Source organism: Pan paniscus, chromosome 13, assembly GCF_029289425.2.
Source record: "Pan paniscus chromosome 13, NHGRI_mPanPan1-v2.0_pri, whole genome shotgun sequence".
Taxonomy (NCBI): domain Eukaryota; kingdom Metazoa; phylum Chordata; class Mammalia; order Primates; family Hominidae; genus Pan; species Pan paniscus.
This window is the reverse complement of record NC_073262.2, coordinates 77,889,745-78,033,923: the sequence shown is the minus strand read 5'-3', so window position 1 is coordinate 78,033,923 and position 144,179 is coordinate 77,889,745. Positions and strand designations below refer to the sequence as shown.

The 144,179-nt window shown below is 38.9% G+C and overlaps 1 pseudogene; it reads right to left on the bottom strand.

Annotated features, from left to right (window-relative positions):
* Nucleotides 1-43,584: 43,584 nt before the first annotated feature.
* Nucleotides 43,585-112,987, bottom strand: LOC134728680 (syncytin-1-like; annotated as a pseudogene).
* Between the last annotated feature and the right edge of the window lie 31,192 nt (nt 112,988-144,179).

Sequence of the window (144,179 nt, the reverse complement as noted above, 5' to 3'; positions counted from 1 at the left end):
AGAATTGTTCTGTCCTTTTATTTTATTAATACAGTTAATCCTCACAAAATCCTTTGAAATGAAAAGCAGTTTTTTATCTCCTTCTTACTGATAAAAATACAGAGACACAGAGAAGTTAAGTGTATAGCTGCCAGGCAGAATAGCCAATATTTCAAAGTGAGGCAGTTTGACTTCCAGGTGTTGTCTTGGGCCAATTCCTAAATGTAACAATCATTTCTATTAACAAAAGCTGCATCTTTTCAACTAACTTCAATATCGGTCAGTCTGCAATTTGAGGATGTTTCCAGTTAAATCGAATTTAAAAAATTGACCATTAGTTTTGTTGAAAAACTTTCCCATACAGTGTTATTGAAACACCCTTCAGTTATTTTCTGAGTTACGTAATCACAATGAGTATATTCTTTCAGAGCACCCATTTTCTGTGCCTTTAATCATTTTTGATACTTTCATTTATTTGTATCTTTCTACTTTGCATAAAATGATAGATAAATCAAAGACATAGTACTTTTTTCTTTTTTTCTTTTAACATCATTTCCCACTCCCAAACTCAAACTAAGCCCTATACTGAATTTTTTACAAGCATCTGTGGTATTTACAATCAATGTTGTCATAAACAAATTAAATTACAAACTTCTAACTTAGCTTTATGTATGTATTTTTCCATGACAATGTTTACCAAAGAGTGGAAATAGGCAAGTGATGTGTCTATATTGTATCTGAAGCTAAAGAATTTGGGGACTGGTGTAGCTGAAGAGTCTTCTTTCAAACCTCTCTCACCCGTAGGTTCTGGGGCCGCAAAATATGGCCCTTGGAACAGCTTTATAATTTTATTATTGATTCGTGTTCAACTTTATAACGTCAGATAATTTCCTGTTTCATGTGCATAGTGAATCATTTTCTAAATTTCATTTGAGATTTCTTTTCCCATGCACTTCACACACATTATATCCCTATTAAAGATTGTTCCAATTCTTACTAGCCATTTTTACAACTTGAAAGGTTATTAGATTTCAAATTCTGCTTGTCATTTCCTCCCACTGTCCTGGTGTCTTTCATCATCTAAGTGCCCAAGAATATCATAGATGTTACAGATGGATAGCTGGCATCTATTTGCCTAGCCAATATTGAGTTAGGAAAATCTTCTCCTTTGTTATCTATCCACCCAAGCAGCTTTCCTCTGCTTCTCAATGTAACTTGCCAGTACCAAGGGGTCTCCATGGTTCTGATTATCTTTGGATCATGCTGGCCCTTTAACTCAAAGTGCACTTCCCTCCACTCTCCACCTATAAAATCACAATTCATTATTAGTGGTAGGAATCAACTGTTATCCCTTCCTGGAAACCTTCTGTGATTCCTTAAGTTAGAATTAATCACTCTATCCTCATTTGTTTCCCTGTGTTAGCAACTTAATTTTGACTGAATCAAAAGCCTCGCTGATAGGAAGTTGTATATGAAATCAGAGTTTTGCTCACGTGCAGTTTCGTTGCATTTACTCAACTATTCCCTGGGAGTTTAGAATCTTCCACAGTATTCATCTCTGATACTTTAGTCTTGTTTTCATGTCTTGCAAGTATTGTTTTTCTGACCTTCAGCCCTTTTGGTATTCATTTAGTCAAATTTGTTGCTCGGTAGCTTTTATCTGTCTCACATAAACCATGAAATAGAATTTCTTGTGTCCATCGTGGTATTTCCTTTTAAAATATGCACCTCTTCTGAACTCCTTTGTCCCATGGGATATGCCTAAATGTGACTTCAGCCTCACTTTGATCCACAAGATCCTTAAGAGCTGGTGGAGACCTCAGCTATAAGCTTAATACAACCTCTCATCTTATGGATAAGAAACTAATCTGGGGAAGACAGAAGGGACTAACTCCAAGTCATCCTGCTAGTTAGGGTGACATAGATGGATTACCATCAGTGTCCTGTTTCTAAACCTGAGAAGAGCAAATTAACTACACCTAAATGCGGAAAAATAAAATCAACCATAATGGTGCTGGTCATGTGGAGTTTACTGAATAAGCCTTTACACAGCCATGGGCTCTCTCCCAGTGGGGTCATCTTGACAATCCTCCTAAGCTTCCTGACTTTGATTTCTAAAAATTAATACATATTCTATATTTGCCTGGGTTTCTTTCTATCCTCTCACAACCCTGACCTCTAAATTTATCTCACCTTCACCAACGCAGTCTCCATCCTCTGTAGCTTCCCCTATCCTCCTTTCTCAGGCAGAACAAGCCAACACATCTTACAAAGCTTCCACAGTTTCTGTACATAACTTCTCATTCCATGAACAGCCTCCAACTCTTCACACATGGAATGCTCTTCTCTCCAGCATAGCTCATCACAATCCTAAACTCACAACTCATCTCAAAAGCCAACTCATTTTTCTGACCACATTCAACCTCCTCGCTTAGAATTAGTTGTTTAATTGGCTTCCTTTCACAGTACCTTGTTTTTGCCTCAGTGCTAACTCTTAGCCCAATCTGTTTTCTATTAGAATTTCTTTTTTATTTATCATTTACTAGACTGCACTCTCCGAAGAGAGCTATTTTCCTTTAGGCACTGAGTGACTTCACGAAGCATGGCCTAAATAAATGTTTGTTGAATAAATAAATGAATGATGAGAAAGGCATTTTGAATATCTGTTGCCTATTCTACACAAATAGATCTACCTAAAACTCCAGAAATGTCCTGTTAGTCAAGGCTTTTAAAATGTAATTTTTTTCTAGAATGGATGGCATAAAGGAATTCCATGATGCATAAAAACAAAGAATGTTATGACATGCTTTATATATTGTGAATCAGTATTGGTATTTCTAAACGTGACCTAAACTTTATATTCAATTATGATCAATTGTAATTTCTCTTTTTGGAGGGTAATTGCTCTTACCTTCTTTATCTGAGATGGCAGGGGGAGACAGTTTCAATACCTACAGTCTCACAAAAAATAAATAACTTCATAAAAACTACCATGAAGCAGCTTCATGGTTGATATTTAGAGTTTCAGCCCATTCCCAAAAGATTCCAATGAGGACAGAAAAAAATCATTCATTCCTCTAGCTGTTTCATCCAAACAAAGACACATATTTAAATATCAGGAAATACCACTGTAGCTGCCTGGATATTCTTTTTTCTCTTTGGGGCACAGTCAGATCAGGCAGATCATGTCCACACCATTAGGTCAAGGGTGTTCTCACACCAAACCTAGATGTGTCTTTGCTTCTCCTCATCACTTGTAACTTGTGACGTCACCCTTTCACTCCTTGAATAAATCCAGTATCAGCCCCAGCCCATATAAATCTGTTCTGCCCCTTTGCTTCTGTCTTCATGTACAGCATACTGTAAATAAACATAATGGAGTGGTGTAAATAGTTCTGTGGTACACTGGAGACCCCTATTGGTGAGACTCAGACAGTGAATTCGAAGCCCGACATCCTAGCGAACAGAACTGGATCCGCGTCTGCTGGGCTCCTTGGGGTTCCAGTAGAGCAGAAAGCGATGCTTTTAGCAATTTTTGCACATTGATTAATCAGTTTATGAAAGCAAATGTGTGTGTGTATTTACTGTACTTTGTGTTTGTATATGACATCACCAAATAAGAAGGCAGCACAAATGACAAAAAAAAAAAAAATATGTGACCTCCTGTAATTTTAGGGCCATTCATTTTCAGTAGACAACACACAATAGGGATACATGCAGCATTGCTGTTATATAAATACATATTGATCAAAATATGGCAAAGCATTCACACAGTTCAAAACTCTGAGCGTTAGATAGTAAAACATATACTCCATATGTCCACTTTTAAAAACAATATCCTATGCTTTTCAAGATTTCTAAGATAGAGTTTAACACATAACTAGGTTTTTCAGGGCTCTTAAAAGGTACCTTGCTTAATTTAAACTAAGAGTTACTGGTTTAGAACCTCTGAATGTTTAAAATTCTGATTTCAAATTATAAAGGAAAAATTAATTTATAATAAAGAATCGACTACCTCTTAAACACCTCAGCACATTTTTCAATGTGCATATTGAAATTAGTCTGACAGCTTAAAAGATGAAAGAGCTACAGTTTATATTGTAAGTATAATGTAAAAGGTAGTAGAGAATGCCAAATGTACCATAAATCATTCATTTCAGGTGGTAGGATTGTCTGAGAATGTTATTTTGTGAATGTTGCCCAGTGTTTTTCCTCTTTATTTTCCACAGCTACCTTAAAAATAAATTTTTAAAAGACTAATGGCTGCATGAATGAGCTATTTCAAATAGTTGCTTTAAAAACACAAAGAATTTCTACCCTGGCCACACGTTCTAAAGAAGCAAAACTCATCACTTACCAGATGAAAAATGCCTTTGTGCCTAGTCTTGAAATGTCCATATCCCTTAATTGGCATATTCATATAATATAAAAATAATTTAATAACATTAGACAAAAATAATGCTAATGGAAAAAAACCTAGAAAATAATTACAGATACAGTCAGTTCTTGATCACCTTTGTTACTGGTTTTGGTAATATTTTTATACTTGTTTTCTTCTCCATTTCTTTCAAACTAAATTGCTATTTCTTCTGCCTTCCTCCTACTTTCTCCCCGATACACACACAAACACACACACACACACACACAATCTCCTCCTCAAAATGCAATCTTTGCCTTTACTTTAGCTGAAGCTCCAAGCATAGGAGAGGTCCTGAGTGTAGAGCATAAAAATCTGATACCAGTGAGCTCAACATAAAATACAAAGTCCTGTTCACACACTATGATTATTTGATGATCATTTATTTCTTTGCTGCCCATACCAGCCTATCCTACATGCATGTGTAATTTATTTGTGTTGACTTCCTAATCTTATTTGAAATGGAGAAAATATTTTTATTCTGCTACATGCAACTGCTTCTAACTGCAAAGCTCAGACTTAATCCCTCAGGCTGAAGACTGAGAGGGGAGATGATTGGGAAAAGAATGTGGACTGTGGTCCTGTGAGATCTGAGCTCTCCCTTTAGGAAACACATTCATCTCCTTCCCTCTAAAGGTCCCAAGTGAATGTGGCCTAATAGAACCAGCACAGAAGCAGTGCATTTTTGGTGTAGAGTTCTGAGTGTGTGACTGGGGTGGGGGTGAGAGGATGGAATTTTAAAAAGGTCAGAAAGCTACAGGGCCTAGTGATGTAGACATCAGAGAAGGGAAACCCCTAAATTCTAATCCCAGCATCGTTGCCTCTGTCACCACCTTCCCTGGAGGGTTTTTTTTTAAGGTAGTTTTCTTGGAATATATGCACTGTCTTTACTGCTAGAGTTAATAACTGAATGATGATTTTTAAATACAGAGTGCTCGAGGCTACATTCTGTGATACCTTCCTAGGCCATCCAGCAATGCCCAACAAAGTACACTTCTGGAATGCACACTTGGAGCAAGATAATGATCCTACAAATAACAGACTTAATAACATTTCTACCACACTCTCTTGGCTCTTGACAACTGTTTTATCCAGCTCAGAGAGGTGCAGGATGAGTGCCCTGTACAGGCAGTATTTCTGCAAACTTTAATGATAAAGGGAAATAGTATTATAAGGAATAAAACCACTTTGTTCAGAGGAAAGAACAAAGGGCAAAAGTCAGAAAGTTCAAAGAACAAAATGATCCAAGCTCTGCCATAAGTGGATTTTATAACCTCTTTCTTTATTTTGTTTCTCCTCATCTATCGAGTGGGCATTATAATTCCTCCCCTGACTGTGTTATACATGAAAATCAAGGGAGATGATATATATAAAAGTGCTTTGAAAGGCTACAAGCCTCATCTCCATGTGTGGGATTATGATTATCCTTACTACTGTCAAAAAATGCCAATGCCGCTCAGTGCTATTAGCAAAATCCAATTCCTTTTGTTTGAATTTTGCCTATAGAAAGCAATAAAGTGGAATAAATATCCATTAGTCAGTAGTCAACATATATTGGAACAGCTGAAACACCAAATCTTTTTAGTCTGAAAGTAGAATGCTAAACTAATGTTATCTCAGGAGTTGTGGGGGGAACGAGGGGGAGGCATTGCTGAGTAGAGGTGGGGGGTAGATTGGGGAGACGCAGCTGCAATAAGGCAAAAAAAAGCCTCTTTCTCCTCCCAAGAAAACGTCTCCACTAAATTCCATTCAATCTAATTACGCATAAGAGAAAAGTCAGGAAGAAGGGTCAGCTTGAACGGAGGCCTGTTATTGGTCAGCATTAAGATAATATTGATAGAAAACATAATGCAATACATTTTCCTCTGCCACACGTTTCTGAATAATAGCAATTTGCCCACTAGCTAACCACCTCAGCATAAACACTAGAATGCTCCTGCTGAGTCTCCGAAAGCCTACTTGTCTGCAAGTGCACAATATACAAGGAACATCACCATAAAGCTCTGTGCCACCGTTCAATGCAAACAGTCCTCAGGTCCTGCTGTGACTTGGCACACCCCACTGGACAGCTGGAGACTGGAGAGGAGAAGCTGCTGCCAATAACACGTGACAAAGGATTTTCGAGCAATTTTCTGGAAACCAACAGTCCTGTGCTTTATTATTTCACAGGCAGATATTGCTATGAGCTACATAGAGATATATTATGGTGCAGTGTACTGTCTATTTATACCTGATATGATATACAATAAAACACTCCAACGCTTTCCCAATCCCATTTGTGAGCTCAAGCAAGGAAAAATAGGGAGACAATTTGCCACAGCCTTATGTTATGCCTAATATAATTTTGGAAATCAGCTATTGCCCCAAACAACATTTTATTACATGCATCAAAAAGATTTAACTTGCCAAGGGTCACATAAGTGTACTCAGAATGTGCTTCAAAGCTGAGAGATACTAGAGATAGATGGTTTATTGTACATCTCATTCCTTCCCCTGCCCCCAAGATCGCTTGCAATGAAAAGCAACCAGAGATCATTAAAAAAAGATTGCTCATTTTATGTAGCTTGAATATATAAAATGGTAGTTATCTAAATTCCAGTGGCAAGAATGTTTGGAAGACAATGCCAAGAGATAAACGGAAGTGAGTTAAATCGGGAAGACAGGCTCTGTAGCAATTAGTCTAATGTAATATCATTTTTAATGTAAAGAAGCTACATTTTCTAATTTTCACTAAAAGCTCTAGGTGCTGAATGGGTTACAATATATGCATGCAATAAAAAACAGGTACACTCATTTTATAAAGTAGCCTATTAACCAGACTGCTAGTGCTGCAAAATCCAGTACACAGTAAACAATACTTTTCCTGTTAGAATAATGATGCATAGTTTACTCTTTTATACCATGCAGCACTTGGGGACCACATCCATTTACCAAAATAATACCAAATTAGTACTGTAAATATTGAAATCAGACCTTTCAGGCTAACCAGTGGCCTAATTTTCTCTTCAATCTGCTCTTAATCTCAATTCATCAATAACACTACCTTATTATCAGACTTTGACAGCAAGCTAAGGCTTTTGATAAATTATACATCTCAAGCCAGATTTAAAATTTGAAGCTCAAGTGCTAATTATCTGTACAGGCCTAGTTAATAACGAGATTTCTTGTTAAGTATCCGATCACAGCATGGGCATCATTTGTCAAGATCCTCAAGTCTACCTTAGAGACTGGCTCTTCGAATCCTCCCTTGCCTACCATATGTAAAATTGGGATCTTTGTTTCTTTAATAACCTTTTATTAGGAAGCTGACATAATGATTAAGTTCACCGTAGACACACACAATGAATTAGACAATTACCCTTGCTGCTTTAAACCACTCAGACTCCTAGCAAGACAAAATAATTAATATTGAATTTTAATTTGATGTGTTCCACATTTAAACCCCAATTTGCAAAGTACACCTGGAAAGCTGCTGCTGCTACCTTGCAGTTTGTGCTGATGAAATAAAGGCTCCTGCAGTTTGAATGTGAAAGCACAGAAGGCACGATGCACCACGATCACTTCTCAGTGGAGCACAGAATTTTCTAGCATTAATGGGAAAGGTAATTACCTAGGTCTAACTTTATAGCCTTTTCTCTAATGAAACTATAATCTCCCAGGCCTACACACTTTAAGCATTTGCATGATTTTAATGATTTCAGTGCCATAACTGTTGGTATACCCCGTCATTTTGAAAGGAAATGTCTTAAACACAAAGTCGTTAATTATCTTTCCAGGCTATTCTTATTGGCACAAAGTAAAGCTGAGTCAAAGAGAAGCGCCATTACAAAAACAACCAAGGACAGCATTTTTCACACGGCCCCCCAAAACCAGGCCACAAGTACATAAATCCATTTCTTCATGTTCATCATTCCCCAAACTTAACCTACACCACACAGCCATAAGACACACAGGCTGAAGTCCTTTTGACTTTGCTCCCACACAGAATGGGTATAACATGATAAGACCATGAAATATTGCCACTCTCTAACCAAATTTCCTTTCAGAAAATCATTAACCCTCCTGGCTGGGGGCAGTTCAGTCTCATGGGAGGGGCTGGGAACTACTGCAATTTTTCTTTCATGAAAAGGTTGGAGTTTGGGAGAGGAAAGGTGACTTCCTTCTGTACTGTGTCACATAGTGCCAGGATTGAGATGCCAGACTAAACTGAATTATCTGTTTTAAGGCCAATTAAGGCAACTCATGTTATTACAGGAAAGGAATAAAGATTCACAATCCATTTATTATGAACTCTAAAAGCTCTTATTCATCCAGATCGAGCAGCTTACATGCTCCTGAGCAGGGTAGCTAAGTCCAGAAACAACGGATTCTCCTCTCTCCTTGGGCTTTCCTCTTATCTCCCTTCTTTCCCAAAGGTTTGATGCCTTCAGGGCTCCTCCCCTACTTGAATGGCAGCCAGAGGAGGATCTAATACTGCAGAGGTGTGTTGCTGGATATAGAGGGGTACCAAGGAGACATTTTAAAATTACAGCAACCAGGGGCAGGAAACGGTTCCTACTCCCTCTCAGCCAATGACATAATGTATCCAAAGATCTTCATGCTTTGTTCTGCCATCCATGCCAAATAGCAGGCACTCTTTCCTGAGCACATTTCTCCCATGAGGTCTGTGCAATACCCAAACAACTATAAGATCATGAGGAAATGATTCCTGAGCTTGAATTTGGTTCTTTGCTAAGTTAGAGATGAAGAGCAGATTTATTGATAGCTTACAATATAAACTTAACAATCACTTACATCAAAGTCTCCAAAAGTCCAGAGCCATTTCCCCAAACTGTAGATGAGGTCAATGGAAGGAGAATGAAATGATAATTACTTTATGAGAGAAATATTCTGGAAAAAGAGGCAAATTCTCAGAGCTCCCAAATTTATTAAATGGGGAACACTCTATGTCCTCTTAAATTTTATTTTGATTATTGTCATTAAGCTATTAAATCAAAGTATTTAATAATGCTTTCTTCCTAGATCTCTTATTTTACAACTGTGTGTAAATCTAGGCTCCGCAAGTTACAAACTATGCAACATCGACAAGTTAGGTAACCTCTCTGAGCCTCAGTTTCATCAAAAGTAAAATGAGAATGACAAGTGTCTACTTCTTAGAATGGTTATGGGGATTAAATAAGATAATGTACATCACATTCTTGGGACAGTTGTTGGCACTAGTAAGTGCTTAGAAAACATTGGCTGCTACTAATAGCATTGTTAGTTGTCATTAGTGTTATTTTGAAGAATGTTGCAGACATTTTTCAGTAGCCCTTAAATGGATCATTTGCTTTTGGGAGTCTGGCCACAACACAATCTAAAGATCACAAAAGTCTCGTTTCTAAGAATGACAAATCAACAGTCAAAAGCACTTCCCTCCCTCAGGCAGTATTTGCAACTAAAGCCACAAGTCTAAGTAAATATAATTGTTGGTTATTTTAAAAAAGACATTGTGTTAACAAAAACACTAAAAGGAAATACATTACATTTTTTACTGTAGTAAAAAAATAGATAACACAAGATTTCCCATCTAAGCCTTTTTTTGTTTTTTTGAGACAGGGTCTTGCTGGGTCTCCCAGGCTGGAGTGCTGTGGTGTGATCTCCGCTTGCTGCCTTTGCCTCCTGGGTTCAAGCAATTCTCGTGCCTCAGCCTCTTGAGTAGCTGGGATTACAGGTGTGCACCACCATACCCAGCTAAATTTTGTATTTTTACTAGAGACAGGGTTTTATCATGTTGGGCAGGCTGGTCTCGAACTCCTGACCTCAAGTGATCCACCTGCCTCAGCCTCCCAGAGTGTTGGGACTATAGGCATGAGCCACCACGCCTGACCACCATCTTAGCCATTTAAATGTATAGTACAGCAATGTTAATTATATGCGCATTGTTGTACAATATATCTCTAGAATTTTTTTCTTCTTATAAAACTGAAACTCTATACTCTTTGAACAACTCCCTTTTTCCCCCAGTCACGTGGCAACCACCACTCCACTTTCTGTTTCTAAGAGATTTACTGTTTCAGACATCTCATATGAGTGGAATTATGCAGTATCTATCTTTCTGCCACTGGCTTGTTTCATGTTACATAATATCCTCAAGTTTCACCCATGTCATAGTCTGTGACAGGACTTCCTTCTTTTTAAAGGCTGAATACTATTTCACTATATGTATATACCACATTTTATCCATTCACCTGTCAGTGGACAGATACTTCCACCTCTTCGCTTTTATGAAGAATGGCTCGATGAGCATGGGCATGCAAATATCTCATCAAGATCCTCTTTTCAATTCTTTTGGATATATAGCCAGAAGTGAGACTGCTGAATTAGATGGTAATTCTAATTTTAATTGTTTAAAAACCTCCAGACTGTTTTCCACAGTGGCTGCACCATTTTACATTTCTACTAACAGTGCACAAGGGTTCCAATTTCTTCACATCCTCATCAACGCTGTTATTTTCTGTTTTTGTGATAGTGGCCACCCTAAGGGGTGTGAGGTGATAGCTCATTGTGATTTGCCTGATGATTGGTGATGTTGAGCTTCTTTTCATGTACATTTTGGCCATTTGTGTGTCCTCTTTGGAGAAATGTCTCTTCAAATCCTTGGCCCGCTTTTAAATTTGATTATTTGGGGTTTTTTGTTATTGAAGTGTAGGAGTCCTTTATATATTTGAGTATTAACCTCTTATCAGATAGATGGTTTGCAAATGTTTTCTCCCATTTCATTGGTTGCCTTTTCACTCTGTTGATTGTTTCCTTTGCTGTGCAGAAGTTTTTAAACTTGGTGTAATCCTATTTGTCTTTTTTGCTTTTCTCGCCTGTGTTTTTGGTGTCATATTTGAGAAATCATTGCCAAATCCGATGTCATAAAACTTTTCCTTTATGTTTTCTTCTAAGAGTTTTCTAGTTAAAGGTCTTATGTTTAAGTCTTTAATTTACTTTTAATTAATTTCTGTATGTGGTATAACATAGGAGTCCAACATCATTGTTTTGCATGTGGATATCCAGTTTTCCAACACTATTTGTTGAAGGTCATTTGACCATATGCATGAGGGTTTATTTTGGACTTTCTATTCTGTTCCATTGGTCTATATGTCTATCATTATGCCAGTAACACACTATTTTGATCACTATAACTTTGTAATATACTTTAAAATCAAAAAATGTGAGGTCTTCAGCTTTACTTTTCTTTATCAAGATTGTTTTGGAGAAATATGTCACATTTTAATGCTATTGTTAGTGTTGTTATATTTGGCTAGTGGGACTACTGGGATCTATCTGACTTTTGCAGCTTGTATTTAATGAACAAACATTACAAATGGGCATAAATTGATATAACTGGAGAGAAGGACAAACATTTTATATTGTGTAATCTTGATTCAAGCCTTCACTTCTGCTAATGGTATAAAACTTAATCCTGCTAATTTCAACTATAGAGCTGGTACAATAAAATGATTTTTCAGCTAAAAATGACCCATTTTCAGCACAGTGCCTAACACCATCTCTAGTTAGTCTCACCTTCTTCCTATCTGTCCTCTGGTTAACAGCTGATGGCAGCAAACGGGGTGATGGGAGGTGGAGAGAAAAGGAAGAGCTCTCATCTAATACAGTCACTGAACAGCCACTGAGGCTCACCCCTGGGCTGGTTCCTGGAGGTTAATGCCTGATGCTTGCTCTGACTCATGGCAATAGGATGATCTCATAGAATCTTCTGGCTTTCAGCTCAGCTTTTGCAGTGGTGAAATCCCTGAAACATAGCCAATTTTCCTTCCTAATGCCAGTAAAACATTATATGTTTATTTTCAATGCCATCTCTCAGCTTTACCAGGCAGTCTCAGGGGCAGTCACATCAGCATAGCCCCCTAAGTACTGGCCTCAACACACCTGGGACTCACAATACCAAATAAGGCAAGGACCTTACAAAAATAGGAGAAGGGAGGCAGATTTTGATGTCCTGTTGTCTGTGTACTATTCTTTCCAGTGATCCAGTTGGCAACACATATGTCTGTAAGGGCTGATGCTCAAAAAAAAAAAAAAAAAGTCCCTTTGGGGAAAGAAAATAAGAAAATACCACATTTACTCCACCATCACCACCACCACTTCCTGCTGCTTATTGCAGATGTTCCAATTACACATTTAGTACCAGGAAAATGACCACCAGAGGGGTCTTCAGGCCCAATTTACCCACCAAGGCAAGGACTCACTGTACTTTTGTAACATGTTTTAAAATCAATTCATTCATTTATCACCTGACTCTGCTATGCCTGCAGTCTAACGGGAGGGCAATGATGATGCTTAGGTTCCAAGTAGTAGTGTCAATTAGCATCCTATGTCCAATAATTCTTGAAATGTTTGGGTGCTCAGTTACCTGGTGCTCACTTAGCCAAGTACATAGCAGTAGACCCCTTTAAGAAAGGACTAGGAGGATTGTTATCGGGTATACCTGCTGTGGTATTGCAGGCTTCTTCTACCAGGGAACTGAGATTTTTCTTCAGCCAATATGCACCAGACCTCAAAACTGGCTCAGGTCTACAAAATTGGAAAGGAATTGTGACTTTTTATTAGGAAAACTTCCCTCAGCCTTCTGGTCATTTTTACTGGATTGAATAGTGTTTCCCCAAAATCTGTGCCTATTTGGGCCTTCAGAAAGTGGCTTCATTTTTGGAAACAGGGTCTTTGTAAATTTAATCAAGTTACGATGAGTTCATATTGTACTACAGTGGGCCCTTGTCCAATGACTGGTGTCCTCATAAGAGAGAAATTGGAACGAACACACAGAGGAGGTGCAACATGAAGATGGAGACACACTGGGAGAATGCCATGTGACAGCAGAAGTGGAGACTGGAGTGATGCACCAACAAGCCAGAGGATGCCAAGGACTCCTGGCAACCACCAGAAACCAAGAGAGAGGCACAAGACACTTTCTCCGTCTGAGCTTCCGGAAAGAACCAGCCTTGCTGACACTTTGATTTTGGACTTCTAGCCTCCAGAACTGTGATAGAATAACTTTCTGTTGCTTTAAGCCACCCAGTTTGAGGTACTTTGTTAACAGCAGCCCTGGGTAATGTATATACTCTCCATCCTTGATTTCTTTCAATAGTCCTGATTGGTAGCATTCTTGTCACTGCCCATGTATTTTATTCCTAGGAATGCTGTGTTCTATTAAACACCCACAGCTCTGCGGGTTAGCAACCCCACTCCCCTCCACACTTGCTACTCATTATGGTCATTGTGTCTGCCTGGCTTCTGCAGGTTAGTCACTGCCACCAGGCCTCTATGCTGTAGGATTTTGCTGTCTAGATCTACCATCCACCCTTGCCCACAGAGGACAGCCAGCATTAGACTTCTTGGCGATGCTGATGCCTTTTTCACACAACTAATTCCATACAGTGTTGGTAAATAGTGTATCCTTTGAACCTGCCCATGGAACACAATCGTACTGTGAGATTTCTAGCCTTTTGCAGTGCTCTGACTCCAGCACACTGACATTGCTGAGCTTTTATGTCTCTTCTTCCACCCTCTGCCAGGTGCATTCTGACACTGCAGCCTAACTTAGTGTAGGCCATCACTATTGTCATGCCTTTAGGAGCCATTGTAGAAGTGAGTTTGCACCATATCCCGGAGTCCATGCCAAGGTGTTAAATCCTGTATATTCTTGGATCAAGCAGGCTTATAATCCAATCCCATGCCTCCTCTCCCAGCACGTGCAGGTACAGGATGGCAGATGTTACAACTCATTTAGGATGTAGTCCTTTTCTTCTCTTATTAGGTCCAGCACAGCTCCAGCTGGGCTTATATTGTGACTTAACTTATAGGCCCAGTGCCTGGGACAGAGATGGTGGCAGATCACAGAAGGAGCAAATGTGCCTCCTGGGGGAGCAGTGTCTGCATCACCTCCAATCAATGGGGGAGTACAGCTCCTAATAGGGAGGGGTGGGCCAACCCTTTACAGGCTCAGGGCATTCCAGAAAGTCTGGGGGTTTGTGATTTTCAGGATTATTAACCCAGATGTCCTCATCTCATGTGTCAAGGTCCCAGCCCTGACCTTGGCATAAGAGACTGGCTTTAATTGGAAATTTAACTTTCATGAGAGCTTGGCTACTCTGATGATTAAGTCCTAGGCCTGGTCCTCTCACACTGCAGGAGATAAAGCTGCTTTGTGTACCATCAAGGAGGCTCTCTGGCTTTCATACTTAGCTGTTAATTGGGAATTAATCCCTCTCAGCTTCTTATTATCTGTTTTTTCCAGAAGCCAATTGAACTTAGCAACAGTTACCCAATTCCACTGTACTTATATAGTTACTATTTCTATTATATTTTTCAAATGCATGACACACCACACTAGCTAATGCATAACTTGCTATACCATCCTGATTCTCCATCAGTGAAAGTTTTAACAAATGAACTGCCACTTTGTGCCAAGGGCCCTCTGTGCTCCACCTGCCACTGGTTATGGCACCCTCATTGCCAGCCAGAAAGTGACTGATCCGGTTCCAAAATCTCATCTCAGCACCTGCGCTCTCAGACTGCTCCTAGTACCAACTGTGGTAGCATGTTCCCAAGCTGCAGGATTGCAACTGGATTGGCTTTGAAATCTCCTCCTAAAGAGGAGAAGGCAACAGGAATGGACAGAAGAAGCAGTCCTGCTGCAATGCAGATATAATGATGGCCTCAGCCAACCCCACATAAGCTCTGAGACCTCGACTGTTCCTTCAGGACTTTTCCAACTTGAGTTGAGATGGCCAGGCCTTTATACCCTGCATCCATCAGTGGGATGCCCCAGGAAGGGGTGTGACCTTAAGTGAGGTAGTTCTGGGCCACCGAAGCAACCCTTGAAGGCTGTCTGCCAACATCGTCCCAGTAGCTGGGACAACAAGTCATTTATTGAAGGAGAATCTGGATGTCTTCACGGTGTCTGTGACAGCTTCCCCTCCTCTAAAACAGATTTGCAGGTAGGAAGTGAGCCTAGCTCTCCTGGTTGGCATATAACCTGCACTTCCCTCTGAATCCTATCAAAATCCCTGTGTCTTTACTGTAAAAGTTGAAAACTTGTCCTCTGCTGGTCCTGGCAGCCCAAGATGTGCATGGGAGGATGGGAAAGCAGTCTAGGGAAATTATAGAATAGCCTCTGATGTTCGGTGCCTCAAGTTATTAGTTTGTAGAGTGTTGGGCTTGCAGTTTGGATCAACTGCCTGAAAGACTGTGCATAGGGTTAAGTTGAGGGGGTCAAAACTAAAGACAGATAGATGAGTTTGAAGCTAGTAAAGAAATCCAGAAGAAATGCAGCAAGACCCTGAACTGGGGTAGTGTTCATAGGAATGAAGCGGAGGCAAATAGATCTGAGAAATATTTTGCTGGTGAAATGCCAGGACTTGGGGATTGATCAGAACTGGAGTATGAGGGAGAAAGAGGAGTGAAGTGCTACTTTCAAGATGCTGACTGGGGCTATTAAATTTTGGGTGGTGACACAAACTGAGACGGGTAGTTTTGAATATGTGATATTTGAAATGTTTTGAAGTGCTATATGTCTAGCAGGTAGATGCATATTTAAGTCAGAAGTTCAGGAATGAGAGAGAAGTCTATTCTCAGCATAAATATTTGAGAATCTTGGCATTTAGGCTGGGCTAAAACTGTGGCTCCAGATGAGGGCCCAAGCAGAATGGGAGAGGGAAACCAAGCGTGGACAGAGGACCAAGCTCCATAATTCACCTGAAGGCTAAGGGTAGAAAGAAAATCCTGTGAAGGAGGGTAAGAACAGGAAGGCCAGAAAGCTATGAGAACAATGCAAAGATTGTGGTGTCAGAGGAGTCAAGGGAGCAGAGTGTTTTGAGGAGGCTTCGATTAACAGAGTAAAGTGCAGTAGCGAGCTACAATATGATAATCACTAAAATGTCCACTGCATCTGGCTGCTCAAAGGGTACTGCTGACCTTAGTGACAGAAGTTCATGAATGTGGTGGGGGCAAATGGCAAGTCACAGCTGGTCAAGTAGTGGATCACGAGGTCAGGAAGTTGAGAACAGCCTGACCAACATGGTGAAACCCCGCCTCTACTAAAAATACAAAAATTAGCCCAGTGTGGTGGTGTGTGCCTGTAATTCCAGCTATTCAGGAGGCTGAGGCAGGAGAATCGCTGGAACCCGGGAGGCGGAGGTTGCAGTGAGCTGAGATTGCGCCACTGCACTCCAGCCTGGGCAACAGAGTGAGACTCTGTCTCAAAAATAAAGAAAAAAAAAAAAAGAAAGTGAGAATGTGACATCAGAAAGTGCCCATAACTCTTTTGCGCTGGATAAGACACGTAAGATCCATTCCACTCCGTTCTGAGTGCCTTCCTGTACCAAAGAACAGAAAGCAGAAAAGCTACATTTCCGAGACTTCTTTGCAGCTGGGATCTGAATGCACATTAGATGCACTCCAGCGAAACTGGAAGGAGGAAGTGAGGCAGGAGCCCTCTTCCTACAGACAAGCAGGGCCTTGGAAGCACAATGTTTAGAGAAGTTGCTGCCCCTGGACTCTGCATTCCAGAATCTGGTCACCAGCCTCCTGGGTGTCAAAGGACAGCATTCGTTGTACCTGGCCTCTGTGTGACAACCACAGCACTGGTACACTTTTATCCCGCTGAGTCCCTCTCTCCAACCTTTCTAATAATCCCCTGTATTTAAGCCCTATTCAACAGAAGCCAAAGTGTTTTCTGTTGCATGCTCTGACAGATTTTTAACAATGTTTATATTTAAAAAAGGAAGAGAAAGGAGGGACAGTAGCTAGAGAAGGGCAATGTCAAGGAGTGGAAAGTAAAGGCAGCATTCACAATACTGGCAGCAGGGCCCCACCAGTCAAAACAGAACAGGGAGGGCCGGGAGTCTCAGAGGGGTGGGAGCTTCAGGGAGCTTGGGAGTGGTGTTTCACAACTTTCACAACTGGTACTAAAGCGTGTCGTATTTTAACTGCTGGTGTGAGTGCATTAGTGAGTCCCAGAAAGGAAAACAGTTGAGAATGAATACAGAATTGGGGGGAAATCACCTGGGGGTACTTGTCGAAAATGAACATTTCCAGACTCATCCCCAGAGATTCAGATCCAAGAGGTCTGGAGTAGGGCCCAGGAATTTCTTTTGTGAGTGTTCCAGGAGATTCTAATGAGGAGGCCCACAGAACATGTCTTGAGACATCCTATTGTAGCAGAGGCAGAGAAGCAGAGGAAGAGAAGGGGTACTGACAGAGCAGGAAGCAGGAGGTGCTGAGGCCGGAGACCAGAATCAGCGAGGCTGTGTCTCCTCATTCCACCAGGACCCAGCAGACAAAGTGCAGGAGCCAAGCATGTCAGTAGTCACATGAATCCAGATTCCGGGGTTTTCCAGAATGGTGCCCTGAAAGGATGCAATTAATCAGGGGTTATGGTGAGAAAAAAGCTCAAGGTATCCAAGCAGCAAGTGTCTAGGCTGAGCAGAAAGAAAGAGGAGCCAGAAATGGGTTGGAAGATTGGAGGAAAATTGAGGAATCAAGCAACTAAAAGTCTCCATGAGGTCACAGTTCAGGGCTGGGGAAAGTGGGAGTGTGAGAGAGAAAGGAGGAGACTTTCTAATATGAAACAGTTCTGGGTCGAGAGAGCCCTCAGTGCTGGTTGTTCAGGAAGTGGGTGGCTGAACTGAAACAGAGGTGGAGGTGGCATTCAGGAATGGCAATGCTGGTATAGCAGGCTGAAAAGAAGACCCCCCCAAAAAATAACCACATCCTTATCCCTGGAACCTGTGACTATAACCCTATATAGGAAAAAAAAAAAAAAAGTCTTTGCATGTGCGATTAAGTTAAAGATCTTGAGATGGGGGCATTATCCTAGATTACGTGGGTGGGACCTCAATACTATCACATGTATCTCTATAAGAGAAAGGCAGAGGGAGATTTTATATAAGCAGGAGAGCAGAAGGCCATGTGGCCACAGAAGCGGAGATAGGGATGATGCAGCCACAAGTCAAGGGATGCCGGCAGCCACCAAAAGCTGGAAGATGAAGGGAATAGATTCCCCACTACAGCCTCCAAAAGAGAACATTCCTGCCAGCACCTTGATTTCGGCCCAATGATGCTGACTTCAGACTTCCAAACTTCAAGACTGTGAAAGAATACATTTCTGTTGTTTTAGGTCACTAAGTTTGTGGTAATTTATTACAGCAGCCTTGGGAAATGAATAAAACTAGGATGTTGGGTGTGTTCTATGGACACTGAAATATTCTATTAATAGCTTTACAGTGAGTTGGGTAGAGTCGATGGTTAAGGGGGAGAATGGCTCAGTAAGAACATTCATGGAGAGGAAATGCCAGGCAGTGGAAAGACCAAAAGAGGAGGAACTTTTATAAGAAGGCAGAAGGGTAATTGTCTAGAAATGGCCATGGGAGAGCAAGTTGAATGCCAATGCCAAGCCTCCCTGGCCTCAGGAATGTGAAGAAAGAGTACTCACCCCCGAAGGCAGCTTGAGGGAAGGATAGATCTAGAAACTTAACAGCTGGACTCTGGAGTTTTTTGTTTCGTTTTGTTTTGTTTTGAGGTAGTAGAGATGTGGCAGTGTGGGGATAACTTTTCTATTGTTCTCCCATTGCAATTCTTTAGAGTGCCAAATGCATTTTTAAAAAACATTTCAACCAAAGATTTAAGATTTAGAATACTGTAAACCACATGTAACTCTGACGATTATTTATCTTCTTACATTGCAAACAAGGGAAAATCTGGTTTTGTGATACCTGAAGGTTATACAATTTGAGGAGGTTTCTTTAAGAAAGAAAAAACAAAATTACATACACAACATTGAACGAAGTTATAGATTTTTATTTGGAGTGGAAAAAATTAACCACAAAAGGTGAAAATGTTTTAAAAGCTGGTAAATACAATAAACTTCATAAAATCCAGAAAAATGCATATGTATTTACAATTAACTTCCTGATACAACTGTTTTTTCTATTTTTTGGCTGCATACTCTGAAAAATTATACAATATATAATCTTAAATTGAGGCATGTACAAGGACAATTAAAATATACTTTTAAACTGCCACTACATTGTATTGAGGTATAATAATTGTGTAAATCAAATTACTCACACAACATCCATTGACTCGATAAGTATATGTCAATTTGTGTCTTGACTTTTCTGTTTGCTGAATCAGTGACAATTTTGTATGCCTTCTTCTCTGGAACCACCAGTCTTTAGCAGAGCAATATACATCAGTATCTTAAAGACACAGTGCAATATTTGGGGTGCATACAACATGCAACCCCACCTACAGATGTGTGTGCTGTTGGTAGTAATGCTACAACATTTGCCCTGCCACAAAGGAACTCTTGATGCCCCACAGAAAAGAAAATGTGTGGTGCACTTAAAATTGCACACCGCATTATCAAAAATAGTTCTGGCAGAGGAAAAGTTTCATTTTGATGAGACTTTGATGAAAACCAAACCTTCCATTCAAAAATTTTACATCTGAATTTTTTGAAAAAATGTTTAATCATGTTTCTCCTCCAACACCCACCTACTCTTTGTGTCGCGCACTATAAGGCACGTTCATACTGTGATCCTACTTCTGGCCCTGCCCATTCATTTCACAAACTTGGGTGTATCAGCCTATTAGGCACCAGAAGTATTCCTGGAAGTCATTCTTTCACCAGAACAGCTAAAAATAACTTAACTATACACAGAAGTGACTGCAAACCACATGAATATATCCCTCTAAACCCAAAATAAATGTATCCCCTTCTCAATTTCCTTGCCAGAACCCAAAATTCCTGCAGCCATTTCAACACCACCCAATTCAAGGAGAGGCACAAAGGGGAGGATATGGGAGTGGAAAGGAACAATGTCAAGTTTTGGGAGCAAACTTTTCAAAACCGCAACTATGTGACCACATTGCTAAGTTTTATTTGACTTCACAGTAAAAATGCCTCTGGTTTCAGGGGTCAAACCATGCTCAAAGAGGCTACCTTCTTGCCAATGGTCATTTGCAGAAGTCTCAATCATTCATATCTGAGGTCTGACCTATGATAACAGCCTCTGAAATATTTCTGATTAGTCAAGTCCCACCGTAACAAATTCCAATGACATATCCGCCTTCTTTTACTGTCCTGAAATTTGATGGTGTTGGAGCTACCTATGTGAGTGAGTGCTTGAAATGGAGTCAACAAATGTTTGTGATTGTCAAGACCTTGTCATTGTGATGGCATCAGTAATGCAATCTGATGTGCACTGTCCTCCCAAGTTCATTTCGCTTTTTTCTTTGAAGTCCATATACCATAAAAATGGAAAATGAATATTGAGCAGAGAGAGCATCGGCTTTTACTTTCCATAGGGTTCTTAAGATAGTCACTGTCGGGCAACAGAAATGAACTATGTTGCATGAGAATGCAACATGTGTAAGCCAAATGTAGTGCAAATAATTGGTAGAAACAGATCAGAAAGCCTTCACAAATTGTCCAACTTTTGTCAGTTTTGTGTCATCATCTGTCAGACGAGAAAGTCAACACCAACTTATGAAATGGCTCTCCAGTGCTGGGAGAGTACAGGAACCCAAAACTGCTGCTTGCCAGACCTACAGGTGCATTTTGGGGTAAACTAAAATAGCATTCACATCATGCAGGATTAAAAGACATATTTCCAGTTGTTTATAAGTCCATGTCTTCTGCTCCTAAGTAAGCCAAAATACTCTGGGTTCTAAATGAGAAAAATGGCAGAAAAGCTTCGTGTGATAACATACCACCTTCCCCACAGCAAGTTCCCCAGCCCCAAGGGCCTGGCTCTGATGCTCACTACCATTATCCTGGAGGCTAGGAAGTGGCAACCATCATTATTCCCCTTTTCTAATTATGGTTTGCCCAGACCCATGGACCAACCAGAGGCAGAAAGGGGAAACTTCCAGGGTGTGAGCATCCCCTGCGGTCTCATGCCTGGACAGAGGTGCTTTCAGATGCTTTCAGATATCCTCGTAAAAGAGCAGATTTGGATTCTGTTCTTCGTATAGCATTTGGTACAGTAATTAATCTCCAAGAGGCTAAAAGACATGGCATTAAATCTGTGTTCAGGTTATAAAGCTACAACCATGTGGAAAAGTTCGGTGTCCTTACCTTAACACTTACTCTAAGAGCTGTCCTGACACATCAAAAGATTTAATTAATTTGATCTTTCATTAGCTAAGGGGGAAAGATGAAGACAAAAAAGGATATGGTAAAAAAAAAAAGAAAAGAAAAAATTTAATTCACTAAATTACCCAAATTATACATATCCTATGAGAACATTGGAAAGATTACCTCTATCAGGGTGAGCACCATTTAAAGCATTGTTATAAATTGTTCAAATCCTAGATTGTAGATCTATTTTGGAACTTTCAGGAGAGATGCATTAATATATATTTTTGTTCTTCAGAGGTATCCTTATATGTAAAAAGAATGGTGGCACTTCTGACATGTGATTTCAGGAAAAAAAATCTACATTCATTACACCATATATATATTATCCCACTCCTCATTAAACTTCCTAAGGAATTTTATATTCTTACCATTTTATACGTAAGAAAACTGAAGCCCAGAAAATTTTAGCGCATTGCCCAAGATCACAGAATTCTAAACCAGGTCCATCTATCTGCCTGCAATGCCCTGTTGATACTATGTTGCCTTCCTCGAGCTCCCAGCAGCTGTCCTTGGTCCAATTCAACATAAAGAACAAACCCCTATCTGCTGGGTCTAGTCCTTGGACTTCCTTCTCATGAATAAAGCCCTTTGCCCCATAAGCAGAGATAAGATTTAAAATTTTAAAGTCCCAGAAGACTATTTCCATGTGTTAATTTCATGAAGGCACAAATGTCTAATTTTACAAACTTTTTGTGAAGGGAAGTTTTGGTAGGAGTAAGGATCCTGTAGAAATGATTATTCATATCTACCCAGCACCCCTATAGAAGCCTCTCCCACCCCCAAGTAGTAATATAGTTTAGGCTGCATCACTTACTATTTTATTCCCTTGCCATAGCAATTGGTCCATGGGCTGGAACAATATCATATAGATTTTGAAGCCACATGCTACACATGGCAGCCTGGGTCCCTTAATAACTGCATGGAGCAGAGCCAGCTGCCCTCCCCTGTCTCAAGCCACCCCATCATCCTGTAATACCCACTCTACACTGTTGTGTAAGAAAAAGACTTTTTTTTGTTAAAGCCATTGTATTTGGGGGTATATATGTTATAAAAATTTAGCCTACACTAAATAATGACAGGTATCAGTAAATGTTAATTTTATTACCACCTCCATTCCTAGATTTTCCCCTTTAGAATGCTTCAAGGTTCCTGGTAATTTTATTAGGGTTCCTTTAAAATCATTATGAATCTACAACTATAGTAGATGTTATGGTTTGAATGTTCCTGCCAAAACTCATGTTGAAATTTAATTGCCATTATAACAATGTTGAGAGGCCCTACAAGAGGTGATTAGGGTCATGAGGGTTCTGTCTTCATGAATGAATTAATTTCATTATCTTGGGTTTGGGTTGATTATCAGGAGAATGGGTTTGTTATAAAAGTAAATTTGGCCTGATTTCCTCTCTCGGCCTCTCCTGCTCACTTCTACCTCTACCCTTCTGCTGTGGGATGACTGTCACCAGATGCTGGAGCCATGCTATTGGACTTCCCAGCCTCCAGAACCATGAACCAAGTAAACTTCTTTTCTTTATAAATAACTTAGTCTGTGGTATTCTGTTACAGAGGCAGAAAATTGACTAAGACAATAGATATGTAAAAGTGGCCACTTTTATAAATAATAAAAACAATTTAAATACCAAAATATATACATATTTTAAAAAATAAAAAATGAAAATATTCAATCATCTTCCTTTTACCAAATTTCTTTCCAGGCATCTAGGGTAAGGTTAGACTTACTAAAGAGCAATCTAATATGGAAAAAAATCAGTACTTTTTTTCTTTGATGATAGCAACCCAATACCTGAACTTAAGGAGAAAAAAATACTCCCCTTCTACTACGTAAACATGTAAATAGTATCTCTTCTTCCATTTTTACTTCTCCACTGGAGAAGTCCATCAGACTATCCAGTTTATTAGTTGAAAAGCTAAACCAGAGTTTGGACTCCTGATTTATAAGTAATGAGTTTGGGAACTCTAATGTGACTTGTCTTCAGTGATTTGGGCCATATCTGAAACTAGCTGCATACTTCCCTATCATAAATGACCCAGCATAAGTAAACCCAGTTACAGCACCTAACATCTCTTAGCAGATAAATTTGAAAAGACACATTGTGCATATCAGTAGCTTTAAACTTGGAATGCTTTGGATCCCAGAATTGAACTCAAAAGCCAATTTAACCCATAGTACAATGATTTTCCAAACGTGGTTCATGGACCAGCAGCATCAGCATCACCTGAGGCTTGAACCCCAGACCTATGGAATCAGAATTCTGGATTGTGGCCAAAGCTGCAATGCAAATGTATTGTCATAATTTACCAAAACACCAGACCTATGTGATCAAAAGTGAATTACACCAAGCACATATACCACCCAGATCTTCGTTTCTAATACTATTCTACGATAAAAGGAACCAGCGCTCCTTGGAAAAATGGCTGTTTCTAGCACTGCACAGGAAATATACAATATGAGCCTGGAACATCTTGTAACATCAGAAAGTAAGGAAGTGCTTTAAAAAATATAGAGATATGTAAAAAAAAAAATAGAGTAGCTAACTGAAAGAGCCAAGGCAGGAACAATTTGAGCAATAAAATCAAGAAATATTGAATTATATTGAAACGGGGTCTGTATTACGGTAAATCATGTAAAATCAGGTAAAAATAATAGTTTCTATTGCTAAAGGAACTTTGCATTCTATTGCTACAGTCTGTTGATTGGACTCTTGTTTCCAAGTATCCATAGTATCATAGTCTTTCCCATACTTCTCTTATTTATTTTATTCTCTTTCTCTTGTTTTCATGCTTTCTGCATGTCTTGTGCCACAGGTCATGCTGAGTGGATTGAGCTCTCATGCAAAGATTGAAAGTTCAGCCCAGCAATAATCCTCTGAGGGAGCCTGGATGCCAGACTCAAATTCTGAATGTGATCTCCCATTCAGAGTGTCCCTTTCTGGATTAAAAGCTTTAGCACGGCTGGGCATGGTGGCTCACGCCTGTAATCCCAGCCCTGTGGGAGGCCGAGGCGGACAGATCACCTGAGGTCAGGAGTTAGAGACCAGCCTGGCCAACATGCTGAAACCCCGTCTCTACTAAAAATACAAAAATTTGCTGGCCATAGTGGCACGTGCCTGTAGTCCCAGCTACTCTGGAGGCTGAGGCAGAAGAATCGCTTGAACTCAGGAGGTGGAGGTTGCAGTGAGCTGAGATCACGCCACTGCACTCCAGCCTGGCGACAGAGTGAGACTGTCAAAAAAAAAAAAAAAAAGGCTTCAGCACAATAATGAGACTTGAGACAATACAGTCCTCCATCTGGCCAACTTTGATCTGATCCATGTGATACGGTCATGAATGATTTTGACCCAAGTCCAGGGCCCCAAACTCACAGCCCTTGAGTTGCATTCCACAGGAATCCAGGGTGGGGTATAGGAAGTCAAGACTAAGAAATTGTTGTCCCCAAAGCGGGTCATTATGGATGAAGAAAAGAAGTCACCCTCATCCTTCCATGTTCTAGCCCACCCAAAGGCCAACATGGAAGATGACCGGATGGGGGTCATAGATGGCGGAATGGGACACCACAGTGAACCAATCAGTTATCTCATCTTGTTAGCCCAAGATGTGACAGCCATAAATGACTAGGAAGAAAGAAGAAGTCCCTGGGAAGAAAATAAAGAAGAGATGTGTCTACTGTCTACTGAGGTCACTTACATATAAGGGAACTACAAAGTACAAACATTACACTCAAAAGATAAATTGCAGCATTAACAACTCATTTAACAAAACAACTAACCACTTAATTTCCTTAAATAAAAAAGTCACCCAGGATATTTTTCAAATGTTAAGATTTGCCAAAAGCTATCTGCACACTACTTTTCAGAAGCACATCAACTTCCCAATGACCCTAGTGTAGACTACGTATGGTAAAAAAATACAGGGCTGGAAATGCTGAGTATATAGAAGTAAGGACTGCTTGACATTAAGATATTACTTTTGTTATTATTTCTAGAACAACAAAGGACATGCCTTTTGAAAATTTAAAAAAAAGTCAGTTCATATCTTTCAGATCAGCACAAGAAGCAACTTTCAGATTTCAGTCTTTGCAAAGAGACTGCCATAGTTTAAAAATCAGCCTGAAAACATTAACTCTAATGAAAGATCAAAGTTTCTGTGTTCCTTATGAGGATGTCGGTATGTATCCCTGCCTAGAAGTTGGGATATATTTGGCTCACTAGTAATTTCTGTTTTTTCAAATCTCATTTTATCCTCTATTTCTTTTCATTTTAATCCTTCAGGCACTACATTTTCTTCAATTAAAATTTTAATGACATGAGGCATCTGGTACTTGCCTCCTTCACAAAGAAAAAAATGGTGAGTAGATAATCACACTTCAAATAGATCATCTAAGAAAGAACACTGGAATTCAATGGAGAAGTGACAACAAACACCTAAAGCAAGGAAGGAGAGGAAAACAGGGCAGCCCGCTTGGCCAGGATCTACTGGGAGCCCAATGTGGGGAAAGGGTAAGTGAGCGAACTTCAGTGGTCCACATTTCCACTGCGGAATCCTGCAATCCTAGCCATGTGAGAGCCTTCAAACCACATAAACCCTGAGACTAACATGGGGAGCTGCCTGAAGGACACAGGATGGCATTGTTCCAGAGAGGGGACCCATGCTGGCTCCCACACGCCCTGAGCCCTAAGTAGCTACAGCAAAGTGCCATATGGTGATCCAGCCCCCAAAAGACTGAATCCTGCCTGCAAGCCCAACAGCTCTGCATCTCCACCTCCCTAGATCCTCAATGACATTCCCCACCTGTCGCCACTGCCTTGACTGACTGCTTCTGCCAGGGCTGAATTGCGAGCCATTGGCAATGACCCTGCTGCCCCCAGCAGAGAAACCACCATGCATTTTTACACACCTCAAGGACAAACTCCCCAACTGCAGCCACCATCACTGCAGGCTGCCACTGCCTATGGCCAAAGGGCAAGTGAAGCGCATGCTCCCCAGGCACCTACAGATAGCTGCTGCCACTGAGAAGAACCCTGCCCTCCCCAGTAGCAGGGTCACATACATAGCCAGCACCTGTGCACATCACCAAGAGGCCTGAGAACAGGTCTGCTAGGCCAGTTTCTGCCTCCCCAGTGCCTGAGCATGCCATCAGGGGCCTGGGGACTGCCCAGCCCAGTCCTCCATCATTGGCACCGAAGCACTCCTTCTGGGGACCTGAGGTCAGGCCTTCCCAACCTGCCACTACCACCACAGTTGACATCGCCTGCACATACCTCCTGCAGGCCTGAGGACTGGCCTGCCCATCCTTTCACAGCAACTGCCAACACCAACGTGGACCACTTAGGAGCCATATAATTGTCCTGCCACTGCTACTGCTAATACATACACTATGCCTGCTGCCCACAGGCTTGAGAATCTGCGTACCCACCTGGCCCACCACTGCCACTAACGGCACCCAAGCAAGCTGTCTGAAAGCTCAAGAATTGGCAACCTGGACCCACTAACACTAGTACCAGCATATGCCACCCTGGAGCCCAAGGACAGGCATGCTCAGCCAACAACTGCCACCATTGGAACCTGAGGACAAATTCATCTGGCATCCCTGTCCCCAGCAAACCTTCATCAGAGCCTCCACTAACCATTGCACCCTGAGGCACTGAGGAACTCATGTATACTATTGACAGTGGTTATAGCCAACAAACTCATACAAAGACTACACTACTGCATGCATCAAAACCAAAGTGCTCTACCAAACCCGTGTCATAGATATATATTCAGGAAAAAGTTCTCCCCTACCAAAGCAAATACAAAAAAATTTTTGAAGACATGATTGTCACATCAGATGTGCAGACAGCAATGTAAAAATACAGGAACTATGAAAAAGCAAAGAAATATGACACCTCCAAAGAAACACAGTAATTCTCTAGCAACAGATTATAATCAAAAAGAAATATATGAAATCCTGGAAAAATCATTCAAAATAATAACATTGAGCCAGGTGCAGTGGCTCATGCCTATAATCCCAGCACATTGGGAGGCCTAGGCAAGAGAACCATTTGAGCCCAGGAGTTTGAGACCAGCCTAGGCAACATAGGGAGATCCTGTCTCTACAAAAAAAATTAGCCAGGCATGGTGGTGCATGCCTATGGTCCCAGCTACTTGAGAGGCTGAGGTGGAAGGGTTGCTTGAGCCTGGGAGGTCGAGGTTAATATGAGCCATGACTGCCACTGCACTCAGCCTAGGCAACAGAGATCCTGACTCAAAAAAAAATCAAAATAATAATAATATTAAAGAAACTCAGTATAAGAGAATACAAAAAAAACTAAGAAATAAGAAAAATAATTCAGAATGAGAAATTTTGTGAAGAGATAGATATCATAAAAAGGAACCAAACAGAAAATCTGGAAATGAAGAATTTATTAAATGAAATTAAAAATACATTTGAAACCTTCAACAATAAACTAGATCAAGCAGAAGGAATAACTTGACATAAAGACAGGTCTTTTTGAAATAACCAAGTCAGACAAAAATAAAAAAAAAGGATTTTAAAAAATGGACAAAGCCTAAATGACATATGAGAGACCATAGAGCAACCAAATATTCAAATTTTCAGTGTCACAGAAGGTGAAGAGAAAATAAAATAGTTAGAAAACCCACGTAACTAAATAATAAAAAGTTCCAAGTCTACTAACAACAAATTTAGACATCCAGATACAAGATGCTAAGAGACCCCCAAACAGATACAATTCAAAAAGATCTTCCGCATGACACACTATGGTCAAACTGTCAAAAGTCAAAGACAAAGAAAGAATTCTAAAAAGAGCAAAAGAAAAGCATGTAGCCACTTATAAGGGAACTCCCACCTGACCAACAGCAGATTTCTCCACAGAAACCTTACAGGTCAGGAGAAAATGGGATTACATATTAAAGTGTTGAAAGAAAAAACTTTCAGCCAAGGATACTACACCCATCAAGGTTAGCCCTTGTAACTAAAAGAAAAATTAAGTCTTTTCCAGACAAACAAAAACAGATAATTTACCACCACTAGACTGGGCCTACAAGAAATGCTAAGGGAATCCTACATCTGGAAGCAAAAAGACAATATATAACATTATGAAAACACACAAAAGTATAAAATCCACTGATAGAGCAAACACACAAATAAGGAAAAGAAGGGACTCAAATGTTACTACTATAGAAAACCACTAAACTGCAATAATAAACAAAAGAGAAAGAAACAAAGAATATACAAAGCAACCAGGAAGCAATTAATAAAATGACAGGAAATAACCCTCACATGCCAATAATATCTTTGAATGTAAATGGATTGAACTTTTCACTTAAATAATACAGACTATCTGAATGGATTTTTTTCAGTGACCCAACTATATGCTGCCTGAAAGAAACCATCTCACCTGGAAAAAAAAAAATAAAACATAAACTGAAAGAAAGGGGGTGGAAAAAAATTCCATATAAATGGAAACCAAAAGAGAACAGGAGTAGTTACACTTGTATCAGATAAAACAGACTTTATGTCAAAAAAAAAAGTAAGAAGAAGATGCACTTAACACCAGAATACGCAGATACATAAAGCAAATATTAGTAGATCTAAAAAGAGACACAGACTTTAATACAATAATAGTTGAGGGCTTTAACACCCCACTCTTAGCATAAGATAGATCATCTAGACAGAAATTCAAAAGAAATATTGGATTTAAACTGCACATTAGACCAAATGGACCTAATAGATATTTACAGAACATTTTATCTAACAACTATAGAATATATAATTTTTCTCATCAGTACATGAAACATTCTCCAAGACAGACCATATGTTAGGACACAGAACAAGTCTTCACAAATTTTTAAAACTTAAAGGAAATACTTGAAATCAGGCCAGGCATGGTGGCTCAAGCCTGTAATCCCAGCACTTTGGGAGCCCGAGGCGGGCAGATCACAAGGTTAGGAGATTGAGACCATCCTGGCTAACATGGTGAAACCCCGTCTCCACTAAAAATACCAAAAAATTAGCCAGGTGTGGTGGTGGGCACCTGTAGTCCCAGCTACTTGGGAGGCTGAGGCAGGAGAATGGCGTGAACCCGGGAGGCGGAGCTTGCAGTGAGCCGAGATCGTGCCACTGCACTCCAGCCTGGGCAATAGAGTGACACTCCATATCAAAAAAAAAAAGAAAATTGTATCCAGTATTTTCTCAGACCACAATGGGATAAACCCAGAAATCAACAAAAAGAGGAACTCGGGAAACTGTAAAAATATATAGAAATTAAACAACATGCTCTTGACTGACCATTAGGTCAAGGAAGAAATTAAGGAGGAAGTAAAAAACATTTATTGAAACACAAAATACCAAAACCTATGGAATACAGCAAAAGCAGTGCTAAGAGGAAAGTTTATAGCAATAAATGCTTGTATTTAAAAAGCATAAAGATAATAAATAATCTAATGATGCACCTTAAGAAGCTAGAAAAACAACAAATCAAACCCAAAATAAGTAGAATGAGAGAAATAATGAAAATGAGAGCTGCGGGATGGGGCCAAGATGGCCAACTAGAAGCAGCCACTACAGGAAGCTTCCATCAAAAAGAACCATAGTATGTAAATCCTGCCCAGCAACTAACATATCCAGATTCTGTCATTACAACTGACTAGGTAGCTGGTATGACCCACAAAGAGGAAGGAAGAGCAACTTGATGTGGCAGCCCACTTGAGACCCACAGCCCCCCACCCCCTAGCCAAGGGAGGCAGTGAGTGAGCATGCTGCCCAGCCAGGGAAACTGTGCTTTTTCCATGGAACTGTGCAACCCATGGATTGGAAGATTCCACTCGTGAACCCATGCCACCGGGTCCTAGGGTCCCACCCCTGGAGCTGCACAGATTCTCAACAGCCTCTCAGCTAGAATCTGCTTAAGCCTGCTGAGTTCCCAGTGGGGAGGGGTGACCAGCACCACAGCTGCATCTGCCTGCTGTCTAAGCCATTTGAGCTCCTTGAGGAAGGGGCAGCAGCCAGCACTGGGACTGAAAGCTGCCTAAGACACTACGTTCCCTGGGAAGGGGAAGGGTGGCAGCCATTTCTAAGCTTCAGGCCATATTTTTCCCCTGCTGGAGCCAGGGAGGCTGGACAGCTTGTTCCCAAGAGGTGTCCCCCACAGCCCAACACACCAGCTGTGGCAAACTGCAACCAGAGTGCCTCTTCAGGCTTGCCCTGACCCATCCCTCTTCACTAGGCAGACTACCATGGACATTCTTCAAAGAATTAGAAAAAACTACTTTAAATTTCATATGGAACCAAAGAAGAGCCCATATAGCCAAGGCAATCCTAAGCAAAAAGAACAAAGCTGGAGGCATCACGCTACCTGACTTCAAACTATACTACAAGGCTACTGTAACCAAAACAGCATGGTACTGGTACCAAAACAGACATATAGACCAATAGAACAGAACAGAGACCTCAGAAATAATACCACATATCTACAGCCATCCGATCTTCAACAAACCTGTCAAAAACAAGCAATGGGGAAGGCACTATTCGGTAAATGGTACTGGGAAAACTGGCTAGCCATATGTAGAAAATTGTAACTGGACCCCTTCCTTACACCTTATATGAAAATTAACTCAAGATGGATTAAAGACTTAAATGTAAAACCCAAAACCATGAAAACCCTAGAAGAAAACCTAGGCAATACCATTCAGAACATAGGCATGGGCAAAGACTTCATGAGGAAAATGCCAAGAGCAAATGCAACAAAAGCCAAGATTGACAAATGGGATCTAATTAAACTAAAGAGCTTCTGCACAGCAAAAGAAACTATCATTAGAGTGAACAGGCAACCTACAGAATGGGAGATGTTAGCAATCTACCCATCTGACAAAGGTCTAATATTCAGAATCCACAAGGGACTTAAACAAATTTACATGAAAAACATCAAACAACCCCATCAAAAAGTGGGCAAAGAATATGAACAGACACTTCTCAAAAGGAGACATTTATGTGGCCAACAAACATATGAAAAAAAGCTCAACATCACTGATCATTTAAGAAATGCAAATCGAAACCACAATGAGATGCCGTCTCACACCAGTCAGAATAGCAATTATTAAACTGTCGAGGAACAACAGATGCTGGTGAGGCTGTGGAGAAATAGGTATGCTTTCACACTGTTGGTGGGAATGTAAATTAGTTCAACCATTGTGGAAGACAGTGTGGCAAATCCTCAAGGATCTAGAACCAGAAATACCATTTGACCCAGCAATCCCATTACTGGGTATATACCCAAAGGAATATAAATTATTCTACAATAAAGACACACATGCACACGTATGTTTATTGCAGCACCATTTACAATAGCAAAGACATGGAACCAACCTAAATGCCCGTCAATGATAGATGGATAAAGAAAATGTGGTACATATACACTGTGGAATATTATGCAGCCATAAAAAGAATGAGATCATGTCCTCTGCAGGGACATGGATGAAGCTGGAAGCCATCATCCTCAGCAAACTAACACAGGAACAGAAAACCGAACACCACATGTTCTCACTCATAAGTGGGAGTTGAACAATGAGAACACATTAACACAGGGAGGGAAACAATACAAGGCCTGCTGGGGGCGTGGGAGGCAAGGGGAGAAAACTTAAAGGACAGATCAATAGGTGCAGCACACCATCATGGCACATGTATACCAATGTAAACATAGGTATACCTATGCAAACCTGCACATACTGCACATGTATCCCAGAACTTAAAGTAAATTTTTTTTTAAAATGAGAGCACACCTAAATGAAATAAAAACTGAAAAAGTAGTATAAAAGATGAATAAAATGAAAAGTTGTTTTTTTCTGAAAAGATGAAAAAAATAATAAACTGCTAGCTAGTCTAAGAAAAAAAAGACTTAAATACACAAAATTGAAAATGAAAAAAAGACATTATAACTGATACCACAGAAATAAAAAAGATTATCAGAGATCACTAAAAAACTGGAAAACCTAAAGGAAATTGATAAATTCCTGGACACATACAACCTGCCAACATCAAATCAGGAAAAAATAAAACACTTGAATAGACCAATCATGAGTAATGAGATTAAATCACTAATAAAGTCTCCAAAGAGAAAAAATGTCCAGGACCAAACGGATTCACTGTTCAATTCTACCAAACTTTCAAAGAAGGATTAACACTACTTCTCCTCAAACTATTCCAAAAAATTGAAGAGAAGGGAATTCTCCCTAACTCATTCTATGAGGCCAGCATTTTTCTGATACCAAAACCACACAGATGTAACAACAACAACAAAGAAAACTATAGGCCAATATCCATGATGAGCATAGACACAAAAATCTTTAACAAAATACTAGCAAACTGAATCCAATAGCACATCAAAAAGATAATACACTATGAACAACTGGAATTTATACCAGGGATGCAAGGATATTATAATATATGCAAATCAATAAATATAATACATCATATCAGCAGAATGAGGAATAAAAACCATCTGATCATCTCAATAGATGAAGAAAAAGCACTTGATAAAATTCAATATCCCTTCATAATTTAAACTCTCAACAAGTGAGGCATAGAAAGAACATATCTCAACATAATAAAGGCCATTTCTGACAAACCCACAGCTAACATCACACTGAATGGAGAAAAGTTGGAAGCCTTTTCTCTAAGAACTGAAACAAGACAAGGATACCCATTTTCACTCCTATTCAACATAGTACTGGATGTCCTAGCCAGAGTAATCAAGCAAGATAAATGAATAAAAGTCATCCAAGTTGTAAAAGAGGAAGCCAAATTGTCCCTCTTTGCAAATGACATGATCTTATATTTAGAAAAACCAAAAGATGTCACCAAAAGACTCTTAGAACTGATAAATGACTTCAGTTATGTTGCAGGATACAAAATCAACATAACAAAAATCAGTAGTGTGTTTATACACCATTAATGAAATAACCAAAAAAGAAATCAAGAAGGCCACCCCATTTACGATAGCTACAAAAAAAAATACCTACAAACAAATTTAACCAAGGGGGTTAAAGATCTCTATAAGAAAAATTACAATACACTGATTAAGAAATTGAAGAGAACAAGCAAATGGGAAGACATCTCATGCTCATGGATCAGAATTAATACTGTTAAAACAACCATACTGCCCAAAGCAATCTACAGATTCAATGTGATCCCTATCAAAATACCAGTGTCATTTTTCACAAATATAGAAAAAACAATCCTAAAATGTGTATGGAACCAAAAAAGAGCCAGAATCTCTGAAGAAATCCTGAGCAAAAAGAACAAAATATATGGAAGTATCACACACACTACCTGATTTCAAAATATATTACAAGTCTATAGTAAACAAATAATCATGGTATTGCTATAAAGGTAGACACACAGACCAATAAAACAGAATAGAGAACCTAGAAATAAATCCACATATTTTACAGCTAATTGATCTTCAACAAAGCCATCAAGAATATACAAGGAAAGAATGCCCTCTTCAATAAATCGTGCTGGGAAAACTGGGTAACCATATGCAGAAGAATGAAACTGGACCCCTATCTCTTACTATATGCAAAAATCAACTCAAGATGCATTAAAGCCTGAAACATAAAACCCAAAACTACTAAAAGGAAACAGGGAAAATTCTTCAGGTCATTAGTCTAGGCAAAGATTTTATGGCTAAGACCCCAAAAGCTCAGGCAACAGAAACAAAAATAGACAAATGAGACTTAATTAAACTAAAAAGTTTCTGCACAGCAAAAGAAACAATCAACAAAGTTAAGAGACAACCTCTTGAATGGCAGAAAATATTTGCAAACTATTCACCTGATAGGGACTAACATCCGGAATATACAAGGAACACAAATAATTCAACAATAGAAGAAACAAATAATCCCATTTGAAAATGGGCAAAGGACACAAATAGACATTTTTCAAAAGAAGACATACAAATGACCAACAACAATATGAAAAAATTCTCAACATCACTAATCATCATCTCACACCAGTTAGAATGGCTATCATTAAAAAGACGAAACATAACAGATGCTGTTAAGGATGTGGAGGAAAGGGAATTCTTATACACTTGTTAGTGGGCTGTCACTAACAACCACTATGGGAAGGAGAATGAATAGTTCTCAATAAACGAAAAATAGAACTACCGTACAATCCAGCAATCCCACTATAGGGTATTTATCTGAAGAAAAAAAAATCAATATATCAAATGAGTACATACATCCCATGTTTATGGCAGCACTATTCACAATAGCAAAGATATGGAATCAACGGATAGGAGTCCATCAACAGACGAATGGATAAAGAAAATGTAGTACATATATACACAATGGAATGCTTGACCATAAAAAATGAAATCATGTCACTTGCAGCAACATGGATGGAACCAGAGATCATTATGTTCAGGAAAATAATGCAGGTACAGAAAGACAAGTATTGCATGTTCTCACTCATACGTGGGAACTAAAAATGTTGATCTCATGGAGGTAGAGAATAGAATGATAGTATCCAGAGGCTGGGAAGCGTGTATGGGTGGGGGGAGTAAAGGGAGATTGATTAATGGCTACAAACATACAGTTAGATAGAAGGAATAAGTTCTAATGTTTAATAGCAAAGGAGGGTGTCTATAGTTTACAACAATATGTTGTATATTTTTAAATAGCTAGAAGAAAGGACTTGAAATGTTTCCAATACATAGAAATGATAAATACTCAAGATGATGGATACCTCAAATACCCTGGCTTGATTATTACACAATCTATGCATGTGATAGAATATCACATGTGCCCTATAAATATATAAAATATTATGTATCAATAGAAAATTAATGATAAAAATAAAAGAAACATGTTGTAATAACATGTTCTCAGCAACAACAAAAAAGAACAGGGAAAGAATTCTGCAATTGCCATTTATACTATCCTCTGATAATCCTGCTGATTTTATTTATCTAGCTATTTTGATGTTAATTCTTAATGAGCATTAAAATTGTGTCTACTTTGATGTGGAATTTCATGTTTGTCAGAGTACATTTGGCCTAACGGTTTGAAAGAGAGAGAAAGTCTGAAAACCAAAGGATAAGGAAGAATAAAGTGATTTTAAAGCAATTTTGAATTGGTGTTAAGAAGCAGTAAAGGCAAAAGAAAAGCCATTCATAAAAGCTTGGTTAAATTAAAAAGTCGTCAAATGAGCCTACTTTGCCTGGGATGGAGAGAGTTCCTGGGATGTGGGACATACAGTGCTGAAGCCAGGATAGTCTGGGGCAAGCAGGGATGACTGGGCGTCCTGGAGAGAGCCTGAGGTGTTATGGAATACATACTATGTGCACCTTATATACTGCCTAAATCCGGAGTCTTCTGGATTCTGAAACCCATGTGTCCTAAGAGGTCTGAGTACACATATGCTGTCTCTGGAAGGGACAAAAGCACTGGCCACAGCATCTGGGAAAGAAATGGGTGGCTAGAAAGCAGGGACAGGAGAGAGAGTTTTTCACTGCAAATTATTTGCATATTTATAAATACTGAAATTATTGGGGGAAATGTGGTCAGCATTAATTTGGGGTCTCTATGCATCTGAAACAATTAAGTTTCCTGGTTATTTATAAAATCAGTGATTTCCAGTATCACTTCAAATTACTCCCTTACTCTTTTTTGGCCATGTATACTATTACTATGGACTGAATTCTTCCCCCAACAAATTTATATGCTGAAGCCCTAAGCTCCAATTTGATGGTATTTAGAGGTAGAGCCTTTGGGAGATAATTAGGTTATATGAGGTAATGAGGGTGGGTCCCTCATGATGGGATTAATGTCCCTATAAGAAGAGACACTAGAGATCTTACTGTCGTCTTCTCTCCCCTCTCTTCTCCCCTCTTCTCCTCTCCTCTCTTCTCCTCTCTTCTCTTCTCTTTTCTCTTCTCTTTCTTCTCTTCTCTTGTCTTCTTTTCTCTTCTCTTTCTTCTCTTCTCTTGTCTTCTTTTCTCTTCTCTTTCTTCTCTTCTCTTCTGTCTTCTTTTCTCTTCTCTTTCTCTTCTCTTCTCTCTGTTATTCTGCCATATGTGGACATACCAAGAAGGCAGCCATCTACAGGCCAGAAAGAGAGAGCCTTCACCAGAAACTGAATCACCCAGCACATTGATCTTGGACTTCCCAGCCTCCAGAACTGTGAGAAAATAAACTGTCGTTGAAACCAAAAAAATTATATTTTAACTAATTGACTTTTAACTTTGCTTAATGATTTTTGACACATGACATATTGATCAGGATATATCATTATGTGTATAGGACACTATATGTGTAAGGACACCAAGTAAGACTAAGGCCTTACTTTGGTCCCTGGCCTCAAGAAGCTCACATCAATGATGAAGAAAGCGAATGTGTGGAGGGTGGGGTGGAGAATAAAAGATATTAAAGGAAAAACTTTCATTATAGCATCACTTTTAATAGTCAAGATTGAAAACAACCTCAATTTGGAAAATTATGTAATAAATAATTATGTAATCAATGAGTATAATTACTAGTAAGTCATAGCACTACACATGGTAAATCATTGTGTAGCCATTTACATTTGGTTTATGAGGAATTTTATATGCTATACAAATTTGTATGTTGTAATATTAAGTAAAAAACTGGAACACGAAATTATATGTGCAATATGGTCACTGCTATCTTTAAAAAAATAGGAAAAACTGTGGTTGTCTTTGGGTGGCAAAGTTATGGATGACTTCTTTCTACTTTTCTTTATTTTTTGATGATTGCTATTTTTACAATAGCAACACCTAATGAGACACTATTTTAAGCACTGTATACATTTAACTTACTTAATTTCTCAAAAACCCTATGAGTTAGGTATGTTGTTATCCCTGCTTTGTAGACAAGTGAAGAACAGACTTAGAGTAAATTTCCCATCACACAGCTATTAGGTTGTGTAGCCAGGATTTGAATTCAATCTGGCTGCAAGTCTATATTGTCCTATAATAAACGTGTATTAATTCTTATTACTGGAAGGCTTCTAATATTTTTTAAAAGCAGATACACACAATTTGCCATAGGAATTCAAAGGAAGAAAATAAGCCCTGCATCCTGGGAATTAGGGAAGTCTTAGGAGAAAGGTTGAATGGGATTTAAACATGCATTAATTGAAGGAGAGGCATGTCAGATAATAAAAGAGCAGGAGCTAAAACAGTTAAATTTAACATTGATGGCCTGCAAACAATGAAGATACATTGTTTTTGTGCCTGTTGTTTGCATTATTTGGTGTCTTTAATCATTCTGCATCTCCTGGGAGTGCTTATTTTGCTCCTGCACAGCGCTTGCTTTTTTCCCAAAATCCAATACCCTTTCAGAAAATGTCAGAACCAAAAGGTATTATCTTGGACAGCCCCCCATCCACAGCAAGGACCCCTTTATACAATTCTTAACAAAAAGCTCCTCTATGTCCCTAAAGAGCCCATTTCATTTTTAGAAAACTGTAAATCATTAGAATATTCTTCTTTATATATGGGCTTAAATCTAATGCTCCAAAACTTTTATCATTGGTCTGGTTTGTCCCCAGAGGTATTCAAAGTAACACTAAGCACTCCTTAGTTCCTGGGCCTTCAGTTATCAGACTCATCTTGATCTTTTCTTCCCCGTGATACAAATCTTAGTTTCCGTCTGCAATTTTCCATGGGACTTGATGCTCAAATCCTTCCCATCATCATTCATTCTTTTCAGGAAACCCTGCAGTTTCAGAATGATCTTTTTAAAATGTTTATTCAAAACTGAACAAGACCCTCCTACGGAGAGAATCGTGAAATAACTACCTATCGTGATCTGGGCCCCATCTATTAATGCAGCTTGATTTAGAAGCCTCTTTATACTATTGCCTCATGTTCGATGTCATCAACCAAAACTGTTTTGTTGTTGTTGTTGTTGTTTTCTTTCTTTTTTTTTTTTTTTTTTGACAGAGTCTCGCACTGTCGCCTGGGCTGGAGTGCAATGGCGCAATCTCAGCTCACTGCAACCTCCGCCTCCTGGGTTCAAGCAATTCTCCTGACTCAGCCTCCTGGGTAGCTGGGATTACAGGTGCACACCACCATGCCCAGCTAATTTTTTTTTTTTTTTTGTATTTTTAGTAGAGATGGGGTTTCACTAAGTTGGCCAGGCTGGTCTTGAACTCCTGACCTCATGATCCACCCTCCTCTGCCTCCCAAAGTGTTGGGATTACAGGTATGAGCCACCACACCTGGCTGGATCTTTTAAACATATATCTGTGTGACACGAGGTATTCCTAAATATAGATTTCATTATTTATTCTGCTCAAGAAGGAAGAATATGATCCTGGTATTTGGATGAAAAAGAAATCCAATAATGGAATTTGACAGTTTTCACTTCTCAGAATAGGCCATACACTAAATCACTGGGTTTTGGACATTGAGGAGAAAACAGGGAGGTTGTGTCATGACTTTGCAGATCAAGAGGTTAAAGGGTTTTTATTTTCTGGGGATATATGGGAGAGATTAAAAAAAAAAATCTGACTTTCCCTCGCAGGATAGAAGAAAGACACTAGTTTCCACCAAGGGCCTACTGAGAGCACTGTAATACCCCATATTTTGTGAGTGGCAGCATTTGCTCCAAGTGTTGTGTGTGGGCCCTGGACAGGTGTTTATCCCTGACGACATTGCCACTGATTCAGGCAAAATTAGAGGAAAGATAAGAACAATGACTTTTATGAAAAAGTCCTCTACCTTGTTTGGTTGGCAAAGCCTTGTACTAGTCATTTCTTGCTTTCTTTTCCGTGCCTTCCTATGCCACTGGAGTTAAAGCAGAATTTCCTTCAGATGTAACAAACATCCAGTCTCATATCACTCAATTAGCTTGGGCTAAACTTAAATGTAAAGCACTGATCTGCCTTGTCCAGGATCATTCTGTTTTATTTCACCTGCCATTAAGAGGACTGCCATCGCAGGCTTTGAGGGGGACTCTCACTTGATATGGCAAAGACCAGCTGAACATAGTGCTCACAACATATTCTGCTTCTCTTTCTTTATTGGCACACAAATACAATGTATTTCCTAGTTCTCCTTCTATTAGGGATGGGCGGGTAGTTGAGATCTCCTAGGCTGTGACTAGAAGGCTAAGGCCTTTAAGAAGTAAAGCATGTCCCCTGCATGCTCTCAATCTCCTCCACTGGCTGGAGGCAGTGAGGCCCTAGGGGATCCCTGAGCCACAAAATGGAAGGAGGTTTGGTCTTTGAACCACCTTCTGGAAGACAGCCACCTACCAACCTGAAACATGTCTCTTGGTTTGTTGCCTGGATGAGAAATCAACTTCTATTATGTTTGGGCCATTGTTATATTTTGGGTTCTAATTATTACAGCAGCTGGTGACATATTTAGGTTGGTGCAAAAGCAATTGCAGTTTTTGCTATTACTTTTAATGGCAAAAACCGCAATTACTTTTGCACCAACCTAATACGCATAATCTTGACCTTCTCATTGTGTTAAACTGGCTCAGTTTAAGCTATCTTCTCTCTGCACTATATTTCCTTGGAAAAGCAGCCTCTTTATGGCCTGGGCCTCCAGCCTTTCTCTCATCTTTCTCAATTTTGAATTGACACTGTCTCCTCACAGTCATCTGAATTCAGTATACACACGTCGGATAAGAACTTGTCCACAGAAAGTCCCCAACTAGTTTTTCCTCTCTCTGTCCTGGATGGCAAAGCTGAACCATGGTGCTGAGCCAGCATACTTCCTGTGCCTGCCTCTTATGTGTGTTGTTTTTCAGAAGCAAATAAAGTTACAGACAAGACAGGGCTAGAAAATGTAAAAGCACTAGAGCAGCAGTTTACAGACGCCAGTTCACAGACCTGAACTGAGCTGTCTTCGTCAGAATTGCCTGGGAAGAGTTTTTGAAAATAGAGATTCATGGGCCTCACACTCAAAGATTTCGATTTGATGTTTCTGAGGTAGGTGACTAGGAATCTGATTTTTGAAGTATCTTTATGACCCTGATGCATAACCACTGTCCTAGACAATGTCATGTCAGGGTCAGCATTAATGCTAGCAAATATTAACAGTGAAGCATCCCATGATGGCCAGCAAAGCATAGTGGGTAAGAGCTTGGGATTTGAAGTCAGACTTGAGTCTGAGTCCAGGTACCATCACTAATAAGTTGTGACTTTGGTAAACTTAATTAATGTCTCTGAATCTCAGTTTTCTCACCTGTTACCTGGGCTTAATAATGCACAATAACAAACTTAAATGAAATAGTGACTGTAAAGTCCCTGGCTTGGAGAAAAGAAGAGCTAAATAAATAATTGTGTGTGTGTGTGTGTGTGTGTGTGACAGAAAGAGAGAGAGAGAGAGAAGTTCATTTACAGAGATGACAGCTGTAACGACTTCCATACTGGGTAAAAACAGCATTGGAACAACACTGCATGTTTAGATCTTCCTCCCACAGATTACATTATCCTTCATAAACTATTCTTGGGGGCTGGTTTTGCTGCTCCCACCACTACTAGAAGTAACCACCAGAGGGAGTGATTTTGCCCCTGTCGTGATCTTTTGAATCTAACCACAGTTGGGTTTCCCCTCCCTCCTTCCTTAAGGAAAAACAAAGTGTAGCCAGGCCCAATAGTCTGATGCATGAGTCTAGCCCTGGTACACACTGAGCACAGGGCAATCTCAGCACCCCTTGAGTACAAAGCAGGTCCCATTCAGGGCAGCAGGCCTCCTGCTCTCTGCTGACCCCAACACTGGGCACCCCGGCTTCCTAGCTGCTGGAAAAAGCTCTTTTCACATCACCCAGGACCTCCAACATGTCTCCTCCCTCTGGCCCCTCTCCTACAGCTCTGGGACGCAGCCCCTTTGACTGCAGGTGTAAGAGGTGGCTTGACCCCACTCCGTCACTTGCTCCTGTACAATCCTGGGCTTGTCACTTAATCTCTCGGAGCTTGTCTCCTGATCTTTAGACTCATCAGTTTCACAGGGTTTTCATGAGGATTAAGTAAGCTAATATACATGAACATGTCTTGTAAATGGAAAGCGCCATGTGAGTGTAATGCATTAATGCTAGCATCAGTTAGCATTTAGCAGGACACAAACCCCAGCGCAGCATCACACCCAGTACACTCTGCTTTTCCTATGAACTATTATCCTACTTCCTGTTTCTCCAAGGCAACTTGACAAAAACCAAAGGATTATTCTGCCTTAGCTTAGTTTACTTTCCCAAGTTCGAGTAAGGAATGTTTATAAACCCGCAGAAAGCCCCATTGTGTCTCATCTGTCCCAACTGTCCATTGATTCTTCATAAATTCACAGCAAACTGAGGAAGCTGGATTTTACTACTGGAAGGTCCACGCTCAGGGTAAGGGAATCTTTGGGTTAGAAAAGTGATCCTAGAAGACCCTACTAGGAATTCCCAAAGGACTTTGAAGAATTAAGGGAAAAAAATTAATTTAGGTTCTAGGCCAATGAAGAGACTGAAATAAAAATTGGAAGCTTTTACTTCCAGAACTGCCAAAGCTTGTGGGGAAAAGACTTCACTAAGCCTCAGTTTCCTAGCCTGAAAAATGGAGTTAACAATCTGCCCTCCCACTACTCCATGGGATTTTTAGGGGCATAATATAAAAGAATTACGATACAAAAATAATGTTGAGTACCTACTGTGTGCCAGACACTGTTTTCAGTATTTTATGCTTAAATCTTCAGAACAAACTCATGTGGTCAGCACTATTACCCCATCTTATAGATGAGGAAATCACGCATAAAGGAACAATAGCTTTCAAAGTGCTTATTGATGATTATCATGATTAAATATAAATGTTCAAGGGGACGGGCATAGGACTCACACCTGTAATCCCAGCAGTTTGGGAGGTCGAGGTGGGAGGATCACTTGAGCCCAGGAGTTCGAGACCAGCCTGAACAACATGGCGAAACCCCGTCTCTACCAAAAATACAAAAATTAGCTGGGTGTGGTGGCACACGCTTGTAGTCCCAGCCACTTTGGAGGCTGAAGTGGGAGGATTGTTTGAGCCCAGGAGGTATAGGTTACAGTGAGCTGAGATGGCACCACTGCGCTCCAGCCTGGGCAACACAGCAAGACTGTCTCATAAATAAATAAATAAGTTTCAGGCACTTATATTTCTGCCTTGTGGCACCCAGTGAAGACATGGGCTTTTACTAATCATATGATAGAGACTGTCAAGTGAGATGAAGTTTTCTGGGTTCCCCTTAGAGCGGGACCCTTCACAGTAGAACATTTTAAACATGACTGCTCCAAAAGGCAGACATCCATGGGTTAAGATAAAGGACTCTAGGTGCCGTCACACTAGAATGGGGCGCAATGGATGGATACTCATCCATTTCATGGAGGAGACTAGGAACCAGAACACAAGGTGGCCTCCTCTATTCTTTTGCTGATTTCCCCTTCTCCATCCTGTCCAGGCCATGAATACCCTCCTCCCTAATTCTCTTTCTCCCAGGAATACTGCTTCTCTTCTTCCAGCTGCTAAAGAAAGTGGGGTAGATAAAACTCTGCATCACATCATGGAGATGGCTGTTTAATTTGAGATGAGTGTTACATTACTCATTGCTCTGAGCCCCCTTTGATCCACCAACATTTGCTTCTTTTATCCCCATGTAGTGAGTACATTAGTGCCTGAATGCTGCGTGATCTCATTGTCTTTTAGATGCTGTCAGAGATTATTTACTCAGGAAAACAGATGAATATCTTGTTTAATGTCAAAATAATTACTATTTGGCTGGCCTGACAGTTTATTTATGCTTTCAGTATTTTTATGTTTATATCAAAAGAGCATTGCTAAAATTGTATTTTGCCATTAAACAGGATATGACAACTTTTTTAAACTTAATTTTTCTGTTTGATGAGTTTGTTTATTAAAATGGTTAGAAGATAACGGAACCAAGTGGAAATGGTCACTCGAGTTGAAATGTGCAGCTTTATGTTTCTTATTTGTATAAAAGCTCGAAAGAGGCAGTAAACAATGCTTTAAGCAAGGGGCACTAAAATGCAGTGGTTAAGAACACAGACTGTAGCCCCAATTTCAAATCCTCACTCTGCAGTCTTAGTCCAGTTTTTCAACCTATCTGTGACTTGGTTTCCCCATCAGCAAAACAGATATTATTGTAAGAGTTGAAGGAGTTCATATACATAAATTTCCTGGCATATGCAAATGCTGCTTAAGTATTAGCTATGATTTAAATAAACATTTGTTTTTTGCTTTTTGTTTTTTTGCAGTTGCAGGATTTAATAGAGTGAAAACAGAGCTCCCATACAAAGGGAGGGGACCCAAAGAGGGTAGCCGTTGCTGGCTCGAATGCCTGGGTTTATATCCTGATAACTGTCCTTCCTGCTGTGCTCTCAGGCAATAGATGATTGGCTACTTCTTTACTTCCTGTTTTTGCCTAATTAGCATTTTAGTGAGGTCTCTTTATTACCTGATTGGTTGGGTGTGAGCTAAGTTGCAAGCCCCATGTTTAAAGGTGGATGTGGTCACCTTCCCAGCTAGGCTTAGGGATTCTTAGTCAGTCTAGGAAATCCAGCAAGTCCTGTCTCTCAGTAACCCCTCTCAACAGGAAAACCCAAGTGCTGTTGGGGAGGTTGGTCGACGACCGCTCTAACTGCTTCCTGCTGAATTGGGGCATAATAGGGGTTGTGCAGTTGAGATTTCCTTGGGAGGGGTGCCTTCAATGTCATTAACACAGAGCATGGGCTAGCAGGCCAGTCCAAGGGTCCTCGGTAGATTTTAGTCACGGACTGCATCTGGGGCTCCAATTTAAGAACGATTTGCAGCTTTACAGCTTCAATTCTGGAAGAGACAAACTTAACAAGGAGATAAAAGATACAGGGTCCAAAGAGGAGTAACAATATTATAGCTGCTAGAGGTCCTAAGAAGGGGAGAATTCAGGGCATCCATTGGCTGAGGAGGCCCCAGGGTCCAGTGTTTTGAAGCTCCTCTGCTCTACATTGCATTCGATCTTGAATTTCTTTAAATTTCTCGGTAACAATTCCAGATTGATTAACCTAACAACAGAATTCTTCCCCTAAAAATAAACAGGTTCCCCCTCTTTCCATGGTTAGCAAGTCTAAAGCTCTTCGATTTTGAAGGACTACTGCTGCTAGGGAGTTAAGTTAATCTTGCAAAGTGACCAGGGAGTCGGCGACCCATTCCATGTCACCATTTAGTTCTTGAGACAGTTTGTAGTAGAATTGAGTAGAGGTTGTGATACCGCCACACAGCACACCTAGCACTCCTGCTCTGATAACAAAAGGAAGAATGGGTACTCTTTTGTTGCGGGGCTTAGGTACATGATTGTATAAATCTTGTTCAGTGTAGATGGTCATAGGAGGCACTAAGAATGAGAGGAAGCACATAGATTCTGAAGAGCCATTCAAACAATGATAGGCTGAGGTACCACAGACAAAAAATATTTCTGAGGGTAGGCAGACCACTCATGTTGGAGGAGTTACCCACCTGAAATAAACACAAGTTTTACAGTCATTCTGTGAGTTTGAAATGGGGAAAGGGAGTCCCTATAATTTTATAAGGGACTTGACCTAGAGTGAATCTCCGTGAGCCACCACCTTCCAATGTCTCTGGCCCAATGGCCACCTTGCCTCCATTTTGTAAAGCAAGAAGCCTTCTAAATTCCAAAGCCCTGTCCTGACACTGGACAAATCTTCCTGTTTCTTGGCTGAGCTTATCTGGAAAGGTGTTAAAAAGCCAGGTTTACTTGGCAATAATGTGCCCACTGTTTTCTCTTTTTGGGGGACTCTCTGTAAGATTAATTCATCTACACAGACAGGTTTCTCTAGCCATAAACCTTTATTCATTTTCATTCAGCAGCTTTTATTTCAACTCTTTTGTTTACCAAAGAAGCTTAAGGGAGGAAAAGCCCTCCCGGCAGGTTACAACCACTGTGGCACTTGGAAAGAGACACAGGGGATGAGGATTCTACAACATAACCCTGCTGGGAGCTCTTCTGGTTATTTTGGCTTTGTTTTTGTGTGGTATGTTACTTCTTTATTCTTCATATGACTGCAACTTTCTATTAAAATAAGTACATATAACTAGATATTAATTCACTAATTCAGCCAAACCAGGTTGTTTCTATTTGCTTCTCAGCTGGGTGATAAATGTATTGGTTTAGCCTCAGGTATGCTTTCTCAAATTCAAGTTCTTTTCTCAAGTTTACAATGGCTTGTGGAGACTCATCTTTCTGCAAGATGTCATTTCTTTTTTTTTTTTTTTTTTTTTTTGAGATAGTCTTGCTTTGTTGCCAGGCTGGAGTGCAGTGGCGCAATCTCAGCTGACTGCAACCTCTGCCTCCTAGGTTCAAGCGATTCCCCTGCCTCAGCCTCCCAAGTAGCTGGGATTACAGGCATGTGCCACCATGCCCAGCTAATTTTTTGTATTTTAGTAGAGATGGGGTTTCACCATGTTGGCCAAGATGGTCTCGATCTCCTGACCTCGTGATTCGCCCGCCTCAGCCTCCCAAAGTGCTGGTATTACAGGCGTGAGCCACCGCGCCCAGCCAAGATGTCATTTCTTAAGAGCACTTCTCTCTACCCTGAGAAGAATGAATCCAGAAATGGTTCTGTTTGTGTGTTAGGTTACCAGGTTTGGGGCTTGTTTCAAGTCTATGTGACCTTTGAATTTCCCTCTTTGCCATGGAGAGGCAGGTAGGATGACTGGAATCAGGACTGGCAGAGAAGACTATAGAGCCCATTATACTCCCAGAAAGTAAGCCAGGGTGGGGCTGGCTTCCTTAATTTTCCCAAAGCCCCTTAGCAGAAGACTAGTGGCCCCACAAAAGACACATTCTGTCTTGCAGAGATTAGATGCCATACACTATTTTTTACCCAAATGGCAAGAATTACACATGGCATTTCTGCCATGTTGTAAATTCTTTCTATGTATCTGGCATTAAAGATCTGAGAATAATAAAATTTTGTTTTATACCTTCACCAGAAATTTCAGAAATATCAACATTCAAAAGCCTGAGATGGGCGCAGTACCAGGCTACAATTAAAGTCAAGCACTAATGAAATAGCAATTTAATTAGGGTAGAATAGACGTGTCATAGTGAAATACAATTCTGTGTGTTGGGAATCGATTCTTAGACCTGAAAAGGACCTTAAAAAGCCATTTAGGACTCTTCTGATATTAAAAACCTTACAGAACCACATTAACTGACAAAAAATTTTAAAGTGCAGGATGTGGCAAAATAGAAATACATTGTGCAGGATGTGGCAAAACAGAAATACACTCCTGGTAGGGATACAAAGTAGTTCACACATTGTGGATAGCGACTTGGCAATATCTAGAAAACTCAAATATGTACATGCCCCTGCTTCACATATTCCACTTCTAATATATATACCTTAGGAAAGAATCTCATATAAATGCCCAAGCAGACAAGCAGAAGATGTTCACTACATATTTGTTTTAACAGCTTAATATTGGATAAATATTGAATATCAATATGAATTGATGAATATTGAAATGTTCATCAAACAGAAGATGGATAAATAAGTTATATATTTTTACAATATAATATAATACAACAGCTAAAATAAATAAGCTGAGCTTTGTGCATCAACACGCATAAAAGTTGGGCCAGGCGCAGTTGCTCACACTTGTAATCCCAGCACTTTTGGAGGCTGAGGCAGGAAGATAGCTTGAGGCCAGGAGTTCAAGACCCATCTGGACTACATAATGAAAACCCATTTCTAAAAAATACTAAAATCTCAGCCAGGCTACTAAAATCTCCCCCAGTTACTTGGGGGAGGCTGAGGCAGGAGGATTGCTTGAGCCCAGGAGTTCAAGACTGCAGTGAGTTATGATCACGCCACTGCACTCCAGCCTGGGTGACAGAACAAGACTCTGTCTCTAAAAAATAAAAAATAAGATGGCCGGGCGCGGTGGCTCAAGCCTGTAATCCCAGCACTTTGGGAGGCCGAGGCAGGCGGATCACAAGGTCAGGAGATCGAGACCATCCTGGCCAACATGCTGAAACCCCGTCTCTACTAAAAATACAAAAAAATTAGCCGGGTGTGATGGTGGGTGCCTGTAGTCCCAGCTACTCGGGAGGCTGAGGCAGGAGAATGGCATGAACCCGGGAGGCAGAGCTTGCAGTGAGCCGAGATTGCGCCACTGCACTCCAGCCTGGGCGACAGAGCAAGACTCCGTCTCAAAAAAAAAAATAAATAAATAAAAAATAAAAATTTAAAAACAGATAAAAGTTGGAAACAACGCTGAGTGAGAAAAACAAGTTGCTGAAGGATGTGTTCCCAGGATGATGTCATTTATGTGGAGTTGAGACTATATGCAAATACATACATACCCAGTAAAAGTAAAAATATAGAAGGGAACCATATACACCAATTTCACAAGAATGCTATCTCTGAAGAGGGGAGGCCAATCAGGGAGGAATAAATAGGGCTTTCAACTGCATCTGTAAGAATTTATGACACTAAAAAATAGACATGAAAAAATATGGCTAATATTACTGTGGTAGACACATGATTTCTTTTAATTCCCTGAGCTTTTGTATGCTTCAAATATTTTTTAAATTCCCTGAACTTTCTGTACATATGCTTTCTTTCATCATCCTTACAATGTAGATGGCAGGGCAGCTAGACTTTTCCTCACATAACATTTCTGTTTAGACTCATGTTTAGACTCTTTTATGATCATTAATATCTTTAATTCTTCAATTGCAAAGGAGCTTGAGGTTCAGGAAGAGCATTTTATTTTCTAATAAGTTCTTTCTGTCCTCAAGTGCTCTTGTTCAGACAACTGAAAGTCATTTCCAAATTAAATCAACTCATCAATGTCTGGACAGAATTGCTTCTCTGCCAATAGAGCTTATTCTTCTTAGGTATTTCCTCTGTTTCCAAGGGTGTCATGACACCTTCCCATCTAATTCCATCAGCCAATTTGTGAAGGTACTGTTTGTTCTCTAATCCAGATCACTAATGACTCTATCATGTGTTTCTATCTGATTCTCTTGGTTAGGAGAGAATTGTCTTCTGCCTAAGCTGAAGGAGAGATCTTACTCTCAGTAGAGACATTAAAGTTGCCAAAATAGCTCCATAGGATTGTCCATTCTCTTACTGCCTGTGTGCTTTCTCAAGGGTAAATTAAAAACCTGAAAAATATGTTGCTTAATGAAAACCCAATGTATTGTTCTGGATTACCCCAACTATGCACTTGCATCTTCTTTTTTTTTTTTTTTTTTTGAGATGGAGTCTCCCTCTGTCGACCAGGCTAGAGTCCAGTGGCGCCCTCTCGGCTCACTGCAAGCTCCACCTCCCAGGTTCACGCCATTCTCCTGCCTCAGCCTCCCGAGTAGCTGGGACTACAGGCACCCGCCACCACACCTGGCTAATTTTTTGTATTTTTTTTAGTAGAGACAGGGTTTTACCGTGTTAGCCAGGATGATCTCGATCTCCTGACCTCGTGATCCGCCCACCTTGGCCTCCCAAAGTGCTGGGATTACAGGCATGAGCTACCACGCCAGGCTACATCTTCTTTATAGTTGGCTCAAACTCCAAGAAATTTACCTCTAATTTGAAACATCAGGTCAAGGTTAGCTATACAGAAAAACAAATATTTAAATTTTCTTTGAAAAATCTTCGAGAGCACTAAATGGAAAATAAAAGAAATAGACACATTTCTACAGGGCTGCTGAATAGATAGAAATGGGAAAATTTAGTGCTTAGGGTGTTTACAAGTCTCTGTCCTCTTCTGTTTCCCAGTTCCTCTCAACGGGAACATTGAAAAATGTAGAAGGTTATTATATAATGAATAACCTTAAAGACAAAAGCATAGGATGAGTTCAAAGAGGACAAGGTCAAAATTTTTTAATTAAGGAAGAAAACCCAATTTCTGTTATATGCCTCCATCATTGCTCATTCATGATAAATTATTATTATTGTGGAACAGATGGATGAATCTCAATCATTATACTATAATGGAAGATTAAACATTTTCTTAACTTCTATTCATCAAATTAAGTCTTTATACTCACAACAAAGGACAATGCATCAATGTTATCATTAGGGCTTTTTTAAAATATAACTTTAGCGTGAAGCGTAATAAGACATGATTAATATACTGACAAAAGTAAATACTAAACAACACACATTAGTCTAGATTAGAATCACTTTTTCAGTACTTCCATTTTGTAGCTTCTCAGGTTGCTATGAATTGTGTCAAAGAGAAATGACCATCAAAATAATCTGGTCTTTTCAGCTACATCTTTACCTGTAAAATATTGCTTATTCTCTAAAGCTGTGGGTTGAAAGGGTGATAGTATCTATTCAACCCCCGGTGAGGAGATAGGGTTCTCATTTGGTTGAGTTTTATGTCACATTTAACAGATTGTCGGGGCTGGAGAGAAATCTCAGGATCTACAGCCCCACTTGTCCACCCCTTCCCAACACGAAAGAGCATCCAGAACTACAGCAGATCCACAAAGCAGAGCCAATCTTTACAGCAGCTGGGAAGGCAGTTCCGCAATCTCCCTCTAAATTGCATTTCAACACTTTTCATCATTACCAAACACTCATCTGTAGAGGCAAATTTAAAGAACTGACAGTCGCAAAAAACTACATAGTAGGACAAAGAGCACTAAACTGGGAGTCGTGGGATCCAAGACCAAGCCCCTGATCACCTTATGAACTGGAGGATCTTGCACATGCTGTTTAGTTTTTTATTTTATCTTATTTTTTACTTATAACATTTATTACCATCTCTGACCAGATGCACATTAAGCATTTTGTATATAATGTCTCAGTTTATTCATTAGGAAACCCCTTCCCCCACTACATAGGTCCTATTATCCCCTCTTATGCCCATTGTTATTATTCTTGCTAATTTATAAAGAACTGAAATACAACAAACTTATGAAGGCTTCAAGAAAAAATGGTCCTGTGTGTAGTTCAGGTGCTGAAAAAATTTAAAAGAAAAAACTGCAAGAGTAGTTAACAGGCCTCATGCATTCATTGTTCAATGAAATATCAATAGTTAAATATTTGAAAACATAATAAAGAGGATCAAATGTCAACTACTGTGCAGCAGCACATCATCTATCAAGCGTGGGGATCCCCAGCTGACGTATGTGCTAAGATTTTTAACATAAAAAAAAATTTCATGACAAATTTTCCCATCAGTCCAACCAAATTTTGGAGGTCACATTTTTCAATCAATAAAGCCTAACAAAGTAGGGTACTATGTGGAAAGAAGAAAAACAATAGTCCACTATAGTTTACAATAATGTATTATATATTTCAAAATAGCTGAAAAAATAATTCTAATGTTTCTAACCTAAAGAAAAGACGAATATTTAAGGTGATAGATATCCCAATTACACTGATTTCATCTTTACAAATTATATGAATGTGCTAAATTATCACATGAGCCCCAAAGTATAACGATTATGTAGCAATGCAAAAATAAAATTAATTTTTAAATGCTCAAAGATGCTCTATGAAGTAAAATACCAGCAAAACCAAGTAATGACTCTATGTTTGCTTCACCTTACAGAGAGGAGCTTGATCCACACAACAAGAAACATTTCAGCTTTTCAGGAGGTAATGCAGGAAAGTAGTGGGACGTAGTTTAAGTATCTGCAGTACTAGAATAATTACTCTACCTCTTAACCATAAAATAACCCTGATATAAATCAATCCTTTTTTGGTAATGATCCAGAAGTCATGTCAGATCTTGAGGCCCTGCAGCATCATTTCCTACATTATCACTGAACAGAACTGAAACTTCAGAGCTATAAAAAGATAGGCTGAATCTTGCTATCAGACCACTTGTCTGTCATTCATCTATTTCTTGTTAACATTCAGTACAGACACATGCATGCCTACACAGGCTCGGTTTGGACTCTAGATACAGAATTTATGATACCTAATCTAAATCTAATCCTTGTTTAAATCCCATTGTCTTTTATTTTTAGACTAAAAAGACAAGATGAAAGATTTTCTTCATGAGTGAGATGCTATTGTAAAAAGAACATAGCCAGACTCTGATATTATGAGGAAGAAAGCAAGCTTGGAGGAAGGGCCCGGCAGGGGTAAGGGTCACACATACATAGTTTGGTGTGGGAGCCAGCAAGCAAATGTACTGTCAAGGAATCATGGAGATTGTTAGCGGAAAGAAGGCATACACAACAGTGTGTACAGTTTGATCTCATTCTACAAAAATACATACATATATACACATACATGTATTCTTGGAACTATATGGACTAAGGTATAAACAGGAGCAATCCCTGGGTAGTGGGAACATGATGTTTTCCTTTGCTTATTTTTATCTGTATTTTCTAACTTCTTTCAATGTAAAAACACTGATTTTGTAATAATTAAGGGTTTTGCTAGTTATTTACTTAAAGTAGATAACTTTCTCTACACGTCTCATAGTCTTGCTTTATTGCTCCATCTTCTGTCTATTCATCATGGTCTCAGCTGCAAGGTAAGGCTAGCATTTTCCCTTTTGTTCTCAATGTTGGAAAAGGACCAGTATTGAAGAATATGCTAAAAGGCTGTGATTGCTGTCTCTTCCCTGCCCTCCTCAGCACACACATGCACATGCGCACATGCACACACACAGAGTTATGCCTCTAACTCAGAAACCTGTGTCTGACTCTAAGTTCCTCTATTTGTTAGCTCTTGGCCCAGACAAATGAATTAACTTCTCTCCACCTCAGATTGTTCAATTATTAAGTGTGGTTGGTAATACATACCTTAAAGTGTACTGAGTGAATTAAGTGAGAAAAATACTTGTAAAAACATGGTAGACATTCATAAATGGTAGAGCCCCAAAAAGCACATATGTGGCAATTATGTGGGGAAACCATTGCTCTTGGATGCTGACAAGTTGAACCCTGTGTCTCTCGGACTATTGGAACTGAAGCCTAAATATGATTTCTCATCTACAAAAATTACTGAAGCAGGGAAAGAAAAGGTATTCACCTTTTGCTACCCACTTTCTTATTGCCAAGAAATAGAACATTGTTTCCTGATAATCTGACAAGAATGGATATAGAAAAGAAGATGAAAATAAAATGCTATCTCATTTCACAACTGCAAAGAAAAGTATACAAAGGTCTTGGCATTACCATGTAAATACCATAATATAGAAAAAGTGTTACAAAAGATGATTGCAGAGTTTTTCCTAATCTGAATTCAAGAATCTACTACTGTCATAAACTGCCCCAACCCTCCTCTGTCCATCTCCAAATGTATTCACCAATATCTGTTACAGACTTGTCAAGAATATGGCTTGCATTGAGTAAGTGAGCGAGAAGCCAAATTTATGGCTGGAGGTCAGACGAAGATTTGGGAGATAAGTCTCAAGGGATGTGTGTGTGTGTGTGTGTGTATGTGTGTAATACAGATGCTTCTCAACCTACGATAGGATTATGTCCCAATAAACCCATCGTAATTTGAAAATGTCCTAAGTTGAAAATATATTTAATACATCTAACCTACCAAACACCCTAGCTTAGTGTAGCTTACCTTAAACGCACTAAGAACACTTTTATTAGACTACAGTTGGGCAAAATCATCAGGCAACACAGTCCTCTACAGAGTATCAGTTCTTTACTCTCAGGATCATGTAGCTGACTGGGAGCTGTGGCTCACTGCCACTGCCCAGCATCTTGACAGAGTACTGTACCTCATATCGCCAACCCGGGAAAAGATCAAAATTCAAAGTACACTTTCAATTGAATGTGTACCATTATAAGGTGAAGCATCATAAGTCTAGGAACATATGTACTCATTTGTGCAATGTAAATACTGTCTTCACTCTTTCCTATGAAACCCTCAGTAAAATCTGCATTGTTCACAAATGCTTTCGTGCAAATAGATTCCTTATGATGAATTTAAAGGAGTGACAGGAGGAGGTAATCATGGAGGTTGCCCTTGGGGCCAGCTAACATGTGGGTCACTTTACTCTGAATGAGTTCAACGTCCTGCTTAGTGCCAGTCAAACCAGCGTTGGCAAATCCCCACTGTTGCAATGTGATGCAAACACTTTCATAACCAACTTTCACCATTGATGTAGCCAGCCAAGGTAACGTGTTCAGTGATGCTACGCAAGAACTATCAAACTTACCCAACTCTCACTATGGCCCACCAGTCTGGGGTGCCCTCAGACTACTTTCCTCGAACCTGGGACCTCCTGGGTTCCATTCTTGCCCTCCTGTACTCAAGAATAACTGACGCATTATTATCTCCAGAACATAGTCTTTCTGAGCGGCCCTGCAGGCATTTTATTAAATGATACTGCTTAATCATTTGAAACTAATTCTCTCATCACCTTTTTTAGAAAATTTCTAGACCAAGTATCACTAACTACCCTATACAATGCTTCTGGGGTTTCAACACATTTCTATCTCTTTTCAGGTAAATTCTAAGAGTTCATGTCCCTGCTGTTATAAGTGGACTGGCCTAGTGTAAAGGTCAGAATTTAATACAACAAACAGAAACTGCTCTCAGTTTTTCAACCTGTAAGAGATTTAACATAGGGAACTGGGTTCTTTTAAACAATGGAAAGTCTCAAGGGGTGAAAGTCAGGAGGCCCAATAGCCTGTGTTACAAAGTTCTAACATCATGACCTTGCAGTACTCAAAATAATTTACAAATTAACTGACAGCTTAAAATGTTTTTCCACGATAGGATTTCTCAATTTTAAGGGAAGATATACTGTATATAAGATAAACGTTTCAGGCAAAATTGCAGAACACATTTGGAGTAGATAGGCTTGTAGAGCCTAGGACCTATAAAGAGGAATGTCTACATGTCTGGAGGTCTAGTCCTAAATAAGTGATGAAATTCTATTCAATGTTAGAAAAAGAGAGAGCAAGCTCCTTGAGGACAGAGGTTTTGCCTTTTTTTTGGTTCTATCTCTAGCCCTTGGTAGAGCACCTGACATAATAGGAATTCTACAAATAGGAATTCTATAAATTTTTAAGTGAAGAAATGAGTGAGTAAACATGGCAGGAAGCTGCTTGGTTCTTTGTCTCTCTGCCATCTCATCACATCCACACATGATTTTGAAGGACATAATGTTTTCTTCATCAATCAACACAAACCCCACATTTGGTCCTTAGACTTGTCTCTGTGATTTTGAGTGGTAAAGGACATGAACAGACACTTTTCAAAAGAAGACATACATGTGGCCAACAAACATATGAAAAAACTCAGTATCATTGATCATGAGAGTAATGCAAATCAAAACCACAATGAGATATCATCTCACACCAGTCAGAATGGCTATTAAAAAGTCAAAAAATAGCAGACACTGGTGAGGTTGTGGAAAAAAAGGAACACTTATACACTGTTGGTAAGAGTGTGAATTAGTTCAACCATTGTGGAAGACAGCGTGGCTATTCCTCAAAGACCTAAAGACAGAAATACCATTCAACCCAGAAATCTCATTACTGGGTATATATCCAAAGGTATATAAATCATTCTGTTATAAAGACAGATGCAGTTTATGTTCATTACAGCACTATTCACAATAGCAAAGGCATGGAATCAACTTAAATGCCCATCAATGATAGACTGAATAAAGCAAATATGGTACATATATACCATGGAACACTATGCAGCCAAAGAAAGAATGAGATCCTTTGCAGGGACATGGATGGAGCTGCAGGCCATTATCCTTAACAAACTAAAACAGGAAGAAAAAACCAAATACTGCATGTTCTCACTTAAGTGACAGTTAAATGATGAAAACACATGGATACATACAGGAGAACAGCACACACTGGGGCCTATCTGAGGGTAGAGGATGGGAGGAGGGTGAGTATCAGGAAAAATAACTAACGGGTACTAGGCTTAATACCTGGGTGGTGAAATAATCTGTACAATAAACCCCCGCAACACAAGTTTACCTATGTAACAAACCTGCACGTGTACCCCTGAACTTAAAAGGTTTTAAAAATTGATTTTTTCAGTTTTTATTTGGAGGATGTTCTTACTTTGTTTGGTTTTGTCTAGTTGATTGCTTTAGTAAACTCTATGTTTCTTTGAGGCACAAATAGGGCATTTTGAGATAGCATATGTTTCTAAGATATTTCTCACTTGTGTTAACATTAACCATGTTATAGGACTTGCCTGAGGCACCCTGCCCACGTACAAGCTATCTTTCAGAAAATTTTACCAAAATGGGCATAAGAGCAGACAGGGAAAGACAGCCTGAATTAAAAGCAATTTTTAAAAAGTGGGGTATAAAGTGCCTCACAAACAAAGTACTGTAAGAGGTATTATGGACCAGAAATAGCAATTATAAAAAAGTAAGAGGCAAAGTATATTCTGTGCCCATAAACATACTGCTGATACAGATGAAAAATCTAAAACCTGAGCTTTTCAGAGTAAATTGCAGTCTTTGAAAAGACAGATCAAATTTGGGAAACTATTAAAATCTAGATTGAAATATCTCTCTTCTATCATCAATTTTGTCACAAGTAATAAAAATCCTCAAGCATCTTTAACTAGAAGTAAATAATCCATTCTTGAGTAGCGGAAATACTGACATGCAAACCAATGCTATTAAAGATTGGACTAAAGAAAGTCCTAGCTCAAAATATACAGGCATAGTAAAACCAAAAGAATAAAGGCTGTATTTTCATAATTACTTTCTTTCTGAGCCAGAAATAATTTGTGACTACAGGCTAATCTAATGTATTGCATTTGGATAGTTGTGATATCATCTAAACTTTCAAATAGTGCCCATTAAGTTGTACAACAAACATAAATATAACAGCCAAGCAGAGTTCCTACCTTCCTAATTTAAGATTTATCTCAGAAATTATTGCTGTATAGTGGCAAAATTAAGTTGAGAATAAGAATGTTAAGTCAAAGAAGAAAATCTCATTATTTTAGTAGGAGGTGTAAGAATTCCTTTCAGGGAGGGAGCCATTTTTGTTATGAAAATTCCTACTTGGGTATGAAGCAGAATCAGTAATGCTCACCAAATATTGTATGGCTTCCCTGTATTTCTAAGCCCTTTAAAGTTAGTGGAGTTATGTGGGGCATCTTCTGGCCGATGAGCTATAAGAAGTGAAACCATGTGTCACTTTGACATAGAAGCATAGAGGAGCATTTGATGTGTTGAAATGGTGGAGCCCCTGTCAGCCTGGTTCCCTGAGTGGCTCTTTGGAGCAGAGACCCTTAATGACCCATACTGAACATCTATCAAGAGTAGGAAATAAATTTTTTTTTATGATAGCCTCTAGGATTTTAGAGTTAATTTGTTATGGAACATTCATCACACCTATTCTGACTAACACAGATTAGAAGACAGATCCTGAAAAGCCTGGGTACTCACAGAATTGATCTATGTGAAGAATGTGGTCTTAGTTTAAAAAGGAAAAGAAATGTAAAGAGAAGAATAGGCACAAAACGAAGGGAGGCTGTGAGTTATACAATGGTATCCTCATCCTATAACTTCCAGATCTTAAGTAAATGCTACAAAAACACAAAATGCTTGGTGTCAGTGGATTATCAGTAAAGTGGTAAATCTTTGCATGAGGGTGATACAGGAAGAGACTGCAAACAGCATATTTGCTCTTAGAAGCAACACCAAAACAGCATTGGGAAGTAGCAGAAATCATAGGCAAGCTTATGAGATCTTCAGCCCATAAAACGGGGTTTGAGGCCCTCATGTGTCAAATTCAGGGTTAAGGAAGCCTAAGCTTTATTGTTTGTCTCAGCTATTGGACCACTTCTTTTAACTACAGGAAAACGTTTTTTATTAAAAAAAAATTTTTTTTACTTGAATCAATAAAATCCAGTAGTTTATGATCATAGAATCTCTGGATCTCAGGGTTAGAAAGACCATTAAAAGTCACCTATTCTACCTCTTCCTACCCTCATTTTCTAGGATAATCTCACCAGGTAGCTTTTGATCTCTGCTTGGACATGTCCAGTGCAGGATATTCACTCTCTCTCAAAGGAGCACTTTCGATCTCTGCAGAGCTTTGATAGTCTGTAAATTCTCTCTTACATTAAACTGAAATCTTTCTCCCTAGAACTTTTAGTGGCCCAAGTTCTACCTCTTGAGGCATATAAAACAAGTCTAATCCCTCTTCCATGAAATAGGCCTTCAAATACTTGAAGGCAGCAACAATCATGTTCTCCTTTCTCTGTAAGTTATTTTTGGAAAAGCATTACTCATATTCTTATCACCAAGCCTGGGTGCGGTCTGTCCCCTTTTCTTCTACTAATTACTCTGCTCTTCGGAAATGAGTTAAATGCCAGGGAGGGGGAATAAGAGGGAATACAGATCATGTTAATATCATGTTAATATCAACCAAAGACCTAATTAAGCAAGATTTCTTGTCTGCTCATTACCACTTCATGAATCTCACCTCAAGGGACCCATTAAGTGGGTGAGAACCAGAGTTGCCTTTTGAGTGGCTCAAGTAAGGGCTGCCCCCATGGTATCAGTTGAGACTACACCAGACAGGGCCCTCTGCCTTAAAATGCCAAACCCGACACAAAACATTTGGCTATTATCTCTTTGGATAATTGGGGTTTTCCTGATGCACCTCCACAATAACAATTATGGTTTTTTTGTTGTTGTTTTGGGTTTTTTGTTTGTTTGTTTGTTTGAGACAGAGTCTCTCTCTTGTCTCCCAGGCTGGAGTGCAATGGCACAATCTCGGCTCACTGCAACCTCAGACTTCTGGGTTTAAGCGATTCTCCTGCCTCAACCTCCCGAGTAGCTGGAATTACAGGCGCGTGTCACCACGTCCGGCTAATTTTTGTATTTTTATTAGAGACAGGGTTTCACCATGTTGGCCAGGCTGGTCTCGAACTCCTGAGCTCAGGTGATCCACCTGCCTCGGCCTCCCAAACTGCTGGGATTACAGGCATGAGCCACTGCACCCAGCCACAATAAAAATTATGAGACAACAGTTCTCTGATTGCAGCCCATTCACCAAGATAAGACCATCCATTCTCATCTGCTAACAACACGCAGAGTCAAAGTCAAAACTGGTATCACTGACCAGCTATATTTGAACAGCAGTGAAATTAGGAAACATTTCTCCTCCATACCATTCTAGCCTCATTTATAACACAAGCCCCCAATATATTACGTTCCCCATGTCTTACCAAGATTTCAAACAACTTGCAGATTATTTTCAGTCCGATTTCTACCACTCAGACTGGGCTGGAGGAACTCTAAGAAACAGACTTCCTGCTGACCCTCCTGCTCTGACTTCTAGGCATGTCTCTGGTCCAAATTTGGGCTCCTCTTCCTCCCTCATGCAAATGAACTCTTAAAGATTAGTCCATCAAGTCTTCTAGAGATGTCTACACAAGTCTGAATTCTAGGGTAAAAGTGGCTGAGGTTTAAGTTGAGAATCAGGATGGCAGATTCCTGGCTCTTAAAGGTTTTTAGTTTGAAGAAGATGAAATGCATGAATCATACTAGGGCAGAAAGAGTTCACAATAGGTGTTTTGGTGACAAAACACTTGTCCTACATAGCTCAAGGGTAAATGCCAATACATATTTAGAATGGAGCAGTGAAATTGAAAATAAATTTGAACCCCCCTAATGTAAAGCTTCTGTTTCATATCCTGGCTCTTACCAACCGAGTGACATTGAGCAAGTTATTTAACCTTTCTGAGCCTCATTTTCTCACCCTAAAATGGAGATAATATCAATATTGTCCCTATCACTCCCAACCCCCCTACTGTTTAGTAAGAATTACATGACATAAAATATGTAACTAATGCAGTGCCTGGTACAAAATAAGGAGTCAGTTAATATTAGCTCTTCTTCCCCAACCAGCTCAGCTCCTTTCCTCTTCCTTATCCAGGAAATACAGAAATACATGGATTCACCATAGAAGCTGGAACCAGCTCCTCAGATGCAGCAGATGGATTGGCCCACTCTGTAACGGCCCAGGATGGGGCAGGTGTTCTCCCACAGGGTGACTGAGAATGTGAACCTCAGAACGAAATGTAAGAACATCAGGCTCCATGAGGAATGGCTGCAGCCACAAACTACAGGTCAGTGTTCACAGGTGCTCGTAGGAAGAGAGAGGGGTTTGCAATTTTTTTTTCACCCAGATGGAAATATGCATTCATAAAATGATTTTTCCCAAAAAAAAAAAGAGTTTGTGCCTGTGCATGTAGTGCATCTCTTTGTCTTTTTATCCAAGAAAGCCAGTACCTTTTACAAAATGATGACAAAATAATAAAAATATCCAACAGTGGAGGGAGATGCAGCATCAGCTCGGCATGGTATAACACAAAACAACATGCCCTTAGATAAGAAGCACTTGATCTAAATGTATGTAGAAGCCAATAAATAATTATCCAATATGGAAAAGAGATGAGGTAAAAATTTTAATGCCATATCTTCCTTACTTGCCATTTTCCCCAGTGTACCTCAGAAAAGGGAAGGTTTTTTTGTGTGTGTTTGTTTTTTTAAATAAATAAAGCCAGAGTTCTTCCGCCTAGCCCCTCCACCCCCAAGTATCTTGCTAGGGAACAGCAAGGCATTAACTCAGAGGGGAGGCTGCCACCTACTGGGCCACCAATAACATCCTTCAACATTTTTTGTTGGCCTTTCCAGGTCTCCCCTTAACAATCTCAATTTGACCTGAACCTGCTTTGTTAGTGACAGTGACAACAGCGTAGCCCAAGGTACTACTATATAGAAACTTAAAAGCTGCAGCATAATCATATGACAATGTCTTACAAACTTTGCAGCAAAAGATTTTTTTCTTTCAGCCTCAGAGACCCAAATTCAAATGGAAAAAGAAACCTTTCTCTGAATTTCTCTGTTGTTTTCTGAGGACAAAGTGCTTTAATAGTCGGTAAGTGCTGCTAATTGCTCCCCAGACAGCCCTAATCTAGCCATTTCCTCCCTGCCTTTTACTCCATAAATCCTTCAGAAAACTAATATATTGGTTAGCATTCCCCAAAAGTACCCACTGGATTTGACTGGTTTATATGTTATAGTCTCTCTACATCCACCCATTTGAAAGAGCCTATTTCTTTTTTTGATAAATCTTCTATTATTGATGCTCAAAATAACTTCAGGCTTATCATTATATTGCCAAGATCAACCACCAAATCATCTTTCTTTTCTTTGTCTTTTTCGTTTTTGTTTTTAGAACCAACGGTCTGTACTCAATGGCAACCAGAAAATATGAAATCTCTACCTCCAACCAGTTGTATGGCTTTGGACAGGTTGTATGCCTTGGATTTTTTATATATGAAACAGGAATAAGAAACCTGCCTTTTAGCAGACTTGTAATAGTGGCTATACTTAATAAGTGTGCACGTCACTGCTCTATCATGATAAAGCACTTTCTCTTATTCTGAATCCTCCAACAACCCTGTCTATGAGGCAGGCATCCATCACCCTAAAGAAGAAATTGGAGATTAACCTAAGGTCAACCAAGGAGTTGAATTCACACTGGGAAACTCCAATCTGTGCCAGGGCTATTTCCACTGCTTCCTGCTGTTGCTCTTGAGCAATAGATGGAGTTTTATATATGTGAATGCATTCAATAAAGATATAACTACATGCAAATTCACATTTCATAAAGAATAAATACTACCCTTTGAAATGATAACTTGGAATAACTGGCCTCCAATGAATACTCAGTACTCTGAGATTTAGAAATATTTGCCTGTACAAGCAGGCAAGCAAGACTGACAGATAGGTAGGTCGGTAGATGGATAAATAGATAGATGATAGATAGATAGATAGATAGATAGATAGATAGATAGATAGATAGATGAAAGAGCTCTTCTTTTCCGGTTCTTTTTCACTTCAGGCTTTTTCCCCCTGCATGTTTGCAGATTGCTTAATTACTTCATTGGGCTTTGGAACTTATACATTACAGATACATGATCATCCAAGTCATTACCTGCATATTTTCCCATTAAGAATAATTATAGCTCTTACCATCACTGCCCACGTACTTATGTCCTGCAGGCCTGGGCACACTGAAGTAATCATCTTTCAAAAATGATCTTGATGGGCAAGTGTTGTGTGTACAATCAGCAATAAGCAAGATGAGGTGGGAAGATTTCCATCTCCTCCATTATTGAGCGGCTCAAAAATCACATTCCCGTTATTTCATCACAGTGCCATGCAGGACACTAAGGTGGTTTATGTTCTCCTGAAAAGCGAATTAGTGCTAAGTGCAGAGATGAGACCCATGGGATGCTGGATTGTACTGTCTCTCCATGGATTATCTTTCCAAGCACGTACACATCACCCATTTCCCAGCTCAATTTCATTGTCTACAAAACGGGATTTACAAGATACTTTAAAAATGTCTGGTCATCAAATATGAGGTGGAACAGTCTTACAGATGGCAGCATAGCTTTTTTTTTTTTTTTTTTTTTTTTGAGATGGAGTCTCACCTTGTTGTCCAGGCTGGAGTGCAGTGGCGCAATCTAGGCTTACTGCAACCTCTGCCTCCTGGGTTCAAGTGATTCTCCTGCCTCAGCCTCCCAAGCAGTGGGGATTACAGGCATCTGCCACCACACCCAGCTAATTTTTTGTAGTTTTAGTAGAAATGGGGTTTCACCATGTTGACCAGGCTGGTCTTGAACTCCTGACCTCAGGTAATCCACCCGCCTTGGTCTCCCAAAGTGCTGGGATTACAAACGTGACCCACCGCGCCTGGCCAGCATAGCTTCTTATACTGATGAAGAGTCCACACTCTGGGATTCTGGCTTCTCCACTTCACCAACTCTATAACCTTGGGCATGTTACTTAACCTCTTGAAGCCTCAGTTTCCACATCTGTAAAGAAGAGGTAGTTAATAGTCCATTCCCATTAGAGATTCAGTGAGATCTTCCTTGTAAGGCACTTTGTCTAGTGCCTGGTACAGGTGATTGTCCAGCCAACATTAGCTAATATTATCATCAAGATGAAACTCAAAGAGTCTAGGGCTGTTCAACAGAGCTCAGGCAACACATCTAAATTAAAAACATTAACTGTCTGCCCAATAATCACTGAAAGCCATTGTGAAGGGGTCACATGTTCTTTTAATCAGTGAATCATGAATGAGTTCAATTCCAAAGGTAAGAGAAAAGCTAGCAGATGTTTGAAAAAATATTACAGTATACCCAAGAAAAAAGTATTTCAATAACTAGTGAATAATCTCCAACTGGTTGTAATTAATTATTCTTAAGTTTAAAAAAGTTTTTTGTTTTATTTCCATACAGACAAAAAGCATTCACTGTTAAATTTTCTAGATTTTAAATTAGCAGTTAAGAGTTTCCAAAAGCCATTAAAATTGCCCATTTTAACTAGAAACAAGGCTTAATATTTGTTGCAAGTCATTCTGCTAGCTTTCATCCAGGTTCTTTCTTATTACACTTTCCATATATAATAAATAATGATTTTGTATACACATTCTTTTCTTATACTGCTCTTTTCACTAAGCCGTATCTAGTAAATACCTTTCTGTATCAGTTGATATTCCTTGTCATCTTCTTAACAGCTACATATAGCCATTAATATATAATGTAATTCATTTAACCAAGTTTTTATTGTTGATTATTTAGGTTTGTTCCCAAACGGTTGTCATGAATATCCATGTAGCTGACTCTTCGGATAAATTTCTAAAAATGAGTTTCCTAGATCAATGAGTACACTTTTTCCCCCACAGTTGATTTTTAAACCCCATATTTTTTAACTGATTTCTACATGTAGACAAGTTCTCATCTTAACTAGAATTTGGTGTTCCCACTGGAATAATGTGTGTGTTTCTTCTGACAGACTATCTTTGAAGCAGGTTCTACTGGTGCTACTTGGCTAGGCTGCAAGTAGCAAATGACGAACAGCTCTGAAGACAGCATCTACCTGGGCCTCAGTAGACTAAGCGTGTCACATTTATAACCTTCTTGGCTGCGCTCCCCATAGCTGGGGGCAGCATAAGCTTAAGGTTCGCTAGCCACTATACCCAACTGAATATAATTATTTAAGGGTCTGAGTAGCTTGGCTTTCCAAGACTCATTTAGTGTCATTGATTTGATAGACTGTGTTCAAAATGGTTTAGAAAATTCAACCTTTTTTTTTTTTTTTTTTTTTGAGATGGAGTTTCGCTCTTGTTGCCCAGGCTGGAGTGCAACGCGGCAATCTTAGCTCACACAACCTCCGCCTCCCAGGTTCAGGAGATTCTCCTGCCTCAGCCTCCCGAGTAGCTGGGATTACAGACATGTGCCACCATGCCCAGCTAATTTTGTATTTTTAGTAGAGACAGGGTTTCTCCATGTTGGTCAGGCTGGTCTCAAACTCCCAACCTCAGGTAATCTGCCTGCCTCGGCATCCCAAAGTGCTGGGATTACAGGCGTGAGTCACAGCGCCCAGCCTCAACCATTCTTTTAAAAAGTTATTTGAAATATAAGCTTGTTTATACTCTGTAGAATATCTCCAGAAGGATATGCAAGCAACTGGGGACAGGATTTGCCTCTGACTAGGGGAAGAGAGAATAACAGAAGTGGGTGAGAGACTTACTTTTCACTGTATTCTTTTGCACTGTTTTAATTTCTTACATATACAGGTTTAATTTCTTACCTTATTCAAAAGGGAAATTATTAAGCAATAAAGATTAAGCCCAAAAGAAACAATGCACGCATGTAGATGTTTTCTCATTGTCAACTACTGGATTAGTAAAACATAAGCAACAGTAAAGCAACTGAACAACTTTACCAAAAGGGTATGGTCTGGTAGTGAAGAATGCAAGCTCTGGAGTCAGACAGTCTGCCAGGGTCCATAATGCAGCTCTGTTATTTACCAGTTACGTGATCTTGGACAATTACTAAACAACTCTGTATATCAGTTTCCTCATGTATAAAATGGGACTAATAATGGTACCTACTTCACAGTTAATTGTATTAAATGAGTGAATAGTGGTGATTCCAAATTTGCAAATTGTTGCAAGTCTTTGTGAGAGTATGTGACTCAAACTACTTCACATCAATATGGCCTATGAATAGATTTTTAAAGTAATTATATTTTGGGGGGTTAGTTTTATGTTTTGTGTGTGTGTGTGTGTGTGTGTGATTTTCTTTCTTTTTTGAGCATACAGGTACAGTGGTTAAACAATGGCAAAAGAAAAGCTGCAGTACCCATTCAATTTGATCATGTCTTAAAGAACTGTTATTTTTGAGAAAGGTGTTTTGAAATCAGTATTTGCCTAAGGAAACCATTCACAAGATAAGAGGGCATTAAATATTCTGGAAAACATTCTAATCCCATTCACCCTGAATAATGTGCTCAGTCATTGGAAATGTATTGCTGGCAAAGCAGGTGATATGGTGACAGGGACAAGTAGACTCTGCTGTCACACAAGCCTAGATACATTCTTTTGCCCAACACTTTACTGAACATGATAAACAGAGTGCTGTTATTCCTGTTTTATGGGTGACCCCTGCTTCCCTATTTCAATGTGGCTCTTCCCAAGCTGCCAAATCATCAGAATGGGATCTTCACTCCAGGGTTTTAGGTTCAAGCCACCCCAAACTCGGGTAAACAAATTTAATGGATGAAAATACAGAAGACTTTTAACATTCATGAGGACTCTATTCTGGAGTCTTCGTAGATTCAGCATTGTGTCTCTCCCACAATAGGTGTCCAATAAGCGTTTATTGAGTGAGTCCTCAAATTCATCATGTGGCTATTACATAGTATTTCCCCATAAATGCAGGCCAATCTCAAATGCCCTGGATATGCAACACCTTCAGGCATCAAAAGGCTGTTTTGTATGGTCCAGAGTCCTTCCCCTACTGCTTATTTGATTGCCATAGATGATTCAGACAGAGCAAAGGGTAAGACTTATGTCCAAACAATAAAGTCTACTGAGAAAACATTTTCATTTTATAAACACAGTTTATGTTAGCTTAGAATTCTGACTCTCAGGACATCCTATGATAACAGCTTTAAAAACAAAATGAATATTTGTTTGCTTCATTTTACTAAATTATTCAAAATCCAAAAAGTTTGAAAAAGTGGGCTCCATGATAAATGATCTGATAGACCATCTAAAACCAGAGACAAATGTCTGTCCTGCCTTCCTTGGATGACATGAGCAGTGTCCAGTTTGCCTTACCAGTACAGAAGGAAGCGACGATCAACATTGCTCTGTGCACCACAGTGTTCAGTATTCCCCTGTGGAATACACATTCTTTGAACAGTGATATAATTGCACGACATAACTTTGAAGAAAGAATATTTAGACTGTGTGTCTCTGTGTTTGTGTGTGTGCGTGTGTGTGTGTGTGTGTGTTTTTTTTTTAGAAGGAGTCTCACTCTGTCACCAGGCTGGAGTGCAGTGGGGCAATCTCGGCTCGCTGCAACCTCCGCCTCCTGGGTTCAAGTGATTCTCCTGCCTCATCCTCCCGAGTAGCCGGGATTACAGGCATGCGCCATCATGCCCGGCTAAATTTTGTATTTTTTAGTAGAGACAGGGTTTCACCATGTTGGCCAGGATGGTATCAATCTCTTGACCTCGTGATCCGCCTGCCTCAGCCTCCCAAAGTGCTGGGATTACAGGCGTAAGCCACCACGCCCGGCCTAGAACGTTTTATAAAACTTTTGGGCAAAGATTGAAATAACTATATTTAAGCCACGTAAATTAGAATTTACCAAGACATCAGATCCAGATATTTTAAAAGCAATATTGTAGTGAAACACTTAAGACACTGAGGGATGGGATAATGTTATTTTCTTGTCAGTGGTCACAAGCTATATGGCATTACATTGTTAAATCTCCCCCAGAGACAGGGAACAACTAAGTTCCTGGAATACAATCTGTCTTGTTAATATTAAAACTGATGGTCATGGCTCTTTGGGGCTTGTAGATATTTTAATTATAGTATATTTGCTTTATAATTTTAACTGAGGTTATTTTATAAACATTTTTAACATATCACTATTAATAGGCTGAAGAAAGAAATCTATTTAAGACAGCAGATGGGAAATAAATCTTCACTATCTCCTTGGTCTGCTAGTTTACATTTAGAACATCACACGTTTTCTGAAAAGCTCTTGGAGGCACATACTCTCATTATTGTCCTGCAGTGAGTTATCACTTACCCCGAAACACACAATATATCCGTCTTACACACTAACTGGTGTCCTATTCCAATTCCCACAAATTAACTCAAAATGTGTTACTTTTACACAAACAAAGCATTATTTTAACATTCTTATGCTTTAAATCTCCAACTAATATTTTTCTCTTGCCAATATTTATTGAAAACCTATTATATACCCAATGCTGTATTACTCAATGATATTTTTTAGTTTCCCAAATATATCTGAAACTTCTAATATAAAAATTTATTCTCAAAACTGAAAATCTGTAAGAAGAGCCGCAGGGTCAGAGAGTAAAAATATGAGACTGTAGACTTTCATCCCAGCTATGCCAACAATTCATAGTGTGGGACAGAAGCCATTGCATATCTCTGTGCCTCTGTTTCTCCACCTGCAAGAGAGTAGTAAGTAATTTTCTTTGACCTGATTTCAACTGTTAGGAGAAACAGCTAATAAAAATTTTGCAAAGCATCATGAATATTGAAAAGTGCATGATCATCATGATTAATAATAATGCGTAGAGCTCAAATATTGAAATGACTCTCTGGCTTCATTCCAAATCAAGAAGTATAAGCTCTGGTCTTGCATAGTAATGAAGAGAAGCAGTGTGAGATATTCTTATTGTATTAGTTCGAATGAACATAGTGATGAATATCTTTAATTATGGATTGTATTCTGTAACATTGCGTGTATGTGTGTATGTTTTAAACTAAATGTATTGCAATCTTCTCCATAATATTTCAGGGGTTCAAATGGAACCATTCCCAAACCAGGCAGACATTTATATGTCTGTACCTAACCTTGGAATGAATGTTCATTTTGATAGAGAATGTGAACAGGTAGGAGCCCTCAGTTAAAGAAAGCAAGCTCTGATTTCATAGATCTCCAAACCTGTCATCTTCATGTTAGCCAACTGTCTGGCACCTAATGAGAAAAACAAATTGCTTTTACTTTCTACGTAAGACATTTGCATTTATAATTTTTGGGGGCTCGTAAAAGCTTTATAAAGCATCCACTCAAACCATTCTACCTGCATTTTTCACCTAAAACGGTCTTTATGAAACCTTACGGCAAATTTAGTAACCTTCTTCAATAAACATAAGCTTTTATGAGTGTGACATACCTAAACAGACTCAATGGTCTGGGAATAAAATCTGCATCAGTAATATTTTCAGTGCCGTAATATCCCACATATTTTTAAAAAGCCACTTACAGAGCAGACCACTGCATAAGGAAAAAAAATCAGTCTCCAAGTTTAAGAAAGCAACTGTTCAGTGAACACCTGGGTAACTCATTAAGTTAAATGTGAAATGTCCTGATGTGTACAACATCGAGCTTCATAATATTAAAACATTAGCATCTGTCTTTTTCTTCCACTTTCAGCAAATGCACATTAGAGAAATAACTTTAGGAATGGCCTTCAGTAATCATTCACACTGGGTTTTTTCAGGAAAGGGACCTTCACATGAGACAGTTCCCCACTTCAATCACCTCCACAGGGAACTTCTGCTTGGGTGAACCTGCTGACGTGAGTCCTGCTGCCCTGGGAATCTCATAGCTTCTTTCACCAGTTAAGCTACCAAATTAGCCTTGAGACTGGGACCCCCATTTCTCCCATTGCTGGTATGTATCAGTGAGGAAGACAGGAGAATGCTAGTGACTTTTTTATAGCTGCTATATAACAAGAGAATGAAATGTCAAAAGCCTGGAAACTCCATCTTTCTTAGTCCCATGAAAGCTCATCTAGCTCCTGCTGGTCGTGGGACTTGCACTCACCTTCAACTTTGCCTTGCTAGAAAGTGGCAATTTAAAATTCAACAACTCAAAGCAATCCAATGAATGAAAACATCCTGATTATGGACTCAGTACTTATCAAACATCTACTTGTGCTAAAGGCTTGAGCAAGCATTAAGAGTGGCCAACCCTTACTGAGGTAGCTCACTTCCCACAATTAGACATACCCTTGAGAAGTTGCATGTAAGTTGCTTCCTTGATACCTAGTTCATATTTATAACACACCAAGGGACTGTGTTTTAGAACATGATGAATTTTTTATACATTTTTAAAATTCTTAAAATTATTTCCTTTTAAATCAAGCTTTGCTTGCTTAAGGTAGACAAGATAGGGGGACAGAGATAAATTAAACACAAACAAAACCACAAATTCTCATTTAAGATTTTATTTCTATCTTCTCTCACCCCCTCACATTTTTTTAGCAGAATTTCTAGCCAGAAACAAATGGAGGAAAGTTGTCCAACAGTGAAAAGAACTGTTTCCTCTTTTAGTTCAAACTTTATTTTTCAAATCATTACATTATAAAGACTGAGAAGCAGCAAGATTGTAAGAAAAACAGCTGGGGATAAACATGAGACCTCAGAAGGAGATGGTCCATCTATGCCTTGGGCCTTCTATTACCCTTATCTAGATCCTCTCATTGTCTTCAATTCTCTGCAGCTTGGGACACAAGACCATATAGAAGCTGAAGAGGAGCCTCTGCTTCCATACTCATTTCTTCTCTAGACAAACTCAGCCTAGAAGCAGCAGAATTGCCCAGCCAATCTCTCCTTCCAGCTTAGGCTCCCCATTCTCATACCCAATCTCTTCCTCTGCTTTTTTTTTTTTTTTTTTTTTTTTTTTTTTTTGCCATCTGGGTGGACCTAAGGGGCTCTAAGGCAAGAAGGCCTTCTGCATTTTGGAGAACCCTGCGGTCAGATGCTCAGACAAAGCAGAGTTAGGTGCTTCTAGAATGCCCAGCGTCGCCTTAAAATCTTCCTTCCTGCCTGTCCTTGGGACTGTTGCCACAGAGCAGCAATTGGTCCAAAGGCTGACAAACAGAATAGAAGGAAAAGCACTCTTCTTAATCAGCAAAATAGATCATTGTCCCTAAATAGACAAGAATTGGCAAGTCACTACTTAAACTTGGTTTTAAAACTTGTTTGTAGGTAGACATGCCTGCTACCTACAGCGAAGTGGGAGGGTATTTGTCAGTATCCTTGCCAACATGACCAGGGGCCCATCTTCGTGCCAAAGAGCCCCATATGACCATAAAACGTTTTCCCAAGGCCTACGTAGCTGTGCCTACTGAATGTTCTATTCCCAAGAATCAATGAAGCCTACTGCTCCAAATTAGTGCATTTTAAAATGACCAAATAAAATGAATGAGGTGATGATACAGAGAAAAGAAAACATTTAAAGATAATGAGCACAGAGCACAGAGCTTCATTCTATACAGGAGGGGAAAAGGTCAGTAAATTTAGCACACACATAATGGTCCTCGCAAATCATCTCCTAATTAAACCTCATCCAGCCAAAATGTACTGGTTTAACCTTTTCATTCTGTGCTTCTCACCATATTTATGAACCACTGCCTCTCAGCAGAAATGGAAAATGTGCCCATTCTGGAACCCTTGGGGCTAGGTGTGCTTCTAGATGTGTTCCTGCAGGACAGGAGACGGTGCCTGGAGCTGTCCCTCCACGTACTGGCAACAATTTGGAGTCTGACTGTATAATCAGAAACTATAATCCAAACATTTCAGGCTGATGTCTACATTTTCAGTGCCACAGTTACACGTACTTAGAGGCAAAAGGTTTTGGGGGGTTGGTTTGGTTTGGTTTTGAAATAACAGTAATATAATTGATCCCTTCTAAAACAGTAGAGCTGACCTCAATGAGAAACAGGTCTCACTTGGATCCTGTCCAAGAGAGTATGATTGGTGATTTATGAAAAAAACCTTGTCCAAAGGCAATTTAATTATAAGTTAATCCCTAGGCATGGGGATACTGAGAATAAAGAACACTTGCGAAGATGCTAGGGCAGAAATTCCAAAAGACTATTCCAAATACATAGTTTCTCAGGAACAGTATGTTGATAACCAACTTAGGGTTTTGATTTGGAAAAACCACAGGGAAGTGCATTACGTGCATCACCTACTGAATGCTGTCATTTTGAACCCCTATTACACTGTACTAGCCCTACTCTGAACAAAGAGCGCAGAAAAGGAATCAGTAGCCTCAGCTTTCATATAACCTCCTCCATAATTTCAGGTCTACTCCAGCCAGTGTGCAGCCTTCTACCCAAAAGGGTCAGTCACTTTGATCACCATCACATGAAGAGTCAGAGAACTTTGGCAGAGCTAGGATGAGGTGTGAGGGGAGTGAGAAGGATGGGTAAGACAGCAACCATATTTAATTACTCTAGTGTCTGCCTGAGTAAATATAATACATAACATCTACTAAATGCTTTCTGTGTCCCAGACACACTTTTATGTACTTTATAGTTATTAAGCCATTTAGCCTTCATGATACTCCTATGAGGTAGGTGTTATTGCTATACTTCTCTGTGCTGACAGAGAGATTAAATAATTTCCCTAAGGTCACATAGCTAGGAAGAGGGGGAGCCACCAGAGTGTGAATATCTCAAGGACACAGTGATATTTTATTCAACTCTGTATTCTTTCTTTAATTTTATTTTATTTTAAGTTCCAGGATACATGTGCAGGATGTGCAGGTTTGTTACTTGGGTAAACATGTGCCATGGTGGTTTGCTGCACCTATCAACCCATCACCTAGGTATTAAGCCCTGCATGCATTAGCTATTTATCCTAATGCTCTCCCTCCCCTCACTCCACTGACAAGATCCAGTGTGTGTTGTTCTCCCACCATGTGTCTTTGTGTTCTCATCATTCAGCTCCCACTTATAAGCAAGAACATGCAGTGTTTGGTTTTCTGTTCTGCGTTAGTTTGCTGAGGATAATGGCTCGAGCTCCGTCCATGTCCCTGCAAAGGACATGATCTAATTCCTTTTAATGGCTGCATAGTATGCCATGGTGTACATGTACCACATTTTCTTTATCCAGTCTATCATTGATGGGCATTTGGGTTGATTCCATGCCTTTGCTATTGTGAATAGTGCTGCAATAAACATATCATGCATGTATCTTTATAACAGAATGATTTATATTCCTTTGAGTATATACCCAGTAATGGGATTGCTGGGTCAAATAGTATTCCTGGTTCTAGGTCTTTGAGAAATCACCACATTGTCTTCCAAAATGGTTGAACTAGTTTACACTCCAACAGTGTAAAAGTGTTCCTATTTCTTCACAGCCTCACCAGCATCTGTTGTTTCTTGACTTTTTAATAATTACCATTCTGATTGGTGTGAGATGATATCTGATTGTCATTTTGCTTTGCATTTCTCTAATGATCAGTGATGTTGAGCTTTTTTCATATGTTTGTCGGCCACATTAATGCCTTCTTTTGAGAAGTGTCTGTTCATGTCCTTCACCCACTTTTAAATTTTTTTTTTTGTAAATTTGTTCAAATTCCTTGTAGATTCTGGATATTAGAACTTTGTCAGATGGATAGATTGCAAACATTTTCTCTTTCTGTAGGTTGTCTGTTGGTTCTGATGATAGTTTATTTTGCTGTGCAGAAGTTCTTTAGTTTAATGAGATCCCATTTGTCAATTTTTGCTTTTATTGCAATTGCTTTTGACATTTTCGTCATGAAATCTTTGCCCATGCCTATGTCCTGAATGGTATTGCCTAGATTTTCTTCTAGGGTTTTTATAGTTTTAATCTATCTTGAACTAATTTTTGTATAAGGTGTAAGGAAAGGGTCCGGTTTCAATTTTATGCATATGGCTAGCCAGTTTTCCCAACACCATTTATTAAACAGGGAATCCTTTCCCTATTGCTTGTTTTTGTCAAGTTTGTTGATCAGATGGCTGTAGATGTGCAGTCTTATTTCTGAGTTCTCTATTCTGTTCCATTGGTCTATGTGTCTGTTTTAGTACCAGTACCATGCTGTTTTGGTTACTGTAGCCTTGTACTGTAGTTGGGTAGCATTATGCCTCCAGCTTCATTTTCATTGCTTAGGATTGTCTTGGCAATATGGGCTCTTTTTTGGTTCCATATGAATTTTAAAGTAGTTTTTTCCAATTCTGTGAAGAATGTCAATGGTAGTTTAATGGGAAAAGCATTGAATCTTTAAATTACTTTGGGCAATATGGCCATTTTCACGCTATTGATTCTTCCTATCCATGAGCATGGAGTGTTTTTCCATTTGTCTGTGTCTTCTCTGATTGTCTTGAGCATGGTTTGTAGTTCTCCTTGAAAAGGTCCTTCACTTCCCTTGTTACCTGTATTTCTAGGTATTTTATTCTCTTTGTAGCAATTGTGAATGGGAGTTAATTCACGATTTGGCTCTCTGCTTGTCTATTGTTGGTGTATAGGAATGCTTGTGATTTTTGCACAATGATTTTGTATCCTGAGACTTTGCTGAAATTGCTTATCAGCTTAAGAAGCTTTTGGGCTGAGACAATGGGGTCTTCTAGATATAGGATCATGTCATCTGCAAACAGAGACAGTTTGGCTTCCTCTCTTCCTTTTTGAATATGCTTTATTTCTTTCTCTTGCCTGACTGCCCTGGTCAGAACTTCCAACACTATGTTGAATAGGAGTGGTGAGAGAGGGCATCCTTGTCTTGTGCCAGTTTTCAAGGGGAATGCTTTCAGCTTTTGCCCATTCAGTATGATATTGGCTGTGGGTTTGCCACAAATGGCTCTTATTATTTTGAGGTATGTTCCATAATACCTAGTTTATTGAGAGTTTTTAACATGAAGGGATATTGAATTCTATTGAAGACTTTTTCTGCATCTATTCAGACAATCATGTGGTTATTGTCTTTAGTTCTGTTTATGTGATGAATTACGTTTATTGATTTGCTTATGTTGAACCAGCCTTGCATCCCAGGAGTAAAGCCAACTTGATCATGGCAGATAAGCTTTTGGATGTGCTGCTGGATTCGGTTTGCCAGTATTTTATAGAGAATTTTTCCATTGATGTTCATCAGGGATATTGGCCTGAAGTTTTCTAGTTTTCTTTTTTTTCTTTTTCTTTCTTTTTTTTTTTTTTTTTTTTGAGACAGAGTCTTGCCCTGTCGCCCAGGCTGGAGTGCAGTGGCGCAATCTCGGCTCACTCCAACCTCTGCCCCATGGGTTCAAGTGATTCTCCCGTCTTAGCCTCCCAAGTAGCTGGGACTACAGACATGCACCACCATGTCCAGCTAATTTTTGTATTTAGTAGAGACCGTTGTTGAACAGGCTGGTCTCAAACTCCTGACCTCAAGTGATCCACCCACCTTGACCTCCCAAAGTGCTGGGATTATAGGCGTGAGCCACCAAACCCCGCCTAAGTTTTCATTTTTTGTTTATCTCTGACAGGTTTTGGTATCGGGATGATGCTGGCCTCATAAAATGTTCAACTCTATATTCTTACACCTAATCCAGTCGTTCTCACCTGGGTAGCTTTTCAACTGGCTGGTTGAAAAGAATTAGGATGAATTGCAGAGTTTAAGGAATGTAGGGGAGATTGCCTGAGGCTGCAGAGGGAAAGGGGGACACTTGCACAGTGCTTTGTGAGCAAGAATCATGGTTTCCTAATCCTGGTCAATATCTAAGGTTTGTAGATTCATTGGGCAGCCCTCTTTTGAGATGTATAGCACACTGGGAGTGCACATAAGCCTCCATCTCCCCTTGATATTGCCTTTTCTCGAACGGTGCCTGCTGATTACAAATAGTAAGCGTGTTTCCTACTGCTATGGATTTACTTGAATTTAATTTCACACCTTAGGGCAAGGTGCTATTGTTTCTCCCTAGCCAGAGTTTGAAATACAAAGGAGGAATAATGAGAGCTCCCACATCCCAGATGCTGATACTTGCCCAAGTGGGACCCTGAACTTATTCAAACTGCACCCTCTACAGCACTCTCCTGAAAAGGAAGGAAAGGTTACATGTGACAAACCTTGACAGTGGAGTAGTCATGCAGATTAACAAAAAGTTGGGGGAAAAAAAACAACAGGGTAGGAATTAAGAAATGATCACAACCACCAATGTACCTGTTACTAGGGCTGAAGACTTGCTGTGTGAACTCAGCTTTCTATAATGTGAGAGGTGTTGGGACTTACATGTTAACCTTCTGATCATATCAATGGAAAAGAGAAGGAAAGCCTTTTATATTGGCACAAGGCTGTGGTCGCAATTTGGAGAATTAGACCCAGTTATAGCAAATTGCTGCAGGAGCAATATTGGGAACCATTACTGGGGAAACACAGACTGCTGAATTCAAGAGGCCACTGAATTCTCACTTATTGGGAAGCTAATTTGGAAGGAGGAAGAGCAGCCAGGTTATCGGCTGTCCTCGGGGAACAAATCAGAGCATCAAAACTGAAATTGAAGACCTAGGTTCTGGTTTGCAAAAGTTTCAGCCTCCTGGTGGGCAAACTGTCAAAAAGCAGGGTCCCAGGAGAAAGAAGTAACTACATTATACATATCTGGTTAAGACTACACCATAGAACACAACAGGGGCTGACTGTGGAGACAATACCCAATGATGTGCCTTCAGTATAGGGTCATCCCACACCTAGATGAGATGCTATGGGACCTAGCAGGGGCCAGGCATACAGTAGAAGCAGAAGCACACAGGACTTCCCAGGACTATGTGATGTGAAAACCTTAATTTGTGTTGACGGCAAAGCATGTATGGTAGAAGTTCTAGTCCCCAATACCATTGTACAGCAAGCAGTGATACTGCCCCAGCCCTCTGTGGACCACCAAGGACTTCTGCTGTTGAAGGAAACCCACTGCCTGCATGTAGAGATGGAGGAGGCACGGTACATGGCACTAAGTCAGTGAAAAGAAGGTGACACCCTTTCCAAATACCTAGGTGATGAGCAGAGCCAGGAAGGAACACCCCCAAAAAGGCCTCGGACTTTAAAAAGTCCTGCCAAGTCCCTTAGAATAAAAAAAAAAAAAAGTGTGAGACACAGATGCCACAAATAAATCTTGAGTTCTGTGGTACAATGGGAAATAGATATTTGGTCTTTGTCTCTAGTTACTGGCTCATAGCTCCTAAAATGCTTGGACTCGCCAAAGTGATGAGTGTCTTTTGTATGCTCCTAAAATTCTTGGACTCTCTTAAGTGATAAGTGTCTTTTGTATGCTCTCCAAAGTGATGACTGGTGGCTCAGGCCCCTAGGAGACTTCAGGTTGAGGGCTGGTCACTAGAAAGACCTAGGCATGATTAGAAGATTGGAACTTTCAGCCCACCACCTGACGTCTGGGGAGGGAAGAGGGGCTGAAGATTGAGTTTATCATCAACCGTCAGTGATTTAATCAATAGTGACAATATAATGATACCTTTATTTAAAAATATATATATATGGGGTTCAGAGAGTTTTCAGGTTGGCAAGCACATCAAGGTACTGGGAGAGCTGTGTGCCTGGAGGGGGCATGGAAGGTCCGACTTCCCACCCTCCTCCCCCTGACCTTGCCCTATGCATCTCTTCCATTTCACTCTTCCTGAGTTGTATCCATTATAATAACTGGTAATAGGAAGTAAAGTGTTTTCCTGAGTTCTCTGAGTCATTCTATGAAAGTGTTGAACCTGAGGAGCGAGTCATGGGAACTCCCAGTTTATAACCAGCTGGCGAGAAGTATAGGAATCCCTGGACTTGAGATTGGCATCTGAAGTGAGGGGCAGTCTTGTGGGACTGAGTCCTTAAACTTGCAGAGGCTGCTCTAATTCCAGGTAGTTCGTTCAGAATTGAATTAAATTATGACACCTCATTGATGTAATCAGAGAATTAGAGAATAGCTGGGTGTGGAAAGCCCCCAGACATTTGGTGTCAGAGTGTTGTGGGTAAAAACAGCTCAGGTTCTGTCTTCTTCCATGTGCCTTAGACAGTTTGCACAGTAAATTAGCAAGAATGGAAATATTTTTTTCTCATGGGAGAATGTAAAAGATGGTGAAAATGTTCTCTTAGCAATCACCCTGAGAAATCCTCTTCTGGGAGAGAGGCGCCTATGTCACAAACTCCCTGATAAGGTTTCTTGAGGCAGAAGCTGTTGAGCTTCCCTTCCCCTGCCCTCCAGGCCTGTTCTGGAAACAGAGGAAGGATGGGTTGCTCAAGAGAGAAGGATGAGCGAGGAAGAAGGAAGAGTAGAGGCAATAGCAAGGTGGACAGCAGGAGGTAAACCTGCTGACATCACAAAATGCTTTGTGCATGTGGATTAATTGTCAACACACTGGGCTTCGTGTTTACGTTGATGTGACAGTGGGACCAGAGCCCCAGATGCATGCAAATGCAAGAGCCAGAGACAGAAGGATAGAGCCAGGAAGGGATGCCAGGGAAGTGCAATTTCTGAAACTCACAGAAATCCAGGGAGGATTTGTGAAGGGAAGATGGTGAAGCTGAGGATACATGAAGCCTCCCTCAACCAGGTAGGCTTCATGTGTCCTGGGTGACCCAGGCCTTTGCTCCCCTCCTTCCTCCCTCGAATGATCCATGGGCCTCCTCTGCCTTCCCCCAGCCCTGGTGCTTGCCTTTCTTCACACTCCATCCTCCCATTGTCCATCTCTTTCCTTTGCCCTATTAATGCTAGTTCACAGACCTCATTTCCAAAGATTCCCCCTTTTCATATGAAGCCCTTCCTAGGCTCGTTCAATTTCCTGCTCTCACTAGAGAGTTTCTTCATAGGCATTCAAACCGTGCATGAATAAAGTCACTTTTTCCTATTTCAGCCAGCTAACAAGATCACACACCACACAAATAAACTGATCTGTAATTCACAAACCTACACACATGGGATGTTTCTGTTTTACAGTTAGTACACATACTAAACAGAGTAATTTAAAATAAAGAATTGGATGGCTACGTATTATAATTTGTCATTGTTAAAGAATGAAGATGATTGGATAAGTAGACAGGACAAATGCATGTGAGATAATATCGACAGCATGTTGGCTAATCAAACACCCAATCATCTTACCTGCCACAAGTGAGAATTTGGTTAAACATTTTGATGACGTTCAGAATAGCTTGTGGAGGGATTTGTTCCCAGGTAATTGGCAGAAACTGCAGCTCATTAAATTAGCTCTCATCTGACATGCCAAATGATACTCACAGTTGATCCGTTAGATCATCAGCAAGCAATTGTTTATCTCTTCCATAAGCCAGGATGACAAATAAGCAATTTTTGCCAAAAGGGTTAAGGCCAGTGCCAATCATTATTCATACTGCAATTTAACTGATTCTCTGGCAATCAATACCATGCGTTCAAAATGCAATACAGCAGTTTCTTCCACATTGTGGGGCCCTTTATATGAATATTCTGCCAGAATATAAACAAACAAAATACTAAAGAAAGACAGGTCTCAAATGTAGTATTTATCATCTTATTTTTAGGGAGTGGGGAAATCAGTAAACCTAGAGGCATTCACATCAGGTTGTTGCTTAACAGAGCAGGTATATTAAGGGAGCTCCTACCCAGATTATTGGGCTAAACCAGTAAGAAATCAAGGAAAGTGGTGGAAGAGAAATGATAGGGACTGGTTTAATGCCTACACCAAGCTTATAAGCCTCATCATGAAGTCTGAGATAATGATGGATAAAGCAGCTCTAAATGGCTACATTTTGCACTTTCATTCCCATGCACTTGAAATCAATGTCTTCACATGAGATTAACCAAGGGAAGGATTTGGCACCATGGCAATGTCTTACTCAATTTTCCCATTGAAACGGCTGGCCCTTGTCCAATAATAGATGCTATTTCCTTTTCTGACTGACCTTTTCTCATCTTGCCTAAGGCTCCTGACATTATGACAAGGGTCTAAGTTGTTGGGACAGCATTTCTCTTCATTGTACAAATGACCAAAATATAAATAGTCACAGGGAAAACCACTACAGATGAGTATTTTAAATCTTAGAACTATAGCCCAGAAACTCAGTCATCACTATGCCACTTAGTGGGATAAGTATAAGTGAAACAAAAGCACAAAGACTGATGCACCTCAAGCCTTGATTTCTCTTTCACTGGAACATGCAGAGTCTTATCTAGTTTTTAAATTATTTGGGTTTCTTGCTTCTTCCTCTTACCTTGACTATGGGAATTATGGTCTCTTGTCTACTTCACTGCTCATTTGCTTTGAGGAATACAAGAGGCAGAAATTCAAGCCAATAACAGCTTCCTCACATGATGCCTCTGCTGATAAAACATTCAGAGGGAAAGAGGATTGAAGTTATTGCCTAATATGAGACTTTGGGGTCATTTCATTATTCTCATTTCTTGTGCTTTTTTTTTTTTTTTTTGGCCTTCTAACCAAGATCATTAAAATTTGGTCATAAATCTCCTTGATTAAGGGTCTTTCTTCTGAGATGTTCCAGTAATCACAGTAGTAATCAAAAGCCTTGTGGAAAAACAGGTACCTTAGGTCTTTAAAGCAATATATGTAATTAACGTGGTCATAATATTTCCAATTTTTATTCATGAATAAAATAATAAATACTATGCACAAAGCTTTCTCTCTGGAAGCTTGTTAGACACTCAGTGATGAACGCTAGATACTGAACTATGTGAGTGTAATGGGGCATGCTGTATAAAAAGCCATGGTGACTGGTCAGATTCTGATAGGAGGAGGAGTCAAACAGGGTGAGAGAGGGAAAGTCTAGAATCATTCCATGTTTCTAACCTAGAAAACTAAGTATATGCAGCATTAAGGTGGTTTGAGATTGGTGAGTGAGATATGCTTAGCACATATTGAGGTGCCAGTGGGACTTTTAGATGAAGTAATCAGTTAGATATTTGAGCCTAGAGTTCAGGAGAAAGGTAGGAGCTGGAGATGCAGACTTGGAAGCTGATAGCACATAGTTAGTGCTGGAGCCATTAGAAGTGAGTGAGAGCTTTCTGGGGTGTGTGTAAAGAAAGAGCAAGACATGAGTTTCTGGGGTGTGTGTAAATGAGTTTCCAGGGTGTGTTTAAAGAAAGAGCAATGCAGAAGAGCAGAACTCTGGGGGCACGTTTAAGGAGCTAGCCCGGGAAAAGCAGTCATCCAAGGAGGCTGAAAAAGGACAGGAGACACTAGTGTTGGGGAACCGCCAGGGACATCCAGAGTGGGTTCATAACCTTCTGGAAATGTTCAGGCCTCCCACCATTGATAAATGTGTATTGCTATGCAACATAATTAGAGTCCTGGGCATAGGCTGGGCATGAATACTCCCAAGCTCAGACACCGGAGTGACACATCTTTTGTCCAAGGACTGTGTTCATGGAAATGGTTTGGGGAGGTGATGAGAGGAGATCTTAGGAACACAGCAAATGAAAATCCAGGGAGAATATCTAATGAACAGTCATCTATAGATGTTAGACAGAGAGAGAGAATCAGGTATGAAGGAGGCAGCATACAGGGAGTCTAGGCAGGAAAAGAGGATGAGACTAAACCTCAAATACAGCCCCAAGCCAATGAGAAGATAGGTTCTGGACTTCTCCTTTCAGTAAGTTACTTGGAATTTGGGTCATGGGAAGGAAGAGCCACGTAAAGCAAGGATGTAGCCTCGATCCCAGATGCTTTACTTACACATATTATCTCTAGGCTTTACAACAACCCTGAAAGGTAAACACTCTCACCTATTCCCATTGTGGAGATGATAAAGTTGAGGCTCAGATACGCTAAGTATTTGTACAGTAAGCAGAGCCAAGATTCATATTCATATCATCTGTCTACCTTCAATACTGATGTGCTTACCAAGCCGCCTATGGCTTCCTTAGAGTACATTAATTCCCCTAAGCAGGAAGAACTCTGGATATACTGACAAAATCAAGTCTGCAAACCTGAAAAGCTGAGAATCACACCCTGGATGGCAATGGCTCCAGCCAAACACTCTCTACGGGGCACAGTTACACAGCTATTCAGGACATCCCTTTGACATCAAGCAAACCCCAGCGGCCTTCTAGGTAAATCACCATGTTTTTCCTGATTACCACAAAGTGCATAAGTCCTGAGATGGAGCAACATATAAGTGATGTCAAATTCAGGAGTCTAATCTCATTTAAACCAGTAACTTTAATTTGATCCATAACATACACTATGTCCCTAAGTCTTACCTCTATATGTGGCCAAGAAAGTATAAATCAATCACTATTATCCATTATAAACACTAGAAAATAAATCAAAAGAAATGCCAAATTAGCAGTGGGTAGATAATAATTATATTTCTGTATAGTTCTAATAAATTAAGGTAGAAAAATAATCAGAGCTCATTGTAAATTATACCAGTGAAAAATAAAAAGAAAACTTTTGTCTTTCTTTGATATTTAGTAACAACTATTTTGGGTGAAGTTCGTGGTCTTAAATTGAAAAAAAAAATAGGTCTGTTAGTTATTATAATTTTAAAAATTATGAAGTTTAGAAATAATTCTGTAATCTTAAACCAACAGTCAATGTTATACATAATTACAATACACTAGAGCATTTTTCTTGATAGCCAGTGGGGAAACATTTAAGGTTTTTAAGAGGTGTAATGTAGAGATCAAAACTGATGCCTTAAGAATTTGAATCTTACAGTAGCATAATGTATAAATGAAAATGGAGAAGAACTAGAGGTAGGAATACCAATTATGAATTTAAGTGTAGGGATTTCTGGTCAAGAGAGTGGAGTAGCTCACACCAAACACCCCTCGGCTCTACCTCACCACCACTATCACTATGACCTCGAAACAAGAAAGAGATAAAAATAAGAAGAGAAAATTTTTAAAAGGCAGAGTTATACTCAAAATCAAGACAAATATCTTGACAACGAGAATAGAAGGGGAATTAAATTCATGAGGGGGAAGGAAGACTGAACATTTCCCACAAGGGGAAGGGAATCAGAGATTGGATGGGGCTGCCCATCCCAGGAACAGAAGTTGAGGTTCTGGGATGAATGAGCAACATCCCCCCAGGGTAACAGCTCTAAGTTGCTCACATAACGTAAGACCTGGTTATGGGCTGGAGTCTGCAGGAGACAGCTACAAAATCACTAAAAGAAAGGCTGAGCTCAGGAAGAGAACAAATACAAACAAAATCAAATTTCCACTTAAAATGAGTTTGCAAATGAGAGTTACAAAGCACATAAAGAAAAATTCACCCTATGAAAGACAGTCAACAAACTCAAGGGACAGAAGAATTTACTTTTATTTTGGAAATTGAAACAATAGAGTAATTTTAAAAGAACATTTGTGAGATCCTCAGATATATTTTCTTTTAAAACAACAGTAGGTTATAAAATAAAGCAGGCAGCTCTGAATCAAGTGCAGGGATATTTAAAAAAAGATTCAGAAATCCTGGAAATGAATATAATCATTGCAATTTTATAAAACCCTTAAACAGATGGATAAATTTTAACTAGTCATAGTCAAAAAGAAAACTGGCACATCTGAACAGGAAAACGATTGCAAAAATTGAGGTAGAGGTAACAAACGTCGAAGTAAGGTAATGGCAGGAGAAATGTACAAGCTAAAAAACATTATAGAAGCATAGAAATAAGTAGGCTCTGCCACTGTTAGGCAGTATTCATTGAGACTTAATTCCATCTAAACCTTGCCAAAGGCTGACTGTGGCTATGGCCATTTGAAATTCTTCTATTTGTGGAGCCTCATTAATGCCAAAAGAGGACTGAAAAGATGAGAAGTAGACCTTCAGTCTGTCCATCAGCAGCCAACAAAAATAAAATGAACTTACAATGAAAATTCCTCATTGTTTGTATCTGTAGCAATAAGAAATCTTTATTTAAGGATCAAGGAAGTTCATTAGAACTCTCCATTATCTGGCTGTTTTCTGCTTAAGTCCACAAATAAATAGTTTTAACATGAAATACTTACTATATATCTCTACATTTAGTATACATTATATATTTATTACATATTTACATGTTACTGTATTATTCCCTCTTACGTTTTAGGCCGGGCATGGTGACTCACGCCTGTAATCCCAGCACTTTGGGAGGCAGAGGCGGGCAGATCACGAGGTCAGGAAATCAACACCGTCCTGGCCAACATGGTAAAACCCCATCTCTATTAAAAATATAAAAATTAGCTGGGTGTGGTGGTGCATGCCTGTAATCCCAGCTACTCGGGAGGCTGAGGCAGGATAATTACTTGAACCCAGGAGGCAGAGATTGCAGTGAGCTGAGATCATGCCACTGCACTCCAGCCTGGTGACAGAGTGAGACTCCATCACAAAAAATAAAAAAATTTAAAAAAAGTTTTAGAATATCCTCCTTCGTATCAATAAAGTGATTACAAAATGATGACTATTGGAGTATTGAGACTGTAAGAATTTTTTTTTAAAAGACAGAATTACAGTTTAGTTGAAAAGTTAACATGTAAAGTAAGAATGTGACAGAGAAAATGAAATTATTTATATTAAAACAAAGTTTAGAAATAAGTTAGAATTCCTTTAAAAAGAAACATTTTTCCAGCTCTACCACTAAAGATGTCCCGAGAGAAGCAGCAGCATCTTTGCTCAACTCTCAAGTTTTGAGGCAGGGAAAAATCAGAACAGACTTGGAGCATCCCAGAGTACTCAGACTTTAGTCTCCGATACTGTTCTTTATTAGAAAGAATCAGAACTACTTGGAGGATAGATGGTTCCACGTTTTGAGGCAGGGAAAAATCAGAACAGGCTTGGAACATCCCGATGCTGCCAGTCAGTAATTCTGGATGTTCTCAAGGACATCTGATGCCCTGCTGAAAGGATAAAGGAAGACCATCCACTGAGAGGACAGTCTGGGACAAGGGCTGAGGGACAAAGCAAGAGGCCAAGCCTAAGGGGGCTCTCAGACTCTTACAGAGGACTCTTCAGGTGAGGGCACCTTTCAGCCCTCAGAAGAACTCATCAAAGCACCCCCTAACAGCCACACAAGAGACCAGCATTTGGACGGTTGATCCATCACAGAGAAGGAGCAACAGTGATAAGAAAGGGGTCAAATGTGGGATGTGCTTCGATGCAAACAGCAAGTACAACTGACAAGACACCTTGAGCGCCAGAGTTACAAGGACATGATTTTGTTCTTTTGTTCCTCCTTGCCCCTACACCAGAGGAATAAGAGCAAGAAAGAGACAAAGTGGTATGTGACAGAGCTAACCGTGCAACACACACACACACACACACAGTCACTCCAAGCTCTTTGAGTCCCAAGGCCAGTCTGTATGGATGGAAGAGGAATGTTTTACATCAAATGAGATGTTAAAATTTTTAAGTAAAAAGGACTAAGTTTTAATAACAAAAATGAGACCACTTTACTAATTATAATAAAGGTGGCTGAAAAGGTTGAGAATCAGAGGGAGCCATTATCAAGGCAGCTCCTATGCAGGAAATAGCAAGAGGCCATGACAGCAGTGGTTGCAGTACAGAGCTCTGTGATGGCAGTTTATAGCTGAATGAGTTGAAATTCCTCAATCACACCGCATAAATAAGATGTGTGATTCAAACATTAAGAAAGATAGTAGAGAGACTACCCTCTACACACACACATACAAGAAAAAAAACCTTTGAGCCACACATAGAATACAACCTTTTAAAATATAGCCACTTTTAGGCAGGTTTTCTCTAATATGGCTATTCGCGTCCTGTACTATTAGAGGTTGGCTGTTTATTGTGGCAACTGCAACTTACTTTTAAAACATATCATAGTATCTTCATCTTTACTTAAGATTGTAAGCAGAAATTAAAGTGTAGACATATATTTAGCTTGTAGAATCTATTCTTAAAACTTCCAGCCATTTTCCTATATATGTTTGTCAATATATTTCAACCTCCTACTCCCAACTCTGAAATTGTTAGGGCTAATAAATTACCTTAGGATGTTGTCTTAGACATGTTCATTTCTACCCAGTGTTATGCTGGGCCACTTTTCTTTTATGAAAACATGATCTACAGTTCAATAACACACTTAGTCCAAGCTATTCGAGTCCCAAGCCTAGTCTGTATGGAGGGAAGCGGAACGTTTTAGATGAAATGGGATATTAAAGTTTTTAAATAAAAAGGACTAAGCTTTTTTTATTTAAAAAACTCCTTCACATGTGCTCCTTAACAATAGAAGAATATGGATCATAGCATTCTAGCTCTGTTTTTAAAACAACATAATACATAACCATGTAATATTACAAATAACACAATTTTTCATGTGTCACTTCCTTCCAAGACAGTTTGAGCTTTGATAAATTTTAATTGATATAAGTTAATCTCATATAATTAATGTAGATTTGCTGTAAGAATTAAATGCATAATTAGAATTTCTCTACTAAATGCAGATTCATTTGCAAACTCTTTTGAAATATATTTGGAAATGCATACTGGCAGCAGGATAGATTTTTGAACCTTAGAAATATAAATGCATTCTTTAATTACAATAAATTACCATGATTTTATATAGTCAATATGTAATTAATAAATACACTTAAGTTACTTTATTTAGGAAAAGTTTAATGCCTTGAGAGAAAAGGAGATAAGTTATTGGGCTGTGAGTTAGCAAGAAAACCTGAAAAAGAATGAAACCTCCTGAACCATGTGGCTCCCTCTTCTTTTAACAGAATTTCTAGCAATGAAGTGCTTGGAGACTCTAGTTTGAGTTCTAAGTCCCGCATTTCCAACATGTGAACCTGAGCGAGCCACGTATCTACCCCAAGCCTCAGTTTCCTCATTAGTCAAGTAGCCTATTTCATGATAATCCTGTCAAGATCAATAGAGATCTGCAGGGCAGAATTATAAGCAAGTATTATCATCACAATTATTGTATGTAATACACTTCTACTCATTTTGTAGCTACCAGTTGCTGTATCAAGGTATAGTTAAATTTGGACAGTGATAGCCACCATTTATTAAACACTATGCATCAGATATTGTGCTAAATGCTTCACATATGCCATCTCATTCATTTTTTACAACAACACTAGTATTATCCCCATTCTATAATTGAGGAATCCAAAATTCCATAAAGGAGTAACTTGTCCATGGTCACACAGCTGGTAACTGACGGAGCTGGGATTGAATTGGTATCTAGCTCCAGAGCTGATGCGCTAAACCACCTGGGTAGACTTTCTCCCTACTAACATTGATAAAATTATACAAGCCCTACTCATCACATGCAAACTCCCTATCCATTATTAAGAACAAAATAGCCAGTGAATTCTAAACCTAGGAAGAAAACAATCTATTCAGGTATGATCAATCCCTTTGCTATGCTACCCTCCCTAGCAATGAGTGTAGTGTGTTGGAAGCAGTTACTATCCTACTAGCTAGACTCTAAGCTTCAAGAGGGCAGGTTCTCACTGCCTACTTCATCACAGAGTGCAAGAATACACTGCTTATTTGGTAAATAGTTCATGTTATCACCAAATTCCTTAAAAACATGCACTATTGAAGGAAAATTCTTGTCAGGCTAGTCTTTTGCATTACTGATAGAAGAAGTAAAATTTGGAAGAGGACAGAGACAGAATAGCATCTACTGGGTCACTTGCTGGCCTAGGAGCTTTAGAATAGAGGCATCCCTGCAGCTCCTTAGTCCCAGAGGCCTGCATCTTACAAGTGAAGACATCCGGGGTTAGAAATCAATGAAGGGCCTGTACCTCTGGGAGGCAGGGATATGAGCAAGAGAAGGAGGAAGTGGAGAAACCATTTTTCTCCTTCATCCTAAGTGACCGGCACAGCAATAGACCCTGTGTCATTGGGCACACTGGGGAAAAATGTTCATTGTAGAACCCAGATGCCAAAGTGAAGAAGAAACAGAGTGTTTTCAGCAGCTGCATCTGGCTTTTTGGCAAGCTCTCCACACTTTGGTACTGATTATCCCTGCATCTGCTCCTTAATCGTTTCACTAGTTACCTGTGAACTGTTTTACTCACTTTGATCACACATTGCTTGGAACATGGAAAAAGGTGCCACTGTTATGTCTATTTTCAAGCTGCTGTGAACCCTTCCAAAGAAATCAATATCAAAAAACTTTCAGCTGTAGGGATAAAAAGAAAGAAAGAAAGAAAAAGAAATTCTCTATTCTGGACTCCCAGCAGCTAAGCACCCTGATCACGTACACATATAATGATTTCAAAAATTGAGAAAAAACTGTGCCTTATCGTGAAGTAAGTGCTCCCTTTCTGTAAATGAGAATAGGGTTCAAAGGGTTAATCCAGTGGCCACGCACAGTTAGGTAGGCCCTTCGGAAATTTAATCTACAAGGAGGATTTGTTAAAACTCTCATCTTTAGCAGGGCTTTTCTGCACATCAGAAAAGTGAGATACATTTCATGGCTTTCCCTCTACACATTTTTATGCTACACCTTTCAGCAAAAGCTTTTACAATGATATTAAACATTAACTCTGTATGGGTTAATCCCAAGACACAGCAGCAGCCTTAAGGTTAATAGTCCTTTTAATTAAAAGATAAGTCAGTTATTGAACACAGAAGCTAATCACAAAAGGATTACCACTGAAAATGAACATAGTCTGTGCAATTAGTCTGATAATTAAGACTTAAGTACTGGACAGAGATCAAAGTGCTTGTAATATGCAATAAAGTTCCCAGAGTTGTAAGGATATTCAAAATGTTAGCTTGTGCTTTTATTGCACCTTCCATTTATCGTGTACCCATGATAGCAGCAAACACATTTCCCCGATGGATGTCAGCAGGGATAACTGCAACAGCTGTTACTACATAAGCCTGGTGTTTCTCACAATATGATTACTCTGTCAACGATGGCCGTAAAAGGTGGCATCTGCATTCATCAAACAGAGTTATCAATAAATGTAAAACCATACAACAATTAGAGATCTCAAAGGAAGAACAAATCTAACTGGAAAAAAAAATGTCAACCACACTCTTTAATTACTAAAATTGTTAATCAATAAAATGCCTTCATAACTTTTAATTAAAATTTGATTTGAACTGGATGTTTGGATAATCTGATTCTTTGTTTTCATTATCTTTAACAGTTGCATTACAAAATTCTTAGTGGCATCTGTGAGCAGCCATCCCCTGGGGAACACTTTATATCTGTAATTGCATATTGTTACCTACAGAGGGTGTTAAGAATCCTTGTTAAAAATAAAGGAAATGGTTAGGAGACATCTCACAGTAGCCATTATTGTGGAGCAAATTACTAGGTAGAGCAATCCAGAAGCTGTCAAGAAAGGTTAGCAAAAAGGAGTGTCAGGAAATCAACCATTCAGCAATTCATCATGGGCCAAAACTAGCTCTAAAATAAAACCAAGGATAAAAGGTATCGGTTTTATGAAGTCAAGACATTGTCTTTGTTTATAGCAGTGAATAAAGATTATAGAAGGATAAAAAGATGAAATGATAAAGGAAAAATCAATTGCTTTAATCACACTGATGCTCAGACAAGATATAATGAGAGCAACTACTTAGAATTCCAAAAGCTCAATGCTGTATACATTATCTTTACTTTAATTTGTGTTCATAAGGATCTGTGTAATTTATGTATCACCAGCCCCAGGAGTTGACTGGTAAGTTTTCATACCTTCATATCAGTCTCTTCAAGCTGAATACATGTATCACTGTTACTTTTTTTTTTTCTTTAAAGACAGACTCTCACTCTGTTGCCCAGGCTGGAGTGCAATGGTGTCATCTCGGCTCACTGCAATCTCCACCTCCCAGGTTTAAGCGATTCTCCTGCCTCAGCCTCCCGAGTAGCTGGGATTACAGACGCACACCACCACGCCTGGCTAATTTTTTTTTTTTAGTAGAGAAGGGGTTTTGCCATGTTAGCCAGGCTGGTCTCGAACGCCTGATCTCAGGTGATCCGCCCGCCTCAGTCTCCCAAAGTGCAGGGATTACAGGTGTGAGCCACCATGCCTGATCACTGTTACATTTTTTAATGTCTTTTTGATTTGTAGAAAAACAAAGTTGATCTTGAATTTCTTTCCTGAGTTTTCACTGGGATTTCATTTGACTGTCAACTCCAACCTACATGAATAAACCAGGTTGACTATTGCTTATTTCACTGCTGAAATAATTAGCAAGCTCTCCTTTCACATTTTTGAATGCTGATACATGTAGAATTTAATACTCAAAGATTCACTCTTAAGGGCTTTTCTTTCCTTAATCTCAGCTTGGTTTCCTGGATTCCCATATGCATAAGAACAATTGAGAACTATAGCCAACCAACCTATCCAGTGTCCTAGCAAAGGCCACTGATGGGGTGCAGAACACACAATCTCAAAATATGGCACCTTGGCATTTGAGAAAACAGTAGAAGCAGGATGGTCACTCTCATCTTCTTCCCTAAAGTAGGCCCTCAACAAATTATCTCATCTTCCAAAGTAGGTCATAAGACAGTCATTTCAGAGACACCTTCCCTATACCTTAGGGAGGAAAAGAATGTCTCTATGAAGGACTATGAAGACACAGGGAAACAGAAAAGAATCTGAGCAATCAGGCCTTACTAAGTTCCCCGGTTTATTACCATTAGATCACACACCCTTTATCTAATCATACTTCTGCACGACTATCCACTTCTTCATCAAATTTAGCATAAAAATACACAGGTTTCCCTGTTTCTTTGGGTCTTCATTTCTGAAGGCTTTCATGTCACATGAAACTTATATTAATTACGTTTATGTGCTTCTCTCTTGTTAATCTGTCTTTTGTTATAGAGGCCTCAGCCATGAGCCTTATGATAAGTGAGGGAAAGATAGCCCTTTTTCTCCCCTACACTATAATTCATAGCTCATAACAGACAGAATGTGCCCTCTATGCTTTTTTTTTTTTTTAGACGGAGTCTTTTTCTGTCACCCAGGCTGGTGTGCAGTGGTGCGATGTTGGCTCACTACAAGCTTCGCCTCCCGGGTTCACGCCATTCTCCTGCCTCAGCCTCCCGAGTAGCTGGGACTACAGGCGCCTGCCACAACGCCCGGCTAATTTTTTGTATTTTTAGTAGAGACGGGGCTTCACTGTGTTAGCCTGGATGGTCTCGATCTCCTGACCTCGTGATCCACCCGCCTCCCAAAGTGCTGAGATTATAGGCGTGAGCCACTGCACCCGGCCACTTTCTTTCTTTCAAGAAAAGTTAACATGCTCTCATCAGAGCATTGCTTGGAAATCAGCTAAAGAAGGCTCTATTTCACCAACAAGTTTGCAGCTCAACTTTGCTTCAAGTCATTGGGAAACAATGGTTACACTTAACCTTGTTCATGAGATCAGGGTCATATCTTGAAGAAAGAAGAGGAAAATAATGGTACGTCGTACCAAAATAATGCTTTCCAGATGCCAGGCCCTATTCTAACTGTTTTACAGATATTAACTAATTTAATCCTCACAAAAACCCCAGGAAATAAATTGTTACCAAACCAAGAAGTTGGATAGCTTGCCCACATCACACAACTGGTGGATGCCACTAACCTCTTCTATACTGCTTTTGAGAAGACAGCATTTACTGAACATGCTATTTTGTGTCAGGCTTGTGCTAAATGTTTTATTTCTGTTTGCGTAACTCTGAAAGGTAGGTTCGACAGATGGGGAAATTGAGACGCAATGAAGGGATATGAACCTCCCCAAAGTCACACAGTAATGTAGTACCCAGAGTCAAATCTATGTGTATCAGACCCTACAATCCCCTATTACTTTACGTATCATCAGTGTAAGACATTATTGTTGGATTTTTTTTCTATCTCCTTTTTTTTTTTTTTTTGGTAGAGACAGGGTTTAGCCATGTTGCCCAAGCTGGTGGTGAACTCCTGGGCTCAAATGATCCACTTGCCTCAGCCTCCCAAAGTGCTGGGATTACATGTGTCAGCCACCATGCCTGGCCAGAAATTGTCACTGGATTTTGATTCCACTAGCATTCAATGATGAATGAAAAAGGAAAAACAAAAGATGAAAAAGGCAAGAGAGGAAGAGACCATGTCTATGTGCTACATAATTTCTCTCCTGGCAGGTTGAAGAGTAAATTGGGTCCAAGACAAAGGAAAGATTAGGCAAAGTTTGAAAAATTTCCCAAAGGGTAAGGGTGGTTATTAAACAGAGTTTAAATATTATAGGGTGGGTTTTCTAAGAGAAGGAGAAGATACTCTAAGAATGAGAGCTTTTGTTTCAAAGAGGATCTAAGATCTAAGAGGGCAGAAGGCAGGAAAATAACAAAAAATTTTACGTGGAGATGTTCCCAAGAACTCTGAGAGATGGTTGTGTTCTTATTCTCCTTCTCAGGCATGAATATTAAGAGTTGTGACATTCTTGGTGAAACATTCTCCACCTGCCAGGTTAGGAAAACAAAATATACTCCAAGGAAGACATGGGTGTGCAAATAAATGATTAAGCAGTCCAGGATGGGAAATAATTCAGCAGGGTAAGTAGAGGGGGGCTGCTAAAGTGGGGAAAATTGAGGTCTAATTTATCTTTGTAAAACCACAATACCATGCAAAATAGTTCACAGGCTCTAGTCAACATGTCTGGACTAAATGGTGGACCTCTTTCCCCTTTATTTAGCTACTATCCTAGGAGATGGTAACCCCCAACCTCTCAAAAAACAAGACTCAGTAGCCACTGTCAACCTACCAATGATTGCACTTGCCAATCTTTGGCATTTAACATTTGTTTTTTCCTGTTTTTCACCCCTTTTATTCTTAGAAGTTGTTAGCTTTTTCCCTTCATATAATCAACAGTGTAGAATGGTCAACAACTCTATTTAATTCATCAAAATGTAAATTTTTAATATCATAGTAGGACCTATGATTTCTTCCCCATTACTTAATATGGCCTACCTAGTGTGTCACAGACAGCAGTCAAAAACATCAATGGAAATGGTGCATATTTATGAAAAATCCTTAGTGTTTTGTTCATACCTATAAACAAAGCAGGGGCATGCCCAGTACAAGTAATTTTAACCACTTAATCTCATCCATTGAATATAAATGGCAGTCATATTTGAACATCAAAGAGATGTTTTAAACCTTAAATGATACGTAAAAAGCACTGTAGACCCCCGGGTGTTATTCAATTTCTACATTTTGAGATGATTGAAAATGAACATGATTGAAATCTGAAAGTCATATTTTTTAAAACTATCATTTTGCAAAGGTTAATTGACAAGTAGTTTGAGCAGAGGGAATGAGCTGAAAGTAAGTTTCCAATTACCAGAACTGGGCCATAGACTTGGGAGAACGTATGAAATATATAAATCTTGAAATGCTAACAAAACTTCCATTTACTAGGCTGAGAAGTGAGCAGTACAGACTTGAAGACATCACTCTCTTTATAAAGCTATCTATATGAAGATAAAACATAATAAGTATCTTGAATTTAATTTCAGAAAAAAATTCTTTAAAAATTTTCTATAGGAACCATTAATGACTAACAAAATGAGACTGCATTTTCTATTAACAAAGTAGAAAAATTGCACGAGTACAGCTGCATGGTTGTATGACTCTCTATATATTCGTATATAGACACACATATGTAAATTCACTCCCAAATAGATTAGCAAAATGCAAGTAGTACGGCAATCTGGAGGAGAGTCTATCTTGTTACAATTTTAAAATTTCGCAATCCATCAGTTAAATGTGGATTCAGGGCACAGACTCATATTTCCTTGTCAAATAAATTATGTCTTACATCAAAGACCACACAGATTTCCACTTAACAAAACAGGAGAATGTCTGAATAGACCATAAATGTGAAATATGCAAGAGAGCAAAATGAGACAGCCAATAAAATAAAAGATTTGTTAGTCAGCTAAAAACTATCTACAAAATGGTACTACTGACAATCAGAACTGTTGATTAAAGAAATATTCTTTTAAACTGATGCTAATTTTTTTTCCATGAGAAATGAGCTCTGGTGATAATGCAAAATGGTAAGCAATTGCTATGCATAAAAAGTTTTAATTAGACAACAAAGACTAAGATAGTGCATACATCTTTTTTGCTTGATTATTGAAACGCCATGTACACATAATATAGCAGGAGAAAACAAGAAACGTGCTAGGTCTTTAAGAAATAAACCAGGTACCAAATTATTATATAGCTGTAAATCCATGGGTCAATAATATTCTTTATATGAACTTGACATTTTTCCCTTCCCAGGTAATTTGTAGCAATTAATTCTTATTTATAGATATGTTTGCTACCCTGTTTTTTTTCCCCCAAATATGGCATTAAAATATACAGTTGCCCCTGTCTAGCAGCCACTGTTAAAGATGTTATTTGGTTTAATGATTCTGGCAAATTAAATTGTTATCAGTCCTTAGATTAGTATTATCTTAAAATGTAACACAATATAACAGATTATAAGATAAAGAAAAATACCTTCAATTCTTCTTTAAAACAGCTTCACTACAATAGTGAGTTTCTTAGATAAGTCTGATTTCCAAAGGGTTTTGGAGGATTCAGCTTAATGGTTAAACGAGATAACACAGGGAAAGTGTTTAACACTGTGTCTAGCACTCAGAGTAGGAGCTCTATATAATTGGGATGAGTTCTACAAATATGCGGAGAAATGAGAGTCCCTTGTTGTCTAGGGCTTCATTATACACATACTAGTTTATTGGGGCTACCATAACAAAATATCACAGGCTGGATAGCTTAAACAACAGAAATTTATTTTCTCACAATTCTGGAGGCTGGAAGTCTAAGATTAAGGTGCTGGCAGGGCTTGTTTCTCCTGGGCCTCTCTCCTTTGCTTGCAGGTGGCTACTATTATGCTGTGTCCTCACGTGGTCATTCCTCTGTGTGCACTGATGTCTAGTGTCTCTCTCCTCCATAAAAGGACACCAGTCATACTGGATTAGGACCCACCCTAATGGTCTCATTTTAACTTAATCACCTCTTTAAAGACTATCTCCAAATACAGTCACATTCTGAGGTGGTGAGGGTTAGAGCTTCAACACTGGAATTTGTAGAAAACAAACCATTTAGCCCCTAACAACATAAGATCATATGTGGACACCTCCCAACATTTAAGGAGGATGTTGGGAACCCAAGTGTGCAGAAGTGGGAGTTACAGCCAGTCTGGAGTAGAAAACCTGATGTGGGTGGAGTCCCAGCACCCTCTCTCATGCTTTCTTCCTGTCCTGGTCCTGCTGGCCTTCTCTTCTGCACCAGCATCTTCACATCTTGGCAATTTTTTTTTGTACCAGCATCAAAGCATCTTCGCCCTGAGTCAGGTGTTGATTTGTTTGAATTAATTATTAGATGAAAGTGAGTAAAAAGCTTAGCACGCCAAAGAGGTGTTCCACATCCCCCCAGAGAACCTAGTTATCCAAAAAGAACCTGTGCTTAATGAAATGGGCAGGGAGAGGTGTAGCAGGTAGGTAGAGACATTTCTCAGTCATAGCTTAAACTGCCCACTCAGGACCCCTCATTGAGTAACTGCTTTTATCTTCCACACCCTCTTCCTTTTGTTAGTGGCTCTGTGCTCTTGCAGAGTGAAGCGAAACCAAGTCATGGAGTGAGGTGGGGGTGACTATTCCAAATAAGAATGGGGGAAATGGAGGAGGGGTGAGGAAGAGAAAGGGTCAAGGGGAGGGCAGACAATGCTCTATATTTAAAGAGACCTAAAGAGACTTGGAAAACTTGTCTCAGCATAAACAAAAGTGTTATTTTATCCATGTTTCATCCTGTGTTATAATTGTCATTTATGAAACTGTATTATGTTCTCTTCAGAAATGAGTCATCTTTCCTTAACAGGATATTAGTGTTGACAAAGACTGTCATTATGGAAAATCATCTCATTGGAATACGTAATTCACTATAGTACAAACCCTAAGGAAAGGGAGGAAGCAAACATCTCTTCCCTGTTTCCCTTCTCTCCAGGTTACAGGAAGAAAGGGGGTGTGAGTCTGAGAGTGTCTGTGCAATTTAAGCCCTGGCATAATGCCTAGTACAGTGCTCTGTGCTGTGTTCAATAAATGATAAATTCTTCAGTGTAATCCTCAGACACTCTTCTGCAAAGTAGACACAATAGTAGCTACCTCATAGGAGTTATAAGAGCAAGACAAAACAACGCGTGTAAAACACAAGCTCACGGCCGGCCACATGGTCATCAGCATGACAATTTAAACTGCTTTGCAGGGATCTGTTGAGTGAATGAAAAAAATAGATCTGACTAAAAAGTATATTTAAAATATGTATACATATGTATGTATATTTTTAAATATAATTTAATATGCACACACATTCTTTTTTTAGCATTTACATATGTATAGTAGATATATATATATACATATACACACAGAGGGAAAATTTTTGGATAAAAGGACAACAAAATATTAAAATATTAAGATGATTAAGTAGTGGAAGTTTGTTTTAATCTCTATTTGTATATAGTTGCTACAATAAGCATGAATAAGAATTTGTGTAAAATAGGTTTACATATTATTTTTAAAAATCAATTTTGACTTTTATCCAAAATAAGATTTGGTTTAAATCTCATTTATTTGGGGGTAAAGCCTAAAATTACTTTCACATGTGAGCTACTGACAATGCCAAAGTTATCGGCATTTTTCCCCAAAATGTTGCTGGGATTTTATTTTTAATTAATTTAGTTAATTTTTGCATTTATTTACCGATTTTATTTAATACTTACCATGCAACAGGCAGTGTTCCAAGTGCTTTATGAATATTAACTATGAAAGAGTAATATCTTATTTGGAGAGGAAAATAACTAAATGTAGGAGTAAGACATACCTAGAATTAAAAGAAGAAAGCATAGTCTAACTTTTGTCTTTTAAAACCAGACCAATGAAAAATATAGGGCAAATGTAAGACTCCTGTGAATTATTTTATTCCCATATACATCATATCCAGCAAAATAATCTAGCTTAAGTACACTCTGCTAAGAAATGAGTCACTATTTTCTAAATAATTTAGACATGGTTTCACGAGGCATGATTTTACAAGGAAATCATCAAAAACTCTGTAAACTATATAACAGGCTCTTAACATACCATATTGTTTTCTCTCTAACCAAAACTACCAATTGCTGTTGTCTTGATGAAATTCAAGTACACAATTACAAATGTAATAATAAGATTGAGAAATCTTTCTCATTATCTCCCCATCATGTTCTTTTCTGCACATACAAGATCCCCACGAAGCCAGCAGGCAGAGACTCCGTAGCGTGGAGGTCACAGAGGGGGCACAGGAGTGGGTAAGACTCGAGCTGGTAGTCAATATGATATACTTCTAGAATCAGTATAATCACCCTGAATAACACGGGAACATCACCGTAATATATGACGGACTATCATTTTTCCTTGCTGTTCCTTGTGTGGCCGTGATGACCATAACTCAACAACAAATTTGTCATAGAACCTTCAAAGAAGTGGGGGAATATCAGTGGGCTTGCATATGTCTCTTCTGGGAACATACGATTTTTTTCCAATATAAATCCAAAGATATTCAGGACCATATTTGCTTCAGGTGTGGAAGTGGCTACTCTTAAATATCAGTGTTCCAAAGGGTAACCACACCAAATTTGCCACTTCTGTCACTCAAACACTGAGCAATATAGAAAGAGCTGCAAGCCTTTAGGAAAAGGAAGAGTCAGTAGTGTTCCTGATCTGGGTGCTTCAGGAAAACCACCCTTACAAAGATCAGTGGCTACAGCTTAACCTGGAAGAAAGTAGTTGTTTTCCAACCTGCCCTAATGTTCATTCAGCACCAGAGATGAGCTCATGTTCGAAGTCTGAAATCTAAGCATTTAGATCAATGAAACAATAGAGTCAGCTGATTCTCCCTTCTGACACACCTGATTCCCTGATTCTCCCTTCTGACACACCTGATTCCCTGATTCTCCCTTCTGACACACCTGTACTGACTTCAGGAAGTCAGATATGTGCAATAGCTAATGGCTGTCCTGGTAATTATTTTCACACCAAGAAAGAAGAGAGCAGAGGATTATTAAATCTTCTTTCTCCTTCTGGGGATAAATCAAGGAGCTTTTCCAACTTCATGGCAAAAAGCAGAGGTCCTTAGAAAAATGTTATTCAATTTCTTTATAAATCTCCTATGCTGTATTAGTCTGTTTTCATACTGCTATAAAGAACTTCCCTGAGACTGGGTAATTTATAAAGGAAAGAAATTTAATTGACTCACCCTTCTGCATGGCTGGGGAAGCCTCAGGAAACTTACAATCATGGCAGAAGGGGAAGCAGGCATCTTCTTTGCAAGGTGGCAGGAGAGACAGAAAAGCCCAGGCAACACTGCCATTTATAAAACCATCAGATCTCATGAGAACTCACTCACTATCACCAGAACAGCATGGGGGAAACTGCCCCCATGATTCAATCACCCCCTACCAGGTCCCTCCCTCAACACATGGGGATATGGGGATTAAAATTCGAGATGAGATTTGGGTGGGAACACAGCCAAACCATATCATATGCACATGTTAGAAGATATATCAAAGTTTGAAGCCTCCTAAGTCCAAAGAGGGGTAGGGCTCTATAACTAGAACAATAGCAATAAATAGGAAATGAAGCAGAAGGGATGTTAGGATTCACCACACCCAGTCCTCCAGCCCCCATCCCATTACTGATAAGGAAACAAAGATCAGAAACTTATCCCAAGTCAGACAGTGCATTTCAGGCAGAGCCAGGGTTGGAACCCACAGCAGACTGCAGACTCTTGGCACAGTATTTCCCCGACTATAACAGACTGCTTCACAGTAGAAAATGGGGAGCTACTGCAGGTTTTTGAGCAAAGGAATGGCATGATCATCTTTGTGTTTCAGGAAGGTCAATCTGGCAATCCCATATGTAAAATGGAATTTAAAAGATCAGGATTAGCACAACACATCATCAGTCCAGGGCCATGGAAACAGGAACTAAGGGAATAGAATGGAAGGGGCAAGATGCAAGAGATATTTCAAACCTGCTTGTGTGCAGGCTTTATGAAGGCAAAGCCAGTTGTATCTCCAGCTCCTAATACGGTGTCCAGTGCATAAAAGGCAGGCAGTCACCACTCACTAAATGGACAAATATTTTAAAGAAGCAGAAAAAACAGGAATCAGTGACTGACTGGATAAAAGGAACGGAAAGTGTCAAAAATTACCTCGAAGTTTGTGAGTTATATGGATGACAGAATGTTGAAGAAATTGGTGGTCTGCGCACAAGGAAAACAATGAAATATAAGAGGTCATTTAGAGTGGACCTGAGGAGGGCTTTCTGGAATGACCAACATAGAAGTGATCAGTGAAGCCACAGAACAAGTGAGAATGCCACCAAATTATAAAAATAGAAATGGGGCTGGAGATATCCGTGGGGTTAACGTGTGCACCTGTAGAGTGTACCTGGGGGTGGTTTTAGACTCATGGTTCTCCACATCTGAATGACTGAAAGAACCATGAAGTTGGCATTTGACAAAAATAAGGGGCAAAATTTCAAACCCAAGCTCAAAGTCAATGTGAAAGTTTTAAGCAGAAAGACCCAAATGTATGCATACAGTAGCAGTCAGAAAATTTTCGCTTCTATGAACTTGTACAGAATTTTACAACCAGGAAACCTTAATAATAAGACAAAGCAAAACATAAACCCTCATGATTTTCATTTTATCATCTGTATAAACTTTGAGTTTTGTAACAAAGAGATATTTTAATTTCAAAATACACACCAGGTATGGGGGGCATCATAATCTTTTCAGGGACTGGACCAGGTAGCAGACAAGCCCTGACATCCCGACCCCTGGAAGAGACAACATTTGCATGCATCCTTTCTGCAGGATCCCTGGGGAGCAGTCACCTGCCCACGTCTGCTGCTGGCCACAGCAACCTCCTCAGGGGTATCCTGCTGCTTTTCCACTCCTTCCACCCACCTGGTCAATCACATACGGGCCAGAGCTTTGAAACAGAAATATAAAAGTATATTCTGTGGTTATTACTTAATGTCGTAGAATCCTAGAACCATAAAAATCAAGATTCATATTCTGTTAGAGCTAAATATGACCTTAGAGATGAGCTAGTTAAATCCCCTTGAGGGAACTGGGAACAAAATCCGACCTTCCCTCCAAAGATAGAAGAAGGGCTAGGTTTTTAACTGAGGTTGGTGTTTTAGGGTCTGCGGCTGGAAAGTGAGGCTGAGAGTGGGTTTGCCCTCCTGCTGTAGAATGTGCACCTGTGAAGAGAGCACAGGGCGGAGGGACTTGAGAACCACAGATACAAGAGCAAACAGGATTGCAGACAGGAAGTGGGATCTGAAGAAGTGACAGAAGGTGACTGGACAATCGGCAGAGGTGTGTCATCGTGGGGATGGTTCTTACAGACCGTTGGGGTTAGGAGTTCTCTCCACAGTAACCTGGCCCTGCTGTGAATTAGGGCTATCCACTTCCCCTGAAGAGAGGTTTCTCCAACATTCACGGCATTACGGTTGATTGTTATCACTGGTGGAAATAAGAGTTTTTAAATAAAGGGAGAAATACAATAAGATCACAGGTATTAGCTAAGCAAGATGGAACTATGTTTTATTATAAAGAAGAGTAACATTAATTTGCCAAAAGAAAATTAAACCCGTCAACTTGTATTGGGTATGTATAAGGACTTCTAGTTATTTTTCAATATTTTTTTTCTATTTTCTCACTGGCCTCTCTACCTACCTACATTGAAAAAAAATTCATGCATTCATTTGTTTATGATTTACTCAGTAAATATGTATTTTTTGCCTAATATGTGTTGGACACTAGGTATACAATAGCTCACAAAATTGTATTGAGCTTTCAAAGAATAATTTTAATTTCCTATAACAGATATTCAGCTAATTTCATCTTTTATTCTTTCTTTTCCTAAAAACAATTATGTTTTCATAGAACTCAGTTCTGTTAAGCTGAGACTATCTCTTTTTGGGAGAAGGAGAGTAAATAAAAAGTCTCTCCATTGCAGTAAAACTGGCATTTTGTGTACATTTATCCTCAAAGTAGGCAGGAATTTATAATCTGTTCCTTAGGAATATTCAGAAATAATTGGAAAATCACCCTCACTTATCTTTGCTTTTGACAAGAGTTTGTTAGTAATATCCTCATTTGCCCTGTTCAGTTGGCCTCGGATTTCAAAATTCAGTACCTACACTCTTAAGAGTAACTCTTCCCACTCTCTATTCATGCCAATTTCTTTCAACACTTAACGAACCTGTGGATAGTGAGGTTGCATTAAATTATTCTCAATTTTATCTTTAATATAGTCAGCAGGCAGTATTTTCTGCAAAAGGCATTTACTCCTAACTAAAAGGAGAAGAAAGCTAACTCTAGCTTCCTGTGGGCCCTGTCCCTTGTGAATTCCAAGAGGGAGAAAAAGGTTAATTGCTAACAGTTCTGTGCATGTGTCACTTACAACTTACCACTGGATTCCTTCAGTCTAACACCCTTTCAGCAGTAGCATTTAGAACACTGAGACCAGACTGAGTTTTTTATTGCTTACTTCAATAAGATACAGGGTGAGTTTAAAAAAGGCGATCTTTAAGATTTATCTGTGTACTCTACAATAAGAGTTCAATAATTCCTTTAATCCATGTTGTCATCTCCCTTGGCCTTTTGCTTTACTTTACTCTTTTAACATTACACCTTATTTTAATAGCAGTTATCAGAATCCATATACTAATTCAAACTAACAAGAACTCTAGTATGAGCCTAGTATGAGTAAGGTACTGAACCAGGTACTCACATTATACTTAGTAATTATACCATATTTCACAGGCAAGTAAACTGTTTTCATAACCATACTTTATCTACAATTTATCTTTAAAAGATCTGACAACAAATCAAAAGGGTTAACTGGATAAATTTTTCTTAAGAGGAAAGTATAGTCTTATAACCTCCCTTAACACTAGTTGAAGCAGTGGACATAAAAACTTGCAAATGTACCGCAGAAATAATTTAAATTTAGTGAACAGGATCAAAAGAAGTAAAAGCCAGGCTTTAAATAGAATTCGTGGATCCAAAGTTTCTTCTGGAAACTTTAAAACTATATTTATATTTATTGATTGATCAATCAATTGACCTGTCTGTCTGCCTATCTCATATCTATCTGTAAATGTCTGTAGATATATTCTTAAACACACTTAGTTCTTAATGTATTTAATTTTCCACTTCAAGAATCACTACATACAGACTCCATTTCTAGGATGTTTTGGGTTAGAGCAACAGCATCTCCTTGAAATTTCAGAAAATCTTCCATACCTATGATATCTCTAGATAACCACCAAAAGAGAGCTGAGCACTTCAACACTTGAAAACAGTAAAAATCATTCCATCCTAAAAGTAAATCAGCAGAATCATTTGTTCTTATTTCACAAACATATCCAAAAACGGAACCTCTATGTATCATGTGGTTCATCCTGTATCTAAAATAATTGCCATCTTTAGCATCATACACTTGGTATAATTTTGCAACTCAGGGGTTTCTTAGAAATCCACTCATCCATTATTTCTGCAACTGCCTTCCAAAAAATATTCATGTACTTAAACATGTTAATAGGTGTTTAAGGGAACACTGTCTGTGTTCAGATAAAATTTGAAAATTTTTTCTGGGAGCTTGTGGTGCACATTTTAGCAGTAATAAGGCTGAGAAGATCTGCTGTTGAAAAAAAAAACAAGGGGGGAGTTTACATTTTACTCTCTAAATATATTTATACTTTTTATTATTTTATATAAAAATATTGTTTTGTACAAAAATATTGCATGCTACTTGTATAATAAATGATGAAATAGATCTCAGAGAAAGTGAAGAAAGAGAAGAGACTTGGGGAAAGATGTGATCAGTCCCAATGAGGAATGTAAATTTAAAAATTAAGAGATATGTCTTACGAGCATTTCTACCAAGTTTTATAATGTAAGGTGCTATATATCTCTTCTTTGATGTCCTTAAGAATCACATTTCTTGTCAGGGCAAGAGAAAGAAGAAAGGAAAGAAGAAGGAAAGGAGGGATGAAGGGAGAAAGGAACTAAGTTTGTCTAACCCTGTGCTTCCAAAATTTATTTGACAGTAGAACGCTTTTTTTTCCAAGAATATTTGTAAACACTAGAGATATGCTGGCAAATGCTTAACAACCAGCTCTTGGGAAAGGGAGAGGGCCTGGTTTGTAGCACTTGTCCATTTCCATGGTGTAAATAATCCCAACCATGGCCAGTAACAAACTGCCAATATGACATCACTGGCTCCCAAGCTTCTGGCTCTAGCCCACCACTGCCAGTGTTCCTTGGAAGAGAGTTTTAGAAATGTTGAGCTTGTGTATCTTACCCTTTTTCTCAGTCCTCACTCCTGTATACATATGTGCTTCAAAGATGAAAAAAACTAAGACCCAAAGAGGTTATGTGACTGTTCAAACTACACAGCTACTCATCTTTACTGGTATCTAAACTAATTTCTAAATTAAAAGATGATCCCATACTATCTAAAGTAAAAATTCAGCTATATGAAAAAGAAGTATAGTACTGTAAAGTCAGTGATAAGGAAGGCCCTTACCTCATAAATATAAAATGCATATTGATGTCTTTTAGCTGCTCAGCTCCTCTGCCTGGAGTTAGCATAACTTGGATAATATGTATGTATTACCAATATCTTCTAAAAGTAGTAAGAAATTTGAGCCCATTTGTTCATAAATATTTTCAAATCCTTAATCAAAAAAGGTTGCAGAAGAATTTAAAATATTATTATAAAGTCATTCAAGTCTTAAGATCTCTTGGATCTTTGTCTCACCCAGAGGTAACTCTCTAAGATTAGAGAACACACCTTACTTAGAAAAAAAGGAAAGTTTACTCTTACTTATTTTACTATTTTTTTTGTTCAGACTTTTCCTTCTAGCCCATAATTTATCTTGTATTTTTTACTTGCCTTATCATATTCTCAAAAGATAAGGATTTGTTGAGATACATGCTTTTAAATCATATTTTCAAAAGATAAGGATTTGTTGAGATACATGCTTTTAAAACAGAATTGTTTTTATGTGAATCAATACATATATATCAATAAATTTATTTTTGTTTGTTCAACGTGATGCTACTTCCTTAGGTTCAAAGATGATAATATGAATGTGTTTATTGTTATCCTTTGTGGCAGAAAAGTGTCTGTGAGCACTTCTCTAAAAGGATTTGTCATATAAATCCCAGGCACTTCCCTGCTGGATTTTACTAATCTCAGACAAGTCCTTTAATCTCTTATAACCTTGATTTTCTTATTCATAAAAAAGAATAGAATAATAGTAATCTATATTTCATGGGGAAGTTGGTCTCAAATACATAGATTTTGAGAATTGATCATTAAGTTTGTGAATTTCACCCTAGCTTCTGGCCATTTTACAACATGTTGACTGTTTCACCAAGAGCTTGGTGGGAAAAAGAGTGAAGATTAAAATTTGTTTTCTTTAAATTATCTCTAGATTGAAATCATTCAGATGCTCCTGGCTTCTTGTTAAGAATGGAAGCCAAGAGTAAGCAACAGTGGATAGTCAGTATATTGTAAGTATAATAACAGACTTGTCTTGCCACTATAATTATTTAATGAGCAGCATCAACAAAAGGAGTTTTAAAAATAAGGACCTTACAAACTCAACAGGCCACAGATACAAGATGAAAAGAAAGAAAGAAGCTTAAGAAAAGTAGAAAGAATTAAGATAAATGGAGCTCCCTGCTTGGCTGGGGCACTTTCCTGGGCTGAACCACACTTTCCATCTCAGGTATACAATAACTAACATTCATTCTGTAATGATGCCTATCTGATTTTTTCAGACATTCTAATGAAATTCTGCAAACTTTCGGTTTTTTAACTTGAAATCTACCTCTACCTCCAAGTTTCTCTGTGGTTACAAAGTGATTGGTTCCTTTGACAATGCATATGCATCATTCAAGAAGACAATTTCCTCATAGGTATCCTAAGCTCTGCTGGAAAATTCTAAACAAACAGGTAACTACAGGTCAAATTAGTGCTCCTAGGATTGGAACCAGTGATCCTTATTCATTGCTCCATCCAAGTCTACTAAAGTCAGTTCATCAAGCAGCTTGTGAGTGCAACTACTTTATAAGAGAGATTTTGCTAAAAATCCTGAAAATGGTGTTATATGAAAAAGAAGAAAATTGTAACTAATATTTAAATAGGACTTTACTGTTTAGCCAGTGCTTTCCCCATGTTATCTCACTTGATCCTCACAATAATGCCCATAGGGTGTACTATCCCAATTTTATGAATTAAAAAGCTGAAGTTTTAAGAAGTTGACTTATTTAAATCAATAGAAGACTGTCAGGGAAAACTTTGAGATTCAAATATCAAATTCTGTGCACCTTCCATACTGCATTAACTCTTAGAAATGAACTTGACTTTTGCTCCTAATACTCAACTAATTACTGATGCCAGCTAGTCCCCCAATCCTGAGGAACCAGCAAAGGTCAGGGAAATAGTTGCCTCTACATATTTGCAATAGGCCTGTGACATACAAATGCAATGGTAATAAGGCCGTATACCAAAGAGCCATTCCTCTGTAACTGGACAATGCAAGGTGCAAATCCTGGCTGCAATGCTTACTTGGACAAGTCACCTAACATCTTAGAATCTTGGATTTCTCATCTGTACAATAGGAATAATGATAGCACTTGCCTTATAGCATTGTTGTGAGGATTAAATGGGGCTAAACACAACAAGCACTTAGCACATAGCAAGCATTCAATAAATATTAGCTTTAAAAATACATAGATTTATGTGGCTATATGGTCTCCTTTAGACTATATAGCCTATACTTGACTAGGAGAATCAATCAGACTTAAAACTCTGTCCATCCAGCTGAGGTAACCAATTAGATACATATGAAAATTCCATAGTCACTACCACCTCTGATACCAAAAATACTATTGGTAAATAGTATTAAACTATTTAAAAGTATACAGTATAGATTATATAAAAATAAAAATTAAAATATATATAAAATTCAGTGCAAGAGATTGAATTTAAACATGATCTCTAAGACTCCAGTCCAAAAATGTGATGACTCCATGATAACTTGGTACTGGTTATTGGTATAATGAGTTTACCAAAGGCAATTACTCAGTTTCATTATATTGCCTTTTAATCTCTTAACAAAAATCTAGTCCAAAATTAAAATTAAAGGTATTCAACTCAAGACACACACACAATGTTTACATAAGGCCCATCACTTGGGCCTTAACTGTTCACTCCTGTCTGCAGAAATCTAAAAGCCACCCAGGCCACCAACTTAATTATATCCAGGATGCGCACCAGAGGTGAAAAGCCTCCTAGAACCGTTTTTCAATCATCATCTCTCCAACTGAGCTGGACTAGTGACACTAAAACCAGCAATTAAAAGCCTCAAGTTTAGAAATACATTCAGTTTCCCAAGTCTCCAAATGGCAAAGGTTAAGTGAATTATGTGGAGATAATTCACCAAAGTCCCAAGGGAGGGTCCTGCTAACTTCACATTGCTGGTTGTTTCACTCTTATTTTTTTCTTCTCAACTGATATGCTTCTTGTCATGGTGCTGCCAATGCAAACAGCAGGAAAATAAGAAAAGTTGCAGATAGGGAAAATAAAATCCCTTCAATGTGTTTTGCAAGGGGAAGTCATGCGATTAACACATTCAGTGTTTCTGTAACACAGAAAGCTGTCTCCTCTAGCTATTTTCAAGAATAATTGTGAGTAAATTTACACTCACCTCATATTAAAAATACGTTAAATCTTTACTGTGTTGCTTTGCTACTTAAATTGGATGGCGTCGCTGGGCATCTTACTGTGTGAGACTATAATGGGACCGGCAACTCTCCTCCAGGCTGAATTAGAACCACCCATTACACCTCGAGTTGTGTGGTAACACCTCCACAGTGTTTCCAATTAACTTTGTAAGTTTTTAATCAGTGACAAATGCATCTTTGTAAATTCAATTTACCTTTTATTGCAGTGCTATAAACCGTCTTGCAGCATTCCGATATGTTGTGAACATTTTACTTGCTACTGACATAAGACAGCTGTTGGACCTACAACAAAGGCTAAGCTTTATGAGTTACCTGAATTAGGACGTAGGTGAAGTAATTAAACCCCAAAGAGAAAGAGGGGGAAAATAGATAGCCCTCCATGATCCACATACACCGATAGGTAGGCAAGGACTCCTGAAGCAACTCTGAAGCAACTCTGAAGCTGAAACATTCAAGATTAAAATCCCAGAAACTCCCTTCTGGTTTAAACTCACAATATGTTGAAAGAGGTAGATAAGTGAAAAGGTCAGGCACATTTTATTAATAAATCCATACAGCTCTTTGTTTTTCTTTTTAATCAGATTCAAATGCATCCTGTTAAAGAGCCATGGGTGATTAGATCATAAATCTGCATGACCTTGAAGATGATGAAGGAAATGCTTCTCTGTAAAGTGATCATCATGCTGCCAGTTCCATCATTTTCACATTTTTACAGGTGCAAGGAAAAGGTTTAATTTCAAATTGCTTGCAAAAATCACTCAAAATAAAATATTACTTTATAAGATCTCCAGATAATAAAGTAAATGAGCTAAATGTACTACTTGAAAATGTATTTTTATTTTTGTTTCTATCTTGGCTCCTAACATCTACAAAAAGAAAAAACTAAGAGGAAAGAGTAGTATAGGTGTTTGCCTCACTGTACTTACTCTAGGAGTCTAGCTTAGGTTTTGTTTGCATGTTATTAATGACACATTATTAACTCATTGCCGCTTATAGCATATTATTTACAATTATTAACTAATTGTAAGTAATATGGTCATAAGACATATCTTTTGTTACATATTTAATCAAAAGTCTGCATTTTATATAGGCAGCAAATTTATGGATGGCATTTACAGTTTTTTCCTAAAATACCGAAGAATTCTTTTTGTCTTGCTTTCAGATTTATCACCCAACCATAAGACATTTGACATTCAAGTTGTAGATATGAGTCTTGCTATTTTCACATTGAAAATATTGTAAATGTTATAATTTGTCAAGAGTTTTTAGACCCTAACATTAGCTAATTCATTAATTCATTCATTTATTCATCAAGCATATTAAGTGTCTAATATCTGCCAGGGATAAATAGTGAATAAAAATGTAGTCCCGCTCCTGAAGATCAAAGATTATAAACACAAGAAAAATTTCAGACCTATATTTATATATTGCTTACTTCACACCTCTATTTAGACTTTATATAGTTTTAAAAATCAGCCATAAACTAAAACTTTTTATTAAATCTGTACATTGTTACCATTTCTAAACCATAGGCTTGGCTTTCTTTGACCTTTTCTGAAGGGCATACTCTTTGAATGCTGTTTTGATTCTTCTGTATGTATCGCACAGCCTTATGATAGCTTATGAATTCTTTATAATACATACACAAACTAGTCAAAATACAGCTTTTATTTGCATAACCCTATTTTTCTCCATTCTTTATTACATGTATTAAAGAAATAAGAAAACGCTTGACAGGTTACTATATAGCTACTTTAGGATGTAGGAATTAGAAATGAAAAGCACCCTTTTAAATTCCTATAAATTGGTCATCAGTTTCCCACCATTTCCTCTCGGTGCTCAGAAAAATATGACCGGCTGAAGGAGTGGAGTTTCAGCAGACGATACTGAGTTTATGTTCTTTATCCCACATTGTGCTGTTCAACCAGTGGAAGGAATACTCTGATGGCAGTCTTGTGACTTCCAGGACAAAAGGAATCAGTGCCCTGCCACAGCACAGAAATTAGAGAGGCCTTTGAGGGGCTACTAAGCCTTCCCCATCTCTGTTCTCTGCGTAACACTCACAAAAACAACCCGAGTACCTTGCCAAATGGGTGGAGAGAGAGGTGGCCTCCCAGCACTCAGGCTTTCATAATTATTTCCCAAGATCTCATCTGACATCTCACCTCAATGTGACAGCAGAACATGCCTTAAAGATGGGGCAAATCAGAAGTGAGAATCAAAAGCTTTAGAGAAGTGCCTGCGTATAAGTGGCTAAGCTGTATGAAGATACCACTTATTAAGAGCTTGAAATCTGCAGGCACTGAGTTCGTCACAAAAACCCCATGTGATGGATGAGAAAGCTGAATCTCAGGGGTTTTCCCGGAGTTACAAAACTTTGGAACTGGAATTCAAACCCATGTTGGCCAGCTCCAAAGCCTACCTTCTTTTTTTTTTTTTTTTTTTTTGAGACAGAGTTTCGCTCTGTCGCCCAGGATAGAGTGCAGTGGCGTGATCTCGACTCACTGCAAGCTCCTCCTCCCGGGTTCACGCCATTCTCCTGCCTCAGCCTCCCGAGTAGCTGGGACTACAGGCGCCCGCCACCGCATCCAGCTAATTTTTTTGTATTTTTAGCGGAGACGGGGTTTCACAAAGCCTACCCTCTTAACCACTGCACCACTTTGCCTCTCAGATGCCAACAGGTCATGCTATCTCTGAAGCCTAAATCCTTATTCTTTAAAACATGAAGCTTAAAATCTATGGCTTGCCTGTTTAGTAACAAAGTTTACACCCTCAGAAACCCATCCTTAAGTGAAAACTAAATAACTACTGCTATATTTCAATTCTATTTCTTTTACTTTATGCTGCCCAGCTATGTTTGATAGAGACTATTCCCACCATTGTAACTATACGTTGGAATTGAAGATCCTCTCTAAAATAGCAAAATCTGCCCTATCTTGATTGCAAAATATGTCTCTATTTTAGAAAAGTAGATGAATCCCTTCCCTCCCCTGATTGTGTCAATTTTAACCATCTTAGAGCCAAAGCCACTTTACCATAATTTATGTTAAGCTTTTTTAATAAATGTCTTCTAATAATGGCTCTTGCATAAGAAGGATTTTATAGTATTGTATGTGATATGTAAATTGTTTCCACTAAAACAAATCTAAAAGAAGGTCTGTACATATTCTGCATTATTTAGTGATACAGGACTCTAGCTCTTGAAGTAATTAATTAGGGATCATTGGGAATTGTCATTTTGGACCCTGATCAGGGAACATTTTAAAAATCAATGAATATTGGAGACTTCACTTACTTCACACCCAAAAGGAAAAAAAAAAGATTAAAAACAAATTCCTTGGGTATTGTCAGGCATTCTCAGCACACTCACATCTGGTACCGTCTGCAACAGCTCAATCAATAGAGAAGAGTAATGTAATAATTGCTACAACATATTTTGTAATTCCTCGTTGTGGTGGCAACAGCATTTCAATAATATTCAGAGAGACTATTTATGATGCTTAAGGTAAGAGGTTTCTACCATGTGCAGAATAACAAAATTCAGCAGATATTTAACCCTTAGTGTGAAAAACCTTTAGTGAAAGTAAAGAAGCAGTTAAGCTTAAACTGAAGTCATCAAATATTCTCTGTGCCAGACAATAGTCACAGCAGGTTGAGCCACAGGGCATTTGAATAGGCAAAATAGTTTTTGATGACTATTAATTAATACGGAACCAACTGAATAAAATATGCTATATCCACACAGTTGAAGATTATGCAATTGTTAAAATGAACAAAAATTGAAGAAGCTCTCTGTGATATAAAAAATTCCAAGGTATTTTGTTGAGTAAACAAAGCAAAACACAGAATACTGTGTCTAGGAGGCTACCTTTTCTGTAATAAGAGAGGAAAATTACAAAACTACATTTGTATTTACTTCTATATGCATAAGGAAACTTTGGAGACTATATCTAAAATGAGGGGATGAATATCCCATTCTCCATGACATGCTCATTTCACATTGTATGCCTGTATAAAAACATTTCATGTACCCTACAAATATATATACTTACTATGTATCCAAAAAAATTAAAAATTAAAATAATAATAATAAATATATATAACTATAAAGTTTTTACCTGAGTGTATGTGTGGTGGTTGAGGGCACTGGAGTGGTTGGATGACATGAATGAGCACAAGATGTTTATATATATGTGTATATATACACACACATATATGTGTATATATGTGTGTATATACACATATATACATACACATATGTGTGTGTATATATGTGTATATACACACATATATACACACACATATATATGTGTATATATGTATATATAAATATATATACATATATAAAACTTATATATAATTGTTGAAACATATTAGTGTATTACTTATTTAATGAATTAAATTAAAAGTTGTTTAAGTAATGTACCTATTATCAACAGGAGCTAGTGAAATAAATACGGTAAATTAATAGAGTGGAATACTATGTAGCCATTAAACAATAACAATAAGGAAGCTCTTTATGTATGGATACAGAAAGATCTCTCAGATGTGTTATTGTGTTTAAAAGAAAATCAGAATAGCGTCCTTAATGTGCTACCATCTTAGTGGAAGGAAGAGGACCATCACTGTGTGTTTGCTTGCATACAACTATCTCCGAAGGGTGGTTGGTTGTGTAGAGGGGAGCCGCTTTGTGGTCTGGCTTGGGATCGGAAGGGAGACTTTTCACTGCCTTTTCTGCTTTATTCTTACCCACTTCAACATATTATCTTTTCACTAAAAATAAAACTCAAGCACTTTTAGATCATTTTTAAAACAGTATTTAATTATAATTACTGGGTTTTTTTTCCAGGGAAAGAAAAGAATTAATCAATAAATCAAACTCAGAATTAGAGAAAGGAGGAAAACCAAGCCCTCTTGAAGTTTAAGCTATGTAAGTCAACCCTTGAATGAGATCTAATTTATCAAACTATCTAATTCATCAAACTACTACTCCAACTGCAGCTGCTAATATTTTTTATTTTTACTCCGCTCATTTGACTGCAATGTATTGCCATTAATTCAAACTTAGCTTAATAAAATTAACAGGATTTATTTCTTCCCAGATATATAAACAACTGTCATGTTGTCTTTCACCAGCTCCACCTCCACTCCAAGAAAGGAAAACTAAATGGATTGAGATTGAGTAATTTAAATTTTACCTGGTTCATTATCAGTTTCAAATAATTTATGCATTTTAAGCAGCTGCTTTTCTTCTCCTTATGTGTCACTCACGCAAATTAGCAAGACCTCAAAGAAACTAGCCTATAACAAACCAATTTTTAAACTAAGTATTTCACAGGGTTATCTTTCCCTGTGCAGATTTTAACAGTGTAAAGCACCCACGTTTCTACATTGTAGTGGAAAGATTATGAGCTTAAACACATCTAGGGCTTAATCTTGACTCTGCCACTTAGAAGGCACATGTCCTTGGACAAATAATTTAACCTCTTTGAGCCTCAGTTTTCCTTACCTGTAAAATGGGAATGGGAATACCTATTCACAGGGCTGTCATGTGAATCATATAAAATATATTAAAGTGCTTAGTAGCATCCCCGATACCAGGGTGACCAAAAGTCCTGGTTTGTCTGAGACTCTTAAGTTTCATTTAGCAACACAAGTCCTAGGAAAACTCTCAGTTCCAGACAAACCAAAACAGCTAGTCAATGTATCTGTACACATGAAATATTCAATGGAATATCCAATGAAGTGATTTTCAAAGGGAAATTCTGAGTGCACAGACCAGGGAGGGCAGTAGTGTCCACAGTAAATTGCTTTTATTGCTATTAGGGTGAAAGATACAAACGGACACAAAAAAATCTGCAACTTTTAGGCAACGGAAGCACAAGATAAGCAGGGAAAAGTAACTTGTCTTTGGAGCCAGATGGCCTAAATTTTAGTTCCGGTTCTCTTGAACCAGAATAACCAACTCTCTCACTGGCCTCTGTGCCACTGGCCCTTGGTTTCATCACGGATAAATGAGAAGTTTAGACCTGCTCTTTCCTACTCTAAAATTCGATTTCAAGAATAAGATTCTCAAATGACGTGAGAAATTCTTCAACACCCCCAGAAGCAGATGAAAAAGGTCAACATCCCTTTGTCTTGTCAGCCCCTCCAATACTGTGGGCACTGGAACATTAGCTACTCTTTGAAAAACATTCCACTAAGTAGGAACAAGGTGAAGAAGACCCATCCATGCCCTTCACTCACGTATCACAGAGTCAGAGCATTTTTGCCAGCCAGAATCTGAAAAAGCTCTAGCAACAAGTGCTTACCAGTTGGGCCTGAAAGTTGGGTAAAAAGTTAGTAGGCAACTGAGTAACTGAGGGCAGAGGCAACTGCCTGAAGGAGGGAGAACGCTAGTCATCTAGAATCCTACTGCACTGGGTTTGGTGAAAGCAGATAAGAAGAAATATTCTGGAACGCCATTTTACGAGGGTCCGTAGCAATATCATCGGGATTTCCAAGGGGGGAAGAACATGGAGGTCTTGGAAAATGAGAAGAAGAAAAGAGATGAGAACCTGAAGTGGCAACAGAGTAGCAGGGGCAAGGAAAGTTTTCCATAGTAAAGAGGGGAGATTTGAACATGTTTGTAAATATATCAAAAATCAGCAGCAGAAAGAGAGCAGAGTTAGAAAGGTACACATACGGGAGTAAGGAACTTTCTTCTTTCTAGACTTTAGGTACAGGAAGAAAAGAAAATTTCAGAGAAGCTGAAAATGCTGGAATTTGGACTTGGTCTCAACAGAGTAAAATAACATGCAATGCCTTCTTTCAGCTAATTTCATTATCACCTCAGTTTGTTGAATTGTCTTCATGTTCTTGTACTAACGACAGTGGTGCTTAATTAATGGATGGAATACTAACAATGTTTTGGTTAAGTCAAGCTTTGTTGAAGATTTCAAACAAATTCTGCCTTGTTCCAACTCTGATTTTGAATTTTATAAAAAATATATTAGTCTACTCTCCCTTCTTGGCAATAGAACTGTAAACATTGACTTTTAAAAAAATAGCCTATATATGGATTTTTAAACAAAATGTATTTTATGAAAAAAAAGCTTAATTATAGAAGACATGGAAAATAAAGACATGTAAAGATGAAAATTTTTCACATAGCACACAACACAAACACTATTATTTTGGGGTCAGTATTTCCTTCTAGTTTTTTTTCTAGACTTTTTTACAGTTATGGTAGTATGCAAATAATAAATATCACAGCTTTTTTGTTTCACTTACCCATAGAAAACAGAAATTTTCTCAAATTACTGAGAGGTGACAGCATGCTGGCAGCCCTCACTCGCTCTCGGTGTCTCCTCAGCCTCGACGCCCACTCTGGCAGCGCTTGAGGAGACCTTCAGCCCCCCGCTGCACTATGGGAGGCCCTCTCTGGGCTGGCCGAGACCGGAGCCGGCTCCCTCTGTTTGAGGGGAGGTGTGGAGGGAGAGGCGCCGGCAGGAACCCAGGCTGCGCGCGGCGCTCGCGCGCCAGCGCGAGTTCCGGGTGGGTGCGGGCTGGGCAGGATCCGCACTCGAAGCGGCGGGCTGGCGCCGCCGGCCCCGGGCTGTGAGAGTCTTAGCACTCGGGCCAGCAGCTGCGGAGGGTGGGCTGGAACCCCCTGCACTGCCGGCCCGCCCGCGCTGCGCTCGAATTCTCGCGGGGCCTCAGCCGCCTCCCCGCGGGGCAGGGCTGGGGACCTGCAGCCCGCCATGCCCAAGCCCCGCCCCCCATGGGCTCCCGCGCCGCCGGAGCCCGAGCCTCCCCTACGGGCGCCGCCCCCTGCTCTGCAGCACCCGGTCCCATCGACCGCCCAAGGGCTGAGGAGTGCGGGTGCGCGGAGCGGGACTGGAGGGCAGCTCGCCTGCCGCCCCAGCGCGGGATCCACTAGGTGAAGCCAGCTGAGCTCCTGAGTCGGGTGGGGACTTGGAGAACTTTTGTGTCTAGCTGGAGGGTTGTATATGAGCCAATCAGCACTCTGTGTCTAGCTCCGGGTTTGTGGATGCACCACTCAGCACTCTGTATCTAGCTACTCTGGTGGGGACTTGGAGAACTTTTCTGTCTAGCCAGAGGATTGTATATGCACCAGTCAGCACTCTGTCTAGCTCAAGATTTGTAAATGCACCAATCAGTGCTCTGTGTCTAGCTCATCTAGTGGGGACTTGGAGAACTTTTGTGTCTAGCTAAAGGTTTGTAAATGCGCCAATCAGCACCCTGTCAAAACGGACCAATCAGCTCTCTGTAAAATGGACCAATCAGCAGGATGTGGGTGGGGTCAGATAAGGCAATAAAAGCAGGCTATCAGCGCTCCAGCGACGACCTGGTGGGGTCTCTTTCCACACTGTGGAAGCTTGGTTCTTTTGCTCTTTGCAATAAATCTTGCTGCTGCTCACTCTTTGGATCTGCACTGGCTTTATGAGCTGTAATACCACGAAGGTCTGCACCTTCACTCCTGAAGCCACCAAGACCACGAACCCACCAGAAGGAAGAAACTCCGGACACACTATCTTTAAGAACTGTAACACTCACCGCAAGGGTCCGCAGCTTCATTCTTTAAGTCAGTGAGACCAAGAACCAACCAATTCCATACACATTACTACAACTTTTTATAAGACTTTGCCTACATGAAGCATTTTAATATCTGCATTCCATGATAAGGCTATACCATACATTATTTAGCCACACACCTATTTGGTCGTTTGGGTTGTTTTTAATTTTTCACTATTATACATAAGGCAGCATTGTGCAACACTGTGCACGAAAGGAGTTTTCTGGTTTATTTTGGATCATTTTCTCAACTTTGATTTCCCATAAGTGTAATTATTTTTGAAGAGATTTGTTGAGTATTATTCACTTACCACATAATTCACCCATTTTTACGGTATAATTAGATGTGTTTTTTGTGTATTCACAGATACATGAAACCATCACCAAAGTCAATTTTGAAACATTTTTATTATCTCCAAAAGAAACCCAGTACTCTTTAGCTATCACTTCCCTACCCTTTTCTCCCCTTCCCGCCACCCCTACCAATAGTCTGCATTCTGTCTCCATAGATTTCCCTGTTGTGGATGTTTTATATTAATAGAATCATGTAATATGTGGTCTTATGTAACTAACTTCTTTCACTTAGTATAATGTTTCCAAGGCTCATCCACGTTGTAGCCTTCAATACTTCATTCCCTTTTATAGGCAAATAATATTCCACTGTAGGGATATATACTACATTTTGTTTATCCATTTGTCTGTTGATGGACATTTGGGTTGTTTCCACACATTACTATTATGAATAATGCTAGTAGAAACATTTTTGCAGAAGTTTCTATGTGGACATACATTTTCATTTTTCTTGGGTATATACCTAGAAATGGAATTTGTAGGACATAGGACTAGAAATGGAATTTTTACTTCTAAAAGTTTAGACACTGCAGTCTCTTAATATGTATCTCCAAATGCTCTTCGAAAGTGTTTTGAATTGAGTTTTAATTCTGATTGAAGACCTTGTTGCTGTTCGTGGTCAGTTGGTTCTCGAGAAGCAATGATGTCACAAAGTAAAACCCTAGGATATTGCTGTACAAGGGAAACAAAATATGAGTCATACATGTAATTTGAAATTTTCTAATAGCCTCATTTTTAAAAGTAACAAGAAACAGGTAAATTAATTTTAATAATATGTCTTATTGAACCCAACGTATCCAAAATGTTATCTTTACAACCTGCAATTAATATAATACTTTGTTTGTTTTGAGACAGATATTCGCTTTTGTTGCCCAGGCTAGAGTGCAGTGGCGCGATCTTGGCTCACTGCAACCTCTGCCTCCCAGTTCAAGCGATTCTCCTGCCTCAGCCTCCCAAGTAGCTGGGATTACAGGCGTGTGCTACCACGTCCAGCTAATTTTTGTATTTTTAGTAGATATGGGGTTTCACCATGTTGGCCAGGCTGGTCTTGAATTCCTGACCTCAGGTAATCCACCGGCCTTGGCCTCCCAAAGTGCTGGAATTACAGGAGTGAGCCACCATGCCCAGCCAATATAATACTTTTTAATGAACTATTTTATGTTCTATTTTATTCACATTCCATTTCTGAAATCTACTATGTATTTTACACATAAGCATATCTCAATTTGAACTAATCACATTTCAGATGCTTTATAGCCACATGTGGCTGATGGCTACTATACTGGAGAATGCAGATTTAGGAGTTTGACTATATTTTCTTTGGAAGATAGTGGAAAGTTACTTTTTAAAACATAGCCTCACAATTATTTACCCTTATGTTTTTCTATTTAATGAAAAAAAAGCATGAACAAAATTTAGCTAACTGAAGATTCCTCCTAGATAAAGAATGGTTAAGTGCTTATTGCTTTCATGCACTACTTTATATTTTTACCTGATGAACAACAATGTATAACGTGTCAAAAAAAAAGTCAATTTTAAAATATCCACTCTTTTATTTGAGTTAACTTGGACAGACCCTGGAGCTATTTTTGTTTCTTGAATCTACATAATTGTGCTGATGCTAAACACTAATGATAACGTTCCCCAAATTGGTGAATAATTTTCTTTATTGGGTCTTTAATGGTGAAATAAACAGGAAAGAAGAAAAGGCAAGAAATAAATTTTACTGTGCTATGCTAGGGAAAACCATGTTTTCCAATTTATTCTTCACACAACAAAACCTATTTGATCTGAGATCCCATATAATCCCAGGACACAACAATCCTTCTCTGTTGTATGGCAACTTCCTGCCATGCATAATTATTTTGCAAAAGCGTATCAGGTCAGAGATGAAGCAAAGAATGGGGGAAAGAGTCCATGGTGACCTCAGGCAGATTTTTTTACTACTACAAATCAGTTGGATAGTTATTACCACCTGGCGCTGCTAATGAGTCTAGTCGGGAAAACAAAGCTGCTAAGCATTCCACAGCAGACTGCACTGCAGTCCAGGACTGGGGGAGTCTTTTGGGGTCTGCTGAGCATCTGAAAATACATTTTAAGGTGTTCTGGCTATTAAAGAAATCAAACTTCTTAGTTTCTTATTTTTAAAAGAAATACGTTGCTAAAAAGCATTATCTGTTGTTGATTCTTTTGTACTTCTGTAAACTATTTTTCTGTATTCATAAAATAATTCTAAAACCTTAAGTGTATCTTATGCATTAAAATTTTTTATTCATAGTATTTTCAGATGAAGTAGACCATCTCTTCCAGGAAAATGTTTCCACTACTAATTCAAATTGCCCCTAAGCAACCTAAATAAAGAGACCATATAGTGCAGTCATTCAGAACAGGAAGTTGGATGTCAAAGAGTTCTGGATTCAAATTTGAGCTCTACTACTTACCAGCCCTGTGACCTGAAGCAAGCTACTTTTCTGTGCAAGATCTCTGTACTGAAAATAGAAATAATGAGAGTTATTTTAAGAATCAAATTAGATAATGAATGTATGGTGCTTAGCAGAATGCCTGTCACTACTATTTTGTTGTGTACTTTTTGTTGTTTTATTACATCCATCTCATGAATTTCAAGCCTTAACAGCATAGAGAATAGCTGTTCTATCCAGGGAATAGAAAATCATCAAGCATCAATTATTATGTTGCTCAGCTGCTATGTTGTATAAAAGGAAAGCACGGCTATCCCACAAGTTGTGAGAACTAGGGAAAAGAGAACTGGAGTGATGGGAAGAGGAAGCAGTAGGAAACATGAAAGTCACTTAATTACCAAGAAGATGTTTTACTAATGTATCTCACATGTTGTTAATTAATTCAGTATATACTTATTGCACACTAACTATATGCAAAACACTGTGCTAGGTGTCAGAGTGTTCTGGAGTTACAAAGATCAGACATGTTACCTGCCTTCAATAATCGTAAAGCCCAGCAGAGTGGTTACCTTCATTATATCTGTACTACCTTGCCTCATAGTCACTGACTTATCAGCCTTAGTCTATTGATTATGAGAAGGTATGCTGTCATTCACATTTGTTCCTCTGCACTTAGCACAATACCTTGCTCCTAATAAGTATGCAATAAATGTTTGTGGAAGTAAATTCTTATCATGAAGGAGAGAATCAATCATTGTTGGATTTCTAACTATACTATGTAAGCTCTTAGAAGGCAAAGACATGTACTTGTAAATTTCTTGATGCCAAGAGAAAGGTGTTTTTGATATTAGATTAGCAGTTATGCCAATATTAAAATACTGCATCATTTGTTCTCACTCATAGGTGGGAATTGAACAATGAGATCACTTGGACACAGGGCAGGGAACATCATACACCAGGGCCTGTCGGGGGGTGGGGGGCTGGGGGAGGGATAGCATTAGGAGAAATACCTAATGTAAATGATGAGTTGATGGGTGCAGCAAACCAACATGGCACATGTATATCTATGTATGAAACCTTCACGTTGTGTGCATGTACTCTAGAACTTGAAGTATATATATATAAAAAAACTGCATCGTTGTTAAAATGAGAGTTGCTATGCAATATCAAAATGCACTTATTGCAGTCTCCATTTTCAATAGGCCTCTTTAGTCACAGGTGCATAAAATATGCATTGTATTGCACTGTGGTATCTAATTAAAGGAAATAAAGCAATGAAAATATGCTCTCTGTAAACAGGCTCTTTCCTTGAGGTTTGGAAAACCCATTTTTTGATAAGATACTATAAAGAAGCTTTACGTTGAGTCATAAATGCTGGAACTTCGTGATTTATTTTTAATTCATATTATTTTAGTTTATTTGTCTATTAAAATACATTATAAAATATGGACAATTATGTTTAAATTAGGAAGAACTGATTACACAATGTGTATGTTTTCCAATTCTCATGTGGCTGTAATAGACAATTCATAATACTGTTATAGTTTATTTGATAAAATTATGGTTTGAGGAGTGTATTCTTTCTGATGTTCTATGAGGTAGATTGTGCGTTGTTATATTACTGAACTTTGTTGGCTGTGGAAGTTTGCAGCTGAGGCTTTAATGGCAGAGTGGAGGCAGGCTACTCCTCCTCTCTTGAAGCTGATTATAATCGGTAGGCTGGAATGAAATTATCTACAGCCTAATCCAAGCATGATGACTTTCCATTAATCTGTGATGGGGTTTTATTTCTTTATTATGAGCTAAATGTGTAAACGCATCAGAATTAGCAAAGCCATTTTGGCACGATTTAATTCTCAGGGCTCCCTCTGCTGGTAGTGAAAGATGACAAATTTACAGAGAGCTTAAGAATGAGGGCAATACAATTATTACCACAATTTTGCCATTTATATTAGATCTAAATTTATTGTTGGACACTTATGCAATAAAACCAATGTTTTGGTTTACAGCTAGCCAGTTTTCCCCTTAAAGATTAAGTGATATTTTGTGGTTGAATTAATTAGTCTTTTCATCATGGAAAATTGAGCTATTTTGTATTTAAAATAAATATTTGCCAGAGTTATACACAGTAATTTATAACATCACTTATACAAATTATTACCAACAGCTTACATCAATAGAAATGGAACACTTAATAGAGACATAGTGAAGATTTAGTAGCTACCCAAACTACTTCATTCTCCCCTATAATTCCTATACAACAAATACCCCACATACCATCGGATAAAAATTACTTTCTGAGACATAATTCCCATCTCAATGTAATATATATATTACATGAAAAATTGGGGCTGGGCGAGGTGGCTCACGACTGTAATCCTAGCAGGATTTGGGAGGCCAAGGTGGGTGGATCACTTGAGGTCAGGAGTTTGAGGCCAGCCTGACCAATGTAGCAAAACCCCGTCTCTACTAAAAACACAAAAATTAGCTGGGCGTGGTAGTGGGCACCTGTAATCCCAGCTACTCAGGAGGCTGAGGCAGGAGAATCGCTTGAAACTGGGAGGTGGAGGCTGCAGTGCCACTGCATTCCAGCCTGGGCAACAAAGCAAGACTCCACCTCAAAAAAAAAAAAAAAAAAAAAAACAAAGAAAGAAAAGAAAAAAATTGGAAAAAATATTCAAAGTGGAATCTCTGAGACTGAGTACTCATATATATGAGTGCTCTTTTAACTTCGAAGCATACTTTCATATTTATTATCATATTGTATCCTAACAACCCTAGAAATAGAGCAGAGACTATCAACCTAATTCGACAAATACAGAAACAGAGGTCAGAGATTTTAAGTGACTGTCCCCAAGTTATACACTAGTTAGTGGAAAAGAGTGTTTCTTCCAGCAAGGCTCAAAAGCCTCTGTCTCTTGAGAACTATTTAATAAAAAGGCATCAAGAAAATTATTTAAATAATCTAGTTTTTTATTAATGATGTTGTCTTGGATGGCTTCTTCATATTTATACTTCACAATACCCTATTCTGACCAGCTCCCAATGAATCAAAATCTTCTGAGAGCTGTAGACAAATTTCAACAAAGGGTTCTGTCAATGAATGAGAGAAGGCATGAGGGAACTGGCCAGGTAGAGTTCTAGTCAGGATCTTGAGAGACCTCCATCTAGTATTCAGCTAAAATTGTGCAAATGTAGGCATTGTCCTCTTCAGAGACTTTTTTGATCCAAAAGGGACCACTCTATCATTATCCAGTAGGTTGGTGCTTAAAAGATGGGCTATTTTCTCAAAACTCCAAGTTTCAAGATCATTCAGGAAGTGATGAGAGTTCTGTTATTGTATAGAACTATAACCTGGGTTCTAATTAGGTCAGCCTCAAGATAAAAACAAATGAATAATACAGTTCCCAAGAGTCACCCAGACCATAAGCAGATAATCTTTTGAAACCAAATCACGAACTTAGCTTTTTTCCATGCATAAGTGCACAACCTTTTAGCAAAATTTAATGACAGAGTTGAGACCAAAGATTCTGGTCTAACTAACAATCCTCAGTGAAATCAGTTTGATGGTTTCAGTTCAGTGCATATCATGAAAGCACTCTGGCACAATTGATAGGATGTTCATGAGGAGGTAATATACAGATCCGCAGATTAAATTACTTTTCACCCCAAGAGATATTTATAGGGGCGATCTATCAAGGTTACAGGGAAGAGCAGTGACATGACAGTAAGAATGTTCAACCTAAGCTTATATGCTAGAACATAAAGACACCTGCAATTTTGTCTTTGTTAACTATTACAATTGACAACTTTTCATTAGAAAGTGTTTTGGTACAGAAATTAGTTCTAAAGATTTATATTTGTTTTTCACATTGAATAAAAATGTAGAAATGCATCAATTTATTTTATTATAGAAAAGATACTACCTATATTTTAATATATATATGAAATTACTGTTTCCATAGTTAAAAAGTCAATTTATTTTATTATAGAATATGTGCTACCTACATCTTAAAGAATAAAGACCAGAAATATGAAATTATTATGTTTTTACAACTATAAAACCCATTCAATGACAAAAAATTATTTTTCTGAATAGAAGCTTCGGCAAACATTTTGCCTCTATAAAACCTTCCATGAGATCTACTCAATTTCGACTGCATTTCAATGTTGGGTAATACAAGTGGATGAAATTGTCATGTTCAACTCCACAAATTCTATTCCAATAATTCTTAATTGGAATGGAATCTGGGCCACCTGACCTTTAGACTTCACATTAATAAACTGTGTTATTTTCTTGATTTTGTCAACAATTGAGAAAATAGACTTAACTATGTTTTCAAAAGCACAGTAATATTTTATTTAACTATGTCTCACATATCTGATTACTTCATTCTACAGACTGCAACAACCAAGGAACCAGAAGAAAACTAAAAAGGCATCTAAAAAATAAGAATAAATCGGGTCAAAGCTCAACCACTGTATTTGTGAGAAAGTTCCTTGGTACCTCATTTATAGTCTATTTACTCTTATTTTTATATACATTCCAACAAGCTTGGTTAACTGGAAGAAAGGTGAAGTGAGCATACTGGCATTAAGAACAGCATTTTATGTATACCAGATGCAAATCAAATTACCACTCAGGTCCAGAGAAAGGGAGAATTGTAAAATTGTAAAACACACATAAAAATCTACTCTTCTCTAGTCATAATATCAGAAAGCAAGATTAAAATGTATGCCTTATAATCTTTAATGCTGAATAAACTGAAGAGTCCATATTGCCTACTAACTCCACTAAGGAATATTTACTCAACCACTTGGCTCAGACCAGGCTGTCACAGATCCAGAGAGAGACCACCGAGATTTACACTAGGAAGGGGAGAACACGTCTCTTCCTCCTTGCCTGAATGCAAATCTAGCTTCAGAGGCCCAGATGGGGCTCAGCAGAGAAAGAGAGAAGCCAGAGTTGGCAGCCAATGTAACCTGTATTCACTTATCCACAGAGGGCCACCTCTACAGGATCTCCATGGCAGGTTCTTCTGCTCTACTTGTACAGAGGCACAAGAAAGCCGTGTTCCCCACTCTTCTTGAGCAGCATTCAGCAAGGGTGGGAGTAAAGGAAGCATTCTCCTTTCGGTGTTAAAGTAGAGTCAAACAAGAGCAAGAAATGGATACTCAGGGGATACGCACTTTATATCCTCCCAAAGATATAAATCATGGTTTAAACAGAAAGCCAAATAAAACACATCCTGCTGATTGACCTTTCAATACTGAATTAAAGTCCCATTTTTCTCTCCACGAATATCTTCGTTTGATAAAGTCAGAGTGCCTTTCATACTTCCTGTGTTTCTTTGATTCTCTTCCAAAATGTTGAACCCAGCAAAAATGGAAATATTTTACAAAGACAGTATCATGAGAGAAACTTCTAATTTTGAGTGGATGTCTTTGAGAACATTTAAGAAAACACTTGAAAATCTCTAGAAATTATTTAAAGAATCTCAGAGTGATCATTTGTAACAGGGTTCTCAACCTTCTTAATCACAAGGGGACTTTTAAAAAGTTTGCAGAAAATGGAATTAAAATATAAAATTTAAAAATATAAACTTTGTTTCTCAAAAAAACTCCATCAAGGTCAAGACACTTTTGTAAGTGATGATATCAGCCATTTTAGTCCATACCTAAAGAACTGACATTTCTGAGAATTTAACCACATCAATGCAGTCTTTCTTTACACTATTAAGTGAAGGAAAATAAGTGTCCTTTAGAGACTTTTTAAGATTAGAAAACAAAAAGTAATCAGAAATAGCCAAATCACGACTGGAACATGGATATCTAATGATTTCCCCCTGAAAACTCTTGTTTGATGAGAGGAATTAGCAGGAGCATTGTCATGCTGGAGAAGGACTCTTTGGTGAAGATTTTTCTGGGCATTTTTCTGCTAAAGCTCTAGCTCCTTTTCTCAAAACACTCTTTAATAAACAGATCTTATTGTTCTTTGGCCCTCTAGAGAGTCAACAAGCAAAATGCCCCAAAAAACTGTTGCCATGACCTTTGCTCTTGACCAGTTTGCTTTTGCTTGGATTGAACCACTTCCACCTCTTGGCAGCCATTCCTTTGATTGTGCTTTGTCTTCAGAATTGTACTGGTAAAGCCATGTTCCATCTCCTGTTATAATTCTTCAAAGAAATGCTTTGGGATCTTGACTTCACTTATTTAATGAAAGCTCTGCTCTTGCTCTTATCTGCAGCTCTTATCTGGGTGCAATGGTTTTGGCACCCATCAAGTGGAAAGTTTGCTCAACTCAATTTTTCATTCAGAATTGTGTAAGCTGAACCAATTAAGATGTCTATGATGTTGGCTATTGTTCCTGCTGTTAATCATCAGTACTCTTAAATTAGGGCATGAACAAGTTTATTTTTTTCCTCAAAAATTGATGTGGATGGTCTGCCACTGTGGGACTCACCTTCAACATCATCATGTTCCCTTCCTAGAACTAGTTTTTCATTTGTAAATTGCTGATTTATTTGGGGAATTGTCCTCATACACTTTTCATAAAGGCTCAATGATTTCACCATTCTTCCACTAAAGGTTCACAATAAATTTGATGTTAGTTCTTGCTTCAATTTTAGCAGAAGTCATGTTGCTCTGATAGGGGCTCTTTTCAAACTGGTATCTTATCCTTCTTAATGCCTCAAACCAAATCCTGTTCAGGCATGTTATAACAAGTCACTACGAGTTTATTTTGGCACAAAAATTTTTTGAAATTCATGTATTTTTTTTCATAATATGCATTTTCTATGAACTTTTTGAAGTCACCTTGTATGAAGACTCCTTGCTGGAAGTCTTTAAACTTTTAGTGTCTGTTGATTAGGAAGCAATATAATGATGAAAAGCTACTACCAAGTTAATGATTAATTTAATTTTAGATTAACTTTCAATTAATCACAACATCTACATATATTTGGAAAGTAGCAATATATGTATGTGGGAGACAGTATTTAAAACCTATTTTAAACCTACTCACAGATTAACCATAGTAACTTCAAAGACTCCTAGAAACTAAGATCCACAGGTTGGAAACTACTTTAGAATAACTAAACTCATAAAAATAATAAGTAATTAAATCATCTAACCATTTTGAATGTGTGCCAAATTAATGGCAGGAATCTGAAAACAGATGAAATTAAGTGTTCCCCTACTTTTTTAAGATCAAGTATATTTTGAATACAAATAGTATAAAGAAACTGAAAACTAAATACTTGACTGGCATTGAGACAAAAGAGACTTCACATTTAACACAGGAAAGGATGTCATTAAAAATTAATCCTTGCCTGAAAAAAATGGTTTTTTTTTCCTCCCCTTTTCTCTTTTATTCTGGAAGAAAAGGAAAAGATAGGAACATATAGATGATAAGGTAGCAGAATCATGTGGTGGCTAAGAGCCCAGTTTTCAGAGCCGGACAAAGTTGGGTTGGGTTTAAAACCAGGCCTCAACTAAACCAATATATAGGAAGGATCTTGACAAGTTTCTTCACACTTCTGAGTCTTTTTCAAATGTAAAATAAAAATATCTATATACAAAAATACCTATTGTATTATTTTGTTCTCATGCTGCTGATAAACACCTACCAGAGACTGGATAATTTATAAAGAAACTAGGTTTAATTGACTCACAGTTCCACACGGCTGGGGAGGCCTCACAAACATGGTAGAAGAGCAAGGGACATCTTACATGGCAGCAAGCAAGAAGAACTTGTTCAGGGGAACTCCTCTCTATAAAACCATCAGATATCATGAGACTTATTCACTTTCATGAGAACAGCACAGGAAAGACTCACCCCCTTGATTCAATTACCTTCCACTGGGTCCCTCCCACAACACGTGGGAATTGTGGGAGCTACAATTCAATATGAGATTTGGGTGCGGACACAGCCAAACCATATCACCTATTTTATATATTTACTAATAGGAATATTTATATTCCCATATATACACTTGAAATAGTGAAATAATTTACAATTACTTCACTCAGAGACTACTTCAGAGAATGGTGATATAACCATCTACTTCAGAGAATAGTGATAAGCACTGAGTAAAGTAATTGTAAATTGTAAATTGGTGTATAATAAGAGCTCAAAAAGTGATCATCATTGTTAGGGAATTTTGTATGTAAATGGATACTCTAATGAGGTTTATGTTTAGAAAGCTAATATTTTTTAGTACACATAGAGAAAGAACAAATTGCAAACAAACCTAAATGCTAGATCTTCAAAGTGCAAAGTGTAGATAGGTAGATATCCTCATCCTGTTTAAGTCAACTCCAGAAGATGAAAAGACAGAATTTTTGTCATTATTTATTTTATGCTCAGACTCTTTGCTGAGGCCATAAGTACCAAATGGTCTCTGTACTCCCGGTAATATTCAAGACACTTACAGAAGCTAATGTAAGTCAAAAAATGCCTATAAACTTAACAGAGTGTCTGAGACAAGCATGGATTATGACAAAGACATAGTCTGGGGACCTTCCTATTGTTTTAGTGAAATGTATAGTCTTCATTTGTGAAAGAAAACCCTATTTCTGCTTTTAAATAGGCACTCTGTATTCCACTACTAGGTTTAGAGATTGTGTATTGTCAAAAAGGATCATATATGAACTCATATGCTGACATTGCACTTTTTCTTTAGTAGAACATTAATTCCCTTCTACCTCCCCTTAAAAAGAACAGTTGAATAAAAACACAAATCAAAAATATATTGTGCCTTTAAGTTGGAAAACCAAATTTCCACTTCTCACTCTTGCATAATGCTGAATATTATGCATTTCTTTTACCTTGAAGATAAACAGATATAAAGATCTATTTCTCCATTTTTGTATGGGGTGGGGAAGAAGGAATTGCAACTCAGAATTTCCTTTTTCTTGAAACGTATTAATACTCAGGAGCCAAACATTTAGCTTCACTTGAAATAAGGATTATAACACCAAGAAAGTGTCTTTGGCCCTTCAGGGATTTTTTTGAAGTCTGCAGAAAATCATGCTGATAGCACCTGAAGGATCAGGAAAGATAGTTCAATTACAGTCGGGAAGTGCTGCAAAGAAGATCTGCACATAATTCTCACAGTGCTCATTACCTCTGGCTTTCTGCCTTAGCAAGTGCCGTGTACTATATCAAGCGTGTAAATGTTCTATGCAGAATGCTTTTTTGTCACAGCCTTTGGGCCCCTGGGGCACAGACAGGGCTAAAAGAAAGTTAGCATAAGACATTCAGGATCCAGTTTCCTAACTTTTCAAACTGTTGAGGTTTTAATCATGAAACTTATGATGAATAAAAATATCAAGAAGTATAACACAACAAGTATTTAATAGTTGGTTAAACCAGATGACAATCCTATGAGGGATGCAAATACTGTGGCCATCTTTATCGGGTTTGTTTGGTTAGTTTGTTTTCAATATAAGGTGTAAGAACTCATCCCGAGTCATCCATCAAGTTTGGCCCAAATATCCTAATCTCTCTCTTTTGTTATACTGTCCTGAAGTCATATAAGGTCTGGGCTTTCTTCTTCCAAATTTTCAGTTTCTTGTTCGGTCTCCGATCATTCATAAGCCCATTCATCCATTCCACATGTGTTTTTGAGCTCCTACTGTGTGCAAGGCACTAAATATACATAAGTATGTACTCCCTCCCCATGTGTAGGTTACAATCTGTGGGTGATACCAATGATAAACAAATAAATATGCAACTACAAGTGATTATACATGCTCTGAGGGGAATGAGTAGCGAACACTGATGGTCAAATAGAGAAGGCCTCTCTGGGGTGACATTTAAGCCACAGTCTGCAAAATGAGAAACATACAGAGCTTTCCAAGAAAGGAGAACAGAAAGAAAGTGCTCTGGGATTCCTGGGTATTCCCAGGACCCAGGGAAGCCAGTGTGACTGAGGCAGAGCAGGCGAGGGGCAGTGTGGCTACAACGGCATTAGAGATGGGCTGGGGCCAGATCACACAGGCCCTTGTAAGATCTCATTAACTTGAGTTTTCTAAAGTGCAATGAGGAGCCTTTGAAAGGTTTTAAGCAGGAAAGTGGCATGGCTTTAAAAGACCTTTCTCTAACTGCTGTGTACTAAATGGACTGAGGTTGGTAATACTGAAACAGGGAAGGTGAATAAGGAGGCATTTGCACTTGGCTGTGCTATGGAAGTAGTTCTCTTCAATTGACTTCAAGAAAAGCTGTAAATGCAGTGGGAAGGTAAATTCCAAGGCAAGGAAGTGCTATGCTGCTAACCAAAATTTTTGTGGTGTTTCTAAGCTATATCCTACTACTTCATTTCTTTGAGCATCAGTTTCTCTGGATAAACTTGCCAATCTTAAAAAATTATATTGAGGATTATATGACAAAATTAATTAACATGAAACATCTAACACCATGGCTGGCACATAATAGGTGCTCAATAAATAATATTGTTATTATTTTCCATAAAGGTACTACTTTATGGAAAAGGTACTTCTCATGGCCTTAGAAATCTCCATTTTTTAGTGGTCAATCTCTATTTAGAAACTTGTTAAAACAGAAATTACCTCATTTAAATGAGTTCCTATCTTCTTGCTTGCTTTTTCTTTTACATCTTGAAGTAGAGGCTGATTTTTCAAAATAATGAATAGACTACCAAATGCACGAAAATCAATCAAAACCTTAAAAATTCAAAGTATGTTCAATATCATTCTATAGTAGTTTGCTTTACTTCTGGTTAACATGTAGGACACATTTTACATACCCATTTCTGTTTATATACAAATAGAGAAAAATATTTCAAATATGAATTATTATATTTAAATTGTTTCCAGTTTTAATCCATAGTTCACTAAATCTGAATTACATTTTATGAGTCAGTATTTATCATTTAATAATAGTACATTTTATATTTTATATCATGAAATCATAAACCAAATATTAAGGATCAAGTTCAATTAATATTTTTACTTGCTAATGTTTATAACTAAGATATTGGTGTGCCAGTATCAGTAAATGAGTATTTTTTCAGTGAAGAAATATAAACAATATTCTGACTAATATTGTCCACTTATTTTTCTTAATCTCATATTTAGTTTTTAGCTACATAAGCAAAAAGGAGTTTGGCCTGACTTCGGGGTTGGGGGGAAAGTAAAATTCTGGATTTGGGAATACTGGATTAGTAATAGTTTGCAGGGCATCTGGAAAGTGCTCCCAAAAGTACCTATGGCCCAATCATAAAAGAGTTTGAGGAGACCGCAGCCACACAGGACCCAAATCTGACAGCATCCAACCTTTAGAGTTTTCTCTGCATCTCTTCCCCTCCACTGACCCACATGAAAAGACAAAGGCCAATTCATGATTGGGCAGATATATTTGAATCTAGGGCCAATTATAGAACACTCTCTAAAGCTATATGTTACTAAATTGATAGAATGCAACTCAGATCAAATAAAGGTCCCACAAATATAGCTATATCCAGAAAAATCTGGATAAAATATTGTTAGTGACCAGCATAGCTTTTTAGTAAAAAGCTGTGTTTCTAATATTGTCTTGTGAATTAGTGTGTATCAGATCAGCCACAGATTTTCCATTAAAAATGAACCAAACAAAGTATGGAATCTACAAACACTGCAGAAAATAAACATAGCTTGGCTCAGTCTTTCTTGGAAAATGAGTTCAGAAAATTGGGCAAAAGTACTAGTGATGTAAGTCTTCTGGCTGCCACCCTGGAAGAACACAGAGACTCTATCTTTTCCCTTCTCCATTGTCATATAGAGGGAGTTGGGGTTTCCAAGCTCTAAAATACAAGTCATAGGTACCACCTTCATGAGCAGCGATGGGACTCTGTGAACTACAAGGAACAGAGGTCTAAGAAGTAAGGGTGGAGTCTGGGAGCAGTAGCTCACTCCTATAATCCCAGCACTTTGGGAGGCCGAGGCAGGAGGAACACTTGAGCCCAGGGGTTCAAGACCAGCCTGGGCAACATGACAAGACCCAATCTCTACAAAAAATTTAAAAATCAGCCATGTGTGGCTACACACATCTGTAGTCCCAGCTACTTGGGAGGCTGGGGTAGGAGGATAGCTTGAATCTTGGAGGTCAAGGCTGCAGTGAGCCATGATCATGACACTGCACTCCAGCCTGGGCAACAGTGTGAGACCCTGTCTAAAAACAAACAAAAAAAGAAGTAGAAGTGGGGGAAGGGAGCTGAGAAGCAGGGGAGGAGTTCTGGAAAGGGGGGAATGTAGAGAGGTCCCCACATGAACTCTTGGATATTCAGTCCAGCCCTGGAGAAGCTGGAGAATGATGATGAATGTCCCAGTTGTGTCCCAGGCAGAGGCAAGAACAGAATGAGGGCAGGAGTGGAATTGATCACAAATCAGAGAAAGGGGAGGGGGAAAGAGAAAAGAGTACATACTTAAAGCCAACAACCCAGTGAGATGTGTCTGCAGGTCATGGGAGAGGGTGAAGAGCTGAGAGAATATATAATACAATAATCAACACAACACAAACAGAAAAACTGGTGGCTTATCGCATTATTCATATTGACTTTTAAAGAGATGTTCAATGCCCAGTTTTTATATCTCTCAGAGGTTGGAAGTGACATGAATTGGTTATCACTGTTAAATGTGATTGTCTAGATTAAAGTATGCTCATGAAGAAAATGAGGAAAAGTTTACATTTCTGCCAGAGTTATATAAATTATTTTATATGTGTTTAAGTTCTTTTTCTTTTTACACATTTAGGATGCAAAATATATGACAGAGTATCCAATACTGAAGGTTGGGAATTATCCTATGCCACTTTCCTATCTTGACCTGCACTATGTGTCTTAGCCTCTGGTAAAGATCTGTTGTGTGGGAAGCTCTCAATAAACAGCCATTGAGAAGACAGTGATAGTTCTTAAAATTAATACCTCTAGAAGAGTTCACAAGTGTAATAATCATGCTATAATTGTCACCAACACATTCAAAGAACTAGAAACTTTGAATGATTAAGCTAGCCATGCCCATGACCATGGGGCCACTGATCCAAACCATGAAAGCAAGTATATCATGAAAGAAAACCATTTTGCAAGGGGAAAACCTTCTTTTTTAAAGTTTTTAATGTACCTTTTATTTAGAACAGCTTTAGGTTCTGATATGGTTTGGCTGTGTCCCCACCCAAATCTCATCTGGAATTCCCACAGGTTGTGGGAGGGACCTGGTGGGAGGTAATTGAATCATGGGGGCAGGTCTTTCCCATGCTGTTCTTGTGACAGTGAGTAAGTCTCCCAAGATCTGATGGTTCTCTCTTTGCTTGCTGCCATCCATGTAGGACATGACTTGCTCCTCCTTGCCTTCCGCCATGTGAGGCTTCCTCAGCCATGTGGAACTGTAAGTCCAGTTAAACCTCTTTCTTTTGTAAATTGCCCAGTCTTGGGTATATCTTTATCAGCAGTATGAAAATGGGCTAGTACAGTAAATTGGTACCAATAGAGTGGGGTGCTGCTGAAAAGGTACCCAAAAATGTGGAAGCAACTTTGGAACTGGGTAACACGCAGAGGTTGGAACAGTTTGGAAGGCTCAGAAGAAGATAGGAAAATGTAGGAAAGTTTGGAACTCCCTAGAGACTTGTTGAATGTCTTTGTCCAAAATGCTGATAATGATATGGACAATGAAATGCAGTCTAAGGTCATCTCAGATGGAGATAAGGAACTTATTGGGAATTGGAGCAAAGGTGACCCTTGTTATGTTTTAGCAAAGACACTGGTGGCATTTTGGCCCTGCCCTAGGGATTTTTGGAACTTTGAACTTGAGAGAGATGATTTAGGGTATCTGGCAGAAGAAATTCCTAAGCAGCAAAGAATTCAATAAGTGAATTGGGTGCTGTTAAATGCATTCAGTTTTATAAGGGAATCAGAGCTAAACGTTTGGAAAATTTACAGACTGACAATATGATAGAAAAGAAAATCCCATTTTCTGAGGAGAAATTCAAGCTGGCTGCATAAATTTGCATAAGTAATGAGGAGCTGAATGTTAATCCCCAAGACAATGGAAGGGCACGTCAGAGGTCTTCATGGCAGTCCCTCCCATCACAGGCCCAGAGGCCTAGGAGGAAAAAGTGGTTTCATGGGCCAGGCCCAGGTTCCCCGTGCTGTGTGCAGCCTAGGGACTTGATGCCCTGCATCCCAGCCACTCCAGCCATGGCTGAAAGGAGCCAATGTAGAGCTCAAGCCATGGCTTCAGAGGGTGCAATCCTCAAGGCTTTGCAGCTTCCACATGGTGTGGAGCCTGCAGGTACACAGAAGTCAAGAATTGAGATTTGGAAACCTCTGCCTACATTTCAGAATGTGGATGGAAACGCCTAAATGCCCAGGCAGAAGTTTGCTATAGGAGCGGGGCCCTCACAGAGAGCCTCTGCTAGGGCAGTGCAGAAGGGAAATGTGGGGTTGGAGCCCCCACACAGAGTCCCTACTGAGGCACCGCCTAGTGGAGCTGTGAGAAGAGGGCCATCATCCTCCAGACCCCGCAATGGTAGATCCACCTACAGCTTGCACTGTTTGCCTGGAAAAGACAAAGACACTCAACTTCAGCACATGAAAGCAGGCTGGAGGGGGCTATACCCTGCAAAGCCATGGGGGCAGAGCTGCCCAAGACCCTGGGAACCTACCTCTTGCATCAGCATAACCTGAATGTGAGACATGGAGTCAAAAGAGATCATTTTGGAGTTTTAAGATTTGACTGCCCTGCTAGATTTCGGACTTGCATGGGGCCTGTAGCCCCTTTGTTTTGGCCAATGGCTCCCATTTGGAATGGCTATACTTATCCAACTCTCATACCCCCATTGTATCTAGGAAGTAACTATCTTGCTTTAGATTTTACAGGCTTATAGCTGGAAAGGACTTGCCTTGTCTTGGATGAGACTTTTGACTGTGGACTTTTGAGTTAATGCTGAAATGAGTTAAGACTTTGGGGGACTGCTGGGCAGGCATGATTGGTTTTGAAATGTGAGGACATGTGATTTGGAGGGGCCAGGGGTGGAATGATATGGTTTGGCTGTGTCCCCACTAGAATCTCATCTTGAATTCCCACATGTTGTGGGAGGGACCGAGTGGGAGGTAATTGAGTCATAGGGTCAGATCTTTCCCATGCTGTTCTTGTGATAGTGAGTAAGTCTCACAAGATCTGATAGTTACTGTAAGGGGGAGTTTTCCTGCACAAGCTCTCTCTTTGTTTGCTACCATCCATGTAAGATGTGACTTGCTCCTCCTTGCCTTCCACCATGATTGTGAGCCTTCCCCAGCCACATGGAACTGTAAGTCCAATTAAACCTCTTTCTTTTGTAAATTGCCTAGTCTTTATCAGCAGTGTGAAAATGGACTAATACAGGTGCATAGCAAAATGGAGCAGAACTCTCAGTCATTGCTGGTGGGAAGGCAAAATGGCACAGCCACTTTGGAAGACAGCTTGGCAGTTTATTACAAAACTAAATATACTCTTGCCATATAATCCTTGGTATTTACCCAAATGAAGTGAAAACTTGTATCCACATGAAAACCTGTACATGGATGTTTACAGCAGATTTATTCATAATTGCCAAAACGTGGAAGCAACCAAGACATCCTTCTGTAGGTGTATGGATAATAAACTGTGATATGCCCAGACAATGGAATATTAGTCAATGCTAAAAAGAAATGAACTATCAAGCCATGAAAAAACAGGCAGTAATATTAAATGCATATTACTAAGTGAAAAAAACCAATCTGAAAGGCTACATACCATGTGATTCCAACCATGTGACATTCTGGAAAAGGCAAAACCATGGAGACAGTAAAAAGATCAGTGGTTGCCAGGGGTAAGAGGGATAGGAGGGATGAAAAGGCAGAGCACAGAGGATTTTTAGGACAGTGAAACTACTCTGTATAATGCTGTAAAAGTGGATACATGTCATTATACATTTGTCCAAACCTATAGAGTATATCCCACCAACAGTGTGAACCTTCATGTAAACTATGGACTTTGAGTGATAATGATGTGTCAGTGTAGGTCCGTTGATTGTAACAAATGCACCACTCTGGGCAGAGGGGGGATTTTAATAAAGAGGGAAACTGCATGTGTTGGGGTGGGGATATATGGAAAATATCTGCATCTTCCTCTCAATTTTGCTGAGAAAAGCTTTTCATAAGCAGTTTGCTCCGAGTGACGGTTTAATAATAGCTAACTTTGCTGCCTTCTTACTATATGTCAAGTAGTTATACACCTTGTCACATTTAATCCTGAACACAATCCTATAAAGTAGGTACTATCATTACCAGCATCTCTGTTTCACAGAGGAGGAAATGAGGTTTGAAGAGATTGAGTAACTTACCAAAGGTCACTGTCATAACGGACAGATCCCAGGATGTCATCATTATGCCATGCTCTCTCAGGCCACCAACCCAACTGAAGTCAGTGCTTTGTCACAGGGACGTTGTAACTTTTGGGCATGACTAGTAACTATGATGGGATAGGAAAGACTTGGACTGAAATTTTGTATGAAGCTGTTTGTAAATAAGTTGTAAGATCACATAGACTGCCACCAAATGAGACATCTAGGGAATACCTTTGCCCGATTGACTCACTTAGCATCCACTGTCAGAGCATCCAGGAATCATTTTTTGTGTTGAGGTAATGTTTATCATGCTTTTCCTGTCAAAGAAAAAAAAACAGTTAAAAGTTATTTGGTGGCAAAAATTTAAATAGATTCTAATGGTTTATGCTCTGACTCCTTTTTTTTAAAAAGTGTTCTTCATTATGCCTAAAATGAAGTAAAATATGACTTCTTCACTTTCTAGTGATTTATAGGTTGTACCCCACACTGTGGCCTCACAGGGCACGTACAAAGGGAAGGCTGAAATCATTAATAATGTAAAGGACGCCCGCATCTGGTTGATCCTCCCAGGTGAATCAAGCCAAAGCCTGATTTAACAGATGGACACTGCACTGTTTCCTGATGGTAAAATTACCAGATGTTCAGAGATTCCAGAAGTACAAAGGCAGAAGGAAATGCGTTAATGATGAGGTTTCTGGCATACCTTTGAATTATCTTCCTTTTAAACACTGCATTTTCTTGCACATTGGGTATATGTGCATGAATTGTGCCATTCCTTGAATTTTAATTAAAATAGAATTTTGCTCTAGAATGTTTTATTCTAAAAATAAGAAATAAGGGAAATATTTTTATCTGCCATCATCAAACTATACTAAATATTATTCAAAGCTTGAAAACATTTGTTGTTTTATTTTCCATTGATTTTCATCTGCAAAAGCCCTTGAAGTAGTCTGGGTAAGGTATTCTTGCCTTTGTAGGGATGACTTGCCAGGTCCTGTGTGGCTCTGTCTCCCTGGTTGTGCAGGGGAGCCTTTGCCTTCTGCTGCAGAGGGATCAGAGAAAGTTTGCTCCAGCACTTTCCTAGGTGGTATATATTATTTTGTTTTATTATTATACTTTAAGTTCTGGGATTCATGTGCAGAACATGCAGGTTTGTTACATAGGTATATACGTGCCATAGTGATCACCTGCACCCATCAACCCGTCATCTAGGTTTTAAGCCCTGCATGCATTAGGTGTTTGTCTTAATGCTATCCCTCTCCTTGCCCCCCACCTGCTGACAGGCCCGGGTATGTGATGTTCCCCTCCCCGTGTCCATGTGTTTTCATTGTTCAACTCCCACTTATGAGTGAGAACATGTGGTGTTTGGTTTTCTGTTCCTGTGTTAGTTTGCTGAGAATGATGGTTTGCAGCTTCATCCATGTCCCTGTAAAGGACATGAACTCATTCTTTTCATGGCTGCATAGTATTCCAGATATATATTATCTTTAACCCTCTTACCCTAAAGGGAAATTAGGCCAAGTCTCCTTCAAAAAGGGAAAAGTGTGGAGGCCATGATGCTGGGGAACCTGCATTAGGACTGTGGTCCCTGTACAGCCACAGGAGGGAAGTTTTTCAATGGTGAGTGAGAGTTATAACTAAGACCTAGATTTGAATCTTGACACCAGCATTAGTAAACCATGTGACGTTACCCTTAGAGAAGTTACCTAACCTCTCTATATCTTGGTTCTTAGTTTTCTTCTCTGTACAGTGGGGATTATAATACATACCTCATAAGACAGTGTTGATGATTAAATGAGATAATACATAGAAAGATACTTTGCATCTGGTTGAGAATAAATCCTTAAATAAGAAGAAACCACAGTGATAGAGAAACCACACATTGTTAATCCCATGTGAATGAATTCAGGTAACATATACTTCCTTCCTTCCTGACATTTCCATTTCGATACCTGGAATGGACTAGCTTCAGTTTGATTGTTCCAAACCTGTCTTGATCACGTTAGTAATTAAAGTTTAAAGCCCTGGACTTTTTCAGGGTGGGAATCCTTATTTCAGAACCCAGAGCAGGCTAAATGGCCCACCCAACACAGCTATCCTGTCATGGTTCCTCTTTGGAAGTTCTGAAGGTTGGCCTCTGAGTCCACCTGAATACAGAAATAAGCTACATTTTTTAAAAAAATAGCTTTCTCCAAGAATCTTTCATGTGTGCTTTTAGCAGGATGAAGCTGCCCTAGGGTTAAGCATTGTGCTATCAACTGATGGAAGACAGAGACGCACCCCTGCAAGAGTAAGGCCGCACTTCCCTTTTTCATATCCTCTCTCAAACTACCTGCTGGGTGACTGTTTAATTAGTGGGCAAGCAGTGATTCCTAGAAATTATGGAGTCTTTAGTGTTCACAAGGATATAGTTCCTAATGTTTTTCTCAGCAGTATATACAACCACTTCCTACTTTTAAATAGTAGGCTAATCTGAATATTAACTACCTGCCAATTTCAACACACCTCTCCTATAAACATTTCCTTCCTGGGTAGGGAGGAAGCCCAAACGATGTGGTCCTGTGTAGTTCTTTAACTTTCTTTTTTATGATTGGTGCAGAGCATCTGATTATTTCCAGGTGTTTCAGATTTTCTCATGGCCTCCTTGTTATTTTCCCCTTTTAAGCTCCTTTGGCAATGAATGTGACCATGAGGTCCAAAGCTATAAAGGATGTGTTCACCACTTCCCTCTTATGTCTGTCTCTTTATTTAACCACAAGTTCACTGTCTTTATCCATGTTAATTCCCTGAGGTATTCACACAGCATTTGTGTTGACTGCCTTAATTTTGATCTTCTCTAATCATTCCCTGCCAGATGGTAGTTAAAGTTTAATGGCCCCTGTAAAAATAGTTCCCTTTCTTCTTTCATCAGTCATGTGTCTTTACTTAGCTAACTGCTGGATGTTCAGAATGAACACAAAGTGACCACCAGCAAAACGAATTCAACAAACACATTGGCTTAATACTTTTCATGGTAGCTAAAGATGTCTCCTGCCGTTATCCACTCAGCCATTATCCTTACCTTTTATCATCTTTCTTTTTCTGCTTTGTTAGTTTTCTTTTGTTTTTATCTCCCTTCTCAGGTTGTCTGATGGAAAGCCACAAGACTGAGGCCTGGTAGTCATCAGTACGCAACAATTAAAGTGTGCGGACATGTCCAATTTCCAACGGCATTTAAGTGCTAGATGACATTTGGCAAATCCCTAGAGATTTCCATGCCACACCCATAAGATGCAGGTAAGCATCATTCTTTATCATTCAGATAAAGGAGCAGAGATAACTCACAGCAGGCCACACAAGAGGCTGGCATAGAAACTTGGCATTCTCAAGGTACAAAATAAAGAAGGAGATACATATAACAAACTCATCACTAAATAAATAGTATGCCTGGCATGTCTTTAGTGCATCCTACTATCATCCCCAAGTTCACTAGTTTGGAAATAGCAATTAAATAAGGATTATGTCGTATGCCATTTTACAGATGAGGTAACTGAGATGAGTCATATTATATGAACTCTTGCCAGACCACATACATATCTCTAGAACTACCCTGTCACTTATATTTACATTCACTTTAGTTAAATATGTAAGGGCTGTTTAAAAGAAAAATAAAACTAACCAAACAAAAGATTATCTGCATTTTTAAAGTAAGCATTTTTAAAGCAAGCATCACTTTATATATACAAACATTACTTAAAATCTATAAAATACAGGACCCTTAGCCAGGGTCAGAGAACCACAGCCTGAAGGCCAAATTCAGCCCACTGCCTTGTTTTGTAAATAAAGTTCTATTGGAACATATTCATGCTCATTCTTTTGCATATAATTTATGGCTGCCTTCACTTTATAATGGCATCGTTGAGTAATTTCAACAAAGACTGTATGATCTACAAAACCTAAAATACTTACTATCTGTAAATGTTTTACAGAAAGTGTTTGCCAACCTCTGCTCTAGGCCTTTGAAATATGGCATCACATGTTATTTCTACTTAAATAATTACTTTTTCTTTTATTTTTTTTTTCTTGAGATGAAGTCTTGCTCTTGTCGCCCAGGCTGGAGTGCAATGACACAATCTCTGCTCACTGCAACCTCCGCCTCCCGGCTTCAAGCAATTCTCCTGCCTGAGCCTCCCAAATAGCTGGTACTACAGGCACCCGCCACCATGCCTGGCTAATTTTTGTATTTTTAGTAGGGATGGAGTTTCACCATGTTGGCCAGGCTGGTCTCAAACTCCTGAACTCAGGTTATCTGCCCGCCTCAGCATCCCAAAGTGCTGGGATTACTGGTGTGAGCCGCTGTACCTGGCCAATTTATTTTATAATTCAGGAATGCTAATTAGATGGTGTTGGATATTGCTTTAAATGACATTGATTTGGCCAGGCGTGGTGGCTCACACCTGTAATCCCAGCACTTTGGGAGGCCAAGGTGGGCAGATCACAAGGTCAGGGGATTGACACCATCCTGGCTAACATGGTGAAACCCCGTCTCTACTAAAAATACAAAAAATTAGCTGGGCGTGGTGGCGGGCACCTGTAGTCCCAGCTACTCGGGAGGCTGAGGCAGGAGAATGGTGTGAATCCAGGAGGCGGAGCTTGCAGTGAGCCAAGATAGTGCCACTGCACTCCAGCCTGGGCGAAAAAGCGAGACTCCATCTCAAAAAAACAAAAAAACAGAAAAACAAAAAATGACATTGATTTGAAATAGCATTTCAAGTACAAAAGGATAATAAACTCATCTACAAAAATGCCATCCCAATTGTAATGACCATCTTGAAGAGTGAAGAAACTATAAATGTTCAACAACTTCTTGATAACTTTGGAAACAGCTGATGGCCACTTTACATTCTATAACTCATGATAATACAGAATGTGGGCAAGAGATATCCTAACTAACTATTAATCAAGGAATAAATATTAATACTTAGCCAGTTTCGTAGTTTGGGACAAGAACTATGATCTATCAGGGCTTTAGTTTCTTCATCTATAAATCCATACTATGCATTAAATAATCTCTCCCAGCGCTTCTAGTACTAATGTTCTATGGTCCATATTCTTCTACCCGGTCAAAATGCAACCCGCTGGCCTCCTCCTCTACCAAAAAAAAAAAGTTTCTAGACTCTTATGGGCGTATAGTTAGTCCCAATTTTTAAACAACCCCTGCAGAAAGTTTTTAATTCTGGACAACTTTGACCTGAATCTCAGGAGGGTGAGGGAGAGATAATACCCTGGAATGAAGATCATCAAGCAGTCTCATGCCAAATATCTCAGTTTAATGACTATAAAAATTGGAAACTTGTGCCTTTGAGAACATGAGGAAGTGTATTTGGACACAGGACAAATGAGGTATCAAGTTTCCACAAAGATTTTGAAGGAGTAATTAAGAAATTTAACTGATGATTTAAATTATCTTTTTATATTAAAGCAATTACAGCCATATTGTGGAGGAGCACACAGAAATCAGCATGAATTTTTAAAGTAAAATACAATCCTTCAAATCAATTTTATCCATGAGCAAGGAAGTTTAGAGTTTACACCTGGAATCCCTCTCTCACCTTGGCCTCTATGCAAAGGGCTGGTCACTAGCAAACTTCAAGGGAAAAGTTGGAGAGTTATTGCCTTAGAATTTGAGTGAATTCTCAAATTCTACTACAAAAAATATCACTTCAGCTTCAAGTCAGTACACTAGAATTTATAGTCAGACTTATTACTGTGTCCCAAAACTTCTTACTAGTTCTGAGTTTATCCCTCTAACATGTGTGTAAGTGAACATTCAGAATGACTCAAATTTATGAATTATCAGGAATGTGTGTATCTTCTCCTTATGTTTCAATAAATTACTGTGGTTAGAATGTAAGCATCATATATCAACCAAATTATCTCTAAGTTCCTTTCCAAGCAAGGGAGGCAGTATAAGGAGCTGAGAGATGGGACAGGAAATAAACCAGGAGGTTCTGCCACTAACTCACAGTGTGAACTTAGTCAAGTACAACAACTTTGGGCCATGGTTTATTTATCTATGGACGAGAGGTTTGAACTAGAGGCAGGCCCACATGTGTCATGTGTGAAATTCTTATAAATTATAACTACTATGAAAATGTTACCAGTATTGTCTTCTACTCACTATCCTATGATTATCCTCACTATCCTATTTACTACTATGAAAATGTTACTAGTACTATCTTTTCTACTCACTCTCCCTCCACTGTATGTCTGGCAGTTGTAAAAACGTATCATACCTTACGTTCTATAACAGGGTGAAAAATACTATTATTTTATACCTATTTCTTATCTCTTAGTAGAATAATAAACACTGTGAACAAGGAAAGTATCAGAAACTAATTTTGAACACAGTAAGTGAAAACAAAAAAAGAGAGATGATTACATATCCAAAGAAGCGGCCATAAGACTGAACAATAATAAGGCTTAAGAAACATGGGAGTTGATTTCTCTCTCAGATAGCAGTCACAGGTAGGGAGGCATCCTCTGTTCCACGTAGCCATTCGGGGACTGAGGCTGGTGACAGCCCTCCTGCTTCCACGTGTGATTGCCAAAATTACTTTGGTTGTTGCCATTCCAGCCTCAAGACAGCAGAAGCCTGGAAGTCCAGGGCCAGGAATTTGTGAGAGGCAAGTTGCTCACATCACCTCCACCTACCTTCCATTGACAAAAGTTTAGCCACACACACACATCTAGCTGCAAAGAGGGCTGGGAAATGGGATATTATTATGAAAGAAGATAGATTTGGGTGGACAGATGATCCTTATAATCAATAAAATGAAAGGAGGCTGAAGAGGCAGCCTAGTCTGTTCCTCAGTGTACAAGAGGATATATACATATGTATACATTTTTTAATATTTCATATAAATTTTCATATATTATATATACATAAATTTCAATAATAATAAAACAAATTAGTGTGTACTCACCCCAGCTGTAACAAATCTTAGACTTTATACAGTTGGAGACCTCCAATTCTCTCCCCTCCCTTAACAGAGGGAAACTTTCCTTTAGTGTGAGTCTTTCAATTCTATGTCATTTAAAATGTTACTACATTTTAAAATCAATAAACAACATAATGAATAACAATGTGTTTACTTCGACTTTATGTAAAGTGATGTCACATCATATCATAACATAGCTTGCTTTGTCACCCTGACCCAAAATTTTCCCTCCATAAAAGCAGCTTCTTTTTCCCTCCAAATTGTATTCTTTAGATTTACCTATGTCAATAATACAAACTCAATTTATTCACTTTGACTGCTTTCTCATATTTGTGTGTGAATATGGCTTTTTCTGTTTTTTTTTTTTTTTTTTTTTTTTTTTTTTTTTTTTTTTTGAGATGGGAGTCTCGCTCTGTTGCGGCTGGACTGCAGTGGCACGATTTCTGTTCACTGCAAGCTCCGCCTCCCAGGTTCACGCCATTCTCCTGCCTCAGCCTCCCGAGTAGCTGGGACTACAGGGGCCCGCCACCACGCCCGGCTAATTTTTGTTTTAGTAGAGATGGGGTTTCACCGTGTTAGCCAGGATGGTCTCGATCTTCTGGCCTCGTGATTCGCCTGCCTCGGCCTCCCAAAGTGCTGGGATTGCAGGCGTAAGCCACTGCACCCGGCCTGATTTTTTTATGATTATAGATATTGCTACAATGAGCATCTTAGTGAATGTGGGCAAGCATTTTGCGAGGGTTGTGTTGTTCAGTAAAGTAGCCACTAACCACATGAGGCTACTTAAATTTAAATTAATTAAAATCAACTAAATACAACTAATTGAAATTAATTAAATTAATAAAATTAAAATTTCAATTCCTCAATTACACCAGCTACATTTCTTTTCTTTCTTTCTTTTTTTTTTTTTTTTTTTGAGACAATGTTTCACTCTTGTTGCCAGGCGATGTGGTGCATGCCTGTAGTCCCAGTTACTCAGAAGACTGAGGTATGAGGATCGCTTTAGCCCAGAAGTTAGAGTCCAGCCTGGGCAACGTGATAGCCCTTCTCTCTCTCTCTCTCTCTCTTTTTTTTTTTTTTTTTTGAGACAGAGTTTCACTCTTGTCGCCCAGGCTGGAGGGCAATGGCACAATCTCGGCTCACCGCAAACTCTGCCTCCCAGGTTCAAGTGATTCTCCTGCCTCAGCCTCCCAAGTAGCTGGGGTTACAGGCGCCCGCCACCATGCCCAGCTAATTTTTTGTGTTTTTGTAGAGACAGGGTTTCACCATGTTGGCCAGGCTGGTCTCAACTTCCTGATCTCAGGTGATCCACCTGCCTCAGCCTCCCAAAGTGCTGGTATTATAGGCATGAGCCACGTGGTCGGCCCACTAGCCACATTTCAAGTGTTCAGTAGCCACATGTGGCTAGTGGCTAGCATAATGGATGGCACAGCCATTATTATAGAAACTTCTATGGACAATGCTGCCATAAAGTGTACATGTAACTGTGGAAATGCTGAGTTGCAGGGTATGCATATCCTCAAGTTTAATGGATATCGCCAAATTGCTTTTCACATCATCAAAATTCTTAATTATAAGCAAGAGAACACCATTATGGATCATTCAAACAAGAAAAATTCTTTTTTAAAGGATGTTGGATAGCTTACAGAATCTCAGGAAGTGCTTGAGAACTACCCAAATATGAATGGAATTGACTAATGTGGATGCTGCACTGCTTATGGTACAGTTCCTGCAACTTATATTTCTGAAATGACATATGCTGGGTGGTGGTATTGTTTCCTGCACTGTCATCATTGCTGCCTCCAGAAACTGTACCTAGGTGCCATCACTGCTGCCACATTCACTACAGGGGTTCTGCTGGGTTCCTACTTTTTAATACTATCTTCACACTTCATACAATTTGGAGCTGCTGTATCTGTTTGGCAGACTGAGTAAAACACCTGCATCCCATCTTTACAGAAGGCTTAGGAAGACATATGTCTTGCAATTTTTCATTGCTGGGAAATATGCAAATTTTCAGACTTACTACCTATTACCCAGTTGGTCTCTAAAGTAGATATAAACACTTTAATTTCTACCACAACAAGGGACAGTTCTCATTTTTCTACAGTTTCCAACATGTAGTGCCATCTAGCATTTTAATGCTTGCCAAACTAATAGTTGTGTAAAGATGCCTCAATGTGGTTTTAATTTGCATTCTCCTGATTAACGTAAAGCTTATCATCTTTTAATATTTTTATAATTGTTAGAGCTTCTTATTCTGTGAACTACCTATTCATATTCTTTGCCCAATTTTTAAATTGGGGTTTTGGCCTTTTTCTTATTGATATAAAAAACTTTTAAAATATATACTTGATATTAATTTTTTTAATTCTAGGCATTAAATATATCTCTTCCCAGGTGGTAGATTGTCTCTTCACTTTTAAAAAATCTTATTATGCAAATCTTCAATCATATACAAAATAGAATAATATAATGAATCCCAACATACCCATCACCCAGCTCATAGTCAACCTTGCTTCATCTATATCACCACCCACATCCCCCCACACTAGGTTATTTAGAGGAAAATTCTCTGACATCATGTCACTTCCTATGAATCTCTGAGGATAAGAACACTGTAAAACTGAAACCATAATACCATCATCAACCTAGTAATATGTAAAAAGACAGCGCCTTAGTATAATCAAATTATTCCATGTTCAAATTTTCACAATTGCTTTATAAATGTTTTTACAATTTGAGTCCATATCCAAACAACTAATTACGATCAATGTTCAACAATCAATATCCAATAACCACTACAAATGGTTGATATGTCTTTTAAGTACATTTTCATCTATAGGTTACCTCTTTATATCTTTCTCTCTCCTCTTTATTTTTATTGTTATTTTTATTTCTTTGAGACGCAGTCTCGCTCTATTGCCCAGGCTGGAGTGCAGTGGCGTGATCTCAGCTCACTGCAACCTCTGCCTCCCAGGTTCAAGTGGTTCTCCTGCCTCAGGCTCCTGAGTAGCTGGGATTACAGGTCCACACCACCACGCACGGCTAATTTTTGTATCTTTAGTAGAGACGGGGTTTCACCATTTTGGTCGGGCTGGTCTCAAATTACTGACCTCGTGATCCGCCCGCCTCAGCCTCCCAAAGTGCTGGGGTTACAGGTATGAGCCACCGCGCCCAGTCTTTATTTTTTGTTTTTTGAAATGTTTTGTTACTGTTGATAAAGCCAGGTTTTTGTCCCGCATAGTTTCTAAGATTGGAATTTTGTTGTTTGAATCTATGTGGTTGTAGTGTAGCATGTTCCTCTGTCCCCTGTATTTTCCATAAATTGGTAGTTAAATTGAGATCCCTAAATAGATTGATCTTCAACTCTTTTGGCAAGATTACTTCATTGATCGTTTTGAGCTGGGTATGGTGGGCTTACACCTGTAAGCTCAGCATTTCAAGAGGCCGAAGCATGAGGGTCATTGACCCCAGGAGTTCAAGACCAGCTTAGGCAACACAGTGAGACTCCCATCTCTATAAAAAATAAATAAAATAAAGTACTTCATTGATTATATAGTGTAAGTCTATCAAGAGATACATAACTTCTACCTGGCTCTCCTTGTGAGATGCTAGCAGCTCTTGATGATCATTGCCCAGTTCCATTCATTCATTAAGGCTTGCAAAATGGTGATATTCTAATACTATCAATCCATCTTCATTTATTAGCTGGAACACTTCTATTAAAAAACAGAAAAATTTCTTCTAATGAGCTATTGGTACCCTGATGTGCAAGTACCTCAAATATTGGTACAAGTACAAGCACAAACACCAATATATGAATAAGAAAGACAAAACAAATGCTATTTTTCTTTTAACCATTTTCAACATCATAAATTGATTTCCTACAGTCCTACAAGGAAGAACAGGTTGTGAGCTCTAAATATTGTTTACTACTGAACAAACTAAGGATACTTAAATAAATGGCTATCTCCTAATCTGGAACAAGAAATATATGGAATAAGTCTACAACATCATAACTGAAAGTGACAAAGCTATAAAGACTGCTAGTGTTGCATCAACAGTGCTCAGGAGTCAACCTGAGTTTTCCACTGACCAAAGAAGGTAATTTGAACATTCAGAAGAATAATAATTAAAAGATTAAAATATAATTTATGTGTTTAAATTCACAAGTTCATAATGACACCAAACAAAAAATGTTTTATATTTCAAATGGTGTGTTCTTCTGTGTCCAGATATCTTTTA